Source organism: Somniosus microcephalus, chromosome 13, assembly GCF_052327205.1.
Source record: "Somniosus microcephalus isolate GS21.2 chromosome 13, FLI_Smic_1.0, whole genome shotgun sequence".
In the NCBI taxonomy this organism is placed as follows: Eukaryota; Metazoa; Chordata; class Chondrichthyes; order Squaliformes; family Somniosidae; genus Somniosus; species Somniosus microcephalus.
In genome coordinates this window covers 190,733,431-190,875,197 of record NC_140999.1, presented here as the reverse complement: position 1 = coordinate 190,875,197, position 141,767 = coordinate 190,733,431, and the positions used below count along the sequence as shown (strand labels likewise).

General features: G+C 48.5%; 3 protein-coding genes across 3 annotated transcripts; 1 reads left to right on the top strand and 2 right to left on the bottom strand.

The window, feature by feature from the left end:
• Positions 1-24,513: 24,513 nt before the first annotated feature.
• Positions 24,514-59,551, top strand: LOC147108910 (syntaphilin-like). Its single transcript, XM_086005862.1, has 6 exons — positions 24,514-25,167; positions 33,388-33,518; positions 43,229-43,299; positions 48,759-48,968; positions 49,927-50,076; positions 55,177-59,551. The coding sequence occupies exons 3-6, from the start codon at positions 43,259-43,261 to the stop codon at positions 56,189-56,191; spliced, it is 1,416 nt and encodes a 471-aa protein (XP_085861988.1). The 5' UTR covers positions 24,514-25,167; positions 33,388-33,518; positions 43,229-43,258; the 3' UTR covers positions 56,192-59,551.
• A 2,635-nt stretch (positions 59,552-62,186) lies between these two features.
• LOC147108909 (syntenin-1-like) lies at positions 62,187-97,997 on the bottom strand. The gene is made up of 9 exons (XM_086005861.1): positions 97,673-97,997; positions 86,769-86,832; positions 85,379-85,448; positions 81,103-81,212; positions 75,085-75,246; positions 73,936-74,111; positions 72,502-72,673; positions 67,513-67,604; positions 62,187-64,252 (listed from the first exon to the last, which is right to left on the bottom strand). Exons 2-9 carry the CDS (start codon positions 86,817-86,819, stop codon positions 64,201-64,203), a joined length of 885 nt encoding a protein of 294 aa, XP_085861987.1. The 5' UTR covers positions 86,820-86,832; positions 97,673-97,997; the 3' UTR covers positions 62,187-64,200.
• A 27,897-nt stretch (positions 97,998-125,894) lies between these two features.
• Positions 125,895-139,881, bottom strand: LOC147108908 (peptidyl-prolyl cis-trans isomerase FKBP1A-like). The gene is made up of 5 exons (XM_086005859.1): positions 139,741-139,881; positions 139,606-139,653; positions 131,774-131,886; positions 127,419-127,559; positions 125,895-127,304 (listed from the first exon to the last, which is right to left on the bottom strand). The coding sequence occupies exons 1-4, from the start codon at positions 139,775-139,777 to the stop codon at positions 127,431-127,433; spliced, it is 327 nt and encodes a 108-aa protein (XP_085861985.1). The 5' UTR covers positions 139,778-139,881; the 3' UTR covers positions 125,895-127,304; positions 127,419-127,430.
• Positions 139,882-141,767: the final 1,886 nt, after the last annotated feature.

Genomic DNA, 141,767 nt, shown 5'->3' with positions numbered 1-141,767 from the left:
GCCTTGATACCTCCGCCACCGTTTCCACTTTTCCCCCTCCTTTTTCTAGGTGTCCGCCTTTTTTTTGCCACCTAAACTCTCAGATCACAGAATCACAGAAACCCCACAGTGCAGATAGAGGCCATTTCGGCCCATCGAGCCTGACACATATCCCACCCGATCCCCGTAACCCCTACACCAACACATAGCCCACCCTATCCCTGTAACCCCATGTATTTAATCCCCCTAACACTAAGGTCAATTTATCATAGCCAATCAACCTAACCCGCACATCTTTGAACTGTGGGAGGAAACCGGAGCACCCGGAGAAAACCCACGCAAACACGGGGAGAATGTGCAAACTCCACACAGACAGTCGTCCGAGGCCGGATTCGAACCCGGGTCCCTGGCGCTGTGAGGCAACAGTGCTAACCACTATGCCACCGATGTTTCCTTTGTGTGAGGAGCACTACAAAAAAAGACAGACTTGCATTTCTATAGCGCCTTTCACGACCTCAGGACGTCCCAAAGCGCTTTACAGCCAATGAAGTACTTTTTGAAGTGTAGTCACTGTTGTAATGTAGGAAACGCAGCAGCCAATTTGCGCACAGCAAGCTCCCACAAACAGCAATGTGATAATGACCAGATAATCTGTTTTAATGATGTTAATTGAATGATAAATATTGGCCCAGGACACCGGGGAGAACTCCCCTGCTCTTCTTCGAAATAGTAGCCGTGGGATCTTTTGCGGCACCTGAGACCACAGATGTTATGCTATTACGTTAAAGGCGCTATATAAATATAGGGTTCCCCTTGTCCTCATCTTTCACCCCACCAGCCTCCACATTCAACGGATCATCCTCCGCCGCCTCCAGCGTGATCCCACCACCAAACACATCTTCCCCTCACCTCCCCTTTCATTATTCTGAAGGGACCGCTCCCTCCACGACAACTTGGTCCACTCCTCCATCACCCCCAACACCCCTTCGCCCAGTACTTTCCCGTGCAAGCACAGGAGATGCAACACCTGCCCTTTTACCTCCACCCTTCCCACTGTCCAGGGCCCCAAACACCCCTTCCAGGTGAAACAGCGATTTACTTGTACGTATACCGTATTCGCTGCTCACGATGCAGTCTCCTCTACATTGGGGAGACCAAATGCAGATTGGGTGACCGCTTTGCGGAACACCTCCGTTCAGTCCGTAAGGGGGACCCCGAGCTCCCGGTGGCCTGTCACTTTAATTCTCCGCTCCATTCCCACTCAGACCTCACCGTCCTCGGCCTCTTGCATTGTTCCACTGAAGCTCAATGTAAGCTCGAGGAACAACACCTCATCTTTCGGTTAGGCACTTTACATAGAGTTCAACAATTTCTGATCATAACCTCTGCCCCTATCCTTTTTTTCCCATTTATTTTTTTTCTCTCTCCCACATGGCAGCTGTTGATCATTCTGCCAGTGCCATTTACACTTCATCTAGACCCATCTTTTGTATCTTAACTTCTCCCGTTACCATCTCCTTTTGCCTTGCACCATCTCTCAATCTCTCTTAATGTCTCTTAATCTCTCCCGCCTTCCACCCTATCACAGACCTTCCCTTTTGTCCTTTCCTCCCCTCCCCCCTTTCCCTGCACCAGCACTTGCTTAAAAACCTGTTCGATCTCCAGCTTTTTCCAGTTCTGGCGAAGGGCCATCGACCTGAAACGTTAACTCTGTTTCTCTCTCCACAGATGCTGCCTGACCTGCTGAGTATTGACAGCATTTTCTGTTTTTATTTCAGATTTCCAGCATCCGCAGTATTTTGCTTTTGTGCTGTATAAATATACTGTAAGTTGTTTAACATCTCATCTGAAAGACAGCACCTCCGACAGTGCAGCACTCCCTCAGCACTGGCACTGGGAGTGTCAGCCTGGATTACGTGCTCAAGTCTCTGGAGTGGGGCTTGAAGCCACAACCTTCTGACTCAGAGGCCGGGGTGCCGCCCACTGATCCATGGCTGACAACATGCAGAAGTGTACGCTGCTGTCTTTGTTTTGCGGTATTTTGACGGGACTGTGTCATCCCACCACCTGATGAGAATAGCGCGGGTGTGAGGGTTGGGGTGGGGGACAGAGAACAGGGAAATTTCATTACCAAAATCAAAGAACACGTTAATGAGAAAGCTGCGGAACAAGCCCACACGAAAAATCATAGACTCATACAGCACAGAAGGAGGCCATTTGGCCTGTCATGTCTGTGTCAACTCTTTTGAAAGAACTATCCAATTAGTCGTACTCCTCTTTTCCCCAGAGCCCTGCAGATTTTTTTTTGGCTCTTGTTTACCTCAGAATTTTGTAGAGTTTAAATTTACAGTGCTAGCCAAGCCCAGGTTTTAGACCTTGATAATTGAGTTACTGTGTGAATTTGCAGCTCACAGTTACTCAGAGTCTGCGTGAATTAAACTCTTTTCTTGGTTAAACGCGATGCTGCGTTTCAAGCGTTCAAACACTTGGATTCCCAACTTGGGAAGGCCGATTGCTCTGTCACTCAGGTGCTGTCGTTTGCTTTGCATAATTGGCTGTGTTCGTCAGTCCTAAACTAGGCCATGAGATAGAAACATAGACATTTATAGCAAGACCAGGAAGCCTTGCAGCGCTTCTGTCTTGCACTGAATTTAGATCTCTCTCTCTCAGGCTGATTTTACACAGTCACATTTTCCTGTCTTCTCCTCCCTCCCGCAAGCAAATCCCATTTTCCTGCTCATTCTCCATAACTTTTCATATTCCTCTTTTTCAATCAACACTCTGATTCCCTTTTAGAAGAATTTATGGGTTCTGCTTCAACAATGCTTTGTGGCAGAGATATTCCCCATTCAGTTCACTCTGTGTAAGGAAATTTTATTCTCACCTTCCCATTAAATCTTTTTGTGACCTTCTTAAATAAATTCTCTTCTGACTCTGCCTCTCCAACTGATGGAAGCAATCTATCACTATTTACCTTCTCATAGCTCTTCATAGTGAAACTGAAGACCTCTATCAGGTGTAAGGGGTTTTCTCCGTTACTGGTCCCCCGTTACACACTGTTCTTGGACGTCAGGATTTATAAGAACAAAATACACACGGCACAGGGTTCTCAGCCTTTGATTCGTTCGTTCATTGAATAAACACACACAATTACCTCCCCAGTATAAATCCCTATGATTTATATTAGACTAACAACCCCAAATATTTGCATCAACACAATATGACACAGTTAAACCCGTCCGCGATTTGACTGTTACATATAAAGTTACTCAGACTCAAATCACAAAAGCCCCCTCTATGATTTGACTGAAACATACAATCACCACTCCCGATCGGCCATCTCCTGGAGTTGATTGTAGGCCCGAATCTTTCTGCTCGCTGTTCTTCCGTTGGTTTTCCACACCGACTTCCTTCGAAGTGACTCTTCCTTTAAACCAAAACCAACTTGCAATCTTGAAACACATTCCCTGGTCCCCCCCTGAGCATACGATGGCCGTTTCAAAATGTGTGAATGTCTCCAGCAGAGAGCTCTTGATGGCTAATTGTCTCTCGTATTGTCCATTGATTAGACGTACCTTTCTGACAATGCAACCTTCCCAAGGTGACTACATATGCTAGTTGTTGGTTTCTGTTAGCATTCGTATTCAAATGGTTCAAAGCCCGGCCCATTGTCTAGGCCTGTACTGATACTAGTTATACTGAGGCCGTGGTCTTCTTTAACAATGATGTGGAGATGCCGCTGTTGGACTGGGGTGGACAAATGTAGGAAGTCACACAACACCAGGTTATAGTCCAACAGCTTTATTTGAAATCACAAGCTTTCGGAGCGCTGCTCCTTCGTCAGGTGAAGTGAAGAGAAGCATACAGGCACAACATATATAGTCAGAGAAAACTGCCAGATGATTACAGATAATCTTTCTAACTGCTAATCTTTCTAATGTTCTTGTTCAGAAGCATTCTGTCAGGTCTGGACAGACTAGATGCAGGAAGGATGTTTCTGATGGCCGGGGAGTCCAGAACCAGGGGTCACAGTCTAAGGATAAGGGGTAAGCCATTTAGGACTGAAATGAGGAGGAACTTCTTCACCCAGAGAGTGGTGAACCTGTGGAATTCTCTGCCACAGAGGGCGGTGGAGGCCAGTTCATTAAATATATTCAAGAAAGAGTTGGATATATTTCTTGAGGCTAAAGGGATCAAGGGATATGGGGAGAAGGCAGGGACAGGGTACTGAATTTGGATGATCAGCCATGATCGCATTGAATGGCGGAGCAGGCTCGAGGGGCCGAATGGCCTACTCCTGCTCCTATCTTCTATGTTTCTATGTATTTTAGATTGTCTGTGATCATTGATATCCAGTCTCTTGATGGTTCATAGTTTCGGCTGCAATGTTTGAATTAACCCTTTTATTGCCCACCTCTTTTTGCGGGCTGTGCAGTTCTGGCTTTTTATATTTCATAGTCCAAATTTTATCGTTGTGGGGGAGGAACGGATCCTACACAGGTCACCCCTTAACCTTCTCAGCTCTCGTGAAAAAAGCCCCAACTGCTCAAGTCTCTCTTCATTACTGTACCCCGTCATCCCAGTGAATCAATGCTGCCCCTTTCATATTGTTTTTATATACTTCCTATAATGCTTACCCAAACCTGTACACAATAGTCCAACCGCAGCCCAACTAAAGTCTTGTAAAAGTCCTACATTGCCTCCCTGTTTTTGTATTCTTTTTCTTTTATTTATTCATTCACAGGATGTGAGCGTCGCTGGCAAGGCTGGCATTTATTGCCCATCCCTAATTGCCCTCGAGAAGGTGGTGGTGAGCTGCCTTCTTGAACCTCTGCAGTCCGTGTGGTGAAGGTACTCCCACAATGCTGTTAGGGAGGGAGTTTTGATTGGTGAGGGTGAGGTCAGGTACAGGAAACTTTTTTATCCGGCACCGACGGGACCGGCGTGGTGCCAGTTTATCAAAAAGTCCGGATTGCAGAGAGGTATAGTAAAAGGTACGAGAGCCCCGTACACGGCCACAGATCCAGGCGTTCCTGTTGCACGGCAACAGGTGCAGGAACCCCGGCCACAGACCAAGCGTCCCTGTTGCATAGCAACAGGTGCAGGAACCCCGGTTACACGGCCACAGATCCAGAAACGGCCACTAATATGAAGTAAAACTTACCTGAACCTACTCCTGAATTTTGCCGGTTAACAGAGATTTCCGGTTATTTAGGTGCCGGTAAATCGAGAGTTTCCTGTACTTTTTCCTTGCGTTGATTCTCTTACCACCTGCAACAACAAATTCTGTGGCTCCAGCTCCGAAGTCAAAAATTGTGTTTGCTTTTTATTGGTCTTCTCTATTTTCACTGCCAACTTTACTAACCTTGTGTACCTGTACACTAAGAGCCCTGGGCAGCATTTATATTTCATTTCTCTATTATTACGTTGCATTTTTTTTTTTTACATTGGACTGCATCTGCCACTTACCTGCCCATCCTGCTGCCTATCTATGTCCTCTTGTAGACTTTTACAATCTTTGTCGCAAATTGACTAGCCTCCAATTTGGTGTTACCTGCAAATTTAAATATTGTCCCTCAATTCCTAAGTTCAAATAATTTATGTATATGGTAAATAAGATGGGCCCCAACACAGACCCCTGTGGGACATCTCGCCTTTCCAGTCTGAGGAACTTCCTTTTACCTCGACCCTGTGCTTTCCTCCTCCAGCCATCTCTCTATCTACATGGGGGGAAAAAAGGAAGACTTGCATTTGTACTGCACCTTTCACGACCTCAGGACATCCCAAAGCGCTTTACAGCCAAGGAAGTACTCTTTGAAGTGTCGTCACTGTTGTAATGTAGGAAATACGGCAGCCAATTTGCACACAGCAAGCTCCCACAAGCAGCAATGTGATAATGATCAGATCAGCTATTTTAGTGATGTTGATTGAGGGATAAATATTGGCCCCAGGACATGGCCAGATTCTCTTAATGTATTTCATTCCTTCCCAGGATGTGGGTGTCACTTTTTATTGCCCATAGCAGTTTGAGTGGCCACTTCAAAAGGAAGTTGTTTTTATTATTAGTCCAGGCCTCTGAATTTCTAGTCCAGTAACATAACCAACACACTACCATAACCACAGGCCATTATCTTTGCCATAAGTCTCTTATGTGATACTTTATCAAATTAAGAACATAAGACGTAGGAGCAGGAGTAGGTCATTCGGCCCCTCGAGCCTGCTCCGCCATTCAATAAGATCATGGCTGATCCGATCTTGGCCTCAACTCCACTTCCCCGCCCGCTCCCCATAACCCTTCACTCCCTTACCTTTCAAAAATCTGTCTATCTCCACCTTGAATATATTCAATGACCAGCCTCCACAGCTCTCTGGGGAAGAGAATGCCAAAGATTCACCACCCTCTGAGAGAAGAAATTCCACCTCATTTCCGATTTAAATGGGTGCCCCCTTATTCTGAAAATATGACCCCTAGTTCTAGATTCCCCCTCGAGGGAAAACATCCACACTGCATCCACTCTGTCGAGCCCCTTCAAGAATCTTACTTTGTTTCAATAAGATCACCTCTCATTCTTCTAAACTCCAATGAATATAGGCTCAACCTTTCTTCATAAGTCAACCCCTTCATCTCCGGAATCAACCTTGTGAACCTTCTCTTTTTGTAAATGTCGACATACGTCCACTGTAATTTCCTTTATCAATTCTTCAACTGAGCGCCTTGCCGGGCCATTTAAGGGGGCAGTTAGGAGTTTACCACAGTGTGGGACTTGAGTCACGTGTAGGCCAGACCTGGTAAGGACGGCAGGTTTCCTTCCCTAAAGGACATCAGTGAACCAGTTGGGTTTTTACAGCAATCCGACAGCTTCATGGTCACCTTATAATTCCAATTTTTAAAAATCAAATTCTCAAACTGCAATGGTGGGATTTGAACTCGCAATCTCTGGATTATTATGTCCAGGCCTGTGGATTACTGGTCCAGTAACATAACCACCACACTAGCACCCTTGTAACTACACTACACTGCGAGTCAGCACCCTTGTAACTACACCACAGTGCGAGTCAGCACCCTTGTAACTACACCACAGTGCGAGTCAGCACCCTTGTAACTACACCACAGTGCGAGTCAGCACCCTTGTAACTACACCACAGTGCGAGTCAGCACCCTTGTAACTACACCACAGTGCGAGTCAGCACCCTTGTAACTACACCACAGTGCGAGTCAGCACCCTTGTAACTACACCACAGTGCGAGTCAGCACCCTTGTAACTACACTACAGTGCGAGTCAGCACCCTTGTAACTACACCACAGTGCGAGTCAGCACCCTTGTAACTACACCACAGTGCGAGTCAGCACCCTTGTAACTACACCACAGTGCGAGTCAGCACCCTTGTAACTACACTACACTGCGAGTCAGCACCCTTGTAACTACACCACAGTGCGAGTCAGCACCCTTGTAACTACACCACAGTGCGAGTCAGCACCCTTGTAACTACACCACAGTGCGAGTCAGCACCCTTGTAACTACACCACAGTGCGAGTCAGCACCCTTGTAACTACACCACAGTGCGAGTCAGCACCCTTGTAACTACACTACAGTGCGAGTCAGCACCCTTGTAACTACACCACAGTGCAAGTCAGCACCCTTGTAACTACACCACAGTGCGAGTCAGCACCCTTGTAACTACACCACAGTGCGAGTCAGCACCCTTGTAACTACACCACAGTGCGAGTCAGCACCATTGTAACTACACCACAGTGCGAGTCAGCACCCTTGTAACTACACCACAGTGCGAGTCAGCACCCTTGTAACTACACCACAGTGCGAGTCAGCACCCTTGTAACTACACCACAGTGCGAGTCAGCACCCTTGTAACTACACTACACTGCGAGTCAGCACCCTTGTAACTACACTACAGTGCGAGTCAGCACCCTTGTAACTACACCACAGTGCGAGTCAGCACCCTTGTAACTACACTACGGTGCGAGTCAGCACCCTTGTAACTACACTACAGTGCGAGTCAGCACCCTTGTAACTACACCACAGTGCGAGTCAGCACCCTTGTAACTACACTACAGTGCGAGTCAGCACCCTTGTAACTACACCACAGTGCGAGTCAGCACCCTTGTAACTACACCACAGTGCGAGTCAGCACCCTTGTAACTACACCACAGTGCGAGTCAGCACCCTTGTAACTACACCACAGTGCGAGTCAGCACCATTGTAACTACACCACAGTGCGAGTCAGCACCCTTGTAACTACACCACAGTGCGAGTCAGCACCCTTGTAACTACACCACAGTGCGAGTCAGCACCCTTGTAACTACACTACAGTGCGAGTCAGCACCCTTGTAACTACACCACAGTGCGAGTCAGCACCCTTGTAACTACACCACAGTGCGAGTCAGCACCCTTGTAACTACACCACAGTGCGAGTCAGCACCCTTGTAACTACACCACAGTGCGAGTCAGCACCCTTGTAACTACACCACAGTGCGAGTCAGCACCCTTGTAACTACACCACACTGCGAGTCAGCACCCTTGTAACTACACCACAGTGCGAGTCAGCACCATTGTAACTACACCACAGTGCGAGTCAGCACCCTTGTAACTACACCACAGTGCGAGTCAGCACCCTTGTAACTACACCACAGTGCGAGTCAGCACCCTTGTAACTACACTACAGTGCGAGTCAGCACCCTTGTAACTACACTACAGTGTGAGTCAGCACCCTTGTAACTACACCACAGTGCGAGTCAGCACCCTTGTAACTACACCACAGTGCGAGTCAGCACCCTTGTAACTACACTACAGTGCGAGTCAGCACCCTTGTAACTACACTACAGTGTGAGTCAGCACCCTTGTAACTACACTACAGTGTGAGTCAGCACCCTTGTAACTACACCACAGTGCGAGTCAGCACCCTTGTAACTACACCACAGTGCGAGTCAGCACCCTTGTAACTACACCACAGTGCGAGTCAGCACCCTTGTAACTACACTACAGTGCGAGTCAGCACCCTTGTAACTACACTACGGTGCGAGTCAGCACCCTTGTAACTACACCACAGTGCGAGTCAGCACCCTTGTAACTACACCACAGTGCAAGTCAGCACCCTTGTAACTACACCACAGTGCGAGTCAGCACCCTTGTAACTACACCACAGTGCGAGTCAGCACCCTTGTAACTACACTACAGTGCGAGTCAGCACCCTTGTAACTACACCACAGTGCGAGTCAGCACCCTTGTAACTACACCACAGTGCAAGTCAGCACCCTTGTAACTACACCACAGTGCGAGTCAGCACCCTTGTAACTACACCACAGTGCGAGTCAGCACCATTGTAACTACACCACAGTGCGAGTCAGCACCCTTGTAACTACACCACAGTGCAAGTCAGCACCCTTGTAACTACACCACAGTGCGAGTCAGCACCCTTGTAACTACACTACAGTGCGAGTCAGCACCCTTGTAACTACACCACAGTGCGAGTCAGCACCCTTGTAACTACACTACAGTGCGAGTCAGCACCCTTGTAACTACACTACAGTGCGAGTCAGCACCCTTGTAACTACACCACAGTGCGAGTCAGCACCCTTGTAACTACACCACAGTGCGAGTCAGCACCCTTGTAACTACACCACAGTGCGAGTCAGCACCCTTGTAACTACACCACAGTGCGAGTCAGCACCCTTGTAACTACACCACAGTGCGAGTCAGCACCCTTGTAACTACACCACAGTGCGAGTCAGCACCATTGTAACTACACCACAGTGCGAGTCAGCACCCTTGTAACTACACCACAGTGCGAGTCAGCACCCTTGTAACTACACCACAGTGCGAGTCAGCACCCTTGTAACTACACCACAGTGCGAGTCAGCACCCTTGTAACTACACCACAGTGCGAGTCAGCACCCTTGTAACTACACCACAGTGCGAGTCAGCACCCTTGTAACTACACCACAGTGCGAGTCAGCACCCTTGTAACTACACCACAGTGCGAGTCAGCACCCTTGTAACTACACCACAGTGCGAGTCAGCACCCTTGTAACTACACCACAGTGCGAGTCAGCACCCTTGTAACTACACCACAGTGCGAGTCAGCACCCTTGTAACTACACCACAGTGCGAGTCAGCACCCTTGTAACTACACTACAGTGCGAGTCAGCACCCTTGTAACTACACCACAGTGCGAGTCAGCACCCTTGTAACTACACCACAGTGCGAGTCAGCACCCTTGTAACTACACCACAGTGCGAGTCAGCACCCTTGTAACTACACCACAGTGCGAGTCAGCACCCTTGTAACTACACCACAGTGCGAGTCAGCACCCTTGTAACTACACTACAGTGCGAGTCAGCACCCTTGTAACTACACCACAGTGCGAGTCAGCACCCTTGTAACTACACCACAGTGCGAGTCAGCACCCTTGTAACTACACCACAGTGCGAGTCAGCACCCTTGTAACTACACCACAGTGCGAGTCAGCACCCTTGTAACTACACTACAGTGCGAGTCAGCACCCTTGTAACTACACCACAGTGCGAGTCAGCACCCTTGTAACTACACTACAGTGCGAGTCAGCACCCTTGTAACTACACTACAGTGCGAGTCAGCACCCTTGTAACTACACTACAGTGCGAGTCAGCACCCTTGTAACTACACTACAGTGCGAGTCAGCACCCTTGTAACTACACCACAGTGCGAGTCAGCACCCTTGTAACTACACCACAGTGCGAGTCAGCACCCTTGTAACTACACTACAGTGCGAGTCAGCACCCTTGTAACTACACTACAGTGCGAGTCAGCACCCTTGTAACTACACCACAGTGCGAGTCAGCACCCTTGTAACTACACCACAGTGCGAGTCAGCACCCTTGTAACTACACTACAGTGCGAGTCAGCACCCTTGTAACTACACTACAGTGCGAGTCAGCACCCTTGTAACTACACTACAGTGCGAGTCAGCACCCTTGTAACTACACCACAGTGCGAGTCAGCACCCTTGTAACTACACCACAGTGCGAGTCAGCACCCTTGTAACTACACCACAGTGCGAGTCAGCACCCTTGTAACTACACCACAGTGCGAGTCAGCACCCTTGTAACTACACTACAGTGCGAGTCAGCACCCTTGTAACTACACCACAGTGCGAGTCAGCACCCTTGTAACTACACCACAGTGCGAGTCAGCACCATTGTAACTACACCACAGTGCGAGTCAGCACCCTTGTAACTACACCACAGTGCGAGTCAGCACCCTTGTAACTACATCACAGTGCGAGTCAGCACCCTTGTAACTACACCACAGTGCGAGTCAGCACCCTTGTAACTACACCACAGTGCGAGTCAGCACCCTTGTAACTACATCACAGTGCGAGTCAGCACCCTTGTAACTACACTACAGTGCGAGTCAGCACCCTTGTAACTACACCACAGTGCGAGTCAGCACCCTTGTAACTACACTACACTGCGAGTCAGCACCCTTGTAACTACACCACAGTGCGAGTCAGCACCCTTGTAACTACACCACAGTGCGAGTCAGCACCCTTGTAACTACACCACAGTGCGAGTCAGCACCCTTGTAACTACACCACAGTGCGAGTCAGCACCCTTGTAACTACACTACAGTGCGAGTCAGCACCCTTGTAACTACACCACAGTGCGAGTCAGCACCCTTGTAACTACACTACAGTGCGAGTCAGCACCCTTGTAACTACACCACAGTGCGAGTCAGCACCCTTGTAACTACACCACAGTGCGAGTCAGCACCCTTGTAACTACACCACAGTGCGAGTCAGCACCCTTGTAACTACACCACAGTGCGAGTCAGCACCCTTGTAACTACACCACAGTGCGAGTCAGCACCCTTGTAACTACACTACAGTGCGAGTCAGCACCCTTGTAACTACACTACAGTGCGAGTCAGCACCCTTGTAACTACACTACAGTGCGAGTCAGCACCCTTGTAACTACACCACAGTGCGAGTCAGCACCCTTGTAACTACACTACAGTGCGAGTCAGCACCCTTGTAACTACACCACAGTGCGAGTCAGCACCCTTGTAACTACACTACAGTGCGAGTCAGCACCCTTGTAACTACACCACAGTGCGAGTCAGCACCCTTGTAACTACACCACAGTGCGAGTCAGCACCCTTGTAACTACACCACAGTGCGAGTCAGCACCCTTGTAACTACATCACAGTGCGAGTCAGCACCCTTGTAACTACACCACAGTGCGAGTCAGCACCCTTGTAACTACACCACAGTGCGAGTCAGCACCCTTGTAACTACACTACAGTGCGAGTCAGCACCCTTGTAACTACACCACAGTGCGAGTCAGCACCCTTGTAACTACACCACAGTGCGAGTCAGCACCCTTGTAACTACACTACACTGCGAGTCAGCACCCTTGTAACTACACTACAGTGCGAGTCAGCACCCTTGTAACTACACCACAGTGCGAGTCAGCACCCTTGTAACTACACCACAGTGCGAGTCAGCACCCTTGTAACTACACCACAGTGCGAGTCAGCACCCTTGTAACTACACCACAGTGCGAGTCAGCACCCTTGTAACTACACTACAGTGCGAGTCAGCACCCTTGTAACTACACCACAGTGCGAGTCAGCACCCTTGTAACTACACCACAGTGCGAGTCAGCACCCTTGTAACTACACCACAGTGCGAGTCAGCACCCTTGTAACTACACTACAGTGCGAGTCAGCACCATTGTAACTACACCACAGTGCGAGTCAGCACCCTTGTAACTACACCACAGTGCGAGTCAGCACCCTTGTAACTACACTACGGTGCGAGTCAGCACCCTTGTAACTACACCACAGTGCGAGTCAGCACCCTTGTAACTACACCACAGTGCGAGTCAGCACCCTTGTAACTACACCACAGTGCGAGTCAGCACCCTTGTAACTACACCACAGTGCGAGTCAGCACCCTTGTAACTACACTACGGTGCGAGTCAGCACCATTGTAACTACACCACAGTGCGAGTCAGCACCATTGTAACTACACCACAGTGCGAGTCAGCACCCTTGTAACTACACCACAGTGCGAGTCAGCACCCTTGTAACTACACCACAGTGCGAGTCAGCACCCTTGTAACTACACCACAGTGCGAGTCAGCACCCTTGTAACTACACCACAGTGCGAGTCAGCACCCTTGTAACTACACTACAGTGCGAGTCAGCACCCTTGTAACTACACTACACTGCGAGTCAGCACCCTTGTAACTACACTACAGTGCGAGTCAGCACCCTTGTAACTACACCACAGTGCGAGTCAGCACCCTTGTAACTACACCACAGTGCGAGTCAGCACCCTTGTAACTACACTACAGTGCGAGTCAGCACCATTGTAACTACACCACAGTGCGAGTCAGCACCATTGTAACTACACCACAGTGCGAGTCAGCACCCTTGTAACTACACCACAGTGCGAGTCAGCACCCTTGTAACTACACCACAGTGCGAGTCAGCACCCTTGTAACTACACCACAGTGTGAGTCAGCACCCTTGTAACTACACCACAGTGCGAGTCAGCACCCTTGTAACTACACCACAGTGCGAGTCAGCACCCTTGTAACTACACTACAGTGCGAGTCAGCACCCTTGTAACTACATCACAGTGCGAGTCAGCACCCTTGTAACTACACTACAGTGCGAGTCAGCACCCTTGTAACTACACCACAGTGCGAGTCAGCACCCTTGTAACTACACTACAGTGCGAGTCAGCACCCTTGTAACTACACCACAGTGCGAGTCAGCACCCTTGTAACTACACCACAGTGCGAGTCAGCACCCTTGTAACTACACCACAGTGCGAGTCAGCACCCTTGTAACTACACCACAGTGCGAGTCAGCACCCTTGTAACTACACTACAGTGCGAGTCAGCACCCTTGTAACTACACTACAGTGCGAGTCAGCACCCTTGTAACTACACCACAGTGCGAGTCAGCACCCTTGTAACTACACCACAGTGCGAGTCAGCACCCTTGTAACTACACTACAGTGCGAGTCAGCACCCTTGTAACTACACCACAGTGCGAGTCAGCACCCTTGTAACTACACCACAGTGCGAGTCAGCACCCTTGTAACTACACTACAGTGCGAGTCAGCACCCTTGTAACTACACTACAGTGCGAGTCAGCACCCTTGTAACTACACTACAGTGCGAGTCAGCACCCTTGTAACTACACTACAGTGCGAGTCAGCACCCTTGTAACTACACTACAGTGCGAGTCAGCACCCTTGTAACTACACCACAGTGCGAGTCAGCACCCTTGTAACTACATCACAGTGCGAGTCAGCACCCTTGTAACTACATCACAGTGCGAGTCAGCACCCTTGTAACTACACTACAGTGCGAGTCAGCACCCTTGTAACTACACCACAGTGCGAGTCAGCACCCTTGTAACTACACCACAGTGCGAGTCAGCACCCTTGTAACTACACTACAGTGCGAGTCAGCACCCTTGTAACTACACTACAGTGCGAGTCAGCACCCTTGTAACTACACTACAGTGCGAGTCAGCACCCTTGTAACTACACTACAGTGCGAGTCAGCACCCTTGTAACTACACTACAGTGCGAGTCAGCACCCTTGTAACTACACCACAGTGCGAGTCAGCACCCTTGTAACTACATCACAGTGCGAGTCAGCACCCTTGTAACTACATCACAGTGCGAGTCAGCACCCTTGTAACTACACCACAGTGCGAGTCAGCACCCTTGTAACTACACCACAGTGCGAGTCAGCACCCTTGTAACTACACCACAGTGCGAGTCAGCACCCTTGTAACTACACCACAGTGCGAGTCAGCACCCTTGTAACTACACCACAGTGCGAGTCAGCACCCTTGTAACTACACTACAGTGCGAGTCAGCACCCTTGTAACTACACCACAGTGCGAGTCAGCACCCTTGTAACTACACTACAGTGCGAGTCAGCACCCTTGTAACTACACCACAGTGCGAGTCAGCACCCTTGTAACTACACCACAGTGCGAGTCAGCACCCTTGTAACTACACTACAGTGCGAGTCAGCACCCTTGTAACTACACTACAGTGCGAGTCAGCACCCTTGTAACTACACTACAGTGCGAGTCAGCACCCTTGTAACTACACTACAGTGCGAGTCAGCACCCTTGTAACTACACCACAGTGCGAGTCAGCACCCTTGTAACTACACCACAGTGCGAGTCAGCACCCTTGTAACTACACCACAGTGCGAGTCAGCACCCTTGTAACTACACCACAGTGCGAGTCAGCACCCTTGTAACTACACCACAGTGCGAGTCAGCACCCTTGTAACTACATCACAGTGCGAGTCAGCACCCTTGTAACTACACCACAGTGCGAGTCAGCACCCTTGTAACTACACCACAGTGCGAGTCAGCACCCTTGTAACTACACTACAGTGCGAGTCAGCACCCTTGTAACTACACTACAGTGCGAGTCAGCACCCTTGTAACTACACCACAGTGCGAGTCAGCACCCTTGTAACTACACTACAGTGCGAGTCAGCACCCTTGTAACTACACCACAGTGCGAGTCAGCACCCTTGTAACTACACCACAGTGCGAGTCAGCACCCTTGTAACTACACTACAGTGCGAGTCAGCACCATTGTAACTACACCACAGTGCGAGTCAGCACCCTTGTAACTACACCACAGTGCGAGTCAGCACCCTTGTAACTACACCACAGTGCGAGTCAGCACCCTTGTAACTACACTACAGTGCGAGTCAGCACCCTTGTAACTACACCACAGTGCGAGTCAGCACCCTTGTAACTACACTACAGTGCGAGTCAGCACCCTTGTAACTACACCACAGTGCGAGTCAGCACCCTTGTAACTACACTACAGTGCGAGTCAGCACCCTTGTAACTACACTACAGTGCGAGTCAGCACCCTTGTAACTACACCACAGTGCGAGTCAGCACCCTTGTAACTACACCACAGTGCGAGTCAGCACCCTTGTAACTACACTACACTGCGAGTCAGCACCCTTGTAACTACACCACAGTGCGAGTCAGCACCCTTGTAACTACACCACAGTGCGAGTCAGCACCATTGTAACTACACCACAGTGCGAGTCAGCACCCTTGTAACTACACCACAGTGCGAGTCAGCACCCTTGTAACTACACCACAGTGCGAGTCAGCACCCTTGTAACTACACCACAGTGCGAGTCAGCACCCTTGTAACTACACCACAGTGCGAGTCAGCACCCTTGTAACTACACCACAGTGCGAGTCAGCACCCTTGTAACTACACTACACTGCGAGTCAGCACCCTTGTAACTACACCACAGTGCGAGTCAGCACCCTTGTAACTACACTACAGTGCGAGTCAGCACTCTTGCTAAAATCCATCGGCTAACCGGGAATTTCTGATATTGCGCAGAATAAGTTAAGACTAGACAGACTAGATGCAGGAAGGATGTTCCCGATGGCGGGGGAGTCCAGAACCAGGGGTCACAGTCTAAGGATAAGGGGTAAGCCATTTAGGACTGAGATGAGGAGGAATTTCTTCACCCAGAGTGTGGTGAACCTGTGGAATTCTCTATAACAGAAGACAGTTGAGGCCAATTCATTAAATATATTCAAGAAGGAGTTAGATATATTTCTTAAGGCTAAAGGGATCAAGGGATATGGGGAGAAGGCAGGGACAGGGTACTGAGTTTGGATGATCAGCCATGATCTCATTGAATGGCGGAGCAGGCTCGAGGGGCCGAATGGCCTACTCCTGTTCCTATCTTCTATGTTTCTAAGGGTGCAGTCGGGACGCTTTTTTGGTCGCGGGTCTAGATGTCGAATCGGTTGTACTGCAACTGTTGGGCCAGCAGGGACAGCGGGACCCGGCGAGAGGAGAGCGGAGGACGGAGAGCTCGAGCCAGGGCATCTGCGCTCAGCGACCAGTGACTGCCGTCTCTCTCTCTCGCTCTTCTCAGTGAACGAGGGCCTGGGCTCAGGGCAGCTGCTGCCGTCATTGTACAGACGTTCGGGGGTGGGGTCGGGGGAAGCAGAGCTTAGAGTCGGGGCCGGAGCCGCCTGTTTGCTCAGCTTGATCCCAACTTTACGTGGCAGTGTATTTATATCTTTTTTAAAATCCCAGAGGTTATTTACGGCTGACCTCCCGAAACCCTCTCGCGGACCCCTAGGGGGGGCTGCGGACCCCCCGCCCCCGGTTGAGAGCCTCTGATGTAGATGAGTAAAAGGAGGAGACCAAGGATAGATCCTTGGGGGACTCCAGCGGTATCGGTGCGGGAGGGGGAAGAGAAGCCTTTGCAGGCGATGGCACCGAATACAGATTCAACAAAGGAAATATGAAAAAACTTGCACAAGCTGCAAGAACTAGTGCGCAGAGGTCAGATGTGGCCTATTTATACCTCAGATTTTATTATTAGCATAGGGAAGCATTTTATACAGAAGACATTCTCTGCAGAGTTTTTTCAATCGTATTATACCAGCTTTTCTATTAACTGGCAATAAGTAACGCCTCGCTGTGTCTTGAGCCCTGCTAATTCACTTTATTAGAAGACAATTCTATGAACAATCACAAAAAATAAGCAGCTCTTTAGTTGGTGACTTCAAGGCAAGGATCCTCTCGTATTATAGAGTCTCCGTTGAATATTATAAAGCAGACACGTTTGATATGCTGGCTCACTAATCTGCTGCACTGCAGAGCAGTGAGATGAGGGTTCGCACATGCCCACTTCGTGAGCTCCTATTCTCAGTCCTCTTGTCATTAGATGGAGGATAAATGCGAGGTTATCCACTTTGGTGGCAAAAACAGGAAGGCAGATTATTATCTGAAAGGCAATAGATTGGGAAAAGGGGAAGTGCAACAAGACCTGGGTGTCCTTGTGCACCAGTCGCTGAAGGTAAGCATGCAGGTGCAGCAGGCGATTAAGAAGGCAAATGGCCTTCATAGCGAGAGGGTTTGAGTACAGGAACAAGGATGTCTTGCTGCAGTTGTACAGGGCCTTGGTGAGACCACACCTTGAGTATTCTGTGCAGTTTTGGTCGCCTTATCTGAGGAAGGATGTTCTTGCCATGGAGGGAGTGCAGCGAAGATTCACCAGACTGATACCTGGGATGGCAGGAATGACGTATGAGGAGAGATTGGGTCGATTGGGCTTATACTCGCTGGAGTTTAGAAGAATGAGAGGGGATCTCATTGAAACTTATAAAATTCTAACAGGTCTAGACAGACTAGATGCAGGAAGGATGTTCCCGATGGCGGGGGAGTCCAGAACCAGGGGTCACAGTCTAAGGATAAGGGGTAAGCCATTTAGGACAGAGATGAGGAGGAATTTCTTCACCCAGAGAGTGGTGAACCTGTGGAATTCTCTACCACAGAAGGCAGTAGAGGCCAATTCATTAAATATATTCAAGAAAGAGTTGGATATATTTCTTAAGGCTAATGGGATCAAGGGATATGGGGAGAAGGCAGGGACAGGGTACTGAATTTGGATGATCAGCCATGATCTTATTGAATGGCGGAGCGGGCTCGAGGGGCCGAATAACCTACTCCTGCTTCTATCTTCTATGTTTCTATGTGAGTGAACTCTGGGCTCTTCCTCATATATAAGGAAGAGACGAGTTAAATCTGGTGCTTCCGCAGATAGAGGGAGGAGAGGAGTAAAAAGCAGGTGCTTCTCAATGCACAAGGAAAGAGCTGAGGAACAGGAGGAGGCCATTCAGCCCCTCGAGCCTGCTCCGCCATTCAATTAGATTCATGGCTGATCTGTATCTTAACTCCATTTACCCGTCTTGGTTCCGTAACCCTTAATACCCTTGCCCAATAAAAATCAATCAAGCTCAGTTTTGAAATTTTCAATTGACCCCCAGCTTCAACAGCTTTTTGGGGAAAGAGTTCCCGATTTCCGCTACTCTTTGTAGGAACAAGTGCTTCCTGACATCACCCTTTAAATTCCGAGCTCTGATATTAAGGTTGTGCCCCCTTGTTCTGGACTCAACACCATCCAGGACAAAGCAGCCCACTTGATTGGACACCACCTTAAACATTCACTCCTTCCACCACCGGCGTACCGTGTCTGCAGTGTGTACCATCTCCAAGATGCACTGCAGCAACTCGCCAAGGCTTCTTCAGCAGCACCTCCCAAACCCGCAACCTCTTCCACCTAGCAGGACAAGGGCAGCAGGCGCGTGGGAAAACCACCACCTCCAAGTTCCCCTCCAAGTCACACACCATCCTGACTTAGAAGTATATCGCCGATCCTTCATCGTCGCTGGGTCAAAATCCTGGAACTCCCTCCCTAACAGCACTGTGGGAGCACCTTCACCACACGGACTGCAGCGATTCAAGAAGGTGGCTCAGCACCACCTTCTCAAGGGCAACTAGGGATGGGCAATAAATGCCGGCCTTGCCAGCGACGGCCAGACCCCATAAGCGAATTTTTAAAAAAAACTCTGCCACCAGAGGAAATAGTTTCTCTCTATTTGCCCTATCAAATCCTTTAATTTTGTTAAATGCCTCAATTAGATCACCCTTTAATCTTCTATACTCAAGGGAATACAAGCCTAGCCTGTGCAAACTGCGCTCGTAATTTAACCCTTTCAGCCCCGGTATCATTCTGGTGAATCTGCGCCACACCCCCTCCAAGGCCAGTATATCCTTCCTAAGCCTCCGCCTCTCTCCTCCTTTTAAGATACTCCTCAAAACCTATCGCTTTGAGCAGGCCCCCGTCCCAGTATCTCCTTATGTGGCTCGGTGTCAAATTTTGTTTGCTAATTGCTCCTGTGAAGCGCCTTGGGACGTCTTACTACTAAAGGCGCTGCACAAATACAAGTTGTTGTTAAGGTGCGATGCCCAGAACTGAATTCAGACTCCAGGTGGGGTCTAACCAGAGCTTTATATAACTGTAACATAACTTCTAGTTATATATAGTAAGAGTAGGAATGGACTGTATGTTGGGCGGTTTTTCTTTTCCCAGAGAGCAGTGAGCCTCTGGAAGACGTGGCCGGCTGATTTGGTGCCCACCGACTCTCAGCTGCCATCTCATCTCCTGAGAGAGGCAAAAACAAAGAAAAATCCAGGGCCAGTATGGGGGCGGGGGGGAAAATACTCTGGAAAATTCCTCTCCGAACCCTCAGGCGATGGAAACCAGTCCAGGAGATCACACGGACCCAGTGTTTTCTATAAAATCACTTGCCTTCTATATGATGCAATCTCTGCCCCAGTCAGGAACCGGTCCAGCTTCCTCTTGAAGGCACATTCTTTAACGTTTGGAATTGAAAAATGAATTAGTAAAATGGGCGGTCATTTCTTAAAAAAAAACAGCTGAAAGCGTAACTGATTAAAATTATTTTATTGGGAGAGGAACTTGCTGGAGTGGGGCAGCTCCCGGCTACACCGTAGACTTTACCCTTCCCCTTCGGCTCGGGGCAGCTCCCGGCTACACCGTAGACTTTACCCTCCCCCTTCGGCTCGGGGCAGCTCCCGGCTACACCGGAGACTTTACCCTCCCCCTTCGGCTCGGGGCAGCTCCCGGCTACACCGGAGACTTTACCCTCCCCCTTAGGCTTGAATATAATTTTGCGCCGTAACTTGCTGGAAGTGCGAGCTGATAACGGCACGGCGAGGGCAAAGTGGCATCTGGGACTTGGGTGAACACATAGAAGATAGGAGCAGGAGTAGGCCATTTGGCCCTTCGTGCCTGCTCCGCCATTTAATGAGATCATGGCTGATCCTTTAATTCAGTATCCCGTCCCCGCCTTCTCTCCGTAACCCTTAACCCCTTTTGCCCGTAGAAATATATCTAATTCCCTCTTAAATATATTTAATGAGCTGGCGTACACTGCCCTCTGTGGCAATGAGTTCCACAGGTTCACCACTCTCTGAGTGAAGAAATTCCCCCTCATCTCTGTCCTAAATGGTTTAGCCCTTATCCTTAAATTATGTCCTCTAGTTCTGTTCTCACCCGCCAAGGGAAACATTCCTTCTGCATCCAGTCTGTCTAGACCTGTCAGAATTTTATACACTTCTATGAGGTCCCCTCTCAATCTTCTAAACTCCAGTGTGTACATCCCTAAACTACATAGTCTCTCCTCATAGGTCATTCCCGCCATTCCTGGTATCAGCCTGGTGAATCGCCGCTGCACCCCCTCCATGGCAAGAACATCCTTCCTCAGATGAGGCGACCAAAACTGTACACAGTACTCGAGGTGTGGTCTCACCAGTGCCCTGTACAGCTGCAGCAAGGTATCCCTGTTCCTGTATTCTAACCCTATTGCTATGAAGGCCAGCATACCGTTTGCCTTCTTGACCGCCTGTTGCACCTGCATGCTCGCCTTCAGTGACTGGTGTACAAGAACACCCAGGTCTCTCTGTACTTCCCCCTCTCCCAATCTATTGCCATTTAAATAATAATTTGCCCTCCCGTTCCTGCACCCAAGGTGGATAACTTCGCACTTGTCCACATTATAGTGCATCTGCCATTTATCCGCCCAATCGCCCAGTCTGTCCAAATCGCTCTGGAGCTTCCTGGTCTCTTCCTCTGAGCCCACCCCACCTCCTAGTTTAGTGTCGTCTGCAAATTTGGAAATGCTGCATCCGACTCCCTGATCCAGGTCATTAATGTAAATTGTGAACAGCTGGGGGCCCAGGACAGATCCCTGTGGTACCCCACTTGTTACTGCCTGCCATTCAGAAAATGAGCCGTTTATTCCAACTCTCTGTTTTCTATCTGACAGCCAGTTCCCTATCCACGCCAAAACTTTCCCCTTTATCCCATGAGCCTCAATTTTCCATGCTAATCTTTTATGTGGGACCTTATCGAAGGCCTTTTGGAAGTCCAGGTACACCACATCTACTGGCTCTCCCCCATCTATTCTACCAGTTACTCCCTCAAAAAATTCCAATAGATTAGTCAAGCACGATTTACCCTTTGTAAATCCATGTTGACTCTGTCCTATCCTGTCCCCATTTGCTAAGTGCTCCGCTATTTCATCCTTAATGATGGACTCCAGCATTTTGCCCACAACTGATGTAAGGCTTACAGGTCTGTAATTACCTGCTTTTTCCCTACCCCCCTTTTTGAATAGTGGGGTAACGTTAGCTACCCTCCAATCCATCGGCACTGTTCCCGAGTCTAATGAATTCTGAAAAATCATCCTTAGTGCATCCGCTATCTCTAGGGCCACCTCCTTCAGTACCCTAGGATGCATGTTATCAGGCCCTGGGGATTTGTCCACCTTCAATCCCTTTAGCTTCCTTAACACCATATCCTTAGAGATATTGATTTGCGTCAGTTCCTCCTTTGCCAATGTCCCTATTTTTCCCGATATCCCAGGGAGGTTTTTTGTGTCTTCCTTCGTAAAGACTGACCCAAAGTATGCATTTAGTTGATCTGCCATTTCCTTATTTCCCATTATATATTCCCCCGTATCTGACTGCAATGGACCAACTTTGGTTTACACCAGTCTTTTCCTTTTGATATATTTATAAAAGCTTTTGGAGTTAGTTTTTATATTTTCCGCCAGCTTGTTTTCGTAAGCTATTTTGCCCCTCTTGATCATGCCCTTTGCCCTCCTTTGCTCTATCTTAAACTGTTCCCAATCTTCCGCTCTGGCGCTTTTTTTGGCTATTTTATACGCCCTATCTTTGGATTTTATGCTGTCTCTAATTTCCCCTGTTATCCACGGTTGAGTCACCTTTTTAGATTTCCTTTTATGCCAGATTGGTATAAACAATTTTTGCAATTTTGTCATTCTATCTTTAAATGTTTGCCATTGTTTATCTACCTCCAGTCCTCTCAGGAACGTTGTCCAATCAGACCTACTCAGTTCCCGTCTCATGGCATCATAATTCCCCTTGTTTAAATTCAGGACCTTAGTCTCTGAGTCAATTTCTTCGCTCTCCATTTCGAGTGAGAAATCGATCATGTTATGATCGCTCTGACCCAAGGGTCCCCGTACAACAAGATTACTGATTAGTCCCTTCTCATTGCACAGTACCCAGTCCAATATAGCCTGTTCCCGAGTTGGTTCCTCGACATATTGATCCAGATAACCATCCCTTAAACACTCAAGGAATTCCTCCTCCTCATTATTTTTACTGATTAGGCTAGTCCAATCTATATGTAAGTTAAAGTCACCTATGATGACAGCTGTGCTCTTATTGCACGCTTCTCTAATTTCCCTCGTGATGCCCTCCCTAACCTCTATTTTACTATTTGGAGGCCTATATACCACTCCTATTAATGTTTTTCGCCCCTCGCTATTTCTTAGCTCCACCCATATAGATTCTGTATTAACTGAGTTAATATCCTTCCTTTCAATTGCATTTATCCCCTCTTTTACTAGCAATGCTACCCCTCCTCCCTTTCTTTTTTGTCGATCCTTCCTAAATACTGAATACCCCTGTATGTTAAGCTCCCAGCCCTGCTCACCCTGCAACCATGTTTCCGTAATCCCAATTAGATCATAATTATTAACCTCTATTTCCACAGCTAATTCATCTACCTTGTTCCTGATGCTTCTCGCATTAAGGTATAAAACCCTCAGGCTTTTTTTATGCTCACATTTTTTATGAATTAGTTTGGCCCTTTGTTTTTTGTTCCTCACCCTTTTACCATTTATTTCTGTCTGCCTTTCACTTTCCTCTATTTCACTACATAGGTTTCTAGCCCCCTGCCATACTAGTTTAAATGCTCCCGAACTGCTTTATCAAAAATTACCCCGAGAACATCAGTTCCATCTCTGCACAGGTGTAGACCGTCCCTTTTGTATAGGTCACACCTACCACAAAACTGGTTCCAATGCCTCAAAAATTTAAAACCCTCCCTCTTACACCACTGCTCAAGCCACGTATTTAGCCTAACTATCCTGTTCTCTGTACTCTTACTAGCACGTGGCACTGGTAGTAATCCAGAGATTACTACCTTCGAGGTCCTACTTTTTAGCTTGGCTCCTAACTCCCTAAATTCTACTTGTAGGACCTCTTCCCTTTTTTTAGCTACGTCGTTGGTACCAACATGTATCACCCATGAGCTTTAAGGATTAAGAAAGAAACAGAGGATGACAGAAAAGGAAGTAGGGTGAATTAGAGTCAAATCTGGTACAGAGAGCGAAATAAAGAGAAGGAAGGAAGACTTGCATTTATATAGCGCCTTTCACGACCACCGGACGTCTCAAAGCGCTTTACAGCCAATGAAGTACTCTTGGCGTGTAGTCACTGTTGTAATGTGGGAATCGCGGCAGCCAATTTGCGCACAGCAAGGGCCCACAAACAGCAATGTGATAATGAGCAGATCATCTGTTTTTGTTATGTTGGTTGAGGGATAAATATTGGCCAAGACTCCCCTCTTTGAAATAGTGGCCGTGGGATCTTTTACATCCACCTGAGAGAGCAGACGGGGCCTCGGTTTAATGTCTCATCCGAAAGACAGCACCTCCAACAGTGCAGCGCTCCCTCAGTACTGCACTGGAGTGTCAGCCTAGATTGATGTGCTCAAGTCCCTAGAGTGGGACTCGAACCCACAACCTTCGTGACTCAGGCGAGAGTGCAGCCCACTGAGCCACAGCTGACACAAAAGGAAAGAAAGATTGGATTGAGAGAGAAAGGGGGAAAAAAGTCAGAAAGGAAAGTTAGCAGCGAGTTTAACGGGCAATTAAGGTGTAAATCCAGCAAGTTCTTAAAAATAACCGGGAGGTTGAGGGCGAGATGCCGTTTGTGCGAAGGAAACTGCGGTGCGGCGTAAATCGATAAGCAAGTTCTGGAGATTCGCAACTCGTGGCATATCTCTTCATCCCCTGGACTTGTTGGCCGATTTGCACGTTAATAACAGCGTGAGTTGTGAACACGCCGTTAATTCTCCAGCAAGATCCGGCCCAATGTTTTTCTTTTAAATGCATTGTCGGGTGGTTAAGTATATTCCGAAGGGACAGAGTTACAAGCGAGGAGTGTTTTAATTTTTTTGTTTTGTTTTAATATGCTGGTCTGCCCACACCAACAAGAAGGTTCCCCCAACTTTAAACTCGCCTTTCTTCCATGGCCCAGGCTGGAAGGATGTCCATTTCAGCTGCTGGCACTCCCATTTCAGATTGGTCAACGTGACAGAATGAGTGACTCAGTGATGCCTCGGGCCGCTTGCTACAGTCAGTGCTTTTCAGATTGAAGCAAAGCCCCACTGCGTTCTTCAAGGTAAGGTCAGAAATACATTATTTCAACTCTTCGCATCTGTTCTTTCACTGCGAGCGCGATATAAAAGTACTATTAAATAAACAGAAACCGCTGGAAACTCACACCAGGTCTGAAAAGAGAAAACACGTGTTCATGTTCTGGGTGAAGGCCTCAGGCATTCAACTGAAGTGTCAGCCGTGGCTCAGTGGGCCGCGCTCTCGCCACTGAGTCAGAAGGTTGTGGGTTCAAGTCCCACTCCAGAGACTTGAGCACAAAATCTAGGCTGACGCTCCAGCGTAGTACTGAGGGAGCGCTGCACTGTCGGAGGTGCCGTCTTTTGGATGAGGTGGGCATAAAAGATCCCATGGCATTATGTCGAGGAAGAACAGGGGAGTTCTCCCCAGTGTCCTGGCTTTGGGACGTCCTGAGGTCGTGAAAGGCGCTGAGTTAGAGACAGAACATGCTGGGAACACTCAGTAGGTCAGGCAACATCTATGGAATCAGGAAGGTAAAGAAAGACTTGGATTTCTACAGCACCTTTCACAATCTCAGGACGTCCCAAAGCACTTTACAGTCAATGAAGTACTTTTGAAGTGCAGTCACTGTTGTAAAGTAGGATTAACATTTCAGGTCGATGACCTTTCAGTTCTGAAGAAAGGTCATAGACCTAAAACATTATACCTACCTTCCTCTCTCCACAGATGCTGCCTGACCTGCTGAGTGTTTCCAGCATTTTCTGTTTTTATATCAGGCGCAGTATTTTTGCTTTTTGGGGCTGGTAATAGGTTGGGTTAAACATCTCCGATAACCGCGTCAATCCAGCTCCCATACCCTCGGGAGTCATCGGCCGTCACCATTAAACAAAAGGAGATGCACCGGAAAAATAACAAGTACACAGTTAAAGGCAATTCTGACGAAAGGTCATTGACCTGAAACGTTGACCCTGTTTCTCTCTCCACTGATGCTGCCTGGCCTGCTGAGTGTTTCCAGCATTGCCTGTTTTGATTTCAAAAAGTTAAAGGAGTTGAATTAATGATAATGTTGCATGACTGATGTTAAACAGGCCCTATGGGGTGACTCTTGAGTGTTAATATTACCTTGATTTGCAAAGCAGTACAGAATTAGTACTCTGTAAATTTCTGAGGCACTTTAGGAAGTCTCCGGTCTCACAGTATGATGATAACGTCACTTGCACACCCTCCCACATATTACTTTAATATGATACTGACTCACAGAGAGTGTGAAGCTGTACCGAGTGTGATCAGAGAAAATAAATTAGGTTAAAGTTTGTAATTCACAGCTTTAAAAAACAGAATCGGATAAATCGGGAAGTTAATTTTTAACTTCGGCCCAACGTCAACGGGATGAACCAATTTTCAATTCTACAATCAGTGTAGGACCCCAATTTGCATATTTAAAAGGCCACCCACCTGTTTTGGGCTGGAATGCTGGCCGCCTGTTTAAAGGCCTGCCTGAAAATTTAATAAGGTGGGACTAGACGGAGAAATGTCACACCACTGTGCTAAACATTCATGTCCAAAACAGACACACACTCAGTAAAGACAGAATGTTCTAGCAATACACAGCAAGCTTTCAACATCCGAAGAGCAAAGCAGGTTAACATTTCGAGCCGAGATCCTTTTTAAGTGTCCGCCTTGGCTCAGTGGGTAGCACTCTCACCTCTGAGTCAGAAGGTCGTGGGTTCAAGCTCCGGTCCTTGAGCACAAAATCTAAGCTGACACTCCCAGTGCAGTACTGAGGGAGCGCCGCACTGTCGGAGGGCCAGTACTGAGGGAGCTCCGCCGCACTGTCAGAGGGGCAGTACTGAGGGAGCGCCGCACTGAGGGAGCATAGAAACATAGAAGATAGGAGCAGGAGTAGGCCATTCGGCCCCTCGACCCTGCTCCGCCATTCAATGCGATCATGGCTGATCATCCAAATTCAGTACCCGGTCCCTGCTTTCTCCCCATACCCCTTGATCCCTTCAGCCTTAAGAAATATATCCAACTCCTTCTTGAATATATTTAATGTATTGGACTCTACAGGTTCACCACTCTCTGGGTGAAGAAATTCCTCCTCATTTCTGTCCTAAATGGCCTTCCCTTTATCCTTAGACTGTGACCCCTGGTTCTGGACTCCCCGACCATCGGGAACATCCTTCCTGCATCTAGTCTGTCCAGTCCTGTCAGAATTTTATAAGTTTCAATGAGATCCCCTCTCATTCTTCTAAACTCCAGCGAGTACAAGCCCAATCGTCCCAATCTCTCCTCATACGTCATTCCTGCCATCCCAGGTATCAGCCTGGTGAATTTTCGCTGAACTCCTTCCATGGCAAGAACATCCTTCCTCAAATAAGGCGACCAAAACTGCACACAATACTCAAGATGTGGTCTCACCAAGGCCCTGTACAACTGCAGCAAGACATCCTTGTTCCTGTACTCAAACCCTCTCGCTATGAAGGCCAACATACCATTTGCCGCCTTAACTGCCTGCTGCACCTGCATGCTTACCTTCAGCGACTGGTGCACAAGGACACCCAGGTCTCGTTGCACTTCCCCTTCTCCCAATCTATTGCCATTCAAATAATAATCTGCCTTCCTGTTTTTGCCACCAAAGTGGATAACCTCGCATTTATCCATGTTATATTGCATCTGCCATGCTTCTGCCCAATCACCCAACCTGTCCAAATCATCCTGTAGTTTCTCAGCATCCTCCTCACAGCACACACGCCCACCCAGCTTTGTGTCGTCTGCAAATTTGGAGATATTACATCTAGTTCCCTTGTCTAGATCATTAATATATATTGTGAATAGCTGGGGTCCAATCCCTGCGGTACCCCACTAGTCACTGCCTGCCATTCGGAAAAAGACCCGTTTATTCCAACTCTTTGCTTTCTGTCTGCCAACCAGTTCTCTATCCAAGTCAATACCTTGCCCCCAATCCCACGTGCCTTAACTTTACACTCTTATGCGGGACCTTATCGAAAGCCTTCTGAAAGTCCAAATACACCACATCCACTGGTTCTCCCTTATCCATTTTACTAATTACATCCTCAAAAAATTCCAGTAGATTAGTCAAGCACGATTTACCTTTTGTAAATCCATGTTGACTTTGTCCGATCCTGTCACTGTTTTCCAAGTGCTCTGCTATTACATCTTTTATAATGGACTCTAGCATTTTCCCCACTACCGATGTCCGGCTTACCGGTCTGTAATTCCCCGTTTTCTCTCTGCCACCTTTTTTGAATAGTGGGGTAACATTAACTACCCTCCAATCCATGGGTACTGTTCCAGATTCCAACGAATTTTGGAAGATGATCAGCAATGCATCTACTATTTCTAGGGGGATTTATCGGCCTTCAATCCCATCAATTTCCCTAACACCATTTCCCTACAAATACTGATTTCTTTCAGTTCCTCCCTTTCATCAGACCCTATGTTCCTCGACATCTCTGGGAGGTTATTTGTGTCCTCCTTTGTGGAGCGCTGCACTGTCGGAGGTGCAGTACTGAGGGAGCGCCGCACTGTCGGAGGGGCAGAACTGAGGGAGGGCCACACTGTCGGAGGGGCAGTACTGAGGGAGCGCCGCACTGTCGGAGGGGCAGTACTGAGGGAGCGCCGCACTGTCGGAGGGGCAGTACTGAAGGAGCGCTGCGCTGTCAGAGGGGCAGCACTGAGGGAGCGCTGTGCTGTCGGAGGTGCAGTACTGAGGGAGCGCCGCACTGTCGGAGGGGCAGAACTGACGGAGCGCTGCACTGTCGGAGGTGCAGTACTGAGGGAGCGCCGCACTGTCGGAGGTGCAGTACTGAAGGAGCGCTGCACTGTCAGAGGGGCAGTACTGAGGGAGTGCTGCACTGTCGGAGGGGCAGTACTGAAGGAGCGCTGCACTGTCAAGAGATGCCGTCTTTCGGATAAGATGTTAAACCGAGGCCCGGTCTGCTTGTTCAGACGTGTGCAAAATATCCCATGGCACTACTTGAAGGAGACCAGAGGCCTGGCCAACATTCATCCCTGAACCAAAAACAGATTACCTGATAATTTAACTCATTTACCGTTTGTGGGTTCTTGTTGTGTTCAAATTGGCTGCAGAGTCGGGATAAATGGGTCATTTTCAGGTTGGCAAACTAATTAGTGGGGTACCGCAGGGATCAGTGCTGGGGCCTCAACTATTTACAATCTATATTAATGACTTGGATGAAGGGACCGAGTGTAATGTAGCCAAATTTGCTGATGATACAAAGATAGGTGGGAAAGCAAATTGTGTGGAGGACGCAAAGAAACTCCAAAGGGATATAGACAGGCTAAGTGAGTGGGCAAAAATCTGGCAGATGGAGTATAATGTGGGAAAATGTGAGGTTATCCACTTCGGTAGGAAAAATAAAAAAGCAAATTATTATTTAAATGGGGAGAGATTACAAAATGCTGAGGTACAGCGGGATCTGGGGGTCCTTGTACATGAATCACAAAAAGTTAGCATACAGGTACAGCAAATAATTAGGAAGGCAAATGGAATGTTGGCCTTTATTGCAAAGGGAATGGAGTATAAAAGTAGGGAAGTCCTGTTACAACTGTACAGGGCACTGGTGAGACCACACCTGGAGTACTGTGTACAGTTTTGGTCTCCTTATTTAAGGAGGGATATACTTGCATTGGAGGCAGTTCAGAGACGATTCACGAGGTTGATTCCGGAGATGACGGGGTTGTCTTATGAAGAAAGGTTGAGCAGGTTGGGCCTATACTCATTGGAGTTTAGAAGAATGAGAGGGGATCTTATTGAAACATATAAGATTCTGAAGGGGCTTGACAGGGTAGATGCAGAGAGGACGTTTCCCCTGGTGGGGGAATCTAGAACTTGGGGACATAATTTCAGAATAAGAGGGCACCCATTTAAAATGGAAATGAGGAGGAATTTCTTCTCTGAGAGTCGTGAATCTTTAGAATTCTCTTCCCCAGAGAGCTGTGGAGGCTGGGTCATTGAATATATTTAAGGTGGAGATAGACAGATATTTCAATGGTCAGTGAGTGAAGGGTTATGGGGAGCGGACAGGTAAGTGGAGTTGAGGCCAAGATCAGATCAGCCATGATCTCATTGAATGGCGGGGCAGGCGCAAGGGGCCAAATGACCTACTCCTGCTCGTACGTCTTATGTAACAACAGTGATTCTGTGATGCGCTTCGGGACATTGTTTGGGGCTGATCTGTTTATTTACAGCATTTTCTGATTTATTTCAGACTTCCAGCACTTGTAGCTTTGTCTTTTTATCTTTGTAGAAAATTTAAATATCCGGGAGACGAGGGGGATTGAGCATTGAGCGCATCCCTTTGGCGCAAAGATTGAGTTCCCTGTGTGATTGCGCCTTGGGAGTTTGTATTGTATTAGTTTGCAGCGAGCGTGCCACACAAATCCAGAATAAGCCATTGCATGTCAGGAAAGGAGCAAATGGAGAGAGTGCCTCCGACAGGCTGGGCACGCAGTGACATTGGCTATAATCTACAAGCCGTGTGCCCTAACCTTAGTTGGATGCCGTGGGGTGCAAATTAATCAAGGCCACGGACATCAGTGAAGATGTTTTTGAAGAAATGACGTTCCCCACCCCCATGTTCTGACGCTCTCCCTTTGAAAGCTGTGTGCTCTCGCTAACCCCCACACTCTCTGACCCAACGGACACACACAACCCCCCCCCCCACCCGCAAATGTTTGTACAGTGCTTGTGGCTTCTTCAGAACTTCTTAACAGAAACCGAATAGAACGGCTTGGGGTTGAAATTCGACTTAAGCAGGGATGCATAACAGGTTATATTTCCTCTGCCGCCCGGTTATATTTCCTCTGCCGCCCGGTTATATTTCCTCTGCCGCCCAGTTATATTTCCTCTGCCGCCCGGTTATATTTCCTCTGCCGCCCGGTTATATTTCCTCTGCCGCCCGGTTATATTTCCTCTGCCGCCCGGTTATATTTCCTCTGCCGCACGGTTATATTTCCTCTGCCGCCCGGTTATATTTCCTCTGCCGCACGGTTATATTTCCTCTGCCGCCAGGTTATATTTCCTCTGCCGCCCGGTTATATTTCCTCTGCCGCCCGGTTATATTTCCTCTGCCGCCCGGTTATATTTCCTCTGCCGCCCGGTTATATTGAAGTCAATAGGACTGAATATCCGACGGGACGTCTTAACGGGCGGCAAATGCAATGTCACCTGTTTTTGCATCGGCCCAAGTTGAATTTCAAACCCCACCCCGTCTTTAACCAGCTAAACACGGGCTTTCCCACAGCTCCCTGTGAATGCAACATGGAGAAAGTTAGAGAACAGACAACGTTGGTGAAACTACATGGAATGTACAGCACAGAAACAGGCCATTCAGCCCATCTGGTCCATGCCGGTGTTTTTGCTCCACGCGAGCCTCCCCCCACCCCTCTTTATCTCATCCTATCAGCATATCCTTCGATTCCTTTCTCCCTCTTGTGCTTATCTAGCTTCCCCTTAAATACATCTCTGCTATTCACCTCAACCACTCCCTGTGGCAGCGAGTTCCACATTCTCACCGCTCTCTGAGTAAAGAGGTTTCTCCTCAATTCCCGATTGGATTTATTAGTGATTATGTATTTCTTATATTTTTATTTATGGCCCCTAGTTCTGGTCTCCCCCACAGGTGGCAACATCTTCTCTACGTCTACCCTATCGAAACCCTTCATATAATCTTAAAGACCTCTTTCAGGTCACCCCTCAGCGATGTTCCCTATAATTTTGTTTTGGTGCACGGGCCCTTTAACTCGCTGCGCGGCCCATTCGATTTTTCATGCATGCGCGGTATTTACGTTGAAAAGCCGGTGAGCGGCCTGCGCGGGTTCCTCCAGACCGCTGAGCGGCCATGCAGCTTAGCAGGAACCTTGCCCCTCAGCCTTCTCTCTTCTGGAGTAAAGAAGCAGTTTTCCATTTCTGTGCTCCTTGCACATGCTGGGAATGGATATCATGGAAAAGCACGCTCCTGGCTGTCACGAACTCCCATTAATGCCCATAGCAACACCAGATACCAGATGGTCGTTTCTAGGGACGTCCCAACAGAACGAGGCACCAGGGAATTTTTTTTATGTTGTGAGAAAGACAGAACGAACTTGCATATAGGGCCTTTCTCAAGCTCAGAACGGCCCAAAGCGCTTTACAGCCAATTAATTCTTTTTGAAGTGTAGTCACTGTTGTAATGTAGGAAACGCGGCAGCCAATTTGCACACAGCAAGCTCCCACAAACAGCAGTGTGATAATGACCAGATAATCTGTTTTAGTGATGTGGATCGAGGGATAAATATTTCCCAGGACTCCAGGGTGAGCTCCCCTGCTCTTCTCCGAAATAGTGGCCGTGGGATCTTTTTCGTCCACCCGAGAGAGCAGACGGGGCCTCGGTTTAACGTTTCATCCGAAAGACGGCACCTCCGACAGTGCAGCGCTCACTCAGTACTGCACTGGGAGTGTCAGCCTGGATTATGTGCTCACGTCTCTGGAGTGGGACTTGAACCCACAACCTTCTGACTCAGAGGCGAGAGTGCTGCCCACTGAGCCACGGCTGATGACGTGGTGAGGTGCCCCACCAGAGCGCTGTGGGTCCGCTGACGCTGGTGTTGCACATCTGTCAGAAATGGTGTTGCACATCTGTCAGAAATGGTGTTGGTGTCCAAATCAAAATAGTCAAAGTACCTTGACCCCCCCCATGGTCAGGGACAACAGCAGTGGGCGGGCAGAAGTTCTGCTTTGTCCCAGATTTGCCCCCTCCCCCACCACCCCCCAGGAATTTCTGAAGCTGGATGTTTGCAGTAGATAGGATTAACAAAGATGGGAGTATTACATCGGATAATCAGCCTGTGGGACTTACAGCCTCATGGATCAGCCACAGGCCTGGTGCTTTTCTGATTTCTGGCTGTACTCAACATAAAAGGGGGCCATCGCTGTATCTGAAAAAGAAAAAATGCTCGTGACAAAGACAAAAGCTTCAGTCACGTGCGGCTGAATGTCAGCATTAACTAGCTGAAATCACGCTTCCTGAACAGATTGCACCAGCAGCCTCTCTACACACTCTCACCTACCCCAGTCGCAACTGGGCTGCGAACTAGTGATATGTTTAACTGAGTTGTTACCAAGTGCCTTTGGGTGGTTTTTTTTTGCAGCGTGGACTCTGCCTGTGGCAGTTCGCGGCAGTGATTTTTACCGTGATCCAGCTTACTGAATCGTCGTGCGGCTGTCATTGTCTCTTTACAGGAGGTGTCGCTGCCGTCACCGGATGGAATTCCAGGGCAAATAGAACAATTGGAAAAACAGGAGAACGATGGATCTTCACTGGCAGCCCAGCACAAGGGAATAAAAACGAGAGAAACTCAAAACTCAGCAAGGTGAATTAAGACCGGAACATTCTCTTATCCCATGAATGGTCAACAGGTTTAACTGGACGAGAATTCTCCATGCGTGAGAGAGCTTAGTTGGGCCATTCTAGAATCATACAGCACAGACGGAGGCCATTCGGCCCTTCGTGCTTGTGCCGGCTCTGTGAAAGAGCTGTCTAATTAGTCCGCCTCCCCTGCTCTATTCCCATTAGCCCTTCAAATTTTTCCTTTTCAAGTATTTATCCAATTCCCTTTTGAAAGTTATTATTGAATCTGCTTCCACCACCCTTTCAGGCAGCGCATTCCAGATCACAACAACCTGCTGTGTAAAGAAATTTTTCTTCATCTCTTCCTCCCCCCCCACAAACCCAGTTAAAGAGTCATAGAGTTATACAGCACAGAAATCACAGAAACCCCACAGTGCAGATAGAGGCCATTTCGGCCCATCGAGCCTGCACCGACACATATCCCACCCGATCCCCGTAACCCCTACACCAACACATATCCCACCCTATCCCCGTAACCCCACGTATTTAATCCCCCTAACACTAAGGGTCACATTTTATCATAGCCAATCAACCTAACCCGCACATCTTTGGACTGTGGGAGGAAACCGGAGCACCCGGAGGAAACCCACGCAAACACGGGGAGAATGTGCAAACTCCACACAGACAGTCACCCGAGGCCGGATTCGAACCCGGGTCCCTGGCGCTGTGAGGCAACAGTGCTAACCACTATGCCACCGTGCTGCCCTTTGGCCCATCGTGTCCGCGCCGGCCATCAAGCCCCGTCTATTCTAATCCCATTTTCCAGCACTTGGCCCGTAGCCTTGTATGCTATGGCGTTTCAAGTGCTCATCTAAATGCTTCTTGAATGTTTGTGCGAGAAAGGTTCTTTTACAATTTATCTTAAATCTGTGTCCTCTGGTTACCGACCCTCCCGACAGTGGAAACGGTTTCTCCCTCTCTACTTTATCAAAACCCCTCTTACGTGGCTGCTTCCCCAACCCCCATCACCATTGGCTTCATCCACTCAACGAGGGATCTAAAGGAAAACAATAAGAATAGAATTCCTCGAGCAATGAATGTTTGTTTCCATCACTGCCTGACACGTAGTGCAGTTATTACCTATTTTTTTTGAGGGGAGGACAGTTGTTATATTTCAACAGTCAAGACAACATCCACCAAGGCACTTGAGGTTTGTTTTTATAATGTGGGTGTGTGTGTGTGTGTAGCATTGGGTTCATAAGGCTAATGATTCCCTGGCACTCCCAGGCATCTCTTTTATGTCTCAGAGCCCCTCTGTGTGTCCACACTGCACAAATCAGAAACAAAATTCTTTAGTATAGATTTTTCTGGCCTTCGTGTGTGTGACGCGATCAAGCAGCACGTTTGCTTAAGTCTACAAACTGGCTGCTTGCTGTGACTGCCCGTCCTCTGGCACTTCATCAATCCTTTGAGGGACCTGGAGTGGGAGGGCATACGGAATCCTGCGAGGAGGTTGCCTAAACGGACCCTTCTCCTTCCACTTTAACAGCGATCTGCATGATGGCAGTCCTCGGGGTGTGTCCCTTGTGGGTTAAGCCCGCCATCACTGCTTTCTCCAAATGACCATTCCATCTGTCAAATCTTTGAGTGGCAAATTCCTATAAGTGATTGACCAATGCCTCGCTGGCACCACACACCAGGCACGAGAGAATGCTTGAAGTTTGAGGGGTGATCTATAACAATAATCTCATTGAAACTTATAAAATTCTAACAGGACTGGACAGACTAGCTGCAGGAAGGATGTTCCCGATGGTCGGGGAGTCCAGAACCAGGGGTCACAGTCTAAGGATAAGGGGTAAGCCATTTAGGTCTGAGATGAGGAGGAATTTCTTCACCCAGAGAGTGGTGAACGTGTGGAATTCTCTACCACAGAAGGTAGTTGAGGCCAATTCATTAAATATATTCAAGAAGGAGTTAGATATATTTCTTAAGGCTAAAGGGATCAAGGGATATGGGGAGAAAGCAGGGACAGGGTACAAAATTTGGATGATCAGCCATGATCTCATTGAATGGCGGAGCAGGCTCGAGGGGCCGAATGACCTACTCCTGCTCCTATCTTCTATGTTTTCTATAACTTGCATTTATATAGCGATTTTAAAGTAGTAAAATGTCCCATGGCGCTTCACAGGAGCGATTATCAAACAATATTTGACAACGGGTCACATGAGGAGGCACAGTAAACTCTTGTTTAAACGGCACTTTATCATCCGGAATACTTTAATAACCGGTAACATAGATATATCTCAATACAAAACAACACCTCAATAACCGGTAATCTTGCCGAATCCATCCAGCATTCGTTTTGCCGAGTCCGAGTCTCCCGCGATGGCTGAGTTAGTCAGTGGTGATGGTGAGTGGAAAAGCAGCACCGTGGTGAAACATGGAAGATAGGAGCAGGAGTCGGCCATTCGGCCCCTCGAGCCTGCTCCGCCATTCAATGAGATCATGGCTGATCATCCAAATTCAGTACCCTGTCCCTGTAGGTATACCTCTCTGTTATCCAGAATTCTTCATCAACCGGCACCATCCTGGTCCCATAGGTGCCGGATAAGAAAGAGTTTAGGACAGGTGACCAAAGGCTTGGTCAAAGAGATAGATTTTAAGGATTGATGAAGTGCCAGAGGATGGGCAGGTGCTGTTAGACGTGGCTCCTGCTCTTGAGAGGTCATCTCATCACACTGTATCCATGACTTCAAGACAATGACTAGCCCAGCAGGGACATATCTAATCGAGATGCTTAAAATGATAAAGGGATTCCATGAAGTAGATACCAAGAAACTACTTCCTCTGGTTGGGAATCCAAAACCAGAGGCCATCATCTTAAAATTAGATTAAAAGCCGTTTAGGAGTGAAATTAGGAAGCACTTCTTCATGCAAAGGGTAGTAGAAATTTGGAGCACGCTCCTCTGAAAGGCTGTGGATGCAAGGGGACAGTTGGAGCTTTCAGGACTGAGATGGATAATTTTTTTAAATAACAGAAAATGCTGGAAATACTCAGCAGGCCAGGCAGCATCCGTGGAGAGAGAAACAAAGTTAACGTTTCAGATCTGGGACCCTTCATCAGAACTGGAAAAAGCTGGAGATGTAACAGATATTAAGCAGGTGTAGAGACAGGGGTGGGGGGGTTAGGAGGGGAGGAAGGAATTGAAAGAACATCCTGTACTTTTGTAAGAGGCAGGAAAGATAAAATGTTGCAAATGGGAATGGCAAAAATCAGACAGCATGAAAAATGGGAGCAGGGATAATTATCTGAAATTGTTGAACTCGATGTCGAGTCCGGCAGCCTGTAACGTGCCCAATCGAAAGATGAGGTGCTGTTCCTCGAGCTTACGTTGAGCTTCATTAGAACAATGCAATAGCCCGAGGACAGAGAGATCAGTGGGAATGGGGCGGTGAATTAAAGTGACAGGCGACCGGGAGCTCAGGGTCACCCTTACGGACTGAACGGAGGTGTTCCGCAAAGCGGTCGCCCAATCTGCGTTTGGTCTCCCCAGTGTAGAGGAGACCGCATCGTGAGCAGCGAATACAGTATATTAAATTGCAAGAAGTACAAGTAAATCGCTGTTTCACCTGGAAAGGGTGTTATTTCAGATTTCCAGCATCCGCAGTAATTTGCTAATGGATAATTTTTTGTTGGGTGAGGGTATTGAGGGATATGTAGCAAAGGCGGGTTAATGGAGATAAAACCATGATCTAATTGAAAGGCGGAACAGAATCGAGGGGCTGAATGGCCTCCTGTTTCTATGTTCTGCACTTGTACTCTAATTACAAATACACAAAATTGACGGACAGGAAAAAACCAGCGGGTCCTTCAAGCCTGTCCCCACAATCAGGATGGCCGGACCATCATGACTAATCCCTCCCCTCCCTCCCTCAGCCTGCCTCCTCCTCCTCCCCCCACTCACCCCCCGCAGCCATGTAATCTCTTGGAAGAGGCAAAAAAAAGAAGAGAAAATATTGCTTTGGGACTCGACTGCAGACACTCATAAAGACGCCACTTGCTCCAGGGCGCTCTGCATTTCTGTGCATGTGTCACGCATGAGCTGCAGTGCTGCACGGTCTCCACTCGGTGCTTGTGACGGGCTCAGGGTTACTCCACACACCTTCTGCTCCTGTCTGAAGGAAACAGGTGTCCCCGCTCAAGGAGCATATGAAAATAAAGGGCGGGGGCATACCTCAGCTCTCCCTGCTGCTCGAGTGAGCCTGGCCACGCTACGGGCAAGTGACTACCTTTCTCGCAAAATCGGGGCTCGAATGTTAAACGTGAGTGTGCGTTCGGTAAATAACAATAGAAAATGCTGGAAGCACTCAGCAGGCCAGGCAGCATCCGTGGCGAGAGAAACAGAGTTAACGTTTCAGGTCTGCGACCCTTCGTTAGAACTGGAAAAGGTTAGAGATGTAACAGGTTTTAAGCAGGTGCAGAGACAGGGAAAGAGGGGGGGGGGAAGGGGGAGGAAAGAATTGAAGGAACAGTCTGTGCTAGGGTAGGAGGCAGGCGAGATTAAATGTTGCAAATGGGGACGGCAGAATCATCAACGGCCGCCTGAAAAATGGGGGCTGGGGTAATTATCTGAAATTGTTGAACTCGATGTTGAGTCCAGAAGGCTGTAAAGTGCCTAATCGAAAGATGAGGTGCTGTTCCTCGAGCTTATGTTGAGCTTCATTGGGACAATGTAAGAGGCCGAGGACAGAGAGATCAGAGTGGAAGTGGAGCGGAGAATTAAAGTGACAGGCGACCGGAAGCTCGGGGTCACCCTTACGGATTGAACGGAAGTGTTCCGCAAAGCGGTCGCCCAATCTGCGTTTGGCCTCCCCAATGTAGAGGAGACCGCACCGTGAGCAGCGAACACAGTATACTATACTGTGCATTAGGTAACTTGAGTTTGGTTGTTTAATCAAGAGACAAGATGTGGGTGTATATCTCGCTGTACAAAGGGCAGGAGGGTCAGGCATGTTGTGCCTGCGAGCTTGCAGATCATTTTTCTCTGACATTTTAGCTGCAGTGTGGGATGCAATAATTGGTCTCGGTACTCTGAGAGAGAAAGAACTTACATTTATATAGCGCCTTTAACAACCTCAGGCTGTCCCAAAGAGTAATTCTCTACCCCAAAGAGCTGTAGATGCTGAGTCGTTGAGTATATTCAAGGCTGAGATTGATAGATTTTTGGACTTTAGGGGAATCAAGGGATATGGGGATCGGACGGGAAAGTGGAGTTGAGGTCGATGATCAGCCATGATCTTATTGAATGGCGGAGCAGGCTCGAGGGGCCGTATGGCAGAGCAGGCTCGAGGGGCCGTATGGCGGAGCAGGCTCGAGGGGCCGAATGGCGGAGCAGGCTCGAGGGGCCGAATGGCGGAGCAGGCTCGAGGGGCCGTATGGCCGACTCCTGCTCCTAATTCTTATGTTCTTTTGTTCTTTACAGCCAATTCAAATAATTTTGAAGTGTAGCCACTGTTGTATTGTAGGAAACGTGGCAGCCAAATTGTGCACAGCAAGGTCCCACAAACAGCAATGTAACGATGACCAGATAATCTGTTTCAGTGATGCTGGTTGAGGGATAAATATTGGCCCAGGACAAATGGAGAAAACACACAGTGCTAAAAGTGTGAGAGTGACAGAGCCAGACCAAAGAGAGATGTAGGATAATGTTGATAAGTACACAAGGGAGAAAGGAATAGAAGGATATATTGACAGGGTGAGATGAAGTAGAGTGGGAGGAGGCTGGTGTGGAGCACAAACACCGGCACAGACCAGTTGGGCCGAACGACTTGGCTCTGTCCTATACATTCTATGTAATGTAATTCTACGTAAAAGACATTGCGGGGGGTGTGAATTGTCATGTATCGAATTCCTGCTACGTGAAATTTGCATCGTGGTCCTATTTACGTGATGGGATCCCCGGTTTGCAGGCCTTAATGAGGCACCCACTGTGGCCACTCACTTTCAGAACCAGCTGGAAATGGTACATGTGGATTGACCGCGAGAATGGGGCGCTAGGTAGTGCACTGCCATTTTCCTTGCGCTACTGCGCCATTCCCACCCACCCGCCCCCCACCCCCCAGAAAAATGGGGACAAAAATTGACCCCGGGGTGGGGGGAGAGTAACAGGAAGGGAAACCCAGAGACAACAGTGGGAGAGAAACAGAACAAGAGAGAAAGGGCGAGAGCAACAGACACAGGGACAGAAGAAAGAGAGTAATGGAGACACAGGGACAAAGTAACAAACACAATAGGGGTAATTTTGACTTTGCGCAATAGTGTGAAATGGGTGATGGCGAATCGTCCGCCCGCTTTACATCTCCCCATTTTTATTTCCATTGATTTCAACGAGACCTGGGTGTCCTTGTGCACCAGTCGCTGAAGGTAAGCATGCAGGTGCAGCAGGCGGTTAAGAAGGCAAATGGTATGTTGGCCTTCGTAGCGAGAGGGTTTGAGTACAGAAACAAGGATGCCTTGCTGCAGTTGTACAGGGCCTTGGTGAGACCACACCTTGAGTATTGTGTGCAGTTTTGGTCGCCTTATCTGAGGAAGGATGTTCTTGCCATGGAGGGAGTTCAGCGAAGATTCACCAGACTGATACCTGGGATGGCAGGAATGATGTATGAGGAGAGATTGGGTCGATTGGGCTTATACTCGCTAGAGTTTAGAAGAATGAGAGGGGATCTCATTGAAACTTATAAAATTCTAACAGGACTAGACAGACTAGATGCAGGAAGGATGTTCCCGATGGCGGGGGAGTCCAGAACCAGGGGTCACAGTCTAAAGATAAGGGGTAAGCCATTTAGGACAGAGATGAGGAGGAATTTCTTCACCCAGAGAGTGGTGAACCTGTGGAATTCTCTACCACAGAAGACAGTTGAGGCCAATTCATTAAATATATTCAAGGAGGAGTTGGATATATTTCTTAAGGCTAAAGGGATCAAGGGATATGGGGAGAAGGCAGGGACAGGGTACTGAGTTTGGATGATCAGCCATGATCTCATTGAATGGCGGAGCAGGCTCGAGGGGCCGAATGGCCTACTCCTGCTCCTATCTTCTATGTTTCACTCGGTTTGCACAATGGCACAAAGTCACAATTACCTCGAGGAGGGAGTAACAAGAGCCAGAGAGAACTGAAAACAGAGAATGGAGGAAAGTAACAGAATAATAAATGAGTAACGGACACAAGAAGATACCTAGGTAGGAAAAAATGGAGAGTGACAGAGACAGAGGGAGAGAATAATATACAAAAAGAGAGAGTGCTACTGACGCTATAAAAAGATTGAGACAATATTCAGCACGGTTAAAGACTGAGGTGAATGGGCACTGTCTAAATTAGAATCATAATCTAAATTATTGATGGTGTCTATATAATTATTGGTAAAGTGAATTGAGTTTTCCTGTCCTATATTCCCTATTTTGGATTCAGCAAAAGGTGGTTCCCCCACGTACAGGGGATTGTAGCGAGGAGTCGGCAGTGATTTTATTGAATCCTCCTGTGCCTCTCCGTTACACGAACACTCTGTATTTATGAAGCAAATTTAATGTTGCTCAAAAGGAGAGGGAAAATAATGCAGGAGATTAATCGGTGAAAGAAGCACAGGCTGCAGGGTAGGGCCGCCTGTCTGAGTGATTGAGGGTGATTGTTGCCTTGACTGCAGCAAGTGACTGCAGGTTTTATTTTGCATCTTCGCAGCCTGGCTTCGTTGCGTTTATCATCTGCCAGTCACACAGTGATTCGAAACCCTGATGGGGAGCACACATTGTTCCTGTCTGGCGTTCTTCTTAAACTGTAAACATAGAAACATAGAAGATAGGAGCAGGAGTAGGCCATTCGGCCCCTCGAGCCTGCTCCACCATTCAATGAGATCATGGCTGATCATCCAAATTCAGTACCCTATCCCTGCCTTCTCCCCATATCCCTTGATCCCTTTATCCTTAAGAAATATATCCAACTCCTTCTTGAATGTATTTAATGAATTGGCCTCAACTGCCTTCTGTGGTAGAGAATTCCACAGGTTCACCACTCTCTGGGTGAAGAAATTCCTCCTCATCTCTGTCCTAAAAGGCCTACCCCTTATCCTTAGACTGTGACCCCTGGTTCTGGACTCCCCGGCCATCGGGAACATCCTTCCTGCATCTAGTCTGTCTAGTCCTGTCAGAATTTTATAAGTTTCAATGAGATCCCCTCTCATTCTTCTAAACTCCAGCGAGTACAAGCCCAATCGACCCAATCTCTCCTCATACGTCATTCCTGCCATCCCAGGTATCAGCCTTCCATGGCAAGAACATCCTTCCTCAGATAAGGGACTGCACTCGGCACAATACAGAACAGCATCAACAACTGGCATCTGCATAGTGTCCTTTAAACATCGAAAGACATCCCAAGGCGCTCGGACCATAAATAGACGCCAAGCCAAAGAGGGAGACCTTAGGATGGGCGGCCGAAAGCTTGGTCAAAGAGGTTTAAGGAGGGTCTTAAAAGGAGGAGAGTGTGGTGTTGAGGGTTAAGGAGGGAATTCCAGAGCTTAGGGCCTAGATGGCTGAAGGGACAGCCGCCGATGGTGGGGCGAAGGGTTTTTGGAGGAGCCAACATCACAGATTGTACATAGTCTGTGGAAGGAGCGAGCTTGATGGGCCCAATGGCCTTTCTTGCTCCGTGCTTTCTCACGCACTTATTCCAGGCGTCCGTTAGCAGGTTGGAAAAAGGCTGAAGCAATAAATCCCAGCGACACATAGACCATTAATAACAGGAGCACTGCGCACACCCAGCTGCCAATCTGCCAGCCACCTCCCCCGCCCCCCCTCCCTATCCAGCAGGCACCCCAGCTTCACCACTAATTGGGGCACATGCTTCCCCCCCCCCGCCCCCCCCCCACATAGAAACGCTCCTGAACCTAGAAATTCAGACTGGGCCAGGGGTCACTTGGGGTCAGCGGAGGCAGGTCCCACGTTGCCACGGTTACAGCGACGGAGCGGGATCATGGATTTCCAGCAGAGCTTGGAGCTGTGCGCACACTAGGGTTGCCAACCTTCTAGGATTGGCCTGGAATCTCCAGGAATTAAAGATTAATCTTCAGGACACTGCTGTGACCAAACTCAGGGAGAAAAACCGTAGGGGGGCAATGCAAAAGGAACTGAGAGGCTTTTTTTTTACATTTTCTTTGAACATTTCTGTTTATTAGTTATAAAAATATTGAAGATTAGGGGGGAAAAAAAGGCTGTTTGACTGATGGTCAGGTATCATCCAATTGGGTAATGAAGAGCCTATTCGCTCTCCGATTGGCCGTGGGAAGGTGGGGTGTCGCGAGGATGGACATGTTGGGTGATCAATGGCAGGAGCGTGGGGGCGGGGCGTCACGAGGATGGACATGCTGGGCGACCAATGGCAGAAGTGTGTGGGGGCGGGGCGTCACGAGGATGGACATGCCGGGCGACCAATGGCAGGAGTGGGGGCGGGACATTGCGAGGATGGACATGCTGGGCAACCGATGACAGGAGTGTGGGGGCGGGGCGTCATGAGGATGGACATGCTGGGTGACCAATGGCAGGAGTGTGGGGGCGGGGCAGTTCGAGGATGGAGGACATGTGATGAAACCTCCAGTAATACATTCAACCAGAGTTGGCAACCTGTGCGCTCGCCAGCCGCGGCTCGGGGCAGTCTCTTCAATGTGGAACTTTTGTTGTTTCAGGTCCTGCGTTGGCTCACTACAGCAACCCCCATGTCAGGATCAGGAAGCAAACGATCTCCAGGACCACGGAGGTATGCACAGCAGCAACTAACGCAGATCGTAAAGATTTCGGTGCAGTGGAGAATCATGGGGTGACTTGATAGATCATGAAGGGGTTTGATAGGGTAGACGTAGAGAAGGTGTTTCCACTTGTGGGGGAGACCAGAAGTAGGGGCTGTAAATATGAGATAGTCACTAACAAACCCACTGAGGAATTCAGGTGAAACTTCTTTACTCAGAGTCAGAATGTGGAAATTGCTACCACAGGGAGCAGTTGAGGCAAATAGCATAGATGCATTCAAGGCTCCTCCACTCCCGGTGTCCCGGACTCCTCCGCTCCCGGCCTGCTCCGCTCCCGGTGTCCCGGACTCCTCCGCTCCCGGCCTGCTCCGCTCCCGGTGTCCCGGGCTCCTCCGCTCCCGGTGTCCCGGGCTCCTCCGCTCCCGGCCTGCTCCGCTCCCGGCCTGCTCCGCTCCCGGTGTCCCGGACTCCTCCGCTCCCGGCCTGCTCCGCTCCCGGTGTCCCGGGCTCCTCCGCTCCCGGTGTCCCGGGCTCCTCCTCTCCAGGTGTCCCGGATCCTTTTTTTAATTCGTTTATGGGATCAGGGCGTCGCTAGCAATGCCAGCATTTATTGCCCATCCCTAGTTGCCCTTGAGAAGGTAGTGGTGAGCCGCCACCTTGAAACGTTGCAGTCCGTGTGGTGATGGTACTCCCACAGTGCTGTTAGGTAGGGAGTTCCAGGATTTTGACCCAGCAACGATGATGGAACGGCGATATACTTCTAAGTCAGGATGGTGTGTGACTTGGAGGTGGTGGTGTTCCCACGCGCCTGCTGCCCTTGACCTTCTAGGTGGAAGAGGTCGGGGGTTTGGAAGGTGCTGCCGAAGAAGCCTTAGCGAGTTGCTGCAGTGCATCTTGTAGATGGTACACACTGCAGTCACGGTACGGTGGAGGGAGTGAATGTTTAGGGTGGTCGATGGGGTGCCAATCAAGCGGGCTGCTTTGTCCTGGATGGTCACAGAATCACAGAAACCTCACAGTGTTGAGCTTCTTGAGTGTTGTTGGAGCTGCACTCATCCAGGCAAGTGGAGACTATTCCATCACACTCCTTACTTGTGCCTTGTAGATGGTGGAAAGGCTTTGGGGAGTCAGGAGGTGAGACACTCGCCGCAGAATACCTAGCCTCTGACCTGCTGTTGTTGCCACAATATTTATGTGGCTGGTCCAGTTAAGTTTCTGGTCAATGGTGACCCCCAGGATGTTGATAGTGGGGGATTCGGCGATGGTAATGCCATTGAAAGTCATGGGGTGGTTAGACTCTCGCTTGTTGGAGATGGTCATTGCCTGGTACTGTGGCGTGAATGTTGCCTGCCACTTATCAGCCCAAGCCTGAACGTCGTCCAGGTCTTGTTGCATGGACTGCTTAATTATCTGTGGAGTTGCGAATGGTGCTGAACACTGTGCAATCATCAGCGAACATCCCCATTTCTGACCTTATGTTGGAGGGATGGTCATTGATGAAGCAGCTGAAGATGGTTGGGCCTAGGACACTGCCCTGAGGAACTCCTGCAGCGATGTCCTGGGGCTGTGATGATTGACCTTCAACCACCACAACCATCTTCCTTTGTGCTAGGTATGACCCCAGCCAGTGGAGCGTTTTCCCCCTGATTCCCATTGACTTCAGTTTTACTAGGACTCCTTGATGCCAGACTCGGTCAAATGCTGCCTTGTTGTCAAGGGCAGTCACTCTCACCTCTCCTCTGGAATTCAGCTCCTTTGTCCATGTTTGGACCAAGGCTGTAATGAGGTCGGGAGTCGAGTGGTCTTGGCGGAACCCAAACTAGGCATCAGTGAGCAGGTTATTGGTGAGTAAGTGCCGCTTGATAACACTGTCGATGACATCTTCCATCACTTTGCTGATGATTGAGAGTGGACTGATGGGGCGGTAATTGGCCAGGTTGGATTTATCCTGCTTTTTGTGGACAGGACATACCTGGGCAGTTTTCCACATTGTCGCATAGATGCCAGAGTTGTAGCTGTATTGGAACAGCTTGGCTAGAGGCGCGGCTAGTTCTGGAGCACAAGTCTTCAGCACGATATCCGGGATGTTGTCGGGGCCCATAGCCTTTGCCGTATCCAGTGCGCTCAGCCGTTTCTTGATATCACGTGTAGTGAATCGAATTGGCTGAAGAATGGCTTCTGTGATGGTGGGGACCTCGGGAGTAGGCCGATATGGATCATCCACTCGGCACGTCTGGCTGAAGTTGGTTGCAAACGCTTCAGCCTTGTCTTTTGCACTCGTGCTGGGCTCCACCATCATTGAGGATGGGGATATTCTTGGAGCCTCCTCCTCCTGTTAGTTGTTTAATGGTCTACCACCATTCACGACTGGATGTGGCAGGACTGCAGAGCTTTGATCTGATCCGTTGATTGTGGGATCGCTTAGCCCTGTCTATAGCATGCTGCTTCCGCTTTTTAGCATGCATGTACTCCTGTGTTGCAGCTTCCCCAGGTTGGCACCTCATTTTTAGGTACGCCTGATGCTGCTCCTGGCATGCTCCTCTACACTCGTTGTTGAACCAGGGTTGGTCCCCTGGCTTGGTGGTAATGGTAGAGTGAGGGATATGCCGGGCCATGAGGTTACAGATTGTGGTGGAAAACAATTCTGCTGCTGCTGATGGCCCACAGCGCCTCATGGATGCCCAGTTTTGAGCTGCTAGATCTGTTCTGAATCTATCCCATTTAGCACGGTGGTGGTACCACACAACACGATGGAGGGTGTTCTCAATGTGAAGACAAGACTTGGTCTCCACAATGACTGTGCGGTGGTCACTGCTACCAATGCTGTCATGGACAGATGCATCTACGACAGGTAGATTGGTGAGGATGAGGTCAAGTAGGTTTTTCCCTCTTGTTGGTTCTCTCACCACCTGTCGCAGGCCCAGACTGGCAGTTATGTCCTTCAGGACTCGGCCAGCTCGGTCAGTAGTGGTGCTGCCGAGCCACTCTTGGTGATGGACATTGAAGTCCCCCACCCAGAGTACATTCCTCGCCCTTGCTACTTTCAGTGCTTCTTCCAAGTGGTGTTCAACATGAAGGGGTACTGATTCATCAGCTGAGGGAGGGCAGTAGGTGGTAATCAGCAGGAGGTTTCCTTGCCCATGCTTGACCTGAAGCTATGAACTAGAACTAGGGGGCATAGTCTTAGAATAAGGGGCTGCTCTTTCAAAACTGAGATGAGGAGGAACTACTTCACTCAGAGGGTGGTAGGTCCATGGAATATGCTGCCCCAAAAAGCTGTAGAAGCTACATCATTACATAAATTTAAAATAGAAATAGACAGTTTCCTAGAAGTAAAGGGAATTAAGGGTTACGGGGAGCGGGCAGGAATTTGGACATGAGTCTAGGTTCGGATCGGTCATGGCCCTGTGGGTAGCGGAGCGGGCCCAGGGGCCGTGTAGCCTGATCCTGCTCCTATTTCGTGTGTCTAATTCTGTTAGATTCAGGAGATGGTTCTGTGATAGTGGATTGGCGGTTAGGATCAGATCAGCCATGATCTTATTGAATGGCGGAGCAGGCTCGAGGGGCCGATTGGCCTACACCTGCTCCTATTTCTTATGTTCTTATGTGGTCCGGAGTCAATGTTGAGGACTCCCAGGGCCACTTGCTCCTGACTGTATACCACTGTGCCACCACCCCTGGTGGGTCTGTATTGCCGGTGGGACAGGACATACCCAGGGATGGTGATGGTGGTGATGCCCCAGACTCCTCCTCTCCCGGTGCCCCGGACTCCTTCGCTCGTGGTGCCCCGGACTCCTCCAATATGCATATTTAGAGGGGACTATGCCGGATTGGGACGGGTGTCCTCGCCGCCTCCAATTTAAAGTTGCAGTCAGCCAGATCAGGGTGGCAAAGGAGCTGGGTTAGTCCCTCGCTCCATTTAACTGCTAGTTAAAGTCGAGGCCGCTCTCACTGACTGCCTGCGGCCCACCCCTACCTACATCATAAGACTACAAACTTTTCGTTTTCAAGTATTTATCCAATTCTGTTTTGAAAGTTATTATTGAATCTTTCAGGCAGCGCGTTCCAGATCGCAACAGCTTACTGAGTATTTTTATATTAGTTTTAGCACTCGGGTGCATTCCAATGGCTGTGACCAATTGCACGGTTTAGTGTGCACTTGGAACATCGTCCCAAATTTGTGCTGTCAGCTGATCTCAACTGGACAGTAGTAAGGGTGCTCCAACTAAACTGAGCACCTCAGGCTTGTTAGCGAAAGAGAGAGAAACATTCAGCCGGGGCTGCGCCTTCAGTGAACATTGGCTGGTGTATTTATCAGTCGCTGTAATGTTTGAAGGTGCCATTTAAAGGTAGCAAGACTCATCTGTTTAACTTCCCTGATGTGTGATACCGAAATTCTGACCCAACGATCAGACAAGAGGCTGTTGTAAATTACTGTACAATCCACTGCCTTGGCGACTTTGCAGTGGAATTTCAACTTTTATTATTTAAAATAAAAATCAGAAATGTCCTCCCTTTATGTCACCAGCCCTTCCTTCCTTCCTTTCTGTAAAAGCAATGAATACTGGCGTGCAAACAAATCGCAACACGCTGTCTGAAACTCAGCCTGCCCTATGCAAGGTGCATTTTTACTGCCTGTCTAATGCTCTTTGGCCTAGAAATTCGTCTCGGGCCATGGCGCAAAAATGGGCGTTATTGGATCAGCCGCCCATTATACACAGCACCTGATATTCAGGTCCATTGGAATTCAGTATCAGACGCTGCGTATAACGGGCGGCAGATCCAATATCGCCCGAGATTAATTTCTAGGCCGTTGTCTTTCTTGATTTAAAAAAAAAGTGCCAATTTCTTAACCTTTTGTATTTCACCGCTAATAATTATTAGCTTCTGTCCAGACAGTTTTTGGTCAGTTAATATCCGTCAGTTTTAATGAGGAACAGTGCGAGGGAGAATATCTGCGAGAATCTCGGGAGAAGTCTGTGCTGTGGGAGAGGGGAGGGGAGGCGCCTGCCTGGAGAACTCGGAGCACTTGGGCTGTCATGATGAGATATTCTACTGGTTCAAGAGGGGGGTCTCACTCCTTCAGAACTCTGCAGCGGGGAAAAGTTGACTTCAGTGTCATTTTTCGAACTTTAATGGTCTGACGTAATAAAACTCACCACACACTTGGTTTGAGTATAAAGCAAGGCTTTAATCAACTTGTTTCAGAACATGGAGGTCTAGTTGTACTTCACTAGTACCTTGTCTTACAAAATGTCCCTGGCAAGCTGGGGCCGACGCCCGAGTATTTATACTCCTTGGACGGCGCCACCAGCTGGCCGTCCAGCGTTATTTCACGAGTAGTTTCTTGATGAATGATGAGATTTCTAACAGTCTGGGTTTATTTTTGGTGCACTCTGTGTTCTAACTGTAAACGGACGACGGGTTCTGATTCACCTTCTGATTGTCAATTTGCCCCCCTTGTCTCTAGTCGTGGCCTCCACGGAAGAAGTGGTTTCTCCTCCCTGTTTAAATCGGCGCTGACCCCGACCTCGGCACAGCAGGAGGCGCAGCCCCTCCTCCAGCCATCCAGACGCACCTCTCCGCCGATCGGGATCCGGGACAGCTGTGCCACGTCTTCCCTCAGCAGCAGCAGCAACTCCGGCTCCTACAAGGGCAGCGACAGCAGCCCCACCCCCAGGTAAATGGAAGAGACGCCGGGCCGCTTGTGCGAAGGGCAGGTTATTGGCCCATGCTGCGCCTGCTAACCGGTTCCTGCAGCTCCGGGAAATCGGAGTGATCGCAACAACAAAAAATCGGTGGCTGCAGTTTACACACGTAACAGTGTCAGCCGTGGCTGAGTGGGTAACGCTCTTGCCTCTTGAGTCAGAAGGTGGTGGGTTCGAGATCTGCTCCGGAGACTCGAGCACAAAAATCTAGGCTGACACTCCAGTGCAGTGCTGAGGGAGCGCTGCACTGTCAGAGGTGCCGTCTTTCAGATGAGACGTTAAACCGAGGCCCCCGTCTGCTCTCTCAGGTGAACAAAACGATCCCATAGCACTATTTCGAAGAAGAGTTCTCCCCGGTGTCCTGGCCAATATTTATCCCTCAATCAACATTGACATGAATCTTGTCATTTATGTGGAAACGACTTATGAAGTAATACTGGGCGGCCTGCTGGTGGCGCTGTCCAGGGAAAGTATAAATACTCGGGCATGGGCCCAGCTTGCTCAGGACATTCTTTAACAGGAACTAGTGAAGGACACAACTAGATCTCCATGTTGAAAAACAGTTGATTAAAGCCTTGTTTAATACTCAGACCAAGTGCCTAGTAGTTTTCTTACGCCAAACATCACTAAAACAGATGATCTGGTCATTATCACATTGCTGTTTGTGGGAGCTTGCTGTGCACAAATTGGATGCTGCGTTCCCCACATTACAACAGTGACTCCACTTCAAAAATTCTTCATTTGATGTCAAATGCTTTGGAATGTTCTTTACGTTGTTAAAAGGTGCTATATAAATGCAGGTCTTTTTTTAATATATAGCTTTCTGGTGTCTACCTTTTCACAGGTGTGACCCTAACTACGGTTCGAATCGACCTGGCCAGGAGCCTGCTTCCCCTCCTCATGCTTTTTATTTCTCAACTCATTTTGCAGGCGCTCCAGTAAATATTCTTTGTGCAGTGAAAACCATGGGATCAAACCGCCGACACCAGAACAGTATCTGACCCCCCTGCAGCAGAAAGAAGTCAGCATCAGGCACCTGAGGGCAAAGCTGAAGGAGACCGAGGAGAAACTGGATGAGAGGTACTGCCGGTTCTTGATTGTGCAAGGAGTCAGGGATATGGCACGGTTCATCCATTACAGACACCACCCGCCCTGCTCAGTACAGACACCGCCCGCCTTACTCAGTACAGACACTGCCCGCCCTGCTCAGTGCGGCGTGGCCCGGCACTGGTCAGTACGGCGTGGCCCGGCACTGGTCAGTACGGCGTGGCCCGGCACTGGTCAGTACGGCGTGGCCCAGCACTGGTCAGTACGGCGTGGCCCGGCACTGGTCAGTACGGCCTGGCCCGGCACTGGTCAGTACAGCCTGGCCCGGCACTGGTCAGTACGGCGTAGCCCGGCACTGGTCAGTACGGCGTGGCCTGACATTGGTCATAGAAACATAGAAGATAGGAGCAGGAGTAGGTCATTCGGTGTCTCGAGCCTGCTCCGCCATTCAATGAGATCATGGCTGATTATCCAAATTCAGTACCCTGTCCCTGCTTTCTCCCCATATCCCTTGATCCCTTTAGCCGTAAGAAATATATCCAACTCCTTCTTGAATATATTTAATGAATTGGCCTCAACTGCCTTCTGTGGTAGAGAATTCCACAGGTTCATCACTCTCTGGGTGAAAAAATTCCTCCTCATCTCAGTCCTAAATGGCTTACCCCTTATCTTTAGACTGTGACCCCTGGTTCTGGACTCCCCCGCCATCGGGAACATCCTTCCTGCACCTAGTCTGTCTAGTCCTTTTAGAATTTTATAAGTTTCAATGAGATCCCCTCTCATTCTTCTAAACTCCAGCGAATATAAGCCCAATCGACCCAATCTCTCCTCATACGCCATTCTTGCCATCCCAGGTATCAGGCTGGTGAATCTTCGCTGCACTCCCTCCATGGCAAGAAAATCCTTCCTCAGATAAGGCAACCGAAACTGCACACAATACTCAAGGTGCGGTCTCACCAAGGCCCTGTACAACTGCAGCAAGACATCCTTGCTCCTGTACTCGAATCCTCTCGCTACGAAGGCCAACATACCATTTGCCTTCTTAACCGCCTGCTGCACCTGTATGCTTCAGCGACTGGTGCACAAGGACACCCACGTCTCATTGCACTTCCCCTTCTCCCAATCTATTGCCATTCAGATAATAATCTGCCTTCCTGTTTTTGCCACCAAAGTGGATAACCTTGCATTTATCCACATTATACTGCATCTGCCATGCATCTGCCCAATCACCCAACCTGTCCAAATCATCCTGGAGTTTCTCGGCATCCTCCTCACAGCACACATGCCCACCCAGCTTTGTGTCATCTGCAAACTTGGAGATATTACATCTAGTTCCCTCGTCTAGATCATTAATATACATTGTGAATAGCTGGGGTCCTAGCACCGATCCCTGTGGTACCCCACTGGTCACTGCCTGCCACTCGGAAAAAGACCTGTTTATTCCAACTCTTTGCTTCCTGTCTGCCAACCAGTTCTCTATCCAAGTCAGTACCTTACCCCCAATCCCATGTGCTTTAACTTTACACGCTAATCTCTTATGCGGGACCTTATCGAAAGCCTTCTGAAAGTCCAAATACACCACATCCACTGGTTCTCCCTTATCTATTCTACCAGTTACATCCTCAAAAAATTCCAGTAGATTAGTCAAGCACGATTTACCTTTTGTAAATCCTTGTTGACTTTGTCCGATCCTGTCACTGTTTTCCAAGTGCTCTGCTATTACATCTTTTATAATGGACTCTAGCATTTTCCCCACTACCGATGTCAGGCTTACCGGTCTGTAATTCCCCGTTTTCTCTCTACCACCTTTTTTGAATAGTGGGGTAACATTAGCTACCCTCCAATCCATGGGAACTGTTCCAGAGTCTATAAAATTTTGGAAGATGATCAGCAATGCATCTACTATTTCTAGGGCCACTTCCTTAAGTACCCTAGGAAGTAGACCATCAGGCCCTGGGGATTTCTCGGCCTTCAATGCCGTCAATTTCCTTAACACCAATTCCCTACAAATACTGATTTCATTCAGTTCCTCCCTCTCATTAGAGCCTATGTTCCTGACATCTCTGGGAGGTTATTTGTGTCCTCCTTTGTGAAGACAGAACCAAAGCATGTATTTAATTGGTCAGCCATTTCTTTCTTCCCCATTACAAATTCCCCTGATTCTGACTGCAAGGGACCTACGCTTGACTTCACCAATCTTTTTCTCTTCACATATTTAAGGAAGCTTTTACAGTCAGTTTTTATGTTCCCTGCAAGCTTACTCTCATACTCTATTTTCCCCCTCTTAATTAATCCTTTTGTCCTCCTTTGCTGAATCCTAAACTGCTCCCAATCCTTAGGTTTGCTGCTTTTTCTGGCCAATTTATATGTCCTCTCCAGGGATCTTATGCTATCCCTAATTTCCCTTGTTAGCCACGGTTGCGTCACATTTTTTGTTTTATTTTTGTGCCAGACAGGGATGAACAAATTCTGTAGTTCATCCATGCGATCTTTAAATGTTTGCCATTGCCTATCCACCGTCAACCCTTTAAGTAACGTTCCCCAATCCATCCTCGCCAACTCATGCCTCATACCATCGTAGTTTCCTTTATTTAAATTCAGGACCCTAGCCTCTGAGTCAACTGCTTCACTCTCCATCTTAATGAAGAATTCTATCATATCATGATCGCTCCTCCCCAAGGGGCCTCGCACAACAAGATTGCTAATCAATCCTTTCTCATTACATAATACCCAGTCTAAATTGGCCTGATCTCCAGTTGGTTCCTCGACATGGTCAGTACAGCGTGGCCTGACATCGGTCATTATAGCCTGGCTCAGCTGACCGTTCACAACTAGCCTGACACTGACCGTTCACAACTAGCCTGGCACTGACCGTTCACAACTAGCCTGGCACTGACCAATCACAACTAGCCTGGCACTGACCCATTCCTACATAGCTCTCAACTGACTGACTCCACACTGACTGCTTCTGCACAGGCCAGTGCTGACAGATCCCCGCTGGCCCAGTACCAACTGATCCCACACAGGCCAGAGACTGACCAATCACACATGGGCCGGACACTGACCGATCCCGCACGGGCCGGAGACTGACCAATCCTGCACGGGCCAGACACTGACCGATCCCGCACGGGCCGGACACTGACCGATCCCACACGGGCCGGAGACTGACCGATCCCGCACGGGCCGGAGACTGACCGATCCCGCACGGGCCGGAGACTGACCGATCCCGCACGGGCCGGACACTGACCGATCCCGCACGGGCCGGACACTGACCGGTGCCACACGGGCCGGAGACTGACCGGTCACACACGGGCCAGAGACTGACCGATCCCACACAGGCCGGAGACTGACCGATCCCACACGGGCCGGAGACTGACCGATCCCACACGGGCCGGACACTGACCGATGACACACGAGCTGGACACTGACCGATGACACACGGGCCGGACACTGACCGATGACACACGGGCCAGACACTGACCGATCCCACACGGGCCGGAGACTGACCGATCCCACACGGGCCGGAGACTGACCGATCCCACACGGGCCGGAGACTGACCGATCCCACACGGGCCGGAGACTGACCGATCCCACACGGGCCGGAGACTGACCGATCCCACACGGGCCGGAGACTGACCGATCCCACACGGGCCGGAGACTGACCGATCCCACACGGGCCGGAGACTGACCGATCCCACACGGGCCGGAGACTGACCGGTGCCGTATGGTTTGGAATTGACCAATCCTATGTGGCCCAGCATAAACTGATACTGCACAGGCCAGTCGTTTCCTGGTATCCTCTTCTGACCTTGTGGAGGAGCATGGGATTTCCAAGCTGTCAGTCTACAGAGAAACGATTAGCATCTAATTGATCTCTGGATTTGCTTCGAAAGAGATACATCAGAAATTCCCTCGGAGAATCTCCCGCTCCATCACTCGTAACTTTGGCAGAAATCTCGTTCACGTACATAAGCGGGTTTTCCGCTGAAGTTACGATGGCAGAGTGCGCAACAGACTTGGAATTGTGGAGGAGCAAAGGGATCTGGGTGTCCGGGTATACAAATCGCTAAAAGCTAGTACACAGGTAGCACGGGCAGCACGGTGGCATAGTGGTTAGCACTGTTGCCTCACAGCGCCAGGGACCCGGGTTCGAATCCGGCCTCGGGTGACTGTGTGTGTGGAGTTTGCACATTCTCCCCGTGTTTGCGTGGGTTTCCTCCGGGTGCTCCGGTTTCCTCCCACAGTCCAAAGATGTGCGGGTTAGGTTGATTGGCTATGATAAATTGATCCTTAGTGTTAGGGGGATTAAAATACGTGGGGTTACGGGGATAGGGTGGGATATGTGTCGGTGCAGGCTCGATGGGCCGAAATGGCCTCTATCTGCATTGTGGGGTTTCTGTGATTCTGTGATCTGTGACAGGTACAAAAAGTAATCAAAAAGCTAATGGAGTTTTGGACTTTATATCTCAAGGGGGCTGGAATATAAATGTGATGAAGTGATTTTTCAGTTGTACAGAGCCTCGGCCAGACCCCATCTGGAGTAACTGTGTTCAGTTCTGGGCCCCGCACCTCAGGAAGGATTCACTGGCCTTGGAGTGGGGGCAGCGCAGATTGGCCAGAATGATAGTTAAATTTAGTTAAGTTTTGAGGACAGGTTGCATAAACGTGGGGTGTATTCCCTTGCGATTAGAAGGTTGAAGGGTGATCTAATTAAGGTGTTTAAAATGATAAAAGGATTCGATAGAGTAGATAAAGAGAAACTATTTCCTCTGGGGGAGAGAATCCAGAACAAGGGGGCACAATCTTCAAATCAGAGCCAGGCCGTTCAGGGGTGATGTCAGGAAGCACTTCTTCACACAAAGTGTAGTGGAAATCTGGAACTCTCCCCCCCAAAAAAGCTGTTGAGAATGGGGGTTCATTGAAATTTTCAAGACTGAGATCAATATATTTTTGTTGGATAAGAGTATCGAGGGACATGGAGCAAAGGCGGGTAAATGAACTTGAGGTACACATCAGCCATGATCTAATTGAATGGTGGAACAGGCTCGAGGGGTTGAATGGCCTCCTCCCGTTCCTGTGTAAGTTAATGATTGATAATGGGTGACTGACGTGTTGTCCCTGCGGTTTTCACAGGGGCGGGGAGGTGGAGGACCTGAAATCGCAGCTCTCCAGGATGCAGGAAGACTGGATTGAGGAGGAGTGTCACCGTGTGGAGGCTCAACTCTCGCTGAAGGAGGCCAGGAAGGAGATCAAGCAGCTGAAGCAGGTGATCGACACAGTGAAGAACAACCTGGTGGAGAAGGATAAAGGCATCCAGAAGTACTTCATTGACATCAACATCCAGAACAAGAAGCTGGAGACTCTGCTGCACAGTATGGAGCTGGCCCAGGATGGTGCCACCCAGTCTGCCTCTGGCTCCCCAGCCAAGTCTCTGACCCGTAGCTCCACCTACACCAAGCTGAGTGAGCAGGGGGCCGACCTCCAGACTGCCGACGGTGCTGATTTCCCTCACCGCGGCTCCCTCGCCTCCGGGATCGATCGCGCGGCCGAGGGTGCCGTCTTCACCGCGAGGTCCGAACTTCGCCCAGGCAGCACGCCCGTGGGAACCGCTCCTGCGGCCGGCGCGCAGGTGGGCGCTGTCCAGGAGCAGGCCATTCAGACAGACTTCTCTCCCTGTGATCCTGACTTGGAGGCGATAGCGGAGAAGGTCCTGAAGTCTACCGTCTGCAGCCCCGGCGGCGTCACCGCGGGGCCGGAGAACCTGGGACCGCTCCCCGACTATCAGACTCTTCAGAGCCTCGGCGGGACCCTGGATCTGAGGCCAAGCGACTCCCGCTCGGCTCCTGTGGGAGTGGTGGCCGAGACTCCCGGAGCGGGAGTGCCTCCAGCGCCCACCGAGCCCGGGGCAGGAGCGTTGGACGAAGCTCCTGCCCGCGAGGCCCACTGGAGCCGCTATTACATCGTGGACCTGCTGGCGGTGACGGTGCCGGCCGTCCCCACCGTGGCCTGGATTGTCAGCACCCAGCGAGGCAGCTCCCAGCCTCTCTACAACATCGGCGTGTTACTGCGCAGCTGCTGCGTCTTCGCCCTGCAGTCCCTGCGGCGACTGAACGCCAACGCGCCTTCCCCCAAACACCCTCCATCCTAGCCCGCAAACCCCCCGCCTCACCTCCTCCCTCGTACCTCTCCTCCATCCCTCCACGGTGAGGCAGCAAGTTGTACCATCGCCAGCCATAAAATCAGCGGTTTCCACAACCGCACACACACATATAGATTAAAGAAAATAACACCCAGAGGTGACCCAGTGTTTGAAAGCCAGGACTTTACGCTGCGTTGCATGGCTGTGAAACACCGACCGCGTCAGATACTCCTGGGACCGTCCCCACCGCACTTCAGAGACTCCACATCGGTGTTATCGTTATTTGAAGACAAAGTATTAAAAGCGTTTTTTTTTCTTTACATTTCCATCAGCGGCACGGTTACAAAATGCTGCTTTCCCTCCGCCAGGCGCGATGTAAAACATGCTGAGCGAAATAACTTTTCAATTAGAAGGGGTTGGCTCGGTTCTCGTTCACTCTGAGAGCTGTTGCAGATGTTCATCAATCGCTTGTGACCACGACCCTAATCCCCACTCCCGGGTGTCTAAGAATCGCTGTATGATTGCAGTAAATAGAATGCTCAGCTTGTCCATCTCTTCCCCTTTTATGTGGCGCCAACCCGACTACAGGAAACTCTTTTTTTATCCGGCACCGACGGGACCGGCGTGGTGCTGGTTTATCAAAAAGTCCGGATTACAGAGAGGTATAGTAAAAGGTACGAGAGCTCCGTACACAGCAACAAATCCAGGCTTCCCTGTTGCTTAGCAACAGCTGCAAGAAGCCCGACCACAGACCGAGCGTCCCTGTTGCTTAGCAACAAGTGCAGGAACCTCCGATTACACAGCCAAGAATCAAGAAACGGCCACTAATATGAAGAAAAACTGAACTGAACCTACTCCTGAATTTTGCCGGTTAACCGAGATTTCCGGTTGTTTGGGTGCCGGTAAATCAAGAGTTTCATTTATTTATTTATTTATTTATTTGTCTGTCTGTTTATTTATTTATTTTTAAAAGTTTACTTTTCTGATGCTTTTTGCACTGGTCGAGGTGAGGTGTGTTGCTGCTGGGAAGTGGAAAAGGAGCATTTTGTGCGTTCAGGTCCCACGTGATTAAACGCTGGGATACGTTCGCCAGTCTGCACTCGGAGAGAGAGAGAGAGATCGGATCCCTCCCAACAGTGTGCCTCGGCCCCAAGACTCACCACCACATCCTACTTCCCCTTTGACTCCGATTGTCAGCTGGTGCCGGATTAGTGGCACCTGGTCTCCGAGCTGGATTGAGACTCGTAAACTCATTTCAGGTTGAACCCTTGCCGGTTATTAAAGGGTTAATTACAAGGGCAGGTTGCATAGGCTAGGCTTGTATTCCCTCGAGTATAGGCAGGGGGGGGGGATCTGATCGAGGTGTTTAAAATGATTAAAAGATGCCATAAGGTAGGTAGAGAGAAACTATTCCCTTTGGTGGGGGAATGAAGAATGAGGGGACATAATCTTAAAATTAGAGGGGGGAAATCAGGAAGCACTTTTTCACACAAAGGGTGGTGGGAATCTGGAATTCTCTTCCCTAAAAGGCTGGATGGTGGGGTTCAGTTGAAGCTTTCAACGCTAAGATCGACAGATGTTCATTCGGTAAGGGTATCAAAGGATAGGGAGCAAAGGCGGGTAGATGGGGTTGAGGTGCAGAGGAGCTGTGATTTAATTGAATGGTGGAGCGGGCTCAAGGGGCTGAATGGCCTCCTCCTGTTCCTAACGTTCCTTACAACCAGCAGAAGGGGGACGGTGTCATCGAATCAGTCTGGGCTGGGTTTGAACTTGGACCCAAGAGTGAAAGACCAGTGTCTTAATCTTAACCCATTTCATCATTCAGTAACCCCCCCCCCCCCTCCACAGAACCAGATTGTAAAAGCTGAGGATTTATTTCCCAATATTTTCCTCTGGATCCTTTCACGGAATGTTGCACAGTCCCCACCCAGCAAACTCACCACCGTGCTAACTTTAAATCATTTTTTTTAACATAAATACTCAAGAGACCAAACTCTCCTGGGCCTCAGCGAGCCGGCATCGCCCAGTGTCGTGCAGAGACTGGGAGAGGCCCGGCTTCAGTCCCGGCGCTAAATTATCTGTTAGGTTACTGGTAAAGGGATTACAATTGCTCCAATGCCCTGGGGATAGGGAGGGGGAAGAATCAGCCACAGGCCTGGATCAGTATCTGGTGACCCTTGGTGGACAGTTCACAGATTGGGAGGGGTGAGGCACGTGATCGAACTCAGCTTCGACCGATGGTTGAATAGACTCACTGTCCATCCCATGCCCGGAGGATGGGCGCTTGGGTTAGATAGTAGGGAGTATCAAGCGTCTGTGGAAGTGGAACCCAGCAAGAGTCGGTGCCTTCAGGAAAGGAGGGGAGAAAGCTAGTGGCACTGGCTCATCAGACCTTTTAATAAAAATCTTAAATAGTGGGACAACTGTCGAGAGTAAGAGAGCAAAAAGTTCACAGTCCAGAGAGTGTGAATGAGCGAGTGGACCCATTCACTTAACAAATTCAGGTCCATATCAAGAGAGGCATTCAGCGAGGGATTCCGTGTTCAGGGACCACGGATTATGTATTTCTAATTTACAAGCTTGAAAATCTATCTGTAGTGAGCCCTGTTTATTGGGTGTGGACTGTTTTTAAACATCCAAAGAAAGAAGGGTCACCCTTTAAATCAATTAATCGCTGTTTAAGGTAGTGGAAGGTAATTGCATTTTCTACATTTCAGCTCTAGTGCTTTTTCTTAATTCATTCTTGGGATGTGGGCGTCGCTGGCAAGGCCAGCATTTATTGCCCAATTTTCTTGTTGCCCTGAGAAGGTGGTGTGGGTGGTGGGCTGCCTTCTTGGACCGTTGGCAGTCCTTGTGGTGGTGGTGCTAGCTAACGAATCCCGGGATAGCAGGCCAATTCACCATGAAGGAACCCCGATACCTGTCTATAAGTGGGCCTGGCGTGTGACTTGGAGGCGATGGTGTTCCCGTTGACTTGTGACAGGTCGCTGCTGGAGAGGCCTCACCTCCGATTCCACAGGAGCCATGTTCCCAGTGTGTTCCTTGCTGGGATTTTCCTTGTCCGGCTCGGTGTCGAATCCAGGCAGGGGTCGTGCACCGGGGCCCAGTGGACTCGCCAGAAACATGTCGGTGGTTATCTCGTCCGATGATGTCTTTGTTTTGTGTCTGTGACCATGTTCGAATCGTCGTGTGTGTGTGAGTGAGTGTGGGACACTGACCATGAGGGGTTGACACTTGCTCTGAAGCGAGTTGAGACCCGAAATGCAGCCCGAACCCATTACTGTCTGACCGTGTTCTGCTGATCTCCTGTACCACCAATGCTGTAGCAGTCAGGGTGAACTGTACATGAAATAAAACACATGAAAACTCCGGGCACCTTGTGTAATCACTGCAGGAAAAAAATCCAGGGAACCCGAAATCGCGACAGAAAATGCTGGAATTGCACAACGGGTCCTTCAGCAGGTGAGGAGGGAGGTTAAGCGACAGCTCTGGTTCCCCCCCTTTAACTTCAGTGAGTTTATCCACCGACACCTTCAGCAAACAGACCAAGGGTGTCACAGGTTCCATCACCCAGTCTCCTCTCGGCTCGGAGCTGACCTATAGAACTTGCATTTATATAGCACCGTACACGACCTGGGGACGCCCCAAAGCACTTTACAACCAATAAGGTACTTTTTGAAGTGCAGTAACTGTTGTAACATAGGAAACATGGCAGCCAATTTGCGCACAGTAAGCTCCCACAAACAGCAATGCGAGAATGACCAGATTACCTGTTTTAGTGATGTTGGTCGAGAGATAAATATTCACCGGGAAAACCCCCCTGCTCTTCCAATAGTGCCGTGGGATCTTTTATGTCCATGTGAGAGAGCAGACAGGGCCTTGTTTAATGTCTCTTCTGAACGGCAGCACCTCCGACAGTGCAGTGCTCCCTCGGTACTGCAGTGGGAGTTTGTGCTCAAGTCTGGACAAGTGTAATTACTGTGCTGCTTTACTGCTTAATTCCTTATTTCCAAATTTGGTCCATTTTAACCCTCTGCTCTCACCAGAGCCATTGGGAAAAGCTGGGTCACCTGTATCCAGGGTGTGATCAAGGTGTCTGCCCTCTCAGTCTGTTTCCCAGCAGTGCTGTGTGTTTTTTATGGAGGGAGGTGGTGTGTGTGTGTCTGTGTACGCGTGTGCGGCTGGGTCTCTTGCCCTGTGCCTATGGTCCCTGATTCAGGCAATAAATTGGAAATGTAAAGGGGGGAAATTTCAGTTCGTTAGCGCCTCCGGGGAGGGTGCTAACGAAGCGCTAGGAACTTTGCACCCGAGCACGGCGAATTTAGCACCACTCGCAAAATTGACCAGTCATTCTTCGGTGGCACTAACCACTACCGCCACGATCTCCTGCGCCCGCAGATCGTGACGTCAGTCGAGTATGCAGCATCCCGGACCGGATATTGAGTCGCGCCCCCTGCCCTAGTGCCTGCCGCTAGGAACAACAGGTAGAGGGGAACGTTTGCAAGTCGGGAAGGGGCTGTGGGGGAGCGCTATCCAAAGACGGGCGCTTCTAGTCGGCAAGATTTTGGTACACGCAGGTCGAGAGGGAGACGTCTGGAGAGATTCAGCGCTGTCCTAAGGAGTTTTGGCCCTCAGCACCACTTTTGAGGTTCCTAAGCGCCGAGCTCTTTCCCTGGGCCTATCCATTAATGTTTCCAGCACAATTGCTTTCGCAGTCTCTCCAGGCCGAGATGCAAGGCTGCAATGAGCAGGGTGTGGCTGGCCAGCAAGATAGCCCCTTCCCTTTAAGAACTGGCCGGCGCCAGTCTGGCTTCCATGGTAACTGTCATCACCTGAGCTTCGGTAGTGCCTCGCTCTCTGACGTTAGTGGCTCGAGAGGTGTGTAGTGCCTGATTTAGCGCTCAAATCACCTCCGGGGCGACAGACGAATCTTGCAATTGGAGGTGCTAAACTTTGCGCCCGGCTGATATTAGCACCTCAAAATGGGTGATACCCTATTTTTCCCCCAAAATATTTGAGTCAGCCAGCAGTGGATTAGGACCACACAAGATCTTCCACTCACAACTGGTGCAACTATGGAAAGGCTGGAAAACCGACTGGGCCCCAGACACAGGTCTGGGCGACATTGCCAGTATTCACAGGGCATTGTGAGTGAACCAGACCCTCTGGGCCAAGGGCAGGGAGTTCCCAGTTCCTCAGCCTCAAGGACTCAGCATAACCTTGAGCGCTGAGAAGCAACAAGTGGGCCCCACACTGGGAAGACTCAGGACCGGGATAATGGCCTTGACCCCTGAGTGCGAGGGGTCAACTGCTACTAACCCTCTCCCCAGTTGCAATGGAGCGAGTCAAGCCTTTGAGATGTGCCCCTAGTGACGTGGACACTGACCAACTAATGTCCCCATCACCCCGCATACTCCAGCAGGGTCACGCACGGGAGAGCACTAAATGGACACAGTCCCATGGCCGGGACCGCAACCTGCATAATTTCAGGAAAACATGGCCATCATTCCCTCGGCTGGATGTTCTGGTTCCAGAGGGGGCGGAGGAGAAATGAGGCAGACACATCCTTCTCTCCCCCAGATTGTTGTGTTTGGGCCCCAGAGGCAGGCACAGCTTTCACTTAACTTACAAATTGGGCGTTCTTCTGATTCTGGCCTCTTGCGCATCCCCAATTTCCTTTGCCCCACCATTGGTGGCTGTTTCATCAGCCTGCTGGACCCCAAGCTCAGGAATGCCCTCCCTAAACCTCTCTTTCCTCCTTTAAGATGCTCCTTAAAACCTACCTCTGTGACCAAGCGTTTGGTCACCTGTCCTAATATCTCCTTATGTGGCTCGGTAATCGCTCCCGTGAAGTCACCTTGGGACATTTTACTACGTTAAAGGTGCTATATAAATGCAAGTTGTTGATGTGTCGGTTAACCTCAGTTGCCAGCCTACGCTGAGCTACATCATCACGCGGCTCATTTCTGGGCTACAGTGAAGGAAAAACGCAAGCTGCTGAGAGTTTGTAGAACGGGAAGTGATTTTAATGATTTAATATTGCACTTTTATCAGTTACATTTGAAGGCCACAAGGAAACTGAAGCAGAGCTGAAAAGGTTTAGTCACTTCAAACAGGCGACGAGATCACAAACCCTTTGCCGAGAGCTTGGGGCTGAAATTGGATTTGGGTAGGGGCGCAAAATGGGCTCTCGCCCATTGGCAAAGAAAATCAGACAAGGTGTAAAACAGGCTGTCAATTCACTATCGCCCATTTTGCATTACCTCCCAAGATCAATTTCACCCCTCCTTTCCACTACCCCCCCCCCACCCCACCTTGTGTCTGTAGAAAAAGCAAGCTTAGAACTAAATGCTAGTGAACCCCGAATGCTGAATATTATGAAGCACACACACGACTCTTAACTCGCCCCGCACAGAATAAGTAAAATTGGCACCGCTGTCTTGTGTTCTAAGTGTTGCACCTTTACTACTCAGAGTTTAACAATTATAAACAACTGTGAGACCAAAATGATTTCCCTCATCCTGCAGGATTAGGTGCTAACTGAGAATATTTTATTTAAATAGTACAAAATCTAGGTGTTGTTTGGAGTGGTGCTGGAATTTTACCAACCAAAAGCTTTGAAATGCACATCCCACTAGCCAGAGCAAATTTAATCCATACACAGTCACAACAGACTCCCTACAGGAAGAGGCCGATTGTCTGATCGGGCGGTCCCAGCACCGGCTGGTGGTCGCAGGGGAGTTAGTCGGAAACCGCGGGGCAGTTGTCCTCTGATGTCTCCATCTGTCCAAGTTAGCAGCGCCAAGGAAGCTTCACCTCTAACCCACACGTCTCCCTGCCTGATGCAGACACTGGGTGGGGTAATTTTAACCTAACTCGCGGGGAGGGAATCCCACTGGAGTGGGTGGAACTCCAGTTTTATACCACGCCCAATATTGCTCTCCGACAGACGGCATATAAAATGGGAGGGTTGAGTTAACATTGCCTCCTGGATGTCCAAATTGTGAATGTGTTCCATTCCCTAGCACCGACGGTCCTCACCCGGTTAAAACACAAAATGTTAGCAACTTTAACGGAAAACATCTAGTGCTGTGTGATCGATTGTGGTCTTTCTATTTCACTCCGAGTCCGTTCCCCTACGGTGCTTGCAGCCGCTAGCAGCTGGGGGGGACAGAAGCGCCAAGAGATCTTCAGCGGATGAGGAGATGCTGAACTTGCCCATGACTCAAGTTGTGCCCTCTCTGGTCACGCGCGCAAGCCCGCCTCGCCCCTCTACAAACCATCCGTTTGCATTTGTAACATGTTTTAAACAGGAGAATTTACATTCTACTGTTTAAAACGTAACAAATGCAAAAGGACAAGTGAAATTGAACTGTGCCTTGTGCAGTTTACTCACTGCAGACTCGCTAGAAGTGTTTTAAGTTGGAACTTTTTTTCAATTGACCAATAGCTGGGCTCTGGCTGGTGTGACCCTGACCAATAGCTGGGACCCCAGTCAGTTCATCACTGGTCATGTGATATAATTTGTGTGTTCTGATTGGGGTCCTGTCAGCCAATGACCAAGGCCAATGGTTTACCATATGCCATGTACCATTCTTGTTACATACGATTCCATGAATATTTTTTTTACGATCTTTAATGGATCTCGATCTATGATTCCATTTGCAAACCATTGCCCTCAGCAGTGACCTTTCCCGACAGTTTGAAGGATTAAATTTTCCCACAATTACATCACACATGCGCAATTGAGAGATTAACCCCAAGAACTTTTAAATATGGCAGATAGAGTCGCAGAATAGGACACAAGGGGCTAGTCATAGGGAATTATACAATAAACAGAGAATAAAACATGGGTCAATGTACACACCCATCAGGAATTGACACATCAGCTCGATATACAAGCGAGTAAAGAGTAGAACTAAATCCAACTGATTATTTCAGGGGAGATCGCAGACTGGATAGTTCCACATTGGATCACTGTTGTGAACAACTTGGAGAGAATTTTGCAGAACTGGCTCTTACACCTCAGGGGTGGAGTGATCCATCAGTGACACAAGGCCCGAGGACATCCTGTAGGAAGAACATACATGTGATCAGATTTGGGCAACATCTACAAACTAGCATTTATATAGCACCTTTAATGTCGTAAAACGTCCCAAAATGCTTCACGGGAGCGATTTTCCAACAAAATTTGACTCGGCCATATAAGGAGATATTAGGACTGGTAAACAAAAGCTTGTTCAAAGAGGTAGGTTTTAAGGAGCGTCTTAAAGGAGGAAATTCCAGAGATTAGGGCCTAGGCTGCTGAAGACATGACCGCCAATGGTGAAGCAATGTAAATTGCGGATGAGTAAGAGGCCAGAATTGGAGAAGCCCAGAGATCTCAAAGGGTTGTAGGGCTGGGAGAAGTTTACAGAGTGAGGGAGGGGCGAGGCCATGGAGGGATTTGAAAACAAGGATGAGAATTTTAAAAATCGAGACGTTGCTGGACTGGGAGCCAATGTAGGTCAACGAGCACAGGAGTGAATCATAGAATGGTTGCAGCGCGGAAGGAGGCCATTCGGCCAGTCAAGCCCGTGCCAGCTCTCTGCAAGAGCACTTCATAGAAACAGAGTAGGAGCAGGAGTAGGCCATTCGGCCCTTCGAGCCTGCTCCGCCATTCAATGAGATCATGGCTGATCATCCAAACCCTAGCACCCAGTCCCTACACCGACAGCCATCCCACCCAAGCCCTATCCCCATAACCCCACGTATTTAATCCCCCCTAACACGAAGGGTCAATTTTTATCATGGCCAATCAACCTAACCCGCACATCTTTGGACTGTGGGAGGAAACCGGAAACTTCAGCTTGTCCCACTCCCCTGTCCTTTCCCCGTAGCCTTGCAATTTTTTTTCCTTCAGGTACTTATCCAACTCCCTTTTGAAAGCCACAATTGAATCTGCCTCCACCACCCTTTCAGGCAGTGCATTCCAGATCCTAACCACTCGCTGAGTAAAAAAGTTCTTCTGCCAATCACCTTAAGTCTGTGTCCTCTGGTTCTCGACCCTTCTGCCAATGGGAACAGTTTCTCTCTATCTACTCTGTCCAGACCCCTCATGATTTTGAACACCTCAATCAAATCTCCTCTCAACCTTCTCTGCTCTAAGGAGAACAACCCCAGCTTCTCCAGTCTATGCACGTAACTGAAGTCCCTCATCCCTGGAATCATTCTCGTAAATCTTTTCTGCACGCTCTCTAAAGCCTTCACATCCTTCCTAAAGTGCGGTGCCCAGAATTGGACACAATACTGCAGTTGAGGCCGAACCAGTGTTTTATATAGGTTTATCATAGTTTCCATGCTTTTGTACTCTATACCTCTATTCATGAAGCCCAGGATCCCGTAAGCTTTTTTAACTGCTTTCTCAACCTGCCCTGCCACCTTCAACGATTTGTGCACATATACCCCCAGGTCTCTCTGTTCATGCACTTCCTTTAGGATTGTACCCTTTAGTTTATATTTCCTCTCTTCATTCTTTCTACCAAAATGTATCACTTTGCTCTTTTCTGCGTTAAATTTCATCTGCCACGTGTCCGCCCATTCCACCAGCCTGTCTATGTCCTCTTGAAGTCTATCACTCTCCTCCTCACTGTTCACTATACTTACAAATTTTGAAATTCTGCCCTGTACACTCATGTCCAAGTCATTCATATATATCAAGAAAAGCAATGGTCCTAGTACCGACCCCTGGGGAACACCACTGTATACCTTCCTCCAGTCCAAAAAACAACCGTTCACCACGACTCTCTGTTTCCTGTCACTTAGCCAATTTCATATCCATGCTGCCACTGACCCTTTTATTCCATGGGCTTCAACTTTGCTGGCAAGCCTATTATGTGGCACTTTGTCAAACGCCTTTTGGAAATCCGTGTACACCGCGTCAACCGCATTGCCCTCATCAACCCTCTGTTACCTCATCAACGAACTCAATCAAGTTGGTTAAACACGATTTGCCTTTAACAAATCCGTGCTGGCTTTCCTTAATTAATCCACACTTGTCCAAGTGACTGTTAATTTTGTCCCTGATTATTGTTTCTAAAAGCTTCCCCACTACCGAGGTTAAACTGACTGGCCTGTAATTGCTGGGTTTATCCTTACACCCTTTTTTGAACAAGGGTGTAACATTTGCAATTCTCCAGTCCTCTGGCACCACCCCCGTTTCTAAGGAGGATTGGAAGATTATGGTCAGTACCTCCACGATTTCTTCCCTCAGCGTCCTAGGATGCATCCCATCTGGTCCTGGTGACTTATCTACTTTAAAGTACAGCCAGCCTTTCTAGTACCGCCTCTATCAATTTTTATCCCATCCAGTAATACCTCTACCTCCTCCTTCACTATGTCTTTGGCAGCATCTTCTTACTTGGTGAAGACAGATGCAAAGTACTCATTTAGCACCTCAGCCATGCCCTCTGCCTCCATGCACAGGTCTCCTTTTTGGTCCCGATGGGTGAATAGCGAAGAGAACTTGATGCAAGTCAAGGTACGGGCTGCACAGCTTTGGATCAGTTCAAGTTTAAGGAGGGTGCAGGGATGGAGGCCGGCCAGGAGTGCGTTGGAATAGTCGAGTCTAGCGGTAACAAAGGCATGGATGAGCGTTTCAGCAGCGGATGAGCTGAGGCAGGGGGCAGAGTCGGGCAATGCTATGGAGGTGGAAGTAGGCGGTCTTGGTGATGGAGAGGTATGGGGTAGGAACCTCATCTTGGGGTCGAATGGGACGCCAAGGTTGCAAACGGTCGGGTTCAGCCTCAGACAGTGGCCAGAGACAGGGGTGGAGTCCCAAGCTGTTTCCACAGGAGCCTAATCAAACAAAAAAATGACACCAAACCGAAGGAGGAGATATTAGGACAGGTGACCAAACGCTTGGTCAAACGGGTAGGTTTTAAGGAGCATCTTAAAAGGAGAAGAGAGGCGGAGCGGTTTAGGGAGGGAATTTCCAGAGCTTAGGGCCTCGGCAGCTGAAGGCACGGCCGCCAATGGTGGGCCGAAGGAAGTGGGGATGCACAAGGGGCCAGAGTTGGAGGAGCGCAGAGATCGCGGAGGGTTGTCGGGCTAAAGAGGTTCCAGAGATAGGGAGAGGGGAGGCCACGGAGGGATTTGAACACAAGGATGATAATTTTAAATTTGAGGAAGTTGATGGACTCGGAGCCAACGTAGGTCAGCGGGTGATCACTGATGTTCCCCAGCCCCTGCTCCTCCCCACAACTTTCTGACTCAGAGGCAACAGTGCTACCACTGAGCCATGGCCGACACTCATCGTGTTTGTACCAGATGCGTCGCATTTGCTTACTTACCTCTTCACCATGTGCTCATAGATAACACCGGGCATGATGGTGGTAGTGATTGTGGTCCCAGAAGTGGCCAAGATGTCAGCGACCTGCGAGTCCTGTAAAATGAGGAAGAACTGTAAATATAAATATACACCCACATCTTCTTCACCTTGTAAATTACAGCTATTGAAAGGACACAGAAGAGAGCAACAGAATGATTGAGGAGTTGGAGGGATTGGATTATGAGGAGTGATTATGTAAATTAGGCCTGTTCTCACTGGAAAAGAGAAGGCGGGGAGGTGCTATGATTGCTGTTTTTAGGATTCTAAAGGGACTAGATAATGTAGACCATGATGAGCTATTTCACCTCGTCCAGAACAGTGAAACCAGAGGACACGGCCTGCACTTGAAGGGGGTAAATTCAAAATTAATCTGCGGGAAACAATATTTCAGTGAGCAAGGGGTCAATCTATGGAACAGGCTCCCTCGGGAGACGGTGAAAGTAGTTGGTATTGATTCATTCACATGCAAATGAGAGAGATTTCTTTCAGGAAATAACATTTTGGGACACAGTCTATGAGTAATTTGAGACATGACGTGTGGTGAATTTACCATTGCTCGGGAGGAACAGGTGACTTTGTACCTGTGGACCTAGAAATTAGGTGACCAGTGCCCGCCCGAATCAAGAGGCACGAGGATCAATGAAAATGATTCCTCGGGCCTCATTAGCCTTTTCGGCATTGGAATCGCCTCCAGAGGCTGCTCGCTCGAGCGACGGGATCAATGTCGGTCTCTCCTGCCTCACCGGCTGCGGTCCGCAGGTATGTCCCGGGTGGGGAGAGTTAGAGTGGGATCCGGAGGGGGTGGATGGGTGAGCGTGACCCCTGTGCAGTCGGGGCAGATCTCCTCCTCCTGGCTACACAGTATGGGGTTATTTTTTTAAACAACAAATAACTTAAACTTACCTGGATTTGGTGGTAGCGGGGCTGAAGAATCCCGAGTGAGGAACGTCCGACACCTGCCCTGCTCACTGCCAACAAATATCTTGATGGGAGTCTTTCAACGCGCGATAGGCCCCTAATTTACATATTTAAAGTGCCTAATTTAAGCGTCCACCTGGGATGCCTTAAAAAACGGCCCCACAAATTTGGCAGCGAGATTAATGCACAGGTTGGGCGAAGACTGTCCCACTGCTAAATTGGTTCGCTTTACGCTCAAAAACAGGCCAATCCCAATTTCTACCCCTATGGTTCCCAAAGCTTTCCACCACTGGGGGCGGTTTTCCTCGCCTCAGTTCTGGGTCTGTTTCTATCGCTGAGCCAAGGCTGACACAAGGTGAAGGGGCAGACCTGCCAGCAGCAGGAATGCAAGCTATGCTGATGGCCATGTGACGAAACGCACTGCCGAGTGTGGCAGTGAAGCATAAAAAGCTGGCGGGTTCCAGGTCCAATCCTCATGGCCTTGGCGAGCACGTTGGTAGGGGTGGTACCATTGACCTCAGCACCCCAGGGTGAGGGGCGGGGAGGAGGGAAATAATCAGTCAGGGCTCCTGATCCAGTGACTACTATTGGAAAAATCATGGCTTTCTGGACGTCAACTGAGGACTAGATAGATGTTTGGCCATTGTAACTCCCCATGGTCAAATAGCCTGCAACACTCATTGTCCAGGCTCTCACACACACAAGTAAAGGTATTAGAACGATACAGCACAGGAGGCTGACATTCGGCCCATCGTTCCTGTGCCAGCTCTTTAAACGAGCTCTCTGACATGAATCTGGTCATTTATGTGGAAATTACTTATGAAATGATACTGGGCGGCCTGCTGGTGGCGCTGTCCAGGGAGAGTATAAATACTCGGGCATGGACCCAGCTTGCTCAGGACATTCTTTGACAGGAACTAGTGAAGGACACAACTAGACCTCCATGTTGAAAAACAGTTGATTAAAGCCTTGTTTAATACTTAGACCAAATGCCTAGTAGTTTTCTTACGCCACTCTCCAATTAGTCCCACTCCCCCGCTCTTTCCCCATAGCCCTGCAAATTTCTCCTTCAAGTATTTATCCAATTCCCTTTTGAAAGTTACTATTGAATCTCCCTCCACCACCCTTTCAGGTCATGTCTTCCAGATCTTGAACACCTGTGAAGAAATGTCTCCTCTGGTTCTTTTGCCAATTAAGTTAAATCTATGCCCTCTGGTTACCGACCCACTTGCCACCGGAAACAGTTTCTCCCTACTCGTTTTATCAAAAAAACTCATTATTTTGAACACCTCTATTAAGGTCTCCCCTTAATTTCATCTGCTCCAAGGAGAACAATCCCAGCTTCTCTAAACACTCCACATAACTGAACTCACTTAACCCTGGTACAGTTCTTGTAAACCTCCTCTGTACCCGCTCCAGGGCCTTGACATCCTTCCTAAAGTGTGGAGCCCAGAATTGGACACCGTACTCTAACCAGAGGTCTAACCAGAGATTTGTAAAGGTTTAGCAGGACTTCCTTGTTTTTGTATTCAATGCCCCTATTTACAAAGCCAAGTGTCCAATATGTTTTCTTAACCACCTTCTCAACCTGCCCTGCCACCTTCAAAGATTTGTGAATCTTTGCCTTGTTAATTCCAATAAAAAACCTCCCATTATCTCCCTGTTGCCATCTCTATACCCAAGTCATTATTTTTCTCTTTGGAGATACAGGAAACTCTTTTTTATCCGGCACGGACGGGACCGGCATGGTGCCGGTTTATCAAAAAGTCCGGATTACAGAGAGGTATAGTTAAAAGGTACGGGAGCTCCGTACACAGCAACAAATCCAGGCTTCCCTGTTGCTTAGCAACAGCTGCAAGAACCCCAGTCACAGACCAAGTGTCCCTGTTGCTTAGCAACAAGTGCAGAAACCCCCGATTACACAGCCACAGATCCAGGAACGACCACTAATATGAAGAAAAACTTAACTGAACCTACTCCTGAATTTTGCCGGTTAACCGAGATTTCCGGTTGTTTGGGTGCCGGTAAATCGAGAGTTTCCTGTACTGATAGACTGTAGTGGTGTATTTTGTAGATATTCGGACGTTGTACCAATAGCTTTCTGCCACAAGATGTCGCCTCCAGTACAACCCCTGAATTCTACAGTGACCAGCTCCTCCCCATTGGCTGTGCACTGGGGGTTTTTTATAAATCATTCTGTGCATTCCGCGTAGCAGCTCATTTGGTCTTTCCTGTGCCGTAGGAAATGTGATTCAGCAACTAAACAGGATATGGGAGTCATTGGCACAAGTTAAGTGGAAAGAAGCAGTCAGTGTGCAGAACCCGAGCAGGTCAAAGCAGAGGGTCAAAGGGGAAAGGGCAGCCTCGCTGGGGCATCACAGCGCCACCTGATGACGGACACAGAAAGTGCAGGTGTACGGCCAACAGCAGTGACCAAGGGCGGGGACACCTAACCGGTAACTCCAGTTTCCTGTTTCTGTTGCTGCACAGGCAGTTTCCGGGGCAGGCAAAACTGCAGTTATTACAGACTCTGTGCAAATTGCAGTTATTTACAGACTCTGCAAAGGGGAGGGGGATAAACCCGGCAACTACAGGCCAGTCAGTGGTGGGGAAACTTTTAGGGACAATAATCCGGGACAAAATTAACTGGCATGTGGGAAAGTATAGGCTAATAAATGAAAGTCAGCACAGATTTGTTAAAGGCAAATCGTGTTTGACTAACTTGATCAAGTTCTTTGATGAAGTAACAGAGAGGATTGATGAGGGTAGTGCGTTTGATGTAGTGTATGTGGAATTTCAAAAGGTGTTTGACAAAGTACCACATAATAGACGTTAGCAAAATTAAAGCCCATGGGATTAAAGGGGCAGTGGCAGCATGGATACAAAACTGTCTAAGGGACAGAAAGCAGAGAGTAGTAGTGAACGGTTGTTTTTAAGGCTGGAGGGAGTTGTGCAGTGCTGTTCCCCAGGGGTCGGTATTTGGACCACTGCTCTTTCTGATATATATTAATGACCTGGACTTGGGTATACAGGACACAATTTCAAAGTCTGCAGACGATACGAAACTCGGAAATGCAGTAAACAATGAGGAGGATAGTAACAGACGTCAGGACGACACAGACAGACTGGTGAAATGGGCAGACACATGACAGATGAAATTTAACACAGAGAAGTGTGAAGTTATACATTTTGGTAGGAAGAATGAGGAGAGGCAATATAAACTAAACGGTACAATTTTAAAGGGAGTGTAGGATCAGAGAGACCTGAGGGTGAATGTACTCAAATCTTTGAAGGTGACAGGACAAGTTTAGAAAGCTGTTAAAAAAGCACCTGGGATCCTTGGCTTTATTAATAGAAGGAATACCAAAGCAAGGAAGTTATTCTAAACTTTTATTATGAAACTCTGGTTAGGCCTCAGCTGGAGTATTGTGGTCTATTCTGGGCACCACACTTTAGGAAGGATGTCAAGACCTTGGATCGAGTGCGGAGGAGATTTACTAGAATGGTACTGGGGATGAGGGATGTGGAGAAACTGGAAAAGCTGGGGTGGATCTGCTTAGAGCAGAGAAGGTTAAGGGGAGATGACGAGGTTAAGGGGAGATGACAAGTGTTCAAAATCATGAAGGGTTTTGATAGAGTAAATAAGGAGAAACTGTTTCCAGTGGGTGAAGGGTCGGTAACCAGAGGACACAGGTTTAAGGTGATTGGCAAAAGAACCAGAGGCGACATCAGAAAATATTTTTTTTCCGCACAGCGACTTCTTGTGATCTGGAATGCGCTGCCTGAAAGGGCGGTGGAAGCAGATTCAACAGTAACTTTCAAAAGGGAATTGGATAAGTACTTGAAGGGAAAAAATTAACAGGGCTATGGGGAAAGGGCAGGAGAGTGTAATTAATTGGATAGATCCTACCAAAGAGACACGATGGGCAAATAGCCTCCTTCTGTGCTGCATCATTCTATGATTCTATTATTATTATAGTTCTGGATACACAGAGATTATCGAATTATTACAGGTTTGTGGATTGTCTCTCACCTTCAGTCCGATGACGTTCTGTCCGTTGATCTCACAGATATAGTGGTCAGTCAGTAGCCCATTCCTGGCAGCGGAGCTGTCTTTTACAATGGAAATGATCTTTCCACGTTTGTAGATGAACCCGACGTGACCAGTGCTGTCCTTGTGCATTGTGACCGTTCTCTGGAACGGCCTGGGAAGAGAGAAAAAAAAGTAATTGAAAGTTGGGATAATCTGGGTTTACAAACAGCGTAAAAAGAACCACAACCTCACAGGAATGTTGGAATTGCTCATCACAATAAGACCCAGGTCCATCTTGTTCACCTCCTACCATCCCGGGAGTCGCACAATACGATAATGGAGTTGTTGACCAATCACAGCGATCAATCTTTATCAGTGACCCAGACACGAGGCGAGGAAAACCCCCAATGAAGAACTTCGGGAACCAGAGGTCCAAAGTCACCTGTTCTTCTCAAGTGCGCTACACTCAGATCACACGAGATGGGAGTCCAATTCAGAAAAAGCTTAGAACTGAAGTAAAAATCACCTGAAACCGTGAGGCTTTGCATAGAAATTTAGGACCAGGAGTAGACCATTCAGCCCCTTGAGTCTGTTCCGCCATTCAATTAGATCATGTCTGATCTGTTCCTCAACTTCATTTACCCGTCTTTGCTGCATATCCCTCGATACTCTTGCCTTAGAGAGATGGAGAGGTTGGGGAAGGGAATTCCAGAACTTAGGGCCTAGACAGCTAAAGGCACAGCCACTTATGGTGGGGCTAAGGAAGTGGGGATGCACAAGTGGCCAGAATTGCAGGAACGTAGAGTTCTCGGAGGGTTGTAGAGCTGGAGGAGGTTACAGCGATAGGGAGGGGTGAAGCCATGGAGAGATTGCTGGACCGGGAGCTAATGTAGGTCAGCGAGCACAGAGGTGACGGGTGAACAGGACTTGGTGCGATTTAGGATACGGGCAGCAGAGGTTTGGATGAGCTCAAGTTTATGGAGGGTGAAAGATGGGAGGTCGGCCAGGAGAGCGTTGGAGTGGTCGAGTCTGGAGGCAACAAAGGCAGGGATGAGGGTTTCATCAGCAGATGGGGCTGAGGCAAGGGAAGCAGATGGACGACATTACAGCGGTAGAAGTACGCAGTCTTTATGGTGGAGAGGATATGAGGTATGACGCTCAGCTCAGGGTCAAATAAAATGCATCAGGAAAATAAGACTGTACAGTGGGTTATTTCAGCGATGGATCTGAAATTGTACAAATTTTACCCATTAAAGTATCTAATGGTGAGGAGCCTTCAAAAAATGAAAATCGATAGGAAAGAGTTAATTCTCAAGTTATAATTATTGAGGATTAGTATTTAATTGGAGGAAGCCCCCTCGGCCCTCGGCCCCCACCCCCTGCCTCCTCGACAGTGTGAGGGGACGTCCTGGGGACATTGTGCTCAATGCTCACCGATCACGGACAATGACCGAGATCCTGTCCTGCGGCGCATGCTTCAGTGCTTTGTGAGCTTTGTCGGTGCTCCATCCAGCGCAGGTCCCGCCGTTGAGTTGTAGGATCTGGTCCCCAAAGCGCAGCCCAACAAGAGAAGCGGGTGAATTGGCCTGAACCAACTGGACAAAAATCCCCTAAAATAAAAGAGCAGGTAATGGGTGATATAAGCAAAGGAAAGAGAAGAGCAAACGAACTTGTCTTTATAGAGCACCGTTCATGACCACGGGACGTCCCTTTACAGGCAATGAGGTACTTTTGAAGTGGAGTCACTGTTGTAATGTAGGAAAAGCAGCAGCCAATTTGTGCACAGCAAGATCCCACAAACAGTAATGTGATAATGTCCGGATAAACTTTTTTTTTTTTTTTTTTAGTGATGTTGGCCAGGACACCGGGGAGAACTCCCCTGCTCTTATTTAGATAGTGCCATGGTACCTTTTCATATCCACCAGAGAGAGAGCAGACGGGGCCTCGGTTTAACGTCTCATCCGAAAGACTGCACCTCCGACAGGGCAGCGTTCCCGCAGCACTGCACTGGAGTGTCAGCCTAGATTTATGTGCTCAAGGCTCTGGAGTGAACCCACAACCTTCTGACTCAGAGGAGAGAGTGCCGCCCACTAAACCACATTACCACAGCTCGTAATGCTGACCTGGGTCCATGGCTGACCATCTCGGTCAGTCAAAGATGAGCTACATTTAATATGGGTTAATAATGAGAGGGGACCATCTATTGAGTTTCGGCAACCGAATTGGAAAACCAAAACTGAAGGAAATCCTGGAAGATGCAGGGAGGTGAGTGACCGAATGAATTAGGGACCGACCTTTCAACTCATCCAAACATATCAACTCGTCTGGTGATTATTAAAAAATAAACAATTAGGGAAAACCGCATTTACTCAACATTGGGAGCGAGGGGATAGTTTCATAGTCTGACCCAGGGCAGGATCTGCCCTTGGACAGGAGTGAAAGAGCGCAGGGTTGTGGGGAGTGGGACTAATTGGAGAGCTCGTTCAAAGAGCCGGCACAGGCACGATGGGCCGAAGGGCCTCAATCTGTGCAGTAAGATTCTATGATGGGACCTAGGGGTGCGTTTGCATCACATTTACTCACTTTGTCGACTGCACGCAGGCGGAGTCCGACCTTTCCGTCCTGGTCCTTGCAGAGGATCACCTCCCGCATGCCAGCTTTGATCTCAGCTCGGTGAAGCCCCAGGCTGTTTCCAGTCACCGGGGCCACCATGTTATTGAAGGCTGACTGGCTGCCGGCGACTTGCTATAGAGTGAAACAGAAAAAAAAACTCTGACTGAGTGAGAGAGAGAGAGAGAGAGAGAGAGAGAGAGAGAGACCCCGAGGATCAAACTGGATAGACAGAAGTTCGCAAACCCTCTCTGAACTCCTCTCTGAAAGGTCAAAAAGTGGCAGCACCGAATAATTGAATTTACCTTCTGGAGCAGTCACCTTTTATGAAACTATCACCGGCAACACTGGGTGTGGTCACTGATCACTGGAGGCATTCCACCAGTGTCATCATTTTTAGTAGCGTGCTTTTTAACTTGGCCAAAGTCTCGAGAGATTCTGTCTCCAGATTTCAGTTAGTTGAATAGAAACATAAATTTAACATAGGAACTGGAGGAGGCCATTCAGCCCCTCGAGCCTGTTCCGCCATTCAATCAGATCGCGCACGAATGAAAACCCCTCCACAAAATGGCTGCTCAAGAGGTTTCTGATGCCCTGAAACACGGTTAGATCGTGACTTTGAGCGATAGGGAGTCAGCAGCCCATTTTACATCCCTCCCGACTTTTATTTCTGTCGACTTCAACGCCAATGAAAATGGGGGAGATGTGAAACGTGCTGCCGACTCGCGATCGCCCAAAGTCAAGATTGACCCCATTGTCCCTCTGGTCACGTGGGTGACACTTGGCAAGGCCGGCATTTATTGCCCATCCCCCGTTGGCGGTGGTGGGTCTTCTTCTCGAGTCGTTGTTTGTACAACCGAGAAGCTACGTCACAGGGCATGAAGAGCCAACTAGTGTGGGACTAGAGTCGTACATCGGACAAACTGGGTAAAGGGGCACTAGGGTCCCTTCCCTAGTGAACCAGTCGGGTTTTTACAATAACTTGGCAGCCCTCACGCTCAATTTCGCACCGTAATAAGGTGGTATTTGCACTCAGAACCTCCAACCTGCCAGACCAGCGTCTTAGCCATTGCACCACTGCACACAAACTACTTGGCACAATCAATACAAAACACCGCTTTTTAAAATATGCATCTTCTCTCAATTTTCTTCCCCTCCTCCTGTTTCACTGGGGCACAATTCCACAGGCACGGACAAGTATCCAGCACCCTGCCCAAGTGACCATACTCCAGATGTGAGCCTAGACTGGGAGAGGCAGTGGGCTGTATAACTGTGGGCGTATTGCAGATAGGCTTTGCGATCCTATCCTCACACAATGCACTTTACAGCAGGAACTGCTCGGTAGTGATCAGGGGCGGAAGGCCAAGATGACTTTCCCTTCGCTAGCTGAGGCCAGTTGTATCACCTTTACTGCACAGATTACAAAGACAAACCTGTATTTATATAGCGCCTTCATGAACTCAGGACATCCCAAAGGGCTTCACAGCCAATGAGCTACTTTTAGAAGTGTAGTCACTTTTGTAACATAGGAAACGCGGCAGCCAATTTGGGCACAGCAAGCTCCCACAAACAGATAATCTGTTTTAGTGATGTTGATTGAGGGATAAATATTGGCCAGGACTCCGGGGAGGACGCCCCTGCTCTTCTTCAAAATAGTGCCTCGAGATGTTTTATGCCACCGGAGAGCAGACGGGGCCTCAGTTTAATGTCTCATCTGAAAGACAGCACCACCAACAATGCTGCACTCTCTCAGCACTGCACTGGAGTGTCAGCCTGGATTAAGTGCTCAAGTCTCTGGAGTGGGACTTGAACCCACGACCTTCTGACTCAGCAGTGAGTGTGCTGCCCACTGAGCCACAGCTGACACCAGATTAAGGACAGATACTAACTAGTTATACATATCAAAAGGTTTAAATGAGACGGGGCAGAGACTCGGGGGGGGGGGGGGGCGGCAGAGAGAGACGGAGGGGAGGGGGGCAGCGAGAGACGGAGGGGAGGGGGCAGCGAGAGACGGAGGGGAGGGGGGCAGAGAGAGACGGAGGGGAGGGGGGCAGAGAGAGACGGAGGGGAGGGGGCAGCGAGAGACGGAGGGGAGGGGGCAGCGAGAGACGGAGGGGAGGGGGCAGAGAGAGACGGAGGGGAGGGGGGCAGAGAGAGACGGAGGGGAGGGGGGCAGAGAGAGACGGAGGGGAGGGGGGCAGAGAGAGACGGAGGGGAGGGGGGCAGAGAGAGACGGAGGGGAGGGGGGCAGAGAGAGACGGAGGGGAGGGGGGCAGAGAGAGACGGAGGGGAGGGGGGCAGAGAGAGACGGAGGGGAGGGGGGGCAGAGAGAGACGGAGGGGAGGGGGGCAGAGAGAGACGGAGGGGAGGGGGGCAGAGAGAGACGGAGGGGAGGGGGGCAGAGAGAGACGGAGGGGAGGGGGGCAGAGAGAGACGGAGGGGAGGGGGGCAGAGAGAGACGGAGGGGAGGGGGGCAGAGAGAGACGGAGGGGAGGGGGGCAGAGAGAGACGGAGGGGAGGGGGGCAGAGAGAGACGGAGGGGAGGGGGGCAGAGAGAGACGGAGGGGAGGGGGGCAGAGAGAGACGGAGGGGAGGGGGGCAGAGAGAGACGGAGGGGAGGGGGGCAGAGAGAGACGGAGGGGAGGGGGGCAGAGAGAGACGGAGGGGAGGGGGGCAGAGAGAGACGGAGGGGAGGGGGGCAGAGAGAGACGGAGGGGAGGGGGGCAGAGAGAGACGGAGGGGAGGGGGGCAGAGAGAGACGGAGGGGAGGGGGGCAGAGAGAGACGGAGGGGAGGGGGGCAGAGAGAGACGGAGGGGAGGGGGGCAGAGAGAGACGGAGGGGAGGGGGGCAGAGAGAGACGGAGGGGAGGGGGGCAGAGAGAGACGGAGGGGAGGGGGGCAGAGAGAGACGGAGGGGAGGGGGGCAGAGAGAGACGGAGGGGAGGGGGGCAGAGAGAGACGGAGGGGAGGGGGGCAGAGAGAGACGGAGGGGAGGGGGGCAGAGAGAGACGGAGGGGAGGGGGGCAGAGAGAGACGGAGGGGAGGGGGCAGAGAGAGACGGAGGGGAGGGGGGCAGAGAGAGACGGAGGGGAGGGGGGCAGAGAGAGACGGAGGGGAGGGGGGCAGAGAGAGACGGAGGGGAGGGGGGCAGAGAGAGACGGAGGGGAGGGGGGCAGAGAGAGACGGAGGGGAGGGGGGCAGAGAGAGACGGAGGGGAGGGGGGCAGAGAGAGACGGAGGGGAGGGGGGCAGAGAGAGACGGAGGGGAGGGGGGCAGAGAGAGACGGAGGGGAGGGGGGCAGAGAGAGACGGAGGGGAGGGGGGCAGAGAGAGACGGAGGGGAGGGGGGCAGAGAGAGACGGAGGGGAGGGGGGCAGAGAGAGACGGAGGGGAGGGGGGCAGAGAGAGACGGAGGGGAGGGGGGCAGAGAGAGACGGAGGGGAGGGGGGCAGAGAGAGACGGAGGGGAGGGGGGCAGAGAGAGACGGAGGGGAGGGGGGCAGAGAGAGACGGAGGGGAGGGGGGCAGAGAGAGACGGAGGGGAGGGGGGCAGAGAGAGACGGAGGGGAGGGGGGCAGAGAGAGACGGAGGGGAGGGGGGCAGAGAGAGACGGAGGGGAGGGGGGCAGAGAGAGACGGAGGGGAGGGGGGCAGAGAGAGACGGAGGGGAGGGGGGCAGAGAGAGACGGAGGGGAGGGGGGCAGAGAGAGACGGAGGGGAGGGGGGCAGAGAGAGACGGAGGGGAGGGGGGCAGAGAGAGACGGAGGGGAGGGGGGCAGAGAGAGACGGAGGGGAGGGGGGCAGAGAGAGACGGAGGGGAGGGGGGCAGAGAGAGACGGAGGGGAGGGGGGCAGAGAGAGACGGAGGGGAGGGGGGCAGAGAGAGACGGAGGGGAGGGGGGCAGAGAGAGACGGAGGGGAGGGGGGCAGAGAGAGACGGAGGGGAGGGGGGCAGAGAGAGACGGAGGGGAGGGGGGCAGAGAGAGACGGAGGGGAGGGGGGCAGAGAGAGACGGAGGGGAGGGGGGCAGAGAGAGACGGAGGGGAGGGGGGCAGAGAGAGACGGAGGGGAGGGGGGCAGAGAGAGACGGAGGGGAGGGGGGCAGAGAGAGACGGAGGGGAGGGGGGCAGAGAGAGACGGAGGGGAGGGGGGCAGAGAGAGACGGAGGGGAGGGGGGCAGAGAGAGACGGAGGGGAGGGGGGCAGAGAGAGACGGAGGGGAGGGGGGCAGAGAGAGACGGAGGGGAGGGGGGCAGAGAGAGACGGAGGGGAGGGGGGCAGAGAGAGACGGAGGGGAGGGGGGCAGAGAGAGACGGAGGGGAGGGGGGCAGAGAGAGACGGAGGGGAGGGGGGCAGAGAGAGACGGAGGGGAGGGGGGCAGAGAGAGACGGAGGGGAGGGGGGCAGAGAGAGACGGAGGGGAGGGGGGCAGAGAGAGACGGAGGGGAGGGGGGCAGAGAGAGACGGAGGGGAGGGGGGCAGAGAGAGACGGAGGGGAGGGGGGCAGAGAGAGACGGAGGGGAGGGGGGCAGAGAGAGACGGAGGGGAGGGGGGCAGAGAGAGACGGAGGGGAGGGGGGCAGAGAGAGACGGAGGGGAGGGGGGCAGAGAGAGACGGAGGGGAGGGGGGCAGAGAGAGACGGAGGGGAGGGGGGCAGAGAGAGACGGAGGGGAGGGGGGCAGAGAGAGACGGAGGGGAGGGGGGCAGAGAGAGACGGAGGGGAGGGGGGCAGAGAGAGACGGAGGGGAGGGGGGCAGAGAGAGACGGAGGGGAGGGGGGCAGAGAGAGACGGAGGGGAGGGGGGCAGAGAGAGACGGAGGGGAGGGGGGCAGAGAGAGACGGAGGGGAGGGGGGCAGAGAGAGACGGAGGGGAGGGGGGCAGAGAGAGACGGAGGGGAGGGGGGCAGAGAGAGACGGAGGGGAGGGGGCAGAGAGAGACGGAGGGGAGGGGGGCAGAGAGAGACGGAGGGGAGGGGGGCAGAGAGAGACGGAGGGGAGGGGGGCAGAGAGAGACGGAGGGGAGGGGGGCAGAGAGAGACGGAGGGGAGGGGGCAGAGAGAGACGGAGGGGAGGGGGGCAGAGAGAGACGGAGGGGAGGGGGGCAGAGAGAGACGGAGGGGAGGGGGGCAGAGAGAGACGGAGGGGAGGGGGGCAGAGAGAGACGGAGGGGAGGGGGGCAGAGAGAGACGGAGGGGAGGGGGGCAGAGAGAGACGGAGGGGAGGGGGGCAGAGAGAGACGGAGGGGAGGGGGGCAGAGAGAGACGGAGGGGAGGGGGGCAGAGAGAGACGGAGGGGAGGGGGGCAGAGAGAGACGGAGGGGAGGGGGGCAGAGAGAGACGGAGGGGAGGGGGGCAGAGAGAGACGGAGGGGAGGGGGGCAGAGAGAGACGGAGGGGAGGGGGGCAGAGAGAGACGGAGGGGAGGGGGGCAGAGAGAGACGGAGGGGAGGGGGGCAGAGAGAGACGGAGGGGAGGGGGGCAGAGAGAGACGGAGGGGAGGGGGGCAGAGAGAGACGGAGGGGAGGGGGGCAGAGAGAGACGGAGGGGAGGGGGGCAGAGAGAGACGGAGGGGAGGGGGGCAGAGAGAGACGGAGGGGAGGGGGGCAGAGAGAGACGGAGGGGAGGGGGGCAGAGAGAGACGGAGGGGAGGGGGGCAGAGAGAGACGGAGGGGAGGGGGGCAGAGAGAGACGGAGGGGAGGGGGGCAGAGAGAGACGGAGGGGAGGGGGGCAGAGAGAGACGGAGGGGAGGGGGGGCAGAGAGAGACGGAGGGGAGGGGGGCAGAGAGAGACGGAGGGGAGGGGGGCAGAGAGAGACGGAGGGGAGGGGGGCAGAGAGAGACGGAGGGGAAGGGGGACAGAGAGAGACGGAGGGGAAGGGGGACAGAGAGAGACGGAGGGGAGGAGGGGCAGAGAGAGACGGAGAGGAGGGGGGCCCCCGAGAGAGATGGAGGGGAGGGGCTCAGCTCATTGCATTCGCCCAATCCCATCAGATGCTTACTCCAGATTCTGAGACTGGCATCAGGGACATGTTCTGCTTCAGTTCCTCACTGTTCAGGTCCAGGCCCATGTAGTCTGCCAGCTCCTGCAGGTCCGGGTACAAGCCTGAAGCTAAACAAAAACACCTCAGTCAGTTTATTTAAGAAAGTCTTGGCATCTAACCAGCCGCCCTCCCCCCCCAAATAAAGTAACAGACATCGTAAAACCGTAATCTAACCAACCCAGCAGGAACAGGGTGGGATTGGGTCAGACTCCCGGTTACCCCCCTGGAGGAGGCCATTCAGCCCCTCGAGCCTGGTCCGCCATTCAATCAGATCGCGGCTGATCTGCATCTCACTTCGATTTATCCGCCATTGCTCCGTATCCCTCGATACCCTTACCCAACAAAAATCTATCGACCTCAGTCTCGAAAGCTCCAATTGACCCTCAGCATCCACAGCCTTTTTGGGGGGGGGGGGGGGGGGTGGAAAAGAGAGTTCCAGATTTCCACCGCCCTTTGTGTGAAGAAGTGCTTCCCGACATCACCCCTGAACAGCCGAAGATTAAGTCCCCTTTGTTTTTGATTCCCCCACCAGAGGAAATAGTTTCTTCGTATCTATCCTATTGAATCCTTTAAACGCCTCGATTAGATCACCCCGCAACCTTCGAAACTCAAGCCACGATTATACAACCTCTCCACAGAATTTAAGTCTCTAAGGCCCGGTATTATTCTGGTAAATCTGCACTGTTTCTGGGAGTTTCCTGGTCGCCAGGTCAGGGGTGGAACCTCCGCCCGCCTGTGACAGGGCGAATGCCGGAGCAGGGGGCAGTGCCGGGGGGGGGGGGCCGGCTCAGCCGGGGGTCAGCGACTCAGTGCCGGAGGTCAGAGATGGAGGGGGTCAGCGAGGAGGGGGGGGATCGGCGAGGAGGGGGGGGATCGGCGAGGAGGGGAGGGGGGGGGTCGGCGAGGAGGGGGGGCCACTCCCTGTGCCAGCGGCTCCAGCAGAACCCAGCCGGCCGGTGGACCACCAAGTGAGTGGCAGCGTGCCGGCCTGACAAGGGGCGGAGTTGGGCACCAGGGGGTGAGCTCCAGGTGGGGCAAGCAGCCTCAACTCCCCAAACCAAGGGACCATGGCCAGGTGGAGGTGGAGGTGGGGGGTGGTGGCGGGATCCTGGAACCCCCCGCCCCCCAAACAAGCGACCGGCCCGAGTTTCCTGCTAACGTGTGTGGGTGGGCATTTGTCAAGTCATTTCTGAATGAAATTCAATTCTCCGCCAGAATAGGATTTGAACTCACGTTTGCTGGATTACTGCTCCAGTAACAGGAACTTGCGACTTCACATAGAATCATCGAGTCTACAGCACAGAAACAGGCCATTCGGCCCAACAGGTCCGTGCCGGTGTTTATGCTCCACTCGAGCCTCCTCCCACCCCTCTCCATCTCACCCTATCAGTGTATCCTTCGATTCCTTTCTCCCTCATGTGTTTATCGAGCTTCCCATTAAATGCATCGATACTATTCGCTTCAACCACTCCCTGTGGGAGCGAGTTCCACATTCTCACCACTCTCTGGGTAAAGAATTTTCTCCTGAATTCTTTATTGGATTTATTTGTGATTATCTTATATTGATGGACCCCAGTTTTGGAAACATCTTCTCTACGTCTATCCTATCGAACCCCTTCATAATTTTACAGACCATCGGGTCGCCTCTCAGTCTTCTCTTTTCTAGAGAAAGGAGTCCCGGCCTGTTCAATCTTTCCCGATGGTTATAACCTCGGTTGTAAATATCCTTGTAAATATTTCTTGCACCTTCTCCCGTGCATTTATATCCTTTTTGTAATATGGAGACCAGAATTGTTCACAGTACTCCAAGTGTGGGCTAACCAAGGTTCTAGACAAGATTAACATCTCTGCTTTTCAATTCCATTCCTATAAAATGAATCCCAGGGCTTTGTTTGCATTTTTTTGGCATTGTTAACTTGTGTTGCTACTTTTAATGATCTGTGACTCTGTGCCCTAGATCTCTTTGCCCCTCTACCCCATTTAGACACTTACTGAGCACGTGGCCTCCTTATTCTTCCTCCCAAAATGCACCACCTCACACTTATCTATATTAAAAATAATTTGACTTTAGTGCAGTAAAATGTCCCAAGATGCTTCACAGGAGTGTTATCGATCAAAATTTGACACCGAGCCACATAAATAGATATTAGGACCGGTGGCCAAAAGCTTGGTCAAAGAGGTAGGTTTTCAGGAGCATCTTAAAAGGAGGAAGTAGAGAGGCGGAGAGGTTTAGGGAGGGAATTCCAGAGCTTAGAGCCCAGGCAGCTGAAGGCACCGCCGCCAATGGCGAAATCGGGGATGCACGAGAGGCCAGAATTGGAATAATGCCCAATTTGTAAGTTAAGCATTATTGTATGTGCTTGGGCCCTGGGGGACAGGCGATTTGGGGGAGGGGAGGAAGGACAAGTCTGCCTCATTTCACCTCCACCACCCACCCCCAGCCCCAAACACCCCCTTCCATCAGGTACCAGAATATGCAGCCGAGGGAGTGATGCCCGTGGTTTCTCAGCACACTGTCCCTGAAATTCCGCAGGTTGTGATCCTGGGACTGCGTCCTTCTCGGAGGGTTGGAGGAGGTTACAGAGATGGGGAGGGGCAAGGCCACGGAGGGAAGTGTAGAAAGGGGCGAGGCCAGGGATGGAAGTGTAGAAAGGGGCGAGGCCACGGATGGAAGTGTAGAAAGGAGCGAGGCCAGGGATGGAAGTGTAGAAAGGGGCGAGGCCAGGGATGGAAGTGTAGAAAGAGGCGAGGCCACGGATGGAAGTGTAGAAAGGGGCGAGGCCAGGTATGGAAGTGTAGAAAGAGGCGAGGCCACGGATGGAAGTGTAGAAAGGGGCGAGGCCACGGATGAAAGTGTAGAAAGAGGCGAGACCACGGATGGAAGTGTAGAAAGGGGCGAGGCCACAGAGGGAAGTGTAGAAAGGGGCGAGGCCAGGGATGGAAGTGCAGAAAGGGGCGAGGCCACGGAGGGAAGTGTAGAAAGAGGCGAGGCCACGGATGGAAGTGTAGAAAGGGGCGAGGCCAGGGAGGGAAGTGTAGAAAGGGGCGAGGCCACGGATGGAAGTGTAGAAAGGGGCGAGGCCGGGGATGGAAGTGTAGAAAGGGGCGAGGCCACGGATGGAAGTGTAGAAAGGGGCGAGGCCACGGATGGAAGTGTAGAAAGGGGCGAGGCCAGGGATGGAAGTGTAGAAAGGGGTGAGGCCAGGGATGGAAGTGCAGAAAGAGGCGAGGCCACGGATGGAGGTGTAGAAAGAGGCGAGGCCACGGAGGGAAGTGTAGAAAGAGGCGAGGCCAGGGATGGAAGTGTAGAAAGGGGCGAGGCCAGGGAGGGAAGTGTAGAAAGGGGCGAGGCCACGGATGGAAGTGTAGAAAGGGGCGAGGCCAGGGATGGAGGTGCAGAAAGAGGCGAGGCCACGGATGGAGGTGTAGAAAGAGGCGAGGCCACGGAGGGAAGTGTAGAAAGAGGCGAGGCCAGGGATGGAAGTGTAGAAAGGGGCGAGGCCAGGGATGGAAGTGTAGAAAGGGGCGAGGCCAGGGAGGGAAGTGTAGAAAGGGGCGAGGCCAGGGATGGAGGTGTAGAAAGGGGCGAGGCCAGGGATGGAGGTGTAGAAAGGGGCGAGGCCAGGGATGGAGGTGTAGAAAGGGGCGAGGCCAGGGAGGGAAGTGTAGAAAGGGGCGAGGCCACGGATGGAAGTGCAGAAAGGGGCGAGGCCAGGGATGGAGGTGTAGAAAGGGGCGAGGCCAGGGATGGAGGTGTAGAAAGGGGCGAGGCCACGGAGGGAAGTGTAGAAAGGGGCGAGGCCAGGGATGGAGGTGTAGAAAGGGGCGAGGCCAGGGATGGAAGTGTAGAAAGGGGCGAGGCCAGGGATGGAGGTGTAGAAAGGGGCGAGGCCAGGGATGGAGGTGTAGAAAGGGGCGAGGCCAGGGATGGAGGTGTAGAAAGGGGCGAGGCCAGGGATGGAAGTGTAGAAAGGGGCGAGGCCACGGATGGAAGTGTAGATAGGGGCGAGGCCACGGATGGAAGTGTAGAAAGAGGCGAGGCCACGGATGGAAGTGTAGAAAGAGGCGAGGCCACGGATGGAAGTGTAGAAAGAGGCGAGGCCACGGATGGAAGTGCAGAAATCGATACCAAGCAGGGGTCTAGTTCGCAAATTTGAAATGGAAGCTCGAATTATAGCGGGGGTGTAGACTTCACAATAAGGACATGACACGTGGCTAGGTTGCAATGACTTACTTTTTCCGGCATCTGAGGCCTCGCCTTCAATCGCTGGCAAGGCCTCGTTGGCTGCAATGGCGGACTGTGCCTAAGGAAAACAAAAATTAAAATCAACTGGTGCACGTACAGTAACCAAAGGTGGTGTCCCCGAATCATTCTGAGGCGAGAATGTAGGAATTAAATCCCCCCATTGATCTCACTCTGGTTCACACTTCAGTGTTTTTTTACATTGTTCTTCCTGGTTTACTATTTTTTTTAATCTACTCTCCCTGCATTTTAAGTTTAAATGAATCTAAGTTTTTTACATCATATTCTGCACCAATGATCTAGGCTCCATCTGGTTACATGTGGCTCATCCCTTCTGTAGACTGTCTGACCGCCTGTAGTAAACTCGCCCTGTAAATATTCTGATCCCCTCTCTCCTGCTCATTCCTGCACCTCTCCCAGACATCACTGAAAGCAACCTGGATACCACTATCTTTACCACTTTAAAAAAATAAATCCAGCATAGCTTTGTATTCCCTTTTCAGTTCTTTCCATCTTCTATTCTTAATATCGTTAGGACCAACATGGAATATTACTGCAGCTTCCAACCCTCCCCATCGGCTTTTCTGCCCTCGTTTCAATATCCTTTATTCTTAACCAGGAATATAATAATTAACCCCAGTAACATTATCCCCTTTGTGTATTCCATGGTCTTTGAGTATTGAATTACCTATCGCAATGACTTGTCTAACTTTCTCAATCGCTTTCCTCATCAGTACCTCTCTATCTATATTCTTCATTACCAATCCCTTCATTTCTGTTACTGACGTATAACTTTCTGAACTGCTGCTATCTGCCTCTCATTAGCACAGGATTCCAATGCCAACATCCCCTGTTTGGACGACTTGCTCATCAATTTACCATTGGTGTTAACAGAGGTCTGTAAGTAATTCACGATATTCCTTCACATGTTCCAGTCTCTCGACCGGTGTCTTTTGCTCGGCCTGTCTGCATTTGGCAAGTTGCCATATCTCCTCCCTCCCCTGCGTTACCGTAAAGGTTACAGCTAACGTTCATGACACTTCAGTGCTCTACTGTTAAAGCATTCTAAGGTCAGGTACAGCATGGGTTGGATGAAGAGTGAAACCCCCTCTACACAACCCCCTATTGCTCCAGTGTGACATTTCCCACCACAGCCATCCTGTGGACTCTATGAATGAGATTGACAATTTAGTTCTGACATATGACCAATTCTGTGCTGTGGGCCCCTTAAGAATCAGGCTGCAACAGACCAAATATTATTCGATATATAACCAGTCAAGAAAGAAACCTTCTATCTGGTCAGACTGGCCTGTATTCACCAAAGTTAATAGGACTGTCCTTGAACCGTGTAGAAACTGCATTAAAAATCAACAGAACTGACCTGAATTACTTTGGAGACCTGCAGATCCTCCAGCGACGGATACAGAGACATTTTGTAGTCCAACCTGTGCACAGAAATAGACGGAGTCATCAGTTACATGTCAATAAATACCTTCCCATCATGCATTACTGCACATGAAGCCTTCCGGGAAAGTAATGGCCAACCGAGTGAAAGGTCAGCAATGAGAAAAGGCCATTTGATCCATCGAAACTCATTCTTCTGGTACCCTAAAATTAAAACATGAAAATGCTCGAAACACTCAGCAGGTCAGGCAGCATTATGTGGGGAGAGGAAGGCAAGGTTAATGTTTCAGGGACCGTTTGGGGAATAGGTCTCTGGTATCGGTTTTTGTTTTGAGGTCAGAAGTGGGGATGTTCGCTGATGACTGCACAGTGTTCAGCGCCATTCGCAACTCCTCAGGTAATGAAGCAGTCCATGCCCGCATGCAGCAGGACCTGGACCACGTTCAGGCTTGGGCTGATAAGTGGCAGGTAACATTCGCGCCACACAAGTGCCAGGCAATGACTATCTCCAACAAGCGAGAGTCTAACCACCGCCTCTTGACATTCAACGGCATTACCATCGCCGAATCCCCCACCATCAACATCCTGGGGTCACCATTGACCAGAAACTTAACTGGACCAGCCGCATAAACACTGTGGCAACAAGAGCAGGTCAGAGGCTGGGTATTCTCCGGCGAGTGTCTCACCTCCTGACTCCCCAAAGCCTTTCCACCAGCTACAAGGCACAAGTAAGGGGTGTGATGGAATACTCTCCACTTGTCTGGATGAGTGCAGCTCCAACAACACTAAGAAGCTCGCCACCATCCAGGACAAAGCAGCCCGCTTGATTGGCACCCCATCCACCACCTTAAACATTCACTCCCTCCACCACCGGCGCACCGTGGCTGCAGTGTGTACCATCTACAAGATGCACTGCAGCAACTCGCCAAGGCTTGTTTGACAGCACCTCCCAAACCCACGACCTCTTCCACCTAGAAGGACAAGGGCAGCAGGCGCATGGGAACACCACCACCTGCAATTCCCCTCCAAGTCACACACCATCCTGACTTACATAGAAACATAGAAGATAGGAGCAGGAGTAGGCCATTCGGCCCCTCGAGCCTACTCCGCCATTTAATGAGATCATGGCTGATCATCCAAATTCAGTACCCGGTCCCTGCTTTTTCCCCATACACCTTGATCCCTTTAGCCTTAAGAAATATATCCAACTCCTTCTTGAATATATTTAATGTATTGGCCTCTACTGCCTTCTGTGGTAGAGAATTCCACAGGTTCACCACTCTCTGGGTGAAGAAATTCCTCCTCATTTCTGTCCTAAATGGCTTACCCCTTATCCTTAGACTGTGACCCCTGGTTCTGGACTCCCCGAACATCAGGAACATCCTTCCTGCATCTAGTCTGTCCAGTCCTGTCAGAATTTTATAAGTTTCAATGAGATCCCCTCTCATTCTTCTAAACTCCAGCGAGTACAAGCCCAATCGAACCAATCTCTCCTCATACGTCATTCCTGCCATCCCAGGTATCAGCCTGGTGAATCTTCGCTGAACTCCTTCCATGGCAAGAACATCCTTCCTCAGATAAGGCAACCAAAACTCCACACAATACTCAAGATGTGGTCTCACCAAGGCCCTATACAACTGCAGCAAGACATCCTTGTTCCTGTACTCAAACCCTCTCGCTACGAAGGCCAACATGCCATTTGTCTTCTTAACCGCCTGCTGCACCTGCATGCTTACCTTCAGCGACTGGTGCACAAGGACACCCAGGTCTCGTTGCACTTCCCCCTTCTCCCAATCTATTGCCATTCAGATAATAATCTGCCTTCCTGTTTTTGCCACCAAAGTGGATAACCTTGCATTTATCCACGTTATATTGCATCTGCCATGCTTTTGCCCAATCACCCAACCTGTCCAAATCATCCCGGAGTTTCTCAGCATCCTCCTCACAGCACACACACCCACCCAGCTTTGTGTCGTCTGCAAATTTGGAGATATTACATCTAGTTCCCTTATGTAGATCATTAATATATATTGTGAATAGCTGGGGCCCAAGGACCGATCCCTGCGGTACCCCACTAGTCACTGCCTGCCACTCGGAAAAAGACGAGTTTATTCCAACTCTTTGCTTTCTGTCTGCCAGCCAGTTCTCTATCCAAGTCAATACCTTGCCCCCAATCCCATGTGCCTTAACTTTACACGCTAATCTCTTATGCGGGACCTTATCGAAAGCCTTCTGAAAGTCCAAATACACCACATCCACTGGTTCTCCCTTATCTATTTTACTAGTTACATCCTCAAAAAATTCCGGTAGATTAGTCAAGCCCGATTTTCCTTTTGTAAATCCATGTTGACTTTGTCCGATCCTGTCGCTGTTTTCCAAGTGCCCTGCTATTACATCTTTTATAATGGACTCTAGCATTTTCCCCACGACCGATGTCAGGCTTACCGGTCTGTAATTCCCCGTTTTCTCTCTACCACCTTTTTTGAATAGTGGGGTAACATTAGCTACCCTCCAATCCATGGGAACTGTTCCAGATTCCATCGAATGCTGGAAGATGATCAGCAAAGCATCAACTATTTCTAGGGCCACTTCCTTAAGTACCCTAGGATGTAGATTATCAGGCCCTGGGGATTTATCGGCCCTCAATCCCATCAATTTCCCTAACACCATTTCCTACAAATACTGATTTCTTTCAGTTCTTCCCTTTCATCAGACCCTATGTTCCCCGACATCTCTGGGAGGTTATTTGTGTCCTCCTTTGTGAAGACAGAACCAAAATATGTATTGAATTATTCTGCCATTTCTTTGTTCCCCATTATAAATTCCCCTGATTCTGACTGCAAGGGACCTACACTTGACTTCACCAATCTTTTTCTCTTCACATATCTATAAAAGTTTTTACAGTCAGTTTTTATGTTCCCTGCAAGCTTACTCTCATATTCTATTTTCCCTTTCTTAATTAATCCCTTTGTCCTCCTTTGTTGAATCCTAAACTGTTCCCAATCCTCAGGTTTACTGCTTTTTCTGGCCAATTTATATGTCCTCTCCTTGGATCTTATGCTATCCCTAATTTCCCTTGTTAGCCACGGTTGAGTCACCTTTTTTGTTTTATTTTTATGCCAAACTGGGATGAACAAATTCTGTAGTTCATCCATGTGGTCTTTGAATGTTTGCCATTGCCTATCCACCGTCAACCCTTTGAGTGACATTCCCCAATCAATCCTACCCAACTCGCGCCTCAGACCATCGTAGTTTCCTTTATTTAAATTTAGGACCCTAGTCTCGGAGTCGACTACTTCATTCTCCATCTTAATGAAGAATTCGATCATATTATGATTGCTCCGACCCAAGGGGCCTCGTACAACAAGATTGCTAATTAATCCTTTCTCGTTACATAATACCCAGTCTAAGATGGCCTGATCTCTGGTTGGTTCCTTGGAAACATATCGGCCGTTCCTTCATCATCACTGGGTCAAAATCCTGGAACTCCCTCCCTAACAGCACTGTGAGAGTACCTTCACCACATGGACTGCAACGGTTCAAGAAGGCAGCTCACCACCACCTTCTCAAGGGTCGATTAGGGATGGGTAACAAATGCTGAGCTTGCCAGTGACGCTCACATTCCAGGAACTAATTAAAAAAAGGATGAGATAATAAGTGAGGCAAGAAAGAAATCTAATCCAATAAATATTTATGGGAGTATTAATTGCTTTTGAATTCACAGTACAAATTATAAAAACACATGTTGAAATCATCCCCCTCGCTCTGCCTCAGTCATTTGTTATCTCAGACTAAAAATAACTCGTGTCAAACCTTACGTAGAAAGGTTGTAAAGTTCATATTCCAGCTTGTTTTGAAATCATTCAGAAATACAAACAAACTCAATTACAGTTGCAGCTTGAGGAAAGACAGGTTGTTGCACTGAGTGAGCAGCACTGCAGCATGTTGGCTGGTTCTCCAGACTGAACGTGCCAAGGCTGCAGCATCAAGTTCAGCTGACAAGAGAGCTCCGAGAAGATAAGTCATCTCCAACCCCTCAACGGAAGGAAAAGTCGGGACGGTTCCCTTAGAGACACGTGACACTCCTGCCCGATTTTCCAATCTTGTGATTCACGCAGGTGATGCTGAACGCCAGGCGGTGGAAAGAAAAATCCTCCTATAACACCGAGGAATGTTCACGGGACTTAGGGATGGGCTGTGCCCATGGAACCATACCCCAGCAGGAGTCAGTACCTTCAGCAGAGGATGGGGAGAAAATGGAGGCTGGAGAAGAACCAGATACAGAGGCTTCGAGGGTTAAATTACGAGGACAGGTTGCATAAACTTGGCTTGTATTCCCTCTGACATAAGAAAACTACTAAGCACTTGGTCTAAGCGTTAAACAAAGCTTTAATCAACTGTTTTACAACATGGTGGTCTCGTTGTGTCCTTCACTAGTTCCTGTTAAGAATGTCCTGCGCAAGCTGGGCCCGTGCATTTATACTCTCCCTGGACAGCGCCACCTGTAGGCCGCTCAGTATTATTACATAAGTCTTTCTTTCAAGAATGGCTGATTCATGTCACCCTCGAGTATAGAAGATTGAAGGGTGATCTGATCGAGGTGTTTAAGATGTTAAAAGGATTCGCTAGGGTAGAGCAAGAGAAACTATTTCCGCTGATGGGGAAAACAAGAACGAGGGGTCGTAACCTTAAAATTAGAGCTCGGTTATTTAGGAATGAAATCAGGAAGCACTTTTTCTACACAAAGGGCAGTAGAAATCTGGAATTCTCTTCTGGAAATGGCTGTAGATGTTGGGGGACATTTGGAGCTCTCAAGACGGAGATTTTTTGTTGAGTACGGGTATCAAGGGGTACGGAGCAAAGGCGGGGTAAATGGAGTTGAGGCAAAGATTAGTCATGATCTAATTGAATGGTGGAACAGGCTCAAGGGGCTGAATGGCTTCCTCCTCTTCCTATTGTTCCATGTTTCGAACAAAGCAATTTTGTGCAGTTTAATTTCCAGTCACTTCCTCTTCAGAGCAATTTGAATTTGATTCTACCTCTGCCCCATGAAGCACAGGCATGCATCCGAGCCTGTTCTAACAATGCAAATGACACAATATCATCCAATCTGATGTGCATTTTAATTAACTTCCCATCTGTGGTGTGATTTCTTCACAGCCTGTGACTCCAGTCTCTCTCAGTCGGAGCACTATAGACCCTCTCCAGCCTGCTCATGAATGGCGAGAGGAGGGTGGGGGGGTGAGGGGTTGGGGTGGGAGGGTGGGTGAAGGTGGAGGAGGGGGTGAGTGTGAGGTGAGGGTTGGGGGTGAGTGAGGTGAGTGAGGTGAGGGTTGGGGTGAGAGTGGGGCGGGGGTTGGGGTGGGGGGATGGGGGGGGGAGAACACGTTCTCTGGAATGTGTTGCCAGTTGGTGTGCTGGGTGCTGACTCTCGGTTTGCCTTCAATCGGTAGCTGGACTGGTTCCTGACTGGGACAAAGATGGCATCACATAGAAAGCGATTTGTATTGTATTATTGTATTGTCTTTACAGATAACGTTTGGTCCACGTGATCGGGACTAGTTTCAATCACCTGAGGGGTTCGGAGAAGAATTTTCCAGGATATTTTATTCTCTTTTGGCCCTGGATTTTGGCCTCTCCCAGGAGATTACATGGCTGTGGGGGTGGGAAGGCTTAGGAACAGCCTAGTCACGAGTCTAGTCATCATGACTTGATCGATGTACCAGCTGATCTTTTCCTGCCCGTCATTTTCAGATGTTCCACCAAGCCTTACTGATGACTCAAAAGCTTATTCACCAGCTAAATCACATCTTCATAATTAAACTGCAACACTGCGGGACTTAACCGCCACCTCCCCCAAACCTTGGGGTAACAAAAGGAATGCTGACTCCTAGGGAGGGAGTTACACATTCTGCAATTTGTCTTGGCTGCCTCTGGGGATACAAACATGCCCCAGTTAACGGCCCAGGGCTACAGCACTCCACCACCTACACAAACAACTCCCTTTTACAGCTAGCGCATAAAAAAGATTAACCCACTGAACATCACATGATTCAGGAATCATGAGACCAGTTGCCTCACTGACCAAAACCAGATAGAACCACTTTAAGGCTGGAGCATCAAGTACCGAATTCAAAGAAACCTTTTAAAACTAACTTCTACGTACATCACTTCCTCATCTCCATTTTCACCATCAACAACAACAACAACTTGCATTTACATTCCACCTTCAGCGTAGGAAAACGTCCCAGGGCCTTTCACAGGCGTGTAACTAGACTAAAATTAACACCAGGCCAAAGAAGGAGACATTAATACACTTGGTCAAAGAGGTAGGTTTTAAGGAGCACCTTAAAAAGGAGGAAAGAGGGGCAGAGAGAATTCCAGAGCTTAGGGCCCAGGTGGCTGAAGGCACTGCCGCCAGTGGTAGGTGAAGGAAGTGGGGGTTGAGCAAGAGGCCAGAGCACTTTACAATTACCTGCATTAAATTTCATCCGCCATTTTTTTGTCCAGTTACACATTTTCCCCAACCGCATTTTTGTCATTTCTGGGTTGCCTCCTCCGATTCCACTGCCTCGCCTAGTTTGGAAGGGGGCGCCACATTAGCCCGTTTCCAATCTATTGGCACCTCCCCAGTGTCCATCGACTCCTGAATAATGGTCATCAGCGCCTCACAAATCTCTTCCCTTGTCTGGGGATTTACTTGATTTAAGCCCATTCAGCCTGACTAGAACCCCCCAACTCATATATGGTGACTGGCAGTCTTGCTTCCTGTTCTCGCCCTGATCCAGGGAATTTCATTAACTATGCTTCACATTTCCATCCCTTAACTTTTATGTGATCCATCTCTGACTCTTCCCTTCCTGGAGTTCCTTCTCTCTATCTCCGGGGATGGGCTTTCCACTGACATCCATTATAAGCCCACTGCACTGGTTACAGTCTACATATGGACAGGCCACAGTCTACATATGGACAGGCCACAGTGTATGTGGGGCAGTAACAATGGGCAAATGGTGGTGGAAAATCCAGGCTGCCAGGACTAATTAGATCTGTTAAGGAGTTTGAGCTCAACTTTTAACCCAAGTTATATCCAATTGGTTAGTTCATTGTGTGTACCCCAGGTCAGAGGGCATGCACGTGTCCCAATGCCCAGCTACGGCCAATGTGAGTGCAACCCATGGAACGTCATTTGATGATTTTTTTGTGGGGAACCGTAGGCACACCATGAGTTCACATCTCATCGCCAGAAGGCAAGATGGAGATCGACTATGCTGCAATTCTGTCGTTGTTCCTCATTTATTACACCATCCAGTGGCTCAACTAAATTTAATCCCTAGAGATACAGAAAGACATGCATTTATATAGCGCCTTTTATCTTCTCTACAAGTCCTACTCCAGCGACTTGGGCACAAAATCTGGGCTGGCACTCTAGTGCAGTACTGTCGGAGCGCTGCACTGTCCGGAGCGCTGCACTGTCCGGAGCGCATCAAAGATGACCTGGTCATTATCACATCTGTGGGACCCACCCCCCACCCCATCCAGCAGGGGTCACCAGGTGGTGATCTGAAGTGGGGGCTGTGGTGGCGATTGCCTCTTCCAAGCACTGGGATATTAAGGCCAAAAGGGACAGTTGCCTAAGATCATCCACTAGATCAAAATCAATTCAAAGACAGTCCCTACAACTGATGTGTAGTCTACAGTTTCCAGATATGGCTCTTGATCCATGTTAACCACTTCCCAACCTTTGGGAACCTCTCCTGAATTTAGTGATCTTACAAAAATGTCAGTTAAAGCGTCACTAATTTCTCCTTTAACACTCGTGGGTTCAAATTCCCTGGACCAGCTACTTTTGTGTATTTTATGAACATTTAACCTTGTTGAAGTTATTTCCATTATTATTTCATAGTGGCTACAAACACAGTGCCAGTTTGGCTCAGTAGCACTCATTGGCCTCGGAGTCCGAAGGTTACACATTTAAGACTCCCTCTAGCACTATGGTATATAAGCTAGGCTGACACTTCAGTGCAGTGCTGAGGGAGTGCTGCATTGTTGGAGGTGCTGTTTTTCCAACGAGGGTGTTGGTGAGACCACACCTGGAGCACTGTGTACAGTTTTGGTCTCCTTATTTAAAGGAAGGATATACTTGCATTGGAGGCGGTTCAGAGAAGGTTCACGAGGTTGATTCCGGAGATGAAGGGGGTTGTCTTATGAAAGGTTGAGCAGGTTGGGCCTGTACTCATTGGGGATCTTATTGAAACATATAAGATTCTGAAGGGATCTTATTGAAACATGAGAGGGGATCTTATTGAAACATAAGATTCTGAAGGGATTTCACAGGGTAGATGCCGAGAGGATGTTTCCCCTCGTGGGGGAATCTAGAACTCAGGGGCATAGTTTCAGAATAAGGGGGCACCCATTTAAAACGGCGATGAGGAGGAATTTCTTCTCTCAAGAGGGTCGTGAACCTTTGGAATTCTCTTCCCCAGAGAGCTGTGGAGGCGGAGTCATTGAATATATTCAAGGTGGCGATAGACAGATTTTTGAACGATAAGGGAGTCGAGGGTTATGGGGAGCGGGCAGGGAAGTGGAGTTGAGGCCAAGATCAGATCAGCCATGATCTTATTGAATGGCGGAGCAGGCTCGAGGGGCCAAATGACCGACTCCTGCTCCTACGTCTTATGTTCTTATGACATTAACCGAAGGCTCCTTCTGCCCTCTCGGGTGGATGCAAAGATCCCGTTCATTCCTCAAACAACATCACCAAAAACCACATTTGCTGTTTGTGGGACCCTGGTGTGTGTGGGACCCTGGTGTGTGTGGGGGACCCTGGTGTGTGTGGGGGACCCTGGTGTGTGTGGGGGACCCTGGTGTGTGTGTGGGACCCTGGTGTGTGTGTGTGGGACCCTGGTGTGTGTGTGGGACCCTGGTGTGTGTGTGTGGGACCCTGGTGTGTGTGTGGGACCCTGGTGTGTGTGTGGGACCCTGGTGTGTGTGGGACCCTGGTGTGTGCAGTTTGGCTGCCGATCTGTGTGCCTGTATAACAGCAGCTACACTTCAAAAAGTAATTTTTTGGCTGTGAAAAAAACTTTGCTGGATAAATGTAAGTTTGCTTGTTCTTTACTCTGCTCTTCCTGGAAATCAAGTAGACAACCTGCCCTCCTCCACCTGGGTAAACATTTAAACAAATTAATTAAGACAAAAGGAAGATGAAGAGAAATTTCTTTACGTGGCGAGTTGTTGTGATCTGGAACGCGCTGCCTGAAAGGGCGGTGGAAGCAGATTCAATAGTAACTTTCAAAAGAGAATTGGATAAATACTTGAAAAGGAGAAATATGCAGGGCTATGGGGAAAGAGCAGGGGGGGGGGGGGGGGGGGGGGGGGGGAGTGGGACTAATTGGAGAGCTCGTTCAAGGAGCCGGCACAGGCACGATGGGCCGAATGGTCTGCTTCTGTGCTGTGTGATTCTATGACTTTTTAACTCACTGATCATCCCTAAATTAAAAAAATACAAAGAATGTACTAGGCATTAGGAGCACAGCACAGATTCACCAGAATGTTACCAGGGCGCCAGGGGTTAAATTATGAGGAGAAATTACATAAACTAGGCTTGTATTCCCTGCAATATAGAAGGTTAAGGGGTGATTTGATTGAGGTTTTTAGGACTTTGAAAGGAATTGATAGGGTATAGAGAGAAACTTTCTCCGCTGGTGGGGGCAGTCTAGGACAAGGGGACAGAACCTTAAAATCAGAGCCAGGCCGTTCAGGAGAGAAGTTAGGAAACACTTCTTCACACAGAGGGTGGTAGAAGTGTGGAACTCTGTCACAAAAAGCAGTAGATGCGAGCTCAATTAATAATTTAAAATCTGGGATCAATAGATTTGTGCTAGACAAGGGTATAAGAGGATATGGAGCTAAGGCTGGAGGATGGAGTTAAGATACAGATCAGAGATCAGCTATGATCTCACTGAATGACGGAACAGGCTGACGGGACTGAATGGTTTACTCCTGCTCCTGTTAGAAATAATACACTATTTATAACCCCCGCACAACAGCTCACTTGTAAATGCAATGCCTGGTGTGGTACGAAGCCAGGAAGTGCCCAGGTTTGATCCCCAGTCTGAGCTAGAGGGCCTCACCCAGGATTTGGGGGTGGGGGGGAGGAGGGGAGTGCAGCAATTAGCCTCACTGTTAACATATTGGGAAAGGGAAGGGGGAAGTCAGACAGACTGCCTGCTCCTGTTCCTTTGCTATTCTGCACAAGTTTCTGTGAAATGCCTGTGTGTGTGTGTTGGGCAATCTGCCCAGACCAGGGTCAGAATCAGCTTTGCTTCATTTCAATGGGTCAGCTGGATTTTTTTTTTTTTTTAATTAAAAAGAGAACTTAAAGGAGGTACAGGACCGAGTTTAAAGAGCAGGGTTGGTGCTGTTTAAAGGAGGGACAGGCTGTTAATGGGACGGCCGAACGTTTTTACAACAAGGAAGTGAGTGACGTGATGGTTATAGCAATTGTGTCAGAGTTTGGCAAACAAACTGTGCCCACCCTGAATAAACAGTTCTAAATAAACCATTTAAAACTAACCAACTTTAGGAGCTCCAACCTCGCGACATTTTTACACCCAGATTCCTTCGAGCTGCTAATTTTCATATTATAAAAGATTTATAAACAATGTGTGCCACAAACTCATTGGTCGATGCCGAGCACCACTTTTGTGAGTTTAAATATTATTCCCCATTTATAGAAAACACATTTTTTGCTTGATGTTGGGTGGGAATGGACATCCAGAAAGGAATTCGTCAAAAGGAAGTCAGAACGAGACCCAGTTCACAGGGACATATTTGTTTTAACAATCAACTTGATTAAAGAGACGGAAAAGCTGAACTCACCTCAGAGAGCTGCCTTAGTAAAGTAATGAGGATCCACACCAGCTGTACCTTCCGCCCTGGGACTCCAAGTCTGGCTGCGAACCCAAGAGTAAAGTCTGGCGATGTCGGTGTTATTGGCAGGCGGGTCACCGAAACACAAAGTGCGAGGAGGAAGCAGGAAGAGATTGAGTAGCAGATCCTGGGATTGGTCAGGGTGGATTCTCGCTCACTCATGCACTGGGAATGTGTCTGTAACACCTGGGCAATCGCCAACCCTCAGTGAGATTGAAAGAAAGCAAGACTGGCATTTCTTGACAAAGGGTTTTCACCCGAAACGTTGACTCTGTTTCTCTCTCCACGGATGTTGCCTGGCCTGCTGAGTTTTTCCAGCACTTTCTGTTGTTGTTTTGCATTTCTATAGCGCCTTTCACGGCCACCGGACGTCTCAAAGCACTTTACAGCCCATTAAGAACTTTTTGGAGTGTAGTCACTGTTGTAATGTGGGAAATGCGGCAGCCAATTTGCGCACAGCAAGCTCCCACAAACAGCAATCTGATAATGACCTGATAATCTATTTTTTGTTATGTTGGTTGAGGGATAAATAACTCCCCTGCTCTTCTTCGAAAATAGTGGCCGCGGGATCTTTTCCGACCACCTGAGAGAGCAGACGGGGCCTCGGTTTAAAGTCTCATCCGAAAGACGGCACCTCCGACAGTGCGGCACTCCCTCAGTACTGGCACTGGGAGTGTCAGCCTAGCTTTATGTGCTCGAGTCCCTGGAGTGGGGCTTCAACCCACAACCTTCTGACTCCGAGGCCAGAGGGAGACTACTGGACCACAGCGGATTGGGGTAGAGTCAGAGACCCCTCCGTCCCCTGGATCAGCCAGCACTTGGTGAGTGAACAATGTTTGCTGGTATCGACCCCTCCCTTTTAAAAAAAAAACTTTATACATTGAGATTGGGTTTGCTTTCTATTGGAGTTGAAACTAGGGTTACCAACTCCAGTTAGACGTATTCTCGGAGGTTTCATCGCATGACCTCCCACCTCACCCAGTCAAACAGCATTTTTTCCCATCTCCAATATGTTTTATAACTAATAAACAATAGTGTTAAGAGAAAATGTGCCCCTCTGATTGTTCGCCTGGGTTGCGGGCAGCAGCGACCTGGAGATTAATCTTCAATTCCCGGAGACTCCCGGCCAACCCTGGAGAGTTGGCGACCCCTGAATTGGAACTCCTTTTAAGGGTGGATGTGAGTAGTGCAATGGTATCCTATTTACCTTGTCAATGGGGCAAGAGAACAGATTCCACGGTAAACACAAGGAACAGGCAATGCAGCACTTTCTACACAATCGCCTAGAAATTGCGGTCAGAGGCGTACCGCTTTAAACTAATGGGGGCGGGGGGTGCTGGTCGGAGGATTCAGGAAAGAGTATAGAGTCATAGAGTTATACAGCACAGAAAGAGGCCCTTCGGCCCATCGTGTCTGCGCCGTCCATCAAGCCCGGTCTAATCTAATCCCATTTTCCAGCATTTGGTCCATAGCCTTGTATGCTATGGCATTTCAAGTGCTCATCCAAATGCTTCTTGAATGTTGTGAGGGTTCCTGCCTCTACCACCCTTTCAGGCAGTGAGTTCCAGACTCCAACCACCCTCTGGGTGAAAAAGTTCCTCCTCAAATCTCCTCTAAACCTCCTGCCCCTTACCTTGAATCTATGCCCCCTACTAAGGGGAAAAGTTCCTCTTTATCTACCCTATCTATGCCCCTCATCATTTTGTACACCTCAACCAGGCCCCCCCTCAGCCTTCTTTTGCTCCAAGGAAAACAACCCCAGCCTGTTTAGTCTTTCTTCATAGCTGAGGCGCTCCATCCCATTTAAAATCAGCGAGGGAAATGTCAAGGCTGTAGAGCACAGCAGGGTTTTGGGTAAAAATAAGCAGAGTGGGTCAGGAAGGGACAGAGAAAGTAACAAAGGTATCAGGGCATCAGTGACTGAGGTGTCATCAGGGGAAAAAACCAAAGCTAAAGGCACTATATCTGAATCGCAACAAAATAGATGAATTTTTAAAAAAAAATGTAATTCATTGATGGGATGTGGGCGTCGCTGGCTGGCTAGGCCTGCATTTAGTGCCCATCCCTAATTGCCCTTGAGAAGATGGTGGTGAGCCGCCTTCTTGAACCGCTGCAGTCCATATGGCGTAGGTACACCCACAATGCTGTTCGGAAGGGAGTTCCAGGATTTTGGCCCAGCGACAGTGAAGGAACGGCGATACAGGTCCAAGTCAGGATGGTGTGTGGCTTGGAGGGGAACTTGTAGGTGGTGATGTTCCCATGCGTCTGCTGCCCTTGTCCTTCTAAGTGGTAGAGGTCGCGGGTTTGGAAGGTGCTGTTGAAGGAGCTTTGGCGAGTTGCTGCAGTGCATCTTGTAGATGGTACACACTGCAGCCACAGTGCGCCGGTGGTGGAGGGAGTGAATGTTGAAGGTGGTGGATGGAGTGCCAATCAAGCAGGCTGCTTTATCCTGAATGGTGTCGAGCTTCTTGAGTGTTGTTGGAGCTGAACTCATCCAGGCAAGTGGAGAGTATTCCATCACACTCCTGACTTGTGCCTTGTAGATGGTGGAAAGGCTTTGGGGACTCAGGAGGTGAGACACTCGCCGCAGAATTCCCAGCCTCTGGCCATCTCTTGTAGCCACAGTATTTATATGGCTGGTCCAGTTCAGTTTCTGATCAATGGTAACCTCCAGGATGTTGATAGTGGGGGATTCAGCGATGGTAATGCCATTGAATGTCAAGGGGAGATGGTTAGAGTCTCGCTTGTTGGAGATGGTCATTGCCTGGCACTTGTGTGGTGTGAATGTTACTTGCCACTTGTCAGCTCAAGTCTGAATTGTTAAGTCTGTGTGTTCTAGTTATTGTTAATAAGAATCACTGCACACAGACCACAAGAGTAAATTCAACAGGTCTTTACTAGTCGGAGGTCAGGCTGAACTGCCCAATAAATCATTACACAGCACTTATATACCGGTGTGGTCACCACCGGTATTACAGTATACAGCAGCCAAGATAAAGTAGTGCATCTCTTAAAATAGTTCTCTTAAAGGTGGAACGGTTACATGCACCACAATCCTCCCTTTTTAGCTTAACAGTATATATTCCCCATTAAACATAACATAATAACATATATACACAACTTCATGTAAAAACAGTTCACAGATTCAGTCTCTGAGGAGGCCTCCTGATCCGAGACGGATAACGCCTTTCAGGGGTCTCTGGTTCTCGTTGCTGGGGTGACTCATCTAGTTGATCCCCTATGGATAGGACATCATCATCAGGTATATTCACTTCTGAGGTAGATGCTTCAGGTTCACTAACTTCCTCCACGGTTGTCTCTGTCGTAACCATGGGCTCGACCCTTGTTCTCGATCCCACCAGTTGGTCAGCATGACGTCGCATTACATTTTCACCAACATCTACCGTGTACATCAGGGGTCCTTGTCTGGCCCGAATTGTTCCAGATTGCCATTTCTCGTTTTTATAGTCCCTGGCTAACACCGGTTGTCCTATTTCAAAACTCCGAGTGGGCTTGTTACTGATATGCTGGAACTGTTTGTTTTCGACTTCCCTCCGCACATTTGGTTTTAACAAGTCCAACCTGGACCGCAACCTCCTGTTATAGAACATCATGGCAGGACTTTGGTTTGTTGTTGCATGGGTGGCGTTTCGATATGCCAGTAGGAAATTGTCCACCTTGTGTTGCAGTGGAATCTGATCTTCGCTCATGGCCTTTATTGCCTTTTTGAACGTCTGTACAAACCTCTCGGCCAGCCCATTCGTAGCTGGATGATATGGGGCAGAGGTATAATGTTTCACCCCATTCTTCTTCAGGAATTTCTGGAATTCCTCTGACACGAACTGTGGTCCGTTGTCTGAACATATTTGCTCTGGCAATCCATTTCTTGCAAATATCGTTCTTAGCACCGCGATCGTCTTCTCCGAGGTAGTGGTAGTCATTTTAATCACTTCTTGCCATTTAGAATGTGCGTCCACCGCAATTAAAAACATGGAATCCATGAATGGACCAGCAAAGTCAATATGTACACGTTGCCATGGGGTTGAAGGCCATTCCCATGGATGCAGCGGTGCAATTGGAGGTGCATTTTGGACTTTTTGGCACCCTGAGCAGCTTTTCGTCAGATCCTCTATCTGTTGGTTGATACCCGGCCACCACACATAAGCCCTAGCAAGGCTTTTCATCTTGACTCCCCCCAGATGACCTTCATGTAGTTCTTTTAGAACTCTCTCTCTTAACTTAGGAGGGATAATCACCCTTGTTCCATACATCAATGTTCCCTGACAGATGGACAGCTGTTCTCGTCTTGCTGAGAATGCCGGTAACAGTGGATCACCATGGGCTGGCCATCCCTTTACTGTCAATTCGTAGACCCGGGACAGTGTCGGGTCATTCCTAGTCTCCCTTTCAATATTTGCATTGGTGACAGGTAAACATTCGATGATGGTCGAGTGAAATAAATCCACCGGGTCAACCGTCGGTGCCTCCTCCTCAGTAGGTAGTGGCAGGCGCGACAGCCCATCAGCATTACCATGCTGCTTTGTACCTTTGAATTCTATCTGATATTGATGTGCCCCTAGGAAAAGGGACCATCTCTGGAGCCTCTGTGCTGTCATCACCGAAACACCCTTCTTAGGGTTAAAAATGGATACCAACGGCTGGTGGTCTGTCAGCAGTGTAAACTTCTGGCCCTGCAGGTAATGATTAAACTTCTTTACTCCCCACACAAGGCTGAGAGCCTCCCTATCTATCTGAGCATAGTCGCGCTCAGCGGAGGTCAATGATCTGGATGCAAATGCGACTGGCCTTTCCAAGCCATTTGGCAACTTGTGTGAGAGTACTGCTCCAATACCATAAGGAGAAGCATCACAAGCTAAACGAATAGGTAGCGTTGGGTTGAAGTGAGCCAACACTTCCTCTGAGGTGATCAATGCCTTGCTTTTGTGAAAGGCCTTCTTACAGTCCTCGCTCCACTTCCATGGTACTTCTTTCTGCAAAAGAGCGTTCAGCGGGTGCAGCACCGTGGATAGATTTGGCAGAAACTTATGGTAATAGTTAATCAACCCTAGGAACGACCTCAACTGGGATACATTTTCCGGAGCGGGAGCCTTCACAACAGCTTCGATCTTGTCAGGTGACTTGTGCAGCCCCTCCTGGTCAATGACATGACCACAGTACGAGATCCGTTTCTGAAAGAACTCACATTTCTGCCGATTAACTCGAAGTCCATATTCCTTCAATCTGGTGAGCACCAGTTTCAAATTTGCAAGGTGTTCCTCATCGTCATCTCCTATAATCAGGATATCGTCCAAGTAACATTGAGTGCTTGGAATTCCCTGTAATACCTGCTCCATGGCCCCCTGCCAAATTGCTGGAGCCGAAGCCACTCCAAAAACCAGTCTATTATATCGATACAAGCCTCTGTGCGTGTTGATTGTGAGATACTGGCGCGACTCTTCCTCAACTTCCATCTGTAAGTACGCTTGCGCCAGGTCTATCTTGGTGAAGTGTTTCCCGCCAGACAATGAAGCAAAGATATCCTCAATCCGCGGAAGCAGATATTGCACCGTGTGAAGCACCGGATTAACCGTGATCTTGAAGTCTCCACAGATGCGGACCTTCCCCGGTTCCCCTGGCTTGTTACTCGATGAACGCTTCATGACGGGAACAATGGGCGTGGCCCACTCACTCCAGTCCACCTTAGACAGTACTCCTGAACGTTCTAGCCCTTCCAGCTCAGCTTCCACAGCAGGTCGTATCGCATAAGGTACCGGTCTGGCTTTGAAAAATTTTGGGTTTGCATGTTCTGCAATCTTGATTTTTGCCGTAATTCCTCTCAGTGTTCCCAGTTCCTGTTGGAACACCTCTTTAGCCTCATCCAATATTCTGGACAATCGTTCAGGTTTGACATCTTTTTTTCTGGAATCTACCGTTATTGCTTTTAGGGAGTGCCAGTCCATATTTATTTTCCTGATCCACTCCCGTCCCAGAAGTGGTGGACCTCCCTCAGGTAGTACATATAAGTCCATTCCTTGGTGTTCTTTGCCCTTGTGTACCACCTTGACTTTTATCTTTCCGATGGGGTATACTCTTTGCCCCATGTATGTCTGCAATACTATCTCCGTATCCCGTAGGGGAATATGTGTGAATAACCTTTTGTAATCTTGCTTATTCATGACCGTCAACGCCGATCCGGTGTCCAATTCCATCTTCACTTGGACTCCTGCTATCTGAAGTGTGACCCAGATAGTTTGTAGGTCAGCTTCCTTACTCACATTGTGAATTCTCAGACTACCCAGTTCCTTGCTGTTGGAGTCTGAATCCGAATTCTGTTCATCCGAACTCTTCTCAGCCACCTTATGTACCTTTCTGCACTTTTCCTGCGGTGACTTTTTGTTGCTGGTCTTCTTTCCTGACCGGCATACTTTAGCTATGTGACCAAGCTTGCCACATTTTCTACATTCCTGGTTTTTAAACCAGCATTGGTTCTGACCGTGTGTTGTCTTTCCACAACGATAACATTTCGCTGTACCCAAAGCCATTTGATCTACGCTGAGTACCGCTGCCTTCAGCTGCATTTCCGCAGTGCCTCTCACTGCGGCTTTGTGCGATGCTGCAATAGTGACAGCCTTATCAAGTGTAAGATCATTCTCTTCAAGCAGCCGCTTTTGTGTTCCTTCTTTCGACAATCCACACACGAATTTGTCTCTCAGTGCCTCTGTCAGTCTTTCCCCAAACTGACAGTATTTCGCTAGCTTACGCAGTTCAATTAAATACTCCGCGTTGCTTTCCTCTTTCAGTTGCGTTCTCGCATAAAATTTAAATCGTTCCGCTAACATCAGCGGTGTGGGGTTCAAATGATTTCTCAGGACAGCAACAATATTAACGAAAGCCTGATCCGCCGGTTTAGCTGGTGATAGAAGATGCTTCAATAGCCCGTACGTCTTCGCACCCATTGAGTGTAGTAAGGTTAGTGCTTTATCTTCATCTGATATTTTATTTGCCTTACAATAAATCTCTATGCGTTCTACATACGTGGCCCAATCTTCAACATCGGGATCGAAATCGTTGATGTTACCACGCTTAGGCATCCTCGCAATCTTCACCGTGATAGAAGGGATGATCACTGCCTGTTGCTGATGGAAGGCTTCGTGTCAGGATTCTTCCTTGCTCTTCAGACCCGAGTCTTTTCTCAGCAGGATGATGAGGGCGGATGCCTCTTCTCGACGCCTGTTAAACTGCCTTGGATATATCTCTGCCGCAGGGTAAGATCGTCATCGTCGCCACTGTTAAGTCTGTGTGTTCTAGTTATTGTTAATAAGAATCACTGCACACAGACCACAAGAGTAAATTCAACAGGTCTTTACTAGTCGGAGGTCAGGCTGAACTGCCCAATAAATCATTACACAGCACTCTATCCCGGTGTGGTCACCACCGGTATTACAGTATACAGCAGCCAAGATAAAGTAGTGCATCTCTTAAAATAGTTCTCTTAAAGGTGGAACGGTTACATGCACCACATGAATGTTGTCCAGGTCTTGCTGCATATGGACACGGACTGCGTCAGTATCTGACGAGTCTCGAATGGTGCTGAACAGTGTGCAATCATCAGCGAACATCCCCACTTCTGACCTTATGATGGAGGGAAGGTCATTGATGAAACAGCTGAAGATGGTTGGGCCTAGGACACTGCCCTGAGGAACTCCTGCAGTGATGTCATGTGATTGAGATGAATGACCTCCAACAACCACAGCCAACTTCCTTTGTGCTAGGTATGATTCCAACCAATGGAGAGTTTTCCCCTTGATTCCCATTGACTTCAGTTTTGCTAGGGCTCCTTGATGCCACACTCGATCAAATGCTGCCTTGATGTCAAGGTCAGTCACTCTCACCTCACCTCTTGAGTTCAGCTCTTTTGTCCATGTTTGGACCAAGGCTGTAATGAGGTCAGGAGCTGAGTGGCCCTGGCGGAACCCAAACTGGGCGTCAATTAATAGCGCAGATAGAAATTAATAGGTTTGATCTAATAGCCATTACAGAGACATGGTTGCAAAGTGGCCAAGGTTGGGAACTAAATATTCCAGGATACTTAACTTTTAGAAGAGATAGGCAAAATGGAAAAGGAGGAGGGGTAGCCCTGATAATAGAGGATGGGATAAAGACAGTAGAGCGAAAGGATCTTGGCTCGGAAAATCAAGAAGTAGAATCAGTTTGGGTGGAGCTAAGAAACATCAAGGGGCAGAAAACATTGGTGGGAGTTGTTTATAGGCCCCCAAACAGTAGTTGTAATGTAGGGCAGAGTATAAATCAGGAAATTAGAGGCGCATGTAACAAGGGTAATACAGTGATCATGGGGGACTTTAAACTACATATAGACTGGGCAAACCAAATTTGCAGTAATAGTGTGGAGGACGAGTTCATGGAATGTATACAAGATAGTTTTCTGGATCAGTATGTTGAGGAACCAACTAGGAACAGGTTATTTTAGATCTAGTATTGTGCAATGAGAAAGGGTTAATTAATAACCTTGTAGTAAAGGGGCCTTTAGGGAAGAGTGACCATAATATGAAAGAATTTTATATTGAGTTTGAAAGTGATTTAGTTAAGTCCGAAACTAGGGTCTTAAATCTAAACAAAGCAAACTACATAGGTATGAGGGGCGAGTTGGCTAAGGTAGATTGGGAAACTACATTAAAAGGTATGACGCTAGACAAGCAAAGGCTAGCATTTAAAGAATTAATACATAAATTACAACAAATATACATTCCTTTAAGGCACAAAAACCCGACAGGAAAAGTGGTCCAACCGTGGCTAACAAGAGAAGTTAAAGATAGTATTAGATCAAAGGAAGAGGCTTATAATGTTACCAAAAAGAATAGTAAGCCCGAGGATTGGGACGATGTTAGAATTCAGCAAAGGAGGACCAAGAAATTGCTAAGGAAAAAGAAAAAAGAATGAGAGATAAATTAGCAAGAGACATAAAAACAGATTGTAAACGTTTCTATAGGTATGTAAATAGGAAGAGATTAGTGAAAGTAAACGTGGGCCCATTAGGGGCCGAGACAGGAGAAATTATAATGGGCAATAAGGAAATGGCAGAGACATTAAATGAATACTTTGTATCTGTCTTCACGGTAGAAGACACCAAAACATTCTGGAAATAATGGGGAACCAAGGGTCTAGAGAGAATGAGGATCTTAAAGAAATCAGTATAAGTAAAGACATAGTACTGGAGAAATTAATGGGACTAAGCGGCGACAAATCCCCTGGACCCGATGACCTGCAGCTTAGGGTTTTTAAAGAGGTGGCTGCAGAGATAGTGGATGCACTGGGATTAATCTTCCAGAATTCCCTAGATTCTAGAACATAGAAACATAGAAAAATAGGAGCAGGAGTCGGCCATTCGGCCCGTCGAGCCTGCTCCGCCATTCAATATGATCATGGCTGATCCTCTATCTCAATACCACATTCCCGATCTCTCCCCATAACCCTTGATGCCTTTTGTGTCTAGAAATCTATCTACTTCTTAAATATATTCAGTGACTTGGCCTCCACAGCCTTCTGTGGTAGAGAATTCCACAGGTTCACCACCCTCTGAGTGAAGAAATGTCTTCTCATCTCAGTCCTAAATATCCTACCCCTTATCCTGAGACTGTGACCCCCTCGTTCTAGACCCCCCAGCCAGGGGAAACATCCTCCCTGCATCCAGTCTGTCTAGCCCTGTCAGAATTTTATACGTTTCAATGAGATCCCCTCTCATTCTTCTAAACTCTAGTGAATACAGGCCTAGTTGACCCAATCTCTCCTCATACGACAGTCCTGCCATCCCAGGAATCAGTCTGGTGAACTTTTGCTGCACTCCCTCTATGGCAAGTATATCCTTTCTTGGGTAAGGAGACCTTAGTTGCACACAGTATTCCAGGTGTGGTCTCACCAAGGCCCTGTATAACTGCAGTAAGACATCCTTGCTCCTGTACTCAAATCCTCTTGCAATGAAGGCCAACATACCATTTGCCTTCCTAACTGCTTGCTGCACCTGCATGTTTGCTTTCAGTGACTGGTGTACAAGGACACCCAGGTCCCTTTGTACATCAACATTTCTCAATCTATCACCATTTAAATAATACTCTGCCTTTCTGTTTTTCCTACCGAAGTGGATAACTTCACATTTATCCACGTTATACTGCATCTGCCATGTATTTGCTCGCTCACTCAACTTGTCTAAATCGCCTTGAAGCCTCTTTGCATCCACCTCACAACTCACAATCCCTCCTAGTTTCGCGTCATCAGCAAACTTGGAAATATTATTTGGTTCCCTCATCCAAATCATTGATATATATTGTGAATAGCTGGGGCCCAAGCACTGATCCTTGCGGTACCCCACTAGTCACCGCCTGCCACCCCGAAAAAGACCCATTTATTCCTACTCTCTATTTCCTGTCTGCTAACCAATTTTCAATCCATGCCAGTATATTACCCTCAATCCCATGTGCATTTAATTTTGCACACTAACCTCTTATGTGGGACTTTATCAAAGGCCTTCTGAAAATCCAAATACACCACATCCACTGGTTCTCTCTTATCTATTCTACCAGTTACATCCTCAAAAGATTCCAGTAGGTTTGTCAAACATGATTTCCCTTTCATAAATCCATGTTGACTTTGTCTAATCCCGTTGATATTTTCTAAGTGTCCTGTTATCACATCCTTTATAATAGACTCCAGCATTTTCCCTACTACTGATGTTAGGCTAACCGGTCTGTAGTTCCCGGTTTTCTCTCTCCCTCCTTTTTTAAATGGTGGGGTTACATTTGCCACCCTCCAAGCTGCAGGAACTGTTCCATAATCTGTAGAATTTTGGAAGATGACAACCAATGCATCCACTATTTCCATGGCTACCTCTTTTAGTACTCTGGGATGCAGATTATCAGGCCCTGGGGATTTATCGGCTTTCAGTCTCATTAATTTCTCCAGCACTATTTTTTTATTAATGCTAATTTCCTTTAATTCCTCCTTCTCACAAGACCTTGGTTCCCTCGCATTTCTGGGAAGTTATTTGTGTCCTCTTCCGTGAAGACAGAACCAAAGTATTTGTTTAGTTGCTCTGCCATTTCCTTGTTCTCCATAATAAATTCTCCTGTTTCTGACTGTAAGGGACCTACATTTGTCTTCACGAATCTTTTTCTTTTTACATACTTGTAGAAGCTTTTACAATCCGCTTTTATGTTCCTTGCAAGTTTACTCTCATACTCTATTTTCCCCTCTTAATCAGTCTCTTGGTCCTTTTTTGCTGAACTCTAAACTGCTACTTTTTCTGGCAACTTTATATGACTATTTGGATCTAATACTATCCTTAATTTCTTTTGTTAGCCATGGTTGGGCCGCTTTTCCTTTTGTGTTTTTGCGCCAGAAAGGAATGTATAACTGTTGCAATTCATGCATTTGTTCCTTAAATGTTAGCCATTGCCTATCCACCATCATGCCTTTTAATGAAGCTCCCCAGTCTATCATAGCCAACTCAATCCTCATACCATTGTAGTTTCCTTTGTTTAGATTTAGGACCCAAGTTTCGGATTGGACTACTTCAATTTCCATCTTAATGAAGAATTCTGTCATGTTATAGTCACTCTTCCCTAACGGACCCTGCACAACAAGATTATTAATTAACCCCTTATTGCACAATACCCAATCTAGGATAGCCTGTTCCCTAGTTGGCTCCTCAACGTACTGGTCTAAAAAAAAATCTCATACACACTCCAGGAATTAGTCCTCCACAGTATTAGTGCTAATCTGGTTTGGCTAATCTATATGTAGATTAAAGTCACCCATGATTACTGTAGTACCCTTGTTACATGCATCTCTAATTTCCTGTTTGATGACGTCCCCTACATTACCACTACTGTTTGGAGGCCTATAGACAACTCCCACCAATGTTTTCTGCCCCTTAGTGCTTCTTAGCTCCACCCAGAACAGTCCCCAAAGATTGGAAGGTAGCAAACATAACCCCGCTATTTAAGAAAGGAGGAAGAGAAAAAATGGGGAACTATAGGCCAGTTAGCCTGACATTGGTAGTAGGCAAAATGCTAGAATCTATTATTAAGGACATGGTAACAGGGCACTTAGAAAATAGTAATATGATTAAGTAGAGTCAACATGGTTTTATGAAAGGGAAATCATCTTTGACAAATCTGTCAGAATTTTTGAAGATGTAACTAGTAGGATGGATAAGGGGGAACCAGTGGATGTGGTGTATTTGGATTTTCAAAAAGCATTGGATAAGGTGTCACGCAAGAGGTTATTACACAAAATTAGGACTCATGGGATTGGGGGTAATATATTAGCATGGATTGAGGATTGGTTAGTGGACAGAAAACAGAGAGTAGGAATAAACGGGACTTTTTTGGGTTGGCAGGCTGTAACTAGCGGGGTACCGCAAGGATCAGTGTTTGGGCCTCAGCTATTTACAATCTATATTAATGACTTAGATGAAGGGACTGAGTGTAACGTATCCAAGTTTGCTGATGATACAAAGTTCGGTGGGAAGGTAAGCTGTGAGGAGGACGCAAAGAGGCTGCAGAGAGATACAGGCAGCTTGACTGAGTGGACAAGAACCAAATGGAATACAATGTGGGGAAGTGTTAGAAGTTATCCAATTCGGTAGGTAAAACAAAAAAGCAGAATACTTTTTGAATGGAGAGAGACTGGGAAATGTTTCCATTCAGAGGGACCTGGGTGTCCTTATACATAAATCACAGAAAGTTAACATGCAGGTACAGCAAGCAATTAGGAAAGCAAATGGTATGTTGGCTTTTGTTACAAAGGGATTAGAGTATAAGAGTAAAGAAGTCTTACTACAATTATACAGGCCATTGGTGAGGCCACACCTGGAGTACTGTGTACAGTTCTGGTCTCCTTACCTAAGGAAAGATATACTTGCCTTAGAGGGAGTACAGCGAAGGTTCACTAGACTGGTTCCTAGGATGAGGGGATTGCCGTATGAGGAGAGATTGAGTAGACTGGGCCTATATTCTCTAGAGTTTAGAAGAATGAGAGGTGATCTAATTGAAACATATAAAATTCTTAAGGGGCTTGACAGGGTTAATGCTGAGAAAATGTTTCCCCTGGCTGGGGAATCTAGAACACGAGGTCACGGTCTCAGAATAAGGGGTCGGCCATTTAGGACTGAGATGAGGAGAAATTTCTTCACACAGAGGGTGGTGAATCTTTGGAATTCTCTACCCCAGAGGGCTGTGGATGCTCAGTCATTGAGTGTATTCAAGACAGAGATCGATAAATTTTTGGGAATTAAGAGATATGGGGATAGTGCGGGAAGGTGGAGTTGAGGTAGAAGATCAGCCATGATCTTGTTGAATGGTGGAGCAGGCTCAAAGGGACAAATGGCCGACTCCAGCTCCTATTTCTTATGTACCTCCGACCTGCAAATCATTTACAAATTTACCTCTAGGTGCCTAGGCTGCGGAGAGTTCGGGCCTCCAAGCTTATGGCAGCGTAAAAACCTACGGATCCCAGGGACGCAGGCGGTTTGGAAGCATCCCTGGGATCACATGGGCTCGGTCCTCCAATGAGAAAGGAGGATTCCATTGCAATCGTTTACGAAGGGAATCCCCTAATGACATGCAATGGAATCCCCAAATAATTATACAATGTACAGAATGTTATTAATTATAAATGTACTGAATTGCAATTTTATTCACAAGTCCTTTCATTGTAACCTCAATTAAAAATATAATTTTTTGATAAATAATTTTAAACATCTTAATCCGGGCCAATATTTGCATAAACTCATTTAAAGTGTGTGTGCATCATTTTGGATTTTAAAATGTTTTATTTAAGCCTTATATATGCCCTTACGCTGATGAAAACAGGCCCTGTGCCTGCTTTTACCAGCTGTAAGAGTTGCGCGGGAAATTGCTGGGCAGTTGATGGGAAAATAGCCCAACTCTGTGGCAGCAACGCTAATTTTTCAGGTGGTTCAGATCATCTGCCAAGTGTACCTCGCTCGCAATTTCCGGAAGCGCATGCAGAAATCCGGAACTTCTGAGGCCATTTGAAATGGAGAGCTTTGAGCACAGAGCTGGGAGATTGCAAACGGAGTGAATCGCAGAGTGGAGGAATTTTGTGAGTGTAGGAATTTAGTGGAGATTTCTGACTGAAAAGGAAGAGTGGAGCCACAGAACCCAAGATCTCCAAGTTAATAGACACGAGAGCGGACCTGCGGGAGAGCGAGAGGAGCGGCTGCAGATAAAGGCAGGCCCGAGAGCCCAGAGGGATTACAAGCATCAGGGAGCGAGGTAAATGATGTCAGCGCAAGGGAAGGAGCTGATTGGTGAGTAGTTGGTGATTGTTTTTTTTAAGTCTTGAATTTATTTCTGTTAAGTTACTTAATAGTCTATTAAGTAAAGGCATGGCAAGTCACCTCGGTCCCGTGGAATGCACATCTTGTGCCATGTGGGAAATCCAGGACGCTTCCCGTGTCCTGGACAACCACATGTGCAGGAAGTGTCGTCAGCTGGAGGAGCTCGAGCTCCAGAATTCGGGGCTTGAGCAGCAGCTGGTGTCACTGCGGTGCATCCGTGAGGCTGAGAGCGACGTGGATAGCACATTTCAGGAGGTGGTCACCTTGCAACGTAAGAGGGTGCAGGCAGAGCGGGAATGGGTGACTGTCAGACAGACGAGGAGGACCAGACAGGTAGTGCAGGAGTCCCCTGAGTGCATCTCATTCTCCAACCACTGGTGGGGGCGATGGTTCCTCTGGGGAGTACAGCCAGAGCCAAGCTCGCGGCACCGGCACCACGGGTGGCTCAGCTGTACAGGTGGGGAGGAGGAAGATCAGGAAAGCAATAGTGATAGGAGGTTCGATAGTTAGGGCAACAGACAAACATTTCTGCGGCCGCAAACGTGATTCCAGGATGATATGTTGCCTCCCTGGTGCCAGGGTCAAGGATGTCACTGAGCAGCTGCAGAATATTCTGAGGCGGGAGGGTGAACAGCCAGAGATCGTGGTCCATATCGGTCGGTATCAATGACATAGGTAGAAAGAGGGATGACGTCCTGCAAGCAGATTTTAGGGAGCTAGGAAAGAGATTAAAAAGCAGGACCTCAAAGGTAGTAATCTCTGGATTACTCCCAGTGCCACGAGCTAGAGAGTACAGAAATAGGAGGAGAGAGCAGATGAATGCGTGGCTGGAGAGATGGTGCAGGAGGGAGGGCTTTAGATTCCTGGGACATTGGGCCCGGTTCTGGGGGAGGTGGGACCTGTACAGGCCGGACAGCTTGCACCTCAACAGAGCCGGCACCAATGCCCTCGTGGGGGAGTTGCGGTGCGGGGGTTTGCTAGTGCTGTTGAGGAGGGTTTAAACTAATTTGGCTGGGGGATGGGCACCAGGATGTAGCATTAGAAAGGAGAAACAAGGTGCACAAAGGGTTGGGAGAGACAGATAACACTAAAGCAAGAAATAGAACAGTATTAGCTGGGGTCAGACTGAGAGAGAATACAAGAAGGTCGAAGATAGGTTTACAGTGCATGTGTGTGAATGCACGAAGCGTGGTAAATAAGGTTGGTGAGCTACAGGCGCAAATATGGACATGGGGATATAATGTCATGGCGATAACGGAGACCTGGTTCAAAAAAGGGCAGGATTGGGTACTAAATATTCCTTGATATAAGGTGTTCAGGAAAGATAGGGAAGGAAAGAAAGGAGGTGGGGTGGCAGTATTGATTAAGGAGAATATTACAATGCTGGAGAGAGAGGATGTCCTGGAGGAGTCAAGGACAGAATCTATTTGGTTATTTAAAAAACAATAGAGGTGCCATTACACTACTAGGCCATTCTATAGACCGCCAATTAGTGGGAAGAATATAGAGGAGCAAATTTGCAGAGAAATTACAGAGAGGTGCAAGAAAATTAAGTAGTGATAATGGGGGACTTCAACTATCCTAATATAGACTGGGATGGTAACTGAGGAAGGATGTTCTTGCCATGGAGGGAGTGCAGCGAAGATTCACCAGACTGATACCTGGGATGGCAGGAATGACGTATGAAGAGCGATTGGGTTGATTAGAACATAAGAACATAAGAAATAGGAGCAGGAGTAGGCCAATCGGCCCCTCAAGCCTGCTCCGCCATTCAATAAGATCATGGCTGATCTGATCCTAACCGCCAATCTACTATCACAGAACCATCTCCTGAATCTAACAGAATTAGACACACGAAATAGGAGCAGGATCAGGCTACACGGCCCCTGGGCCCGCTCCACTACCCACAGGGCCATGACCGATCCGAATCTAGACTCGTGTCCAAATTCCTGCCCGCTCCCCATAACCCTTTATTCCCTTTACTTCTAGGAAACTGTCTATTTCTGTTTTAAATTTATGTAATGATGTAGCTTCTACAGCTTTTTGGGGCAGCATATTCCATGGACCTACCACCCTCTGAGTGAAGTAGTTCCTCCTCATCTCAGTTTTGAAAGAGCAGCCCCTTATTCTAAGACTATGCCCCCTAGTTCTAGTTTCACCCATCATCGGGAACATCCTCCCCGCATCCACCCGGTCCAACCCCTTCACAATCTTATATGTTTCAATAAGATCGCCTCTCATTCTTCTGAACTCCAATGAGTAGAGTCCCAATCTACTCAACCTCTCCTCATATGTCCATCCCCTCAGCCCCGGGATTAACCGAGTGAACCTTCTTTGTACTGACTCGAGAGCAAGTATGTCTTTTCTTAAGTATGGACACCAAAACTGTATGCAGTATTCCAGGTGCGGTCTCACCAATACCTTGTACAACTGAAGCAATACCTCCCTATTTTTATATTCTATCCCCCTAGCAATGAAAGCCAACATTCCATTGGCCTTCTTAATCACTTGCTGCACCTGCATACTAACCTTTTGAGCTTCGTGCACCAGGACCCCCAGATCCCTTTGTACTTCAGTACTTTCCAGTTTCTTACCATTAAGATAATAACTTGCTCTACGATTTTTCCTGCCAAAGTGCATAACCTCACATTTTCCAGTATTGTATTCCATCTGCCAAATCTCTGCCCACTTACTTAGCCTGTCTATGTCCCCTTGCAGGTTTTTTATGTCCTCCTCACTCACTACTTTCCCTCCCATCTTAGTATCATCTGCAAACTTTGATATGTTACACTCGGTCCCCTCCTCCAAATCGTTAATATAGATTGTAAAGAGTTGGGGACCCAGCACTGACCCCTGTGGAACACCACTAGTTACTGATTGCCAGTCCGAGAATGAACCATTTATCCCAACTCTCTGCCTTCTGTTAGATAGCCAATCCTCTATCCATGCCAGAATATTACCCCCAATCCCGTGATTTTTTATCTTAAGCAATAATCTTTTGTGTGGCACCTTGTCAAATGCCTTTTGGAAGTCTAAATACACTACGTCCACTGGTTCCCCTTTATCCACCCTATATGTTACTTCCTCAAAGAACTCCAGCAAATTTGTCAAACATGACTTCCCCTTCATAAAACCATGCTGACTTTGTCCTATTAAATTATGTTTATCCAAATGTCCTGTTACTGTCTCCTTAATAATGGACTCCAATATTTTACCTACCGGGACCTTTGCTGAGTCCAGGGAGTTTTGGAAAATTATTACCAATGCATCCACAATCCCTACCGCCACTTCCCTCAAGACCCTAGGATGTAAGCCATCAGGTGCAGGTGATTTATTTGCCTTGAGTCCCATTATTTTACCGAGTACCACTTCCTTAGTGATTTTGATCGTGTTTAGCTCCTCCCCCCCCTATAGCCCCCTGTTTGTCCAGTGTTGGGATATTCTTAGTGTCTTCTACTGTAAAGACTGATACAAAATATTCATTCAGTGTTTTTGCCATCTCCATATTTCCCACCATTAATTTCCCGGTCTCATCCTCTAAGGGACCAACATTTACTTTAGCCACCCTTTTTCTTTTTATATAACTATAAAAACTCTTACTATCTGTTTTTATATTTTTTGCTAATTTACTTTCATAATATAGAAACATAGAAGATAGGAGCAGGAGTAGGCCATTCGGCCCTTTGAGCCTGCTCCGCCATTCAACGAGATCATGGCTGATCATCCAAACCCTAGCACCCGGTCCCTACACCGACAGCCATCCCACCCAAGCCCTATCCCCGTAACCCCACGTATTTAATCCCCACTAACACTAAGGGTCAATTTTTATCATGGCCAATCAACCTAACCCGCACATCTTTGGACTGTGGGAGGAAACCGGAGCACCCGGAGGAAACCCACGCAAACACGGGGAGAATGTGCAACCTCCACACAGACAGTCACCCGAGGCCGGATTTGAACCCGGGTCCCTGGCGCTGTAAGGCAACAGTGCTAACCACTATGCCACCGTGCTTCCCTTTCTTAATCAATCTTTTTGTTATTTTTTGCTGTCTTTTAAAGTTTTCCTCTATCCTCCCACTAGATTTGGCTACCTTATATGCCCTTGTTTTTAGTCGAATACTATCCTTAATTTCTTTACTTAGCCACGGATGGCTGTCTTTTCTTTTACACCCTTTTCTTCTCAGTGGAATATATATTTTTTGGAAGTTGTAAAATAACTCCTTAAATGTACACCACTGATCATGTATCGCCTTACCCTTTAATCTATTTTCCCAATCCACTCTACTCAATTCCGCTCTCATACCTTCATAGTCTCCTTTATTCAAGCTTAGCACGCTTGTTTGAGATCCAACCTTCTCACCCTCTAATTGAATATGGAATTCAACCATGTTATGGTCACTCATTCCAAGGGGATCCTTTACTAGGACATTTTTAATTAATCCTGTCTCGTTACACAGGACCAGATCTAAGGTTGCTTGCCCCCTGGTCGGTTCAGTTACATACTGCTCAAGAAACCCATCCCTAATACACTCAATGAACTCATCCTCAAGGCAGCCCTGCCCAATTTGATTTGTCCAATTAATATGATAGTTAAAATCCCCCATAATTATAGATGCTCCCTTATTACAAGCCTCAACTATTTCCTGATTGATACTCCGTCCAACTGCAAGTTTCTTTCCAGCCCAGAGGAGATGTCCTTAACCCTGGCACCGGGTAGGCAACACAGCCTTCGGACTCTCGCTCTCTTCTGCAGAGAACTCTATCTATCCCCCTAATAATACTATCCCCTACCACTACAACATTTCTATTTACTCCCCCCTCTTGAATGGCCCCCCGTTCCATGGTGCTTTGGCCAGGTTGCTCATCCTCCCTGCAGTCCCTGCTCCCGTCCCCACAGGGAGTAAGAAGCTCGAACCTGTTGGTCAAGAGCAAGGGCAGCGGCTCCTCCAGCTCTACCTCCTGGATCCCCGTACCTGCCTCACTTGTAGTCACACCGTCCTGTCCCTGACCATTAGGCTTATATTCACCAGAGTTTAGAAGAATGAGAGGGGATCTCATTAAAACTTATAAAATTTTAACAGGACTAGACATACTAGATGCAGGAAGGATGTTCCTGATGGCGGGGGAGTCCAGAACCAGGGGTCACAGTCTAAAGATAAGGGGTAAGCCATTTAGGACAGAGATGAGGAGGAATTTCTTCACCCAGAGAGTGGTGAACCTGTGGAATTCTTTACCACAGAAGGCAGTTGAGGCCAATTCATTAAATATATTCAAGAAGGAGTTGGATATATTTCTTAAGGCTAAAGGGATCAAGGGATATGGGGAGAAAGCAGGGACAGGGTACTGAATTTGGATGATCAGCCATGATCTCATTAAATGGTGGAACAGGCTCGAGGGGCTGAATGGCCTACTCCTGCTTCTATCTTCTATGTTTCTATGTAATAGTGTTAAGGGCAGAGAGGGGGAAGAATTTCTGAAGTGTGTTCAGGAGAACTTTCTTGATCAGTAAGTTTCTGGCCCAACAAGGAAGGAGGCATTGCTGGATCTGGTTCTGGGGAATGAGGTGGGTCAAGTAGAGCAAGTGTCAGTAGGGGAACATTTAGGGAACAGTGATCATAGTATCATAAGGTTTTGATTAGCTATGGAAAAGGACAGGGAGCAATCTAGAGTAAAAATACTTAATTGGGGGTAAGCCAATTTCAGTGGGTTGAGAATGGATCTGGCCCGGGTAAATTGGAATCAAAGATTGGCAGGCAAAACTGTAATCAAACAATGGGCTGCCTTTAAAGAGGAGATGGTTCGGGTACAGTCAAGGTACATTCCCACGAGGGGAAAAGGGAGGGCAACCAAAGCCAGAGCTCCCTGGATGATGAAAGAGATAGAGAGTAAGATGAAGCAGAAAAAGGAGGCGTATGACAGATGTCAGGTTGAGAATACAAGTGAGAACCAGGCTGATTATAGAAAGTTCAGAGGGGAAGTGAAAAAGGAAATAAGAGGGGCAAAGAGAGAGTATGAGAATAGATTGGCAGCTAACATAAAAGAGAATCCGAAAGTCTGCTATAGGCATATAAATAGTAAACGGGTAGTAAGAGGAGGGGTGGGGCCGATTAGGGACCAAAATGGAGAACTACGCATGGAGGCTGAGGGCATGGCTGAGGTACTAAATGAATACTTTGCATCTGTCTTCAAGGAAGAATATGCTGCCAAAGTCATAGTGAAAGAGGAGGTAGTTGAGATACTGGATGGAATAAAAATTGATAAGGAGGAGGTACTAGAAAGGCTGGCTGTAATTAAAGTAAATAAGTCACCAGGTTGGGATGCATCCTAGGATGCTGAGGGAAGTAAAGGTGGAAATTGTGGAGGTACTGGTGTAAGGATAAACCCAGAAACTACAACAACTTGTATTTATATAACACCTTTAACGTAGTAAAACGTCCCAAGCCGTTTCACAGGAGTATTATAAGACAAAAAATTTGACACCGAGTCACATAAGGAGAAATTAGGGCAGGTGACCAAAAGCTTGGTCAAAGAGGTAGGTATTAAGGAGCGTCTTAAAGGAGGAGAGAGAGGTAGCGAGGCGGAGAGGTTTAGGGAAGGAATTCCAGAGCTTAGGGCCTAGGCAACAGAAGGCACGGCCACCAATGGTGGAGCGATTAAAATCAGGGATGCTCAAGAGGGCAGAATTAGAGGAGCGCAGATATCTTGGTTGGGGGGGGGGGGTTGTGGGGCTGAAGGAAATTACAGAGATAGGGAGGGACGAGGCCATGGAGGGATTTGAAAACGAGGATGAGAATTTTGAAATCAAGGTGCTGCTTAACCGGGAGCCAATGTAGGTCAGCGAGCACAGGGGTGATGGGCGAATGGGACTTGGTGCAAGTTAGGACACGGGCAGCCGAGTTTTGGATCACCTCAAGTTTACGTAGGGTGGAATGTGGGAGGCTAGCCAGGAGTGCGTTGGATTAGTCAAGTCTAGAGGTAACAAAGGCATGGATGAGGGTTTCAGCAGCGGATGAGCTGAGGCGGGGGCGGAGACGGGCGATGTTACCGAGGTGGAAATAGGCGGTCTTTGTTATGCTGCGGATATGTGGTCAGAAGCTCATTTCAGGGTCAAATATGACACCAAGGTTGCGAACAGTGTGGTTCAGCCTCAGGCAGATATTAGGGAGAGGGATGAAGTCAGTGGCTAGGAAACGGAGATTGTGGCAGGGACTGAAAACAATGGCTTCAGTCTTCCCAGTATTTAATTGGAGAAAATTTCTGCTCATCCAGAACTGGATGTTGGACAAGCAGTCTGATAATTTAGAGACTGTGAAGGTTTGAGAGAAATGGTAGTGAGGTTGAGCTGGGTGTCGTCAGCATACATGTGGAAACTGATGCTGTGTTTTTGGATGATATCGTCAAGGAGCAACATGTAGATGAGAAATAGGAGGGGGCCAAGGATAGATCCTTGGGGGACACCAGAGGTAACGATGCAGGAGCATCGAGCTTCCCCTCGGTAGTGGGGAAGCTTTTAGAAACGATAATCTGGGACAAAATTAACAGTCACTTGTACAAGTATGGATTAATTAAGGAAAGCCAGCATGGATTTGTTAAAGGCAAATCGTGTTGAACTAACTTGATTGAGTTTTTTGATGAGGTAACAGGAAGGGTTGATAAGGGCATTGAGGTTGATGTGGTGTACATGGACTTCCAAATGGCGGTTAATAAAGTGCCACATAATAGGCTTGCCAGCAAAGTTGAAGCCCATGGAATAAAAGGGACAATGGCAGCATGGATACGAAATTGGCTAAGTGACAGGAAACCAAGAGTAGTGGTGAACGGTTGATTTTTGGACTGGAGGAAGGTATACAGTGGTGTTCTCCAGGGGTTGGTACTAGGACCATTGCTTTTCTTGATATATATTAATGACTTGGACTTGGGTGTACAGGGGACAATTTCAAAATTTGCAGATGACACAAAACTTGGAAGTATAGTGAACAGTATGGTGGAATGGGCGGACACGTGGCAGATGAAATTTAACGCAGGAAAGAAATAAGTGATACATTTTGGTAGGAAGAACGAGGAGAGGCAATATAAAGTAAACGGTACAGTTCTAAACTGGGTGCATGGACAGAGAGATCTGGGGGTATATGTGCACAAATTGTTGAAGGTGGCAGGGCGGGTTGAAACACGGTTAAAAAAGCTTACGGGATCCTGGGCTTCATAAATAGAGGCAAAGAGTACAAAGGCAAGGAAGTTATGATGAACCTTTATAAAACACTGGTTCGGCCTCAACTGGAGTACTGTGTCTAATTCTGGGCACCGCAGTTTAGGAAGGTTGTGAGGGCCTTAGAGAGGGTGCAGAAAAAATTTACAAGAATGGTTCCAGGGATGAGGGACTTCAGTTATGTGGATAGACTGGAGAAGCTGGGATTGTTCTCCTTACAGCAGAGGTTGAGAGATTTGATAGAGGTGTTCAAAATCATGAGGTGTCAAGACAGAGTAGATAGAGAGAAACTGTTCCCATTGGCGGAAGGGTCGAGAACCAGAGGACACCGATTTAAGGTGATTGGCAGAAGAACCAAAGGCGACACGAGGAAAAACATTTTTACTCAGCGAGTGGTTAGGATCTGGAATGCACTGCCTGAAAGGGTGGTGGAGGCAGACTCAATTGTGGCTTTCAAAAGGGAATTGGATAAGTACCTGAAAGAAAAAAATTTGCAGGGCTACGGGGAAAGGGCGGGGGGTGGACTAGCTGAAGTGCTCTTGCACAGGGCCGGCACGGGCTTGACAGGCCGAATGGCCTCCTTCTGTGCTGTAACCATTCGATGATTAAGACAGTGTACTCTGAGAGTACGCCATCACGGAGACCACAATTTCTGCCCCAATGTCTTTTCAATCCTATATATGCAGGAACTTTAAAATTATATATCTGTAATTTATTGTTGCTCTTCCATTGCTGCTTTCCTCTCATTCGCTTTTATATTTTTCCTCTCTGCTTCTCCCTCACCTCCTGTTCATTCTTTATCATTTCTTATCTCTCACTTCCCAAGTCCTTGGACTACGCAGCCCGAGATAACTTACATTTTCCGGATTTGTAGTCCAGTTTTACAAGATTGACAACAAAACAAACTGCTTCCTCCCCGGAGTCCGAACACTCAATGGGAACCCAAGGATAATCTGACTAGAGATTTAAAATTGTACCAACTCGCTCAAAATGGCACCCCTCTTCAGGACTTCTGCACACAACGTAGTGTGACTTCACTGCAGTACCGAGGGAGTGCTGCACTGTCAGAGGTGCTTTTCTGATGAGACACGCAGATGTATAAGGTCCAGTGGCACTATTAGAAGAGTTCTTTTAGCCTTCTGGCCAACATTTATCACTCAACCAACAACAACTTGTATTTATATAGTGCCTTTAACACAGTAAAACATCCCAAGGTGCTTCACAGGAGCATGATAATAGAAAAATTGACACCGATTCAACGGAGGACATATTAGGAGGGGAACTAAAAGCTTGGTCAAAGAGGTAGGTTCTCGGGAGGGTCGTGAAGGAGGAGAGATAAAGAGGCAGAGAGTTTTAAGAGAGGAAATTCCAGAGCTTGGGGCCTAGGCAGCTGAAGCCACGACCGCCAATGGTGGGGTGATGAATGTTGGAGAAACCAAACACCACCAAAACAGATTATCTGCTCATTTATCGCATCATTATTTGTGGCATCTTGCTGTGCACAAATTTGAATGTTGTGTTCACCTACAACATAAGTACTTAATTAGGTGTAAAGCACATTTGGACGTCCTGAGGATGTGAAAGGTACTATATAAATGCAGATTATTTTTCTTTTCAGCGAGTCATTTTTAGCAAAATAATTGCCATTTATAAATTAATGTATGGAAATTATCTTTTAATAAATAGTCCCACTAATATTTTACTAAGGGGTACATGTGCACAAATCAGTGAACTTGGCAGGGCAGGTTGAGAAAACAGTTTAAAAAAAAGCATACGGGATCCTGGGCTTTATACTGTAAATAGAGGCAGAGTACAAAAGCAAGGAAGTTATGATATAAATCTTTATAAAACACTGGTTCGGCCTCAACTGGAGTATTGTGTCCAATTCTGGGCACTGCACTTTAGGAAGGATGTGAAGGCCTTAGAGAGGGTGCAGAAAAGATTTACAAGAATGGTTCCAGGGATGAGGGACTTCAGTTACGTGGATAGACTGGAGAAGCTGGGGTTGTTCTCCTTGGAGTAGAGAAGATTGAGAGGAGATTTGATAGAGGTGTTCAAAATCATGAGGGGTCTAGACAGAGTAGATAGAGAGAAACTGTTCCCATTGGCGGAAGGGTCGAGAACCAGAGGACACAGATTTAAGGTGATTGGCAGAAGAACCAAAGGTGACATGAGGAAAAACATTTTTTACGCAGCGAGTGGTTAAGATCTGGAATGCACTGCCTGAAAGGGTGGTGGAGGCCGATTCAATCGTGGCTTTCAAAAGGGAATTGGATAAATACCTGAAGGAAAATATTTGCAGGGCTACGGGATTAGCCGAGTGCTCTTGCAGAAAGCCGGCACGGGCCGAGTTGCCTCCTTCTGTGCTGTAAACATTCTATGATTCTAAATCCATAGTTACTATTAAGTAGTACGCTATATCTTTGACCAGTTAATCATCCTTACGTCTAAAAACTTACTCCTGACAATTTGTAAAATACGTGAAGTTAGCAAATGAAACTCTTCAAGATCCAGAATCTGCTTTGAAATGTCCTTGCTTAGAACTGTGCCCTGTGGACAAGTTCTGTACACTGTGTGATCTGCATGTCAGCAGCCTTATAGCACATGTTCTTACTGGCACAATGACTGATTCTTAAACTGAGGGAAAAGGCCAAGTAAAGTGCAAGCACGTAACTGTGGGTCTATGACCCAGTTTTCCAGCCTGAGTTTCAGAATCAATGAACCGTTGGTTATGTTGGTGCTCCCCTGCCAAGAATAACGTAAGCACCATCGAACATTTTTCTATGTTGACTGCGCTAAATAAATGCAGGAGCAAGGATGTCTTGCTGCAGTTGTACAGGGCCTTGGTGAGACCACACCTTGAGTAGTGTGTGCAGTTTTGGTCGCCTTATCTGAGGAAGGATGTTCTTGCCATGGAGGGAGTGCAGCGAAGATTCACCAGACTGATACCTGGGATGGCAGGAATGACGTATGAAGATAGATTGGATCAATTGGGCTTATATTCGCTAGCGTTTAGAAGAATGAGAGGGGATCTCATTGAAACTTATAAAATTCTAACAGGACTAGACAGACTAGATGCAAGAAGGATGTTCCCAATGGCAGGGGAGTCCACAACCAGGGGTCAGAGTCTAAGGATAAGGGGTAAGCCATTTAGGACAGAGATGAGGAGGAATTTCTTCACCCAGAGTGGTGAACCTGTGGAATTCTCTACCACAGAAGGTAGTTGAGGCCAATTCATTAAATATATTCAAGAAGGAGTTAGATATATTTCTTAAGGCTAAAGGGATCAAGGGATATGGGGAGAAAGCAGGGACAGGGTACTGAATTTGGATGATCAGCCATGATCTCATTGAATGGCGGAGCAGGCTCGAGGGGCCAAATGGCCTACTCCTGCTCCTATCTTCTATGTTGTATTGACTGCTGGCTGTAATTTTCTGTGCTTTAAGGACAGCAGTGTTAAAGAAAGACCTTGCATTTATATAGCACCTTCCCCTCAGGATGTTCCAAAGCACTTTGCAGCCAATTAAATATTTTAAGTGTAGTCACTGTTGTGAAGTAGGAGGTGCGGCAGCCAATTTGCACGCAAACAGCAATGAATTAAATATCCGGATAATCTCTTTGAAGGTGTTGTTTGAGGGATATATACTGGTCAGGACACCGGGGCAAACTCCCCAGCTCTTCGAATAGTGCTGTGCGATCTTTTACGTTCACCAGAGAGACAGCACCTCCGAGAGTGCAGCACTCTCTCAGTACTGCACTGGGAGCGTCGGCGTGGCTTATGTATTCAAGTCTCTGGAGTGGGACTTGAACCTACAACCTTCTGACACAAGGCAAGGCTGACCGTGGCAGTGTTGGGGGCTGGGGTAGTCCACATGAACTCTTATGCGGAAACCCAGCAGTAAAAAGTAGAATTGTTAATCCTGCGTCAGGCTAATTCATTTATTCCACACACAAAATTGTAAGATTCAGATCATAAAAGGCACTGATCAGCTTATAAAACAAAGAACTAGCTTTTAGAACTTGCACGTTTCATGATAAGGCATCGTAAAGGGCTTCACAGCAAATTCATTATAGTTGATGCGCAGACGCTGTTTGCAGCAGCTTGTTTGGGTGGTGGTTGCGGGATTAATAACGACCAGGCCAGCATTATTCCCAGTTTTTCCAAAAGTGAAGTGGGAATCTTTTAGATCCACCCGAACAGGCAGTTACACGGCTCATCGAAGAGGCAGCACCCCCAAAACAGCACTGCAGTGAAATGTTAGCCTAGATTATGTGCTCAAGTCCTAGAACAAGGCTTGAATCCACAACCTTGAAACTCAATGGTGAATGCGTGGCCGCTGAGAAAAATTGAAACTATAAAAGCTTCTTTTTGCAGTTAGCAGTGTTAGAATTGTAACAGCATCAGGACCAGTCTCCGAAATATTGTAACACGCTGTACTGCAATGCAATAGGTCTCAAGTCTGTGCCCAATTCCACACTAGGCAGCTGCTTTCTCCACAGGCCAACAGAGCAGGATCCCAACTCTAAAGCAAAGACGCCCAGTGGTGCACGGAGCATAGCTGAGGTGGGCCCATGAGTCGCCCACGTCCTTGGGTTCCACCAGGTTGTCACCACCAAAAACAGAACACAGATGCAAGATTTAAGGTAATTGGCAAAAGAACCAGCGGTGACATGAAACATTTTTTTTTTCACACAGCGAGTTGTGATCTGGGACGCGCTGCCCGAAAGGGTGGTTGAAGCAGATTCAATAGTAACATTCAAAAGAGAATTGGATAAATACTGGAAGGGCAAAAATGTACAGGGCTATAGGGAAAGAGCAGGGGAGTGGGACTAATTGGACAGCTTTACCAACGAGCCGGCACAGGCACGGTGGGCCGCATGGCCTTCTGTGCTGTATTATTCTATGAACACACCAGTCATCTTGTTTGGCTTGTGGGACCTTGCTGAGCACAGATTGACTGCTGCATTTATGTACATAACAGTGACGGCACTCAAAAGCGAGTAACTGGTTGCGAATCACTTGAAGAGGTCCCGAGAATGAGAAGTGACGCAGATGCGAGTTCTTTCTTTAACCAGCTAAGAAATCAGAAGGGGCCTGAACAGAGTAGATAGAAACTGTTCCCATTGGCGGAAGGGTTGAGAACCAGAGGACACAGATTTAAGGTGAGTGGCAGAAGAACCAAAGGCGACATTTACGCAGCGAGTGGTTAGGATCTGGAATGCATGGCCTGAAAGGGTGGTGGAGGCGGATTCAATCGTGGCTTTCAAAAGGGAATTGGATAAGTACCTGAAGGAAAAAAATTTGCAGGGCTACAGGGAAAGGGCGGGGGAGTGGGACTGGCTGAAGTGCTCTTACAGAGAGCTGGCACGGGCTCGACGGGCCGAATGGCCTCCTTCTGTGCTGTAACCATTCTACGATCAGGAGAATCTCGTGTCCTCTTTTCATCTCAGCAGATCCCTCAGCTGGAAGGCCAGACATGCAGAGCTGTGGAGTGTGCCCTGATCAATACCCACAGCTCCAGCATCTATCAACCAGTCTGAGGGCCAAAGTTTTTAAAGACACAAGCATCACACCAGAAGCTACTTACTGAAACTGGTAGAAAGCATTTTATTGTAAAAGCATTTTCAAACTCATTGAATTGCTGATCACAGAGCTACAGTGCAATGAAAAGATCACAAGCCACACTGAAGAGAATGGGATGGGATGGCAGCGGTGATGACCAGCATCGCTTGCTTACAAATGTCGCTAGCACCTATTTAACTTGTTACAAAGGGGCACACTGGCAAGAAAAAGTGTGAGACAAAGGAAACTTCAGAGGGAAAAGTCACTAGCCTAATGTGGAACCTGGAATAATACTGGAACATGTACAATACAAATATCCCACGGGTAAGAGGCCCAGCTTCATAGCCACTTTCATGGTCCCTACACCATTAATCAGTAGAGTATGCCAGCTCCCATGATTTGCAGCCTTTCCTATGAGTCACAACCTATGTAGTGCTGCCACTGGATACCTTCTGCAGGTGCGTGTGTGAATCATCCATTTATATTAGGCAATGGTCATTTTTTGGAAATGTACAAATTGACGCATTAGCGCCCTCCCTCCCAAAAAAAAAAAAAATAAAAATCAGTCTTGATTCCGACCCAGTGCTGGGTTTTAAACAACATTCAGGAGAATGATCCATCATTTTGTCCCAAGTTAAACTTTGTTCGAAATAGAAGACCAGACCCTATCAAGGATACTAGCACGAGTGGAATCAAATGAGCAGGAGATAGGTGTTGGTGAAATGACAAGAAGCAAAGTTAAACAGGACTTGGGTTGGGCCTGTACACTAGCGGAGAAAAAAGTACTGTGTGAAAAAGTTGAAGCAAATGTTGGTATTAGTTGAATCTATCTCCTCCCCCCCGCCCCCCAAAAAAACCCTTATGTTTGACCAACTTTACCCCCAATTCTGGATAAATCCCCAATGATTAGTTTGTGTTGACATTATTGGCACAAGAGTAAGATTAGGCAATACAGGCAGGCCACAACAGTGAATCTTCTGTATACAAAGATGGACAAGTTTAAAAAGACTGCAATCTGCATGGCCACGTTGTCACTGGTTCTTGTTCAGTTTATGGCTTTTCAATGCATCAAGTCAATTCAAAATGATTATCTTATGCTTTAACAATTGAATATTAAGTCGTCAAATTGATCGGCTTTCCTTTCTACTTGACAGGCACCTTGATGTTTGATATTTGATCATGCGCAACTTAGTCTCTCAGAAAGCAAAGCATGATTTTAAAAAAAGTGGAAAAAACATAAAGTTCAGGATTAAGATCATCAGATTTTAAGTTACAGCCCAAAAAGGTACATGATGTGAGAAGCAGGTTTGTTGCTGACATACAGCAGGTTGTAGATGGAGAAGGTAAATGTAGTGCGATTATAGCCTGGTCCTGCATATTGAATACACACTCTTCAAGCTCGCCCATGTATATGTGCCAAAAGCAGGAGACAAACCTGTCAAAATAAAACAAAAGCGGGTTACTCCACGTTCCAAATTTCTTACTGACCTAAAACAAAAGTACTGAATTATTGTGTGTGTCATCTTGGTCGTATTGCAATTCCACGTACCAAACAATGCTTTCACTCGAGTCTCAAGAGTTCTACGTCAAAAATCAAAGTAGCATGAGGTGGAATGATGCCAGGGTGACCAGCAGCTCCGTAAGCATAGTCAGAGGTGCAGGTCAGTTTTGCCCTTTGCCCAACGCTCATCTAAAATACAAGAGTAACACATTGAACACAATGGAATAGTAAGAGGTTTTACATCATTGAAGCAACAAAGACAAAAACAGTCTCCAAATATCAGTAGCCTCTGCATTGCAAAGGCGAACAGTGGGCAATACACACACACACACACACACACACACACACAGTCACTTGTTGGGCTCACTGCAGAATTTCTCCAATCCAGCAGGTTACTGTGGGTGGGAAGAGGGTAGACAGACTGATTATTGTACTAGTCCACATTATACTTTGGTTAAACATGAATCACCGTAACATACTTTCTCTAGGCTTCTTTAACAACCACAAAGAAATGCGGTTAAAGGGGAAGTATATTCTACTGAACTGCTGTTCCCAGAGTCTCAATCACCTTCTGTATGCCTCCAAACTCCCAGTTTGACATAGCACGGAGGCAGACATTTTATATGACATTGTAAAGGAGTGTTGGGTCATGTTCCAATGTCTCTATTCATGAATTCATGCCATCTAACTGCTTCTCGGAGGGGCAAAATCACCTTAATAAAATAACCTTTAGGGTCACGTGTATTCAGTTTGCTTGGCAGGGGGATGGGATACAGAGTGGAGCTAGAATAGGGGGTGATGTACAGCCAAATATAGAGGAAAAAGCAAGTCAGCTTGGAAGGCAGAGCAAATATGTAACAGCACAAGGGAGTAGGGCAAGGCTGGATGGCATTTATTTTAATGCAAGGAGTCTTGCGAATAAGGTGGATGAACTGAAGGTGTTGATGAACACATGGGAGTATGGTACTGTTGCTATCACGGAGACATGGTTGAGGGAGGGGCAAGACTGGCAGCTCAATATTCCGGGGTATAGAATCTTCAGGCGAGACAGAGGGGGGGGGGGGGGGGGGTGGTAAAAGAGGAGGGGGTGTCGCAATATTAATTAAGGAGTCAATTACTGCTGTAAGGAGGGATGATATATCAACAGGTTCATCTAATGAGGCCATATGGGTAGAACTTAAAAAAAGGGGGCAAGCACTTTGCTGGGAGTGTACTATAGGCCCCCAAACAGTCAGGGGGAGATAGAGGAACAGATATGTAGGCAAATCTCAAGAGAAATGTGCAAATAATAGGGTAATAATAGTGGGGGATTTCAACTTCCCCAATATTAACTGGGATAGTCAGAGTGTGAAAGGCTTAGAGGGTGCAGAATTCTTAAAGTGCATCCAGGAGAGCTTTTTGAGCCAGCATGTAGAAAGTCCTACAAGAGAGGGGGCGGTACTGGACCTAATTCTAGGGAATGTGGCTGGCCAAGTGGAAGAAGTGTTAGTAGGTGAGCACTTTGGTGACAGTGACCATAATTCGGTGAGATTTAAGGTAGTCATGGAAAAGGACAGAGATGGACCGGAAATAAAGGTTCTAAATTGGGGGAAGGCCGATTTTAATATGATAAGGCAGGATCTGGCCAAAGTGGACTGGGATCAGCTACTTGTAGGAAAATCCACATCGGAGCAATGGGAGTCTTTCAGAAAGGAAATTGAGAGAGTACAATGGCAACATGTTCCCGTAAAGGTCAAGGGTGGGACCAACAAGCCCAGGGAACCTTGGATGTCAAGGGATATACGAGAATGGATTAGGAAAAAAAGGGGGGCTTTTGGCAGATACAAAGGACTAAAGACAGAGGAAGCCCTAGAGGAGTATAAAAAGTGCAGGGGGATACTTAAAAAAGAAATTAGGAGAGCGAGGAGGGGCCATGAAATAACACTGGCGAGCAAAATAAAGGAAAACCCTAAGGTGTTTTATAAGTATATTAAGGGCAAGAGGATAACTAGGGAAAGAGTAGTGCCCATTAGGGACCAAAGTGGCAATCTGTGTGTGGAGCCAGAAGATGTAGGTGGGGTTTTAAATGAATTTTTTGCATCTGTGTTCACTATGGAGAAGGACGATGTAGACATAGAAATCGGGCAGGGGGACTGTGATATACTTGAACATATTAGCATCGAGAGGGAGGAGGTACTAGCGGTTTTAGCAGGCTTAAAAGTGGATAAATCCCCAGGCCCGGACGAGATGTTGTGTGAGGCAAAGGAGGAGATTGCAGGGGCTCTGACACAAATTTTCAAAAGCTCTCTGGCCACAGGGGATGTGCCAGAGGACTGGAGAACAGCTAACGTAGTACCATTATTCAAGAAGGGTAGTAGGGATAAACCAGGGAATTACAGGCCAGTGAGCCTAACATCAGTGGTAGGGAAATTATTGGAAAAAATTCTGAGGGACAGAATTAGTCTCCACTTGGAGAGGCAAGGATTAATCAGGGATAGTCAGCATGGCTTTGTCGAGGGAAGATCATGTCTGACCAATTTGATTGAATTTTTCGAGGGGGTGACTAGGTGTGTGGATGAGGGTAGTGCAGTGGATGTGGTATACATGGATTTCAGTAAGGCTTTCGATAAAGTCCCGCATAGGAGACTGGTCAAGAAGGTAAGAGCCCATGGGATCCAGGGTGCCTTGGCACATTGGATCCAAAATTGGCTTAGTGGCAGAAGGCAGAGGGTGATGGTCGAAGGTTGTTTTTGTGACTGGAAGCCTGTGTCCAGTGGGGTACCGCAGGGATCGGTGCTGGGTCCCTTGCTGTTTGTGGTCTACATTAATGATTTGGATGTGAATGTAAAAGGTATGATCAGTAAGTTCGCAGATGACACGAAAATTGGTGGGGTGGTAAATAGCGAGGAGGGTAGCCTCAGTCAGCAGGACGATATAGATGGGTTGGTCAGATGGGCGGAACAGTGGCTAATGGAATTTAACCCTGAAAAGTGTGAGGTGATGCATTTTGGAGGGACTAACAAGGCAAGGGAATACACAATGAATGGTAAGACCCTAGGAAAGACAGAGGATCAGAGGGACCTTAGTGTGCATGTACATAGATCCCTGAAGGCAGCAGAACAGGTGGATAAGGTGGTTAAAAAGGCATATGGGATACTTGCCTTCATTAGCCGAGGCATAGAATATAAGAGCAGGGAGGTTATGATGGAGCTGTACAAAACGCTGGTTAGGCCACAGCTGGAATACTGTGTGCAGTTCTGGTCGTCACACTATAGGAAGGATGTGATTGCTTTGGAGAGGGTGCAGAGGAGATTCACCAGGATGTTACCTGGGCTGGAGCGCTTCAGCTATGAAGAAAGACTGGACAGGCTGGGGTTGTTTTCCTTGGAGCAGAGAAGGCTGAGGGGGGACCTGATTGAGCTGTACAAAATTATGAGGGGCATAAATAGGGTAGATAGAAAGGAACTTTTTCCCTTAGTAGAGGGGTCAATAACAAGGGGGCATAGATTCAAGGTAAGGGGCAGGAGGTTTATAGGGGATTGGAGGAAGAACTTTTTCACCCAGAGGGTGGTTGGAATCTGGAACTCACTACCTGAAAGGGTGGTAGAGGCAGGAACCCTCACAACATTCAAGAAGCATTTGGATGAGCACTTGAAATGCCATAGCATACAAGGCTACGGACCAAATGCTGGAAAATGGGATTAGATTAGACAGGGCCTGATGGCTGGCGCGGATGCAATGGGCCGAAGGGTCTCTTTTCTGTGCTGTATAACTCTATGACTCTACAAGAATAACTATTTCCAAAAGGTAATTCATTGTACTTAAAGTGCTATGGGAAGACTAAGATGTGAGAAGCTGTTATATAAATGCAAGTCTGGCCTACTTTGGCTTCAATAAGCTTTCTCTACAAACTGGAGAGCAGTTAGAAACTTAGCTCCGAATTCCACAGAAAGGAAAAAAAAAGCAGACGTCTACTTGATCATTAACTAGTGACTCTTGTTGGAAACATAGAAGATAGGAGCAGGAGTAGGCCATTCGGCCCCTCGAGCCTGCTCTGCCATTCAATGCGATCATGGCTGATCATCCAAATTCAGTACCCTGTCCCTGCCTTCTCTCCATATCCCTTGATCCCTTTAGCCTTAAGAAATATATCCAACTCCTTCTTGAATATATTTAATGAATTGGCCTCTACTGCCTTCTGTGGTACATATGCATGTCTAGTGAGGACCTGAGGAGACTCTGGCGTGATGCTCCACACAGTTATATAGCCTGTTGACACTGTGTATGCGCTCACATGAATTAATGTCACTTGTGTGAAGTACGGGAAGGTGGCTAGCACCTATGGAAGTGTAACCCAGTAAGAGTGTCAGCGCCTTCAGGGCAAGGTGGAGAAAACACAAGACAGAAGTCAAGTTTCTTTTTACCTGAGCGAATCCTTCTTCCCAGCCCTTGATGACCGCTCTTTGACCGATTTTAAATTTAAATGGCGCATTTCGGTCTCGAGAAGAATCGAACTTTGTTCCATCCGTCAGCGACCCTGTTGGTAATGGTAAGCAGCAAAATATTGAGTGAGGTCAGTCTGTAAACTGTCAAATCATGGTAATTTAATATAAATTTGGCTTAATTCAGACGATTGTCCTGTGCCGCATTTCTCCTTTAATTCTGTCACCAGCGGTGGTTATAGGCTCCATGCTGAAGTAGAACTGATCATAGCCCTTCAACTTCTACTATTGTCAATTACCCATTGAATGGGGTCACAGACAAGGCTCAAACGATAGTCAAAATTAGATTTTAATCAAGTCTCTCAGCTGCCAAATTGGACTACGCTCAAATCCAGATCGAGGTAATGCCAACCCCTGCGCAGATCTGCTCCCACTTCTCCCCCAGAGCTCTGATGTGTTGAGCTCACTTTTAACATTTTGGCCAAGTGTATAATTACATAAAAAGGAGCTGCATTTTAGACAAGTTACTTACCGATAGAGAAGGGGGACTGGCGTGGTTATTCTCAGACTATGGTTTTTGGCTATTTGTGAGTGAACCTCAATGGCCATCTCCCACCTCCCTGGAATAATATCCAGCATTGTTACAACGAGACCCTGTTAATAAAAGGTGCTTCTTTAGAAGCACAACACAGGATTCCCCAAATACCACCCAGGCTAAAACACAGCACCCGCCCGGCCCAAGCTTCCTAATGAAATGGGATATACTAGCGGAAGGAGATGTACAAATCACTGGATCACAGTCCACTCTACTCCACTGGGGACACAGTTTAAGAGTGCTGCTTTTATTGTAATTTTGGTGCAGTCTTCATACACTGCGATAGATGAATCTACATTCTTTCTCTCCCCATGTTGAGGGTTAACAATATTAAATATGTCAATATTAGGCATACAATCTTAATTCTTGACCCGAGGCACTAAATGCAAATTTGACATGGCTGTTAACTCCCCTCCAGCAGCGAGGAACATTGACAATAGGACCTGGAGGCGAGACAAAACCGGTTCAGGAAATAGCCATGTAAGCCCAGTATATATTTGGGGGGGGGTGGGGGCGAGAAAGAAACGGTGAAGAAGGGAGGAAATCCTCCTTTAGAGCGGGGCAGCTGCCAACAGTGGATGCACCTGCTACTTGTGTTAGCCACAGGAGACAGCCCCTCCCTCTAACCCCACAACGAACAGTCTAAAATGCAGCATGGTTACACATATGGGGGCATGAAGTGGAAAAAAAAGTTCAATGTTGACAATAATACTCTAAAGAAACAATTTCCATTTGTAATTGGATCTGGGAATTCTTCCCATCTTAGTTCTGCCTGAGCCATCTCGTCGGTCTCTGTGCTCAGCTAGTATAAGGAGTCACTCCTTTTTCCAGCCAGCCCTGCCCCACATCCAACCGCTAAATCGACACCACACAAGCATCTCCAGACAGAATCTTTGTCATGGCCAGCTAGCCACCTCGACCAATCAAAGCTGCCATCTTTTCAGGCTCTAGCAGTTTTGTGTTTTTTAGAGAGGGGAAGGCAGGAGTGTAAAATCAAAATCAGGACAGAAAGAAAAAATAAACATGGAAGATGGGGAAGAAATGAAAAAAAAACACCCACCTATATACAGGAATTTCACCATCACACCGAGCAATCACATGACCAATTACATACACAGAGAACTCACAAATTTACTATCGCTGGAGGTGCAGTCGCAAATTCTGTCCAATTGAAGAATTTTTCAATTCCAATTTTAAAAAGCCAATCTTAGAGCCAATTTGATAAGTCTATTCAAAGAACAAGACAATACTAGCAAATCCCTGTGGACGGTCTTGCTCAAGGTGAGTTGAATACCTTCACTTATATCAACTGAGCCATTATATACGGGCCACATAGAGAGTGTAAGGGCAAGAAAATAAACAGCAAACTACAACAAAAAGGAAAAGATTACAATAAACGTACAACAGAAAAGAGGGTCCATTCTGCACACAATGGAGCTAGAGGCTGCAAATGCGAGACTGAATTACACTTTAAACTAAAAAAATAGCAATAAGGAGCAATGATTAAATTAAAAAAAACTCCAACACCTCTAAATAAAACAAAACAGGTCCCAGGAACATCAGTCCAATTGCACGAGCAGGTCCAGGCCTGCTCTTAAAATGAAGACCTGTTCCTGGGACTAGGGACAGGGTCACTGGCAAGGCTTGGAAGCTAAGCAGAGCCAGGCCTGGTTAGTACCTGGAGGGGTAACCATCAGGGAAGACCAGGTGCAGAAGGTCACGGAAGGAGCCCCGAGGAGGGGTGGTTGGTGAGAAGGTCACGGAAGGAGGAGCGGCTGGTGAGCAGGCCCGGGCGTTGGGCTGAAGATTGTCGGACAGGAGGAATGGTGGAAATGGAATGGCGGCACGCAGCGGCTTTGCTTCTCCCAGTCATGGGAGCTTGCAAGATCACATTTCGTTGTTCATGTACTTGTGCAATGACAATAAAGTTGAATTATTATTATTATTATTATAATGTGCTCTAGGGCTGGGTCCTTCTAAGAGGAAAGGCCTGTGCAACACAATAGAGATAAATAGAAGGGTAAGCTTAATTATTCCGTGGTGAATAATTTAACTTTTTGTATTAGTTATCCTACAAATTGAAATTTGAGACATATAACCTAGTGAATAGCACATAGCTCCTGAAATTACTATTTTAATTTTTTCCACACATTTTATCAGTTGTTTTGTGCTATTTACTGCATTTAATTGCAACTTTTGGTTCTTGGATGCTTGTTTTTTTGGTGGCCCTTCCTAACCTCTCCTTTGGCTTAGCATCCATTTCTGTCTGATTACGCGGATTGAAGTGCCGGGGGCATTTCTCTGTGTTAAAGGCGTTCTATAAATACACACTGTTAGTTGGTCACTGTCGAGCAGCATTTGTTGTGGATTCACACTTTATTTGAGCCAATCACAAATCACCCCTCATAAGACACTGCAAATGTGATGCAATTCAGTTCAAAGAACTCACAGTAGATGCAACATTTTCTATTGTGTAGAAGATAGATTTAATGAGAAAATAAAAAGATAAAATACACAAAAGGAGGGCCGAGAAAACTGTAGATACAGAAAGAACTAAAACTATATGAAAATGAGGAGTAAATCAGCAGTCTTTGTCAGCCACTCCTTCAGGATATAACAGAGCTGATATTAATCCCATGTAGAAAGGAAACCAGCTCTGGTTTCCGGGAAAAGGAACAATACGGCCCTCTATCATACCACTTGATCAGAGATACAACCACGGGTCATATGGCTTTGGACTGTAAAAAGGCTGTCAAATTCAGAATTATTTGATTAAGCAACATCTAGTTCTGCAGGATCATAAGCAGACCAATTAACTCTTCAGATTTCAGGCATCTTGAATGCCAGTGTTGTTTTTCCAAAAGGTAATATTTAAAGGGAAAATATCAGCATTTAGTTTGATCGGGGGGTGGGGTGGGGGGGAGGGGGAAGGGGGTGGATTCTTTGCTCATAGTTTGTTCAAAGAAAAAGTGGCAATCTACTCACATATTTCTCAACTGAAACAGTACCAGCATTTAAACATTGAAATCTCACAAAAAGGGCAGGAAATGCAATGAAGGCACAAACCAGCATTTAATTTCCGCACAATCGGGGACTGTAGATATCCCGCCCATCTCCGAGCTTGCCCGTCAGTTTCTAGCATTCGCCCCAACTGCAGCCGACGCCGTGAAACAGCTGGAAATTCTCACATCTGCTTATATGGAGCAGTCTAAGCAAAACTAAGCTTCTACAATCTATTTGATTTTGAGTTCTGATGAACGGTTTCACTTGAAATGCTAACCCATCTTTTTCCTTTCGCATGCTAACAGAACTAGTGCACTTAAAGCAGCCAATGATTCTTTTGATTGTTACTGTGTTTCTTCCTCAAAACCAATAGTATTTACAAGCATATGCACTCAGATCCTGTTAGATTATACAGGATAGAGCACTGATGGGCCACTCAGTCCATCGTGTTTGTGGCAGATCGCAGAACTATCCACTCAGTCCCACTGCTCTTACACATTCAACATTTTCTTTTTCAAATATTTATGCACTTCACTTTGAAAATGTATCATGGATTCTGGTAGGCAGTTGCAAGTCAAAACACTCTGCAGAAAATCATTTCTAACTTTTCCCTTTGATCTTTTAATAATTATCTTAAATTTATGCCCATCTATAACAACTTTAATATAGTAAAATGTCCCATGGTACTTCATGAGTGTAATCTGACAAAAGTTGCCATTGAGCCAAAGGAGGTGACGTTATGACGGGTGACTAAAAGCTTGGTCAAAGAGGTAGGTTTTAAGGAGGAAAGAGGTTTAGGGAGGGAATTCCAGAGCCGAGACATTGAAGGCACGGCTGCCAATAGTGGGGCGAAGGGAATGAGATGCGCAAGAGGCCAGAGTAGGAGGAATGCAGAGTTCTCGGAGGGTTGTAGGGCTGGAGGAGGTTCCACCTAGTACAGGAAACTTTGGTTTATCCGGAGGTTGTATGTCCGGAAACCTCGATCTAACGGCAGAAATCAGCAGCCGTTTTGGTTAGGTTTTTTTTCTTCTCCTAGCATTTTTTTTTTTTAAAACAGTCAGGCTCCGGAAAGCGTCTCTGTAGCTTAGCAACAGCTTCAGAGACGCTTCCAAGGTACGGGCCGAGTGTTTACAAGCTGTTGCTAAGCAACAGTGTTTGTTGTCAGATACGGAGATGAAAACCTCCGTATCCTTCAACATTAGCGCTGGTCTATCCGGAAGTTTTGATAGATCGGCATCACGTCGGTGCCGGATATCGCGAAGTTTCCTGTAGTGTGATTCTGTCTCGCACATAACCTTCTGCCAAATGCTCCAAGCCTCATGGCCAGATATTTTTAACCATCATTACTTCTCTTCCACATGTGTCCTGAAAAGCAAGTTACCACAGTCGGCATGCCGTTATTTAGAAAATTTCAGCTCTCACAGGTTTGACAGCTTTAAAAGAAAACACACCTAGTTTTACAGCACACACCAGCCATTGAAATACGATACCTCCCAAAAAATTATAAAGTTCGATGTTCGGGATACTTTTTTTAAGATATCAAATCTAATTTAGCAGCCGCTAGTAACACGACCCATTACAGCAACTACACACACTGCCTGGAACTCAGCAGAGCCGCTCCCCACCTGGGTGGGCCAGCTCCCAACCTGCAAATGGGCCCCATTTTGCCAAAGGACAAGCGATGATTGGGTCCAACACCAGCCGCTCTAAACAATCAACAACAACTTTTATTTATATAGTGCCTTTAACGAAGTAAAACACCCCAAGGCGTTGCACAGGAGTATTACAAAACAAAAAATTTGAAACCGATCCACATAAGGAGAAATTAGGGCAGGTGAAAGCTTGGTCAAAGAGGTAGATTTTAAGGAGCGTCTTAAAGGAGGAAAGAGAGGTAGCGAGGCGGAGAGGTTTAGGCAGGGAATTCCAGAGTTTAGGGCCCAGGCAACAGAAGGCACGGCCACCAAAGGTTGAACGATTATATCAGGAATGCTCAAGAGGGCAGAATTAGAGGAGCGCAGATATCTCAGGGGGGTAGTGGGGCTGAGGAGATTACAGAGATAGGGAGGGGGCGAGGCAATGGAGGGGTTTGAAAACAAGGATGAGAATTTTGAAATTGAGGCACTGCTTAACCGGGAGCCAATGTAGGTCAGCGAGCACAGGGGTGATGGGTGAACGGGACTTGGTGCGAGTTAGGACACGGGCAGCCGAGTTTTGGATGACTTCCAGTTTACGTAGGGTGGAATGTGGGAGGCCAGCCAGGAGTGTGTTGGAATAGTCAAGTCTAGAGGTAACAAAGGCATGGATGAGTGATTCAGCAGCGGATGAGCTGAGGCAAGGGCGGAGACGGGCGATGTTACGGAGGTGGAAATAGGCGGTCTTTGTTATGCTGCGGATATGTGGCCGGAAGCTCATTTCAGGGTCAAATATGACACCAAGGTTGCGAACAGTGTGGTTCAGCCTCAGACAGATGTTAGGGAGAGGGATGGAGTCAGTGACTAGGGAACGGAGTTTGTGGTGGGGACTGAAAACAATGGCTTCAGTCTTCCCAATATTAAATTGGAGAAAATTTCTGCTCATCCAGAACTGGATGTCGGACAAGCAGTCTGACAATTTAGAGACCGTGGAGGGGTCGAGAGAAGAGGTGGTGAGGTAGAGCTGGGTGTCGTCAGCGCACATGTGGAAACTGATGCTGTGTTTTCGGATGATGTCACCAAGGGGCAACATGTAGATGAGAAATAGGAGGGGGCCAAGGATAGATCCTTGGGGGACACCAGAGGTAACGATGTGGGAGTGGGAAGAGTAGCCGCTGCAGGTGATTCTCTGGCTACGATTAGATAGATAAGAATGGAACCAGGCGAGTGCAGTCCCACCCAGCTGGACGACGGTGGAGAGGCGTTGGAGAAGGATGGAGAGGTCAACTGTGTCAAAGACTGCAGACAAGTCAAGAAGGACGAGGAGGGATAGTTTACCTTTGTCAGTCACAAAGGATATCATTTGTGACTTTGATGAGAGCGGTTTCGGTACTGTGGCAGGGACGGAAACCTGATTGAAGGGATTCAAACATTGAATTGCGGGAAAGATGGGCACGGATTTGGGAGGCGACAACACGTTCAAGGACTATGGAGAGGAAAGGGAGGTTGGAGATGGGGCGGTAGTTTGCAAGGACGGAGGGGTCAAAGGTTGGTTTTTTTGAGGAGGGGTGATGACAGCAGATTTGAGGGAGAGGGGGACAGTACCCGAGGAAAGAGAACTGTTAACAATATCAGCTAACATGGGAGTCATAAAAGGAAGTTGGGTGGTCAGCAGTTTGGTGGGAATAGGGTTGAGAGAGCAGGAGGTGGGTCTCATGGACAAGATGAGCGTGGAGAGGTCATGAGGGGAGATGGGAGAGAAACTGGAGAAAAATATGAGTAACTGAATCCTTAGGCTCCCTTACGGTCAGTACAGAGCTCAGCCTCCGCAATCCTCTGCAGCCCAGATTGCACACGGTTCCCAATCTGTGCCCTGCAGGAAGAGAATCCGCCCGGGATCCATATAACCCCACGCCTACCCCTTCCCCACTGCAGAGATCCACTCATAACCTGGGCCAAGCCTCTGCACCCCAGGAATCCACTCCCAGCCCAGGGATCAGCCCCAGGAATCCACTCCCAGCTCAGGGATCAGCCCCGGGAATCCACTCCCACTTCAGGGATCAGCCCCGGGAATCCACTCCCAGCCCAGGGATCAGCCCCGGGAATCCACTCCCAGCCCAGGGATCAGCCCCAGGAATCCACTCCCAGCCCAGGGAATCCACTCCCAGCCCAGGGATCAGCCCCGGGAATCCACTCCCAGCCCAGAGATCAGCCCCGGGAATCCACTCCCAGCTCAGGGATCAGCCCCGGGAATCCACTCCCAGCTCAGGGAATCTGCCCCAGGAATCCACTCCCAGCCCAGGGATCCGCCCCGGGAATCCACTCCCAGCCCCGGGAATCCACTCCCAGCCCAGGGATCAGCCCCGGGGATCTACTCCCAGCCCAAGGGTTCCACTCCCAGCCCAGGGATCAGCCCCAGTGATCCAGTCCCAGCCCCGGGATCAGCCCCAGTGATCCAGCCCCAGCCCCGGGATCGGCCCAAGGAATCCACTCCCAACCCAGGGATCAGCCCCGGGATCCACTCCCAGCCCCGGGCCGGGCCTTCCCCCATCCCGCAGGGCCGTGCCTGAGCGCCCGTCACTCACCCACATAGTGCACCACGCAGACTTGCCCGGGTTTGGGGAAGGTCCGTCCTGAAAGAGAGAGAAACAGAGACTCGGGTTAGAATCATCGAGCAGACCGCGCGCCCGGGTAAAGCCGCGGCGGCCGCTAACCCCTACCATCTCCCGGGTTGATGGTCTCCACTTCCACTCCCATGGCGGCGCTTCTCTCTCTCTCTCTCTCGGCAGACCCTCTCCCTCACAGCCAGCGGAGCGGGGAGAAGGGGCTCAGGCCAACCACCAATCACAGCTCTGTAACCAACCGCCCGCAGCCAATCGGAGCTCAGCTGGCGGCCGCGGCCGGCTGCCGGGAGCGCCCGGATGTCGCCGGCCGAGCTGACTGGCTGGCGGCGGTTGGTAACAGAGCTCTGATTGGCTGGCCTGCCGGCCGGCCGCCGAACATTCTGGAAAGTCGCGGCCGTGGGGACGGTTGTCCGCTGGCGTCAATCCCGCCTCAGGAGCGGGGCGTCCGCCCGCCAGCCCGGGGACACCGGCAGGGTGCTCCCAGCCCGGGGACATCACAGCCCGGCCACACCGGCAGGGCGCTCCCAACCCGGGGACACCGGCTCGGCGCTCCCAGCCCGGGGACAGCACACCACAGCCCCGGGACATCACAGCCCGGCCACACCGGCTCGGCGCTCCCAGCCGGGGGACACCACAGCACAGCCCGGCCGCCGCCATTCCATTCTGCAGCTTCCCTCGGCCAGCCTTCCGAGTGTCGCTCTTTCGGTGTGATCGATAAACAGAAAACTGTAACTTAACAAAAATCAAAATGAAACCTAACAAATTAAATTAGGAGATGGTTTCTGAGGTGGGATGTGTGTGATGAAGCACTCCAGTCCCTGCCGAGCCCACCGGCAGTCCGGCCGAACGACCTCCCTCCACCGCTCGCTGGCCCCACCAGTTAATGGCCTTGTTATTTCAGATTTCCAGCAGCGCAGTATTTTGCTATTGTATTAGTGTTTGGTTCACTGCCACTTCTCTTCTAGGAATGCCCACCTTGAAGAAGATCTGCTCTTCTCTCCAACGGAATTGCAGTTTGTCTCTCTGTCAGACCGTCCCTTTTGTTCCTTCATGTGGTGTATTTGGACTTTCAGAAGGCTTTCGATAAGGTCCCGCATAAGAAATTAGCGTGTAAAGTTAAGGCACATGGGATTGGAGGCAAGGTATTGACTTGGATAGAGAACTGGTTGGCAGACAGAAAGCAAAGAGTTGGAATAAACGGGTCGTTTTCCGAGTGGCAGGCAGTGACTAGTGGGGTACCGCAGGGATCGGTCCTAGGACCCCAGCTATTCACAATATAAATGATCTAGACGAGGGAACTAGATGTAATATCTCCAAATTTGCAGACGACATAAAGCTGGGTGGGCGTGTGTGCTGTGAGGCGGATGCCGAGAAACTCCAGTATGATTTGGACAGGTTGGGTGATTGGGCAGATGCATGGCAGACGCAATATAATGTGGATAAATGCGAGGTTATCCACTTTGGTGTCAAAAACAGGAAGGCAGATTATTATCTGAATGGCAATAGATTGGGAGAAGGGGAAGTGCAACGAGACCTGGGTGTCCTTGTGCACCAGTCGCTGAAGGTAAGCATGCAGGTGCAGCAGGCGGTTAAGAAGGCAAATGGTATGTTGGCCTTCATAGCGAGAGGGTTTGAGTACAGGAACAAGGATGTCTTGCTGCAGTTGTACAGGGCTTTGGTGAGACCACACCTTGAGTATTGTGTGCAGTTTTGGTCGCCTTATCTGAGGAAGGATGTTCTTGCCATGGAGGGAGTGCAGCGAAGATTCACCAGACTGATACCTGGGATGGCAGGAATGACGTATGAGGAGAGATTGGGTCGATTGGGCTTATACTCGCTGGAGTTTAGAAGAATGAGAGGGGATCTCATTGAAACTTATAAAATTCTAACAGGACTGGACAGACTAGATGCAGGAAGGATGTTCCCGATGGCGGGGGAGTCCAGAACCAGGGGTCACAATCTAAGGATAAGGGGTAAGCCATTTAGGACAGAGATGAGGAGGAATTTCTTCACCCAGAGAGTGGTGAACCTGTGGAATTCTCTACCACAGAAGGCAGTTGAGGCCAATTCATTAAATATATTCAAGAAGGAGTTCGATATATTTCTTAAGGCTAAAGGGATCA

Bases quoted from the DNA above. Each gene is read 5' to 3' on its own strand.
- LOC147108910 (XM_086005862.1), top strand. From the start codon at position 43,259: ATGTCAGGATCAGGAAGCAAACGATCTCCAGGACCACGGAG. The intron at 43,300-48,758 runs GTATGCACAGCA...CCTTGTCTCTAG, and splicing joins CGATCTCCAGGACCACGGAG to TCGTGGCCTCCACGGAAGAA. The intron at 48,969-49,926 runs GTAAATGGAAGA...CTCATTTTGCAG, and splicing joins GACAGCAGCCCCACCCCCAG to GCGCTCCAGTAAATATTCTT.
- LOC147108908 (XM_086005859.1), bottom strand. From the start codon at position 139,777: ATGGGAGTGGAAGTGGAGACCATCAACCCGGGAGATG. The intron at 131,887-139,605 runs GTGAGTGACGGG...CATTACCAACAG, and splicing joins CTGCGTGGTGCACTATGTGG to GGTCGCTGACGGATGGAACA. The intron at 127,560-131,773 runs GTAAAAAGAAAC...CTTGTATTTTAG, and splicing joins GGGAAGAAGGATTCGCTCAG to ATGAGCGTTGGGCAAAGGGC.
- LOC147108909 (XM_086005861.1), bottom strand. From the start codon at position 86,819: ATGTCTCTGTATCCGTCGCTGGAGGATCTGCAGGTCTCCAAAGTAATT. The intron at 75,247-81,102 runs GTAAGCATCTGA...TTCACTCTATAG, and splicing joins TGCCAGTCTCAGAATCTGGA to CAAGTCGCCGGCAGCCAGTC. The intron at 74,112-75,084 runs GTGAGTAAATGT...CTTTTATTTTAG, and splicing joins GCCTGCGTGCAGTCGACAAA to GGGATTTTTGTCCAGTTGGT.